Below are 121,896 nucleotides of genomic sequence, written 5' to 3' on the forward strand. Positions count from 1 at the left end.
ACACACACACACACACACACACACACACACACACACACACACACACACACACACACACACACACACACACACACACACACACACACACACACACACACACACACACATAATATCTCTTGACTGCAGTGAACGCAGAGGAACCTACATCGGAAAACTTCAGAAATCCAGAGGGGGCGCTATTGGACTGTTTTTTGGGTGGTCTTAAACAAACTTCTATGAGGAGGCCCATTTGGTTGGGATTAGGTCAAGGGGCATGCAATATATAACAGACTATATACATGTGATCAATTTTTAACATTGTGTACTAGTACTATTGGCAACAATTACATAAACCAGAACCAAACATAAGTGGAAAACAAACAACAACTGTACTTTAATGGTCTGCTAGAAGCATCGATACCCGAGTAACATCATACTGGGCACAGACGTTATTTCAACGCCTAGTTTTCATTTACATTTGGTTGAGTTGTCAACTAACATGAATCTGACATGAAACAAAAAACTAAAATGTCATATTGTCATTGGATTTAGGTTAAAAGTTGGGTGTGGAAAAAAAATACAATTCCCTTACCTTGATGACTTTTTGCAAAGTCAATCAGTTTCCCCACGTTGATTCAACGTCATCACGTTGACTTGTTTTGTTGAAATGACGTGGAAACAACGTTAATTCATCCAGTTTTTGCCCAGTGGGATAGAGTAACATTTGAAACGTGATCTTGTAATGTAATGACTCTTGCAGTTCTAATCAAAACAATTTGGGAGCATATGACAGATGCTATCAGTCTGGTTTTGATAACCAAAGTCTAACACGGGGAATTGTGGTTGAGTTTTCCCACGCATTGTCCCATCTAACAGCTCTTCTGGTTTCCAGGCAGCAAATAACGTCTGTCTGAAACTATGCACTTGTTTTACAATCACATCAATCTTTATTGTTATGGAGAAATGTCTTATCACTGAACTATGAACATGGGAGGCAAGCTAACAGATGATGTTACCATGCAAGCTTACTTTTTGTCTGTTTCGCATATTTGAGAAGCAGTAGTACTAGTGACTATTCATTCAAAAATAACATATATTTTTGCGTCACCACTTTTTGCATCATCAAGCAGCTTGGAACATTATCGCACTCGTGTCGTACTCTCAGAACACTCTGGTGCTGTGCCCATGCAATGCTCTTTTTTATTAGGCTACCCCTCATGTGACTGTGGAGAGGATGTGCTTGCCAGATGTGTGTGTGTGTGTGTGTGTGTGTGTGTGTGTGTGTGTGTGTGTGTGTGTGTGTGTGTGTGTGTGTGTGTGTGTGTGTGTGTGTGTGTGTGTGTGTGTGTGTGTGTGTGTGTGTGTGTGTGTGTGTGTGTGTGTGTGTGTGTTGCACTGGCCTGCTTTTTAAAAATTCTGTCATGTTTCAACAAAGACATGTCTCTCAACTCATTCACTCATTGACCTCTTCACACCATACATACTGTCTTACCCTCTTGGGCTTTGTCACAGGGAGAGACACCACAACGCAAAATACGAAGAGTGTTTGTCTTGCTGTAACATTTAGGAATATGTCATTCAACCCCAAAACATGACAATGCTCATATAATTCCATTACAGCCATGTGTGTAGACTTGCCTCCAGGGTAATACTAACCATTAAAGTCCTCAACTCCAATCTGTGTTTATGGTGTTGAATTGGGACCGGGCTGTAGTGGAACACGTTGCTTCCCCTTGTAGTAGTGGACGATATCCAGGCAGTTAGTCCGTCGTTTAGACTACCCCTGTTAGGTGGAGGCTGGAGCAGTAGAGGATTGGAGATCGATGGAGTCCCGGGGAGTTTTAATAGGCTTGTTGCTGCTCCACGGCTGAACCATACACACGCACACACGGAGAGAGGGAGGCTCAGCAGACAGGGGGTATGGATGTCACACACACACACTTGGTTATTTATTTACACTTTTCTACAAAATACACTGCAACAGTCTATACCACTATGGTTCGCATGAAGACATGACTTCCTAAGGATACGGTATTGAAAGAAAACTGTTTTGAATAGATTGTCACAAGGCAGTGTGGCAATTGACGTCTGCCTCCAGAGGTAACATCATTTTTGCGGTTTTCTCTTTGGACACCTATACTTTGAGTGTCTGTGGTTCCTTACTCTGGATCTCTAAAAAATAAGACTATGATATTCTCAGATCAGACATACCGTGGAAGGAAAAATCTATGGGTCTTTTTTATAAACAAAGGGGCCTATGTGTGACATCGGGGTCAACGTTTAAAAATGATTCACATTTAAATATTATTTTCTTGCAGCTGTGTAGTTGCAGGGAAAATCGTCTAGATAGGCACAATCAGACCATAACTCCACCTAGCAACAACAAAACATCTACATGTCATTCAAAATGTGTTTTCCATGCCGAGTAAACATCAAATTATTGCTTTGTCCTTTTTTCCTCCACTCCTTGCCTCTCCTTGAAAGTGCATTGGAGCCCGAGGGGAGAAACCTTCCCTCCTCTCCCCAATGTGCTTTGACAGGGATTTGAGGAAACAAGGAGAGAATCTCAATTGCATTTCTTTCATTCCTCACATCCTCTCTCCTCTCAAACCCATTGGATAAGAAAATAAGAGGGGAGGGACCTCTGACCTTCTCATCCAATGGGTTTTAAGGGGACGAGGAGAGAGGATGTGAAGAATCAAAGAAATGCAATAGAGATTCTCCCAAGGACAGAGGAAGCATTAACATTTTTAGACAGTGATAGACTGACAGACTGAGCTACCATAATACCCATGGCCTGTCCAGAAACAACCCCTAGCCCCTACTGCCCAGAGTCTAGACACTTGTGGAGATCAGAGAGGGATTGATGGCTTTTGAGATGATGAGAGTGCCACCTTACCTTCCAGTATGTTTGGTGGAATTCTTGCAGTACTACATCTCCACAAGTGTCTAGGGGTTGGGGCTAGGGGTTGCTTCTGGACACTGCCCCACAACCCTTTGGGTGTGTGGTGAACCTACAGCATGACACTTGAGGCATTGGTTGGATGTTTCATTTCACTGCTATACACACACAGATTTGCTCAGATGTAAGTGGCCCAGATTGTAAAATATATATATAACATTTTTTTTATGAAATATTACATTTGCATAAGGATTCAGACCCTATTACCTTGTACTTTGCTGAAGCACCTTAGGCAGCGATTACAGCCGTAGGGTCATTGTCCTGTTGAAGGTGAACCTTCACCCCCGTCTGAGGTCCTCAGTGCTCTGGAGTAGGTTTTCATCTAGGATCTCTCTGTACTTGCTCCGTTCATCTTCCCTCGACTCTGACTAGTCTACCAGTCCCTGCCGCTGAAAAACATCCCCACAGCATGATGCTGCCACCACCATGCTTCACCGTAGGGATGGTGCCAGGTTTCCTCCAGACGTGAAGTTTGGCATTCAGGCAAAATAGTTCAATCTTGGTTTCATCAGACCAGAGAATCTTGTTTCTCATGGTCTGAGAGTCTTTAGGTGCCTTTTGGCAAACTCCAAGTGGGCTGTCATGTGCCTTTTACTGAGGAGTGGCTTCTCTCTGGTCACTTTACCATTAAGGCCTGATTGGTGGAGTGCTGCAGAGATGGTTGTCTTTCTGGAAGATTCTCCCATCTCCACAGAGGGGAGCTCTGTCAGAGTGAACATCGGGTTCTTGGTCACCTCCCTGACCATGGCCTTTCTTCCTCAATTGTTCAGTTTGGCTGGGCGGCCAGCTCTGGGAAGAGTCTTGGTGGTTCCAAACTTCTTCCATTTAAGAATGATGGAGGCTACTGTGTTCTTGAGGACCTTCAATGCTGCAGAACAGGCCCCCATTAACATCGCCGGGGCTGAAGTGGAGCGGGTTGAGAGTTTCAAGTTCCTTGTTGTCCACATCACCAATTAACTATCATGGTCCAGACACCCCAAGACAGTTGCAAAAAGGGCATGACAACACCTTTTCCCCCTCAGATCCTCAATAAGTTCTACAATTGCACCATCGAGAGCATCCTGACCGGTTGCATCACCGCCTGGTATGGAAACTGTCGGAATCTGACCGTAAGGCGCTACAGAGGGTACTACGTACAGCCCAGTACATCACTGGGGCCAAGCTTCCTGCCATCCAAGACCTATATACTAGGCGGTGTCAGAGGAAGGCCCCAAAAATTGTCAAAGACTCCAGTCACCCAAGTCATATACTGCTGTGCGGTAGCAGAGAGAACAATCGGTACTGGAGTGCCAAGTCGAGGACCAAAAGGCTCCTGAACAGCTTCAACCCCCCAAGCCATAAGACTGCTGAACAATTAATCAAATGGCCACCCAGACTATTTACATTGCTGCTACTCGCTGTTTATTATCTATGCATAGTGACTTTTCAAATTACCTCGACTAACCTGTACCCCCGCACATTGACCCTGTACCGGTACTCCCTGTATATAGCCTCATTATTGTTATGTTATTTTCTTGTGTTACTTTTCTATTTTATTACTTTAGTTCATTTAGTAAATATTTTCTTAACTCTATTTCTTGAACTGCATTGTTGGTTAAGAGCTTTTAAGTAAGCATTTCTCGGCGCATGTGACAACATTTTTTACATTTTAAATGTTTTGGTACCCTTCCTCAGATCTGTGCCTTGACACAATCCTGTCTCGGAGCTCTACAGACAATTCCTTCGAACTCATGGCTTGGTTTTTGCTCTGACATGCACTGTCAATTGACTGAATTGCTCAATTTTGAGTCTCATAGAAAAGGGTCTGAATACTTATGTAAATAAGGGAGAAGATGGGGCCGGAGGGGAGGGCTGCTGTTTTATAGTCTCTGAACCAACTGTGCTACTTGTGTACCCCAACCGGAAGCCATGGATTACAGGCAACATCCGCACTGAGCTAAAGGCTAGAGCTGACACTTTCAAGAAGCGGGACTCTAACCTGGAAGCTTATAAGAAATCCCGCTATGCCCTCTGATACACCATCAAACCGGCAAAGGTTCAATACAGGACTAAGATCAAATTGTACTACACAGGCTCCAACGCTCGTCGTATGTGGCAGGGCTTGCAAACTATTACAGACTACAAAGGGAAGCACAGCAGAGAGCTGCCCACTGACACAAGCCTACCAGATGCGCTAAATTCATTTTATGCTCGCTACGAGGCAAGTATCCCTGAAACATGCATGAGAGCACCAGCTGTTCCGGATAGCAGTGTGATCATGCTCTCCGCAGCCGATATCAGTAAGACCTTTAAACAGGTAAACATTCACAAGGCCGCTGACCAACTGGTAAGTGTCTTCACTGAAATTTTCAACTTCTCCCTGTCTGAGTCTGTAATGCCAACATGTTTCAAGCATTCCACCATACTCCCTGTGCCCAAGAACACTAAGGTAACCTGCCTAAATTACTAACGACCCATAGCACTCACATCTGTAGCCATGAAGTGCTTTGAAAGACTGGTCATGGCTCACATCAACACCATTATCCCATTATCCCAGAAACCCTAGACCAACTCCAATTTGCATACCACCCCAACAGATCCACAGATGATGCAATCTCTATCACACTCCACACTGCCCTTTCCCACCTGGACAAAAGGAACACCTTTCTTAGAACTGCATTGTTGGTTAAGGGCTTGTAAGTAAGTATTTCACTGTCTACACCTGTTGTATACGGCGCATGGAAAAACCTTGGATCATTGTTACTCTAACTTCCACGACGCATATAAGGCCCTGCCCCCCCCTCCTTTCGGAAAAGCTGACCACGACTCCATTTTGTTGATCCCTGCCTACAGACAGAAACTAAAACAAGAGGCTCCCACGCTGAGGTCTGTCCAACGCTGGTCCGACCAAGCTGACTTCACACTCCAAGACTGCTTCCATCACGTGGACTGGGATATGTTTCGTATTGCATCAGGTAAACAATATTGACGAATACGCTGATTCGGTGTGCGAGTTCATTAGAACGTGCGTTGAAGATGTCGTTCCCATAGCAACGATTAAAACATTCCCTAACCAGAAACCGTGGATTGATGGCAGCATTCGCGTGAAACTGAAAGCGCGAACCACTGCTTTTAATCAGGGCAAGGTGACTGGTAACATGACCGAATACAAACAGTGCAGCTATTCCCTCCGCAAGGCTATCAAACAAGCTAAGCGTCAGTACAGAGACAAAGTAGAATCTCAAATCAACGGCTCAGACACAAGAGGCATGTGGCAGGGTCTACAGTCAATCACGGACTACAAGAAGAAATCCAGCCCAGTCATGGACCAGGATGTCTTGCTCCCAGGCAGACTAAATAACTTTTTTGCCCGCTTTGAGGACAATACAGTGCCACTGACACGGCCTGCAACGAAAACATGCGGACTCTCCTTCACTGCAGCCGAGGTGAGTAAGACATTTAAACGTGTTAACCCTCGCAAGGCTGCAGGCCCAGACGGCATCCCTAGCCGCGCCCTCAGAGCATGCGCAGACCAGCTGGCCGGTGTGTTTACGGACATATTCAATCAATCCCTATACCAGTCTGCTGTTCCCACATGCTTCAAGAGGACCACCATTGTTCCTGTTCCCAAGAAAGCTAAGGTAACTGAGCTAAACGACTACCGCCCCGTAGCACTCACTTCCGTCATCATGAAGTGCTTTGAGAGACTAGTCAAGGACCATATCACCTCCACCCTACCTGACACCCTAGACCCACTCCAATTTGCTTACTGCCCAAATAGGTCCACAGACGATGCAATCTCAACCACACTGCACACTGCCCTAACCCATCTGGACAAGAGGAATACCTATGTGAGAATGCTGTTCATCGACTACAGCTCGGCATTCAACACCATAGTACCCTCCAAGCTCGTCATCAAGCTCGAGACCCTGGGTCTCGACCCCACCCTGTGCAACTGGGTACTGGACTTCCTGAGGGGCCGCCCCCAGGTGGTGAGGGTAGGCAACAACATCTCCACCCCGCTGATCCTCAACACTGGGGCCCCACAAGGGTGCATTCTGAGCCCTCTCCTGTACTCCCTGTTCACCCACGACTGCGTAGCCACGCACGCCTCCAACTCAATCATCAAGTTTGCGGACGACACAACAGTGGTAGGCTTGATTACCAACAACGACGAGACGGCCTACAGGGAGGAGGTGAGGGCCCTCGGAGTGTGGTGTCAGGAAAATAACCTCACACTCAACGTCAACAAAACTAAAGAGATGATTGTGGACTTCAGGAAACAGCAGAGGGAACACCCCCCTATCCACATCGATGGAACAGTAGTGGAGAGGGTAGCAAGTTTTAAGTTCCTCGGCATACACATCACAGACAAACTGAATTGGTCCACTCACACAGACAGCATCGTGAAGAAGGTGCAGCAGCGCCTCTTCAACCTCAGGAGGCTGAAGAAATTCGGCTTGTCACCAAAAGCACTCACAAACTTCTACAGATGCACAATTGAGAGCATCCTGGCGGGCTGTATCACCGCCTGGTACGGCAACTGCTCCGCCCACAACCGTAAGGCTCTCCAGAGGGTAGTGAGGTCTGCACAACGCATCACCGGGGGCAAACTACCTGCCCTCCAGGACACCTACACCACCCGATGTTACAGGAAGGCCATAAAGATCATCAAGGACATCAACCACCCGAGCCACTGCCTGTTCACCCCGCTATCATCCAGAAGGCGAGGTCAGTACAGGTGCATCAAAGCAGGGACCGAGAGACTGAAAAACAGCTTCTATCTCAAGGCCATCAGACTGTTAAACAGCCACCACTAACATTGAGTGGCTGCTGCCAACACACTGACACTGACTCAACTCCAGCCACTTTAATAATGGGAATTGATGGGAAATGATGTAAATATATCACTAGCCACTTTAAACAATGCTACCTTATATAATGTTACTTACCCTACATTATTCATCTCATATGCATACGTATATACTGTACTCTATATCATCGACTGCATCCTTATGTAATACATGTATCACTAGCCACTTTAACTATGCCACTTTGTTTACATACTCATCTCATATGTATATACTGTACTCGATACCATCTACTGTATCTTGCCTATGCTGCTCTGTACCATCACTCATTCATATATCCTTATGTACATATTCTTTATCCCCTTACACTGTGTATAAGACAGTAGTTTTGGAATTGTTAGTTAGATTACTTGTTGGTTATTACTAAACTGTTGGAACTAGAAGCACAAGCATTTCGCTACACTCGCATTAACATCTGCTAACCATGTGTATGTGACAAATAAAATTTGATTTGATTTGATAACATTTTTTATTTTTATTTTTAATTTTTTTAATACATTTGCAAACATTTCTAAAAAAACTGTTTTCACTTGTCATTATGGTGTATTGTGTGTAGATTGATGAGGGAAAACATTTATTTATTCCATTTTAGAATAAGGCTGTAACGAAACGTAAAGTCAAGGAGTCTGAATACTTTCCGAATGCCCTGTATACTGTACTTCCATTCATTTTGTAAACTGGTACCAGGCTACTTTCAGACTTGTCTTGTGAGGCTCGGGAGCGTCCTAGAGCAAAACGGAGAACACCGACATGTACTTGTTCATGAGAGTCTCACCTTTCCATAGAGGGGTCATATTAGTCTGTAGCCCAAACTGTTCAGTCGCTACAGACAGAAGTTTACAGATCGGCAGTACTTCCGTCAGATGAGTCCTATGACGCTTGTGGAGGACATGCAGCAAAACAGAGAACACGATCGTGTCCGTGAGTGTCTCATCATACAATAGAGGGGTCAAAGTTTGTAGGCCAAACCCACTTGGACGCTACAGAGGTTTTCATCTCCTGGTCTGACAAACACGGCGGATTGAGACACAGCCCATGCAACAACAAAAAACATATCTCTAGCTCAAACAGACACATTTGTATGGGAATTGTTGTATTATGCTAAGTAGACTTCTACGGAGGCTTGGACATCGACTGCATTTTTTGTTTTTCATGTGACTCTGTGCAGCCTAGGCCAATACCCACTTTAGGTATAACGTCAGGAGCAGCTTTTGGATTTGACAGCTCTAACGCAGTTCCACCTCCGACACCGCCAAAACAACTGCTATGCGGATGCCGGTTAAAGCGGATCGGATTGAATAGAGCCCTTAGTGTATGATATAACAACAAACAGCATAAATATAATGAAAGAAAGGTGGCGTTTTATGTCACAGGATTTTTGCTAAAACTGTGAAGACTCCCAAGCATGAGAAAAGGTTTAAACATTTGATTCAACTCAACATTTTTGTACACTGTATATGTTACCCCTTTATATCTTAATGTATTTACATGAAGAAAGAAAATGCTAATTATTATTCATGACTTTGTAACGGACCACAAAAAAAAGGGTTCTTCAACTGTCCCCATAGGAGAGACCTTTTTGGTTCCAGGTAAAAACTATTTTGGATTCCATGTGAAAAGGGTTCTACGTGAAACCCAAAACGGTTCTTCAAAGGGTTGTCATATGGGGACAACCGAAGAACCATTTTAGGTTCTAGATAGAAAAAAAGGTGCTAAGCGTGTACCTGGATTGCTTCCCAAATGGCACCATGTTCCCCCTATAGTGCACTACTTTTGACCTGGGCCCATAGATGCAGACCTTGATTCAGAACATGTTGGAGGCAGATGTTGCAGTGTACAGTACAGTACGTAAGGAATGGTATAGAGTTGCAGCATTGCATTCCTCTGGGGCTGAAAGGATGGCTGAGGTTGGGGAAGGTAATAATCACACAGTATAACTCACGTTAATGAACGCAGGACCAGTGGATCAGCCATAAAGAATGATAGGGAGTCACCAGGGGAGCACCTCATGCATTTGGCCTACGCTGGCAGCACTCCATGTAGTATAAATCTATAGTTGCTTGAGTTCAGGCTGCTTAGAGAGAGAGAGAGAGAGAGAGAGAGAGAGAGAGAGAGAGAGAGAGAGAGAGAGAGAGAGAGAGAGAGAGAGAGAGAGAGAGAGAGAGAGAGAGAGAGAGAGAAGGAAAAGAGAGAGGGGGAGAGCAGCAGCAATAGAGATAAACACAGACAGAGAGAGAGAGAGAGAGAGAGAGAGAGAGAGAGAGAGAGAGAGAGAGAGAGACAGAGACAGGTCAAAACTCTCTCTGATCTTCCAGTAAGGGAAATAAATAGCTTCTCTTCGTTAAGCCAGTGGACCAGATATTGCATGCTACGGCACTATGAACTGAGGAGAATAGAGCTGCAAATGTGCATCTTTGCTCATGTGGTGTGTGCATACAGTCATCAAATTAGAGGTAAATCTTAGACCAAGAGTTAGGATTAAATTAAAATATATCCTGCATTTAGTTTGGTATTATCAGTATTTCCAGCAGGGGGAAAAACGGTACACTTTCAACTCCCTAGCCCTCCTGGAATGTATAGTCCTCTACAGGGTAAGACACACACACACACACACACACACACACACACACACACACACACACACACACACACACACACACACACACACACACACACACACACACACACACACACACACACACACACACACACACATTGTAACTTCATGGTTCTCCTCGAGTGACCATTCTCTCTCTCTCTCTTCCCCCCTCTCTCTCTTCCCCCCTCTCTCTCTTTCTTCTCCCCCTCTCTCTCTGTTCATCGGTATGCAGGCAGGGTCTGGCTGTAGCAGGGAGGGAGGTGGGGGCAGGCTGGGCTGCGCTGCTCCCTCTACATGTCTGCTAAATGACAGTAATTATTTTCCTGGGCTGCAGGCGACTCATGCATGTTTTATTTCTACCTCCACCTCCCCCATCTGCCTGGCCACGGCACACTGTGGTGAATTCAAAAACAGAGTTCTCCTCTCCACATCTCTCCCTATTGGGCTTCTCTAACCCTCAGTCCCTCACCGAGTTGGCCCATCCCAGTCTTTTATTTAGTAATACTGGGATGTATGGAGAAATGGACAGACGGTGGTACATTCACACACGATGTGGGGAACACTCTGGCACAAAATGGCTGCCGTGCATCCTCAAGGTGGGTGCTACACATCAGTGGTCCGTGAGGAGAGGTGAGTTACTCCTCTTGCAATGTAAACAGCTATGTGGAACTTCAACAGACCAAGATGCATTCTCTACCACATCAACAGTGGATACCACTGATAAAAAGCTACACTACATGACCAAAAGTATGTGGACACCTGCTCTTCTAACATCTCATTCCAAAATCATGGTCATTAATATGGAGTCGATCCCCCGTTTGCTGCTATAACAGCCTCCACTCTTCTGGGAAGGCTTTCCACTAGATGTTGGAAAATTGTGTGGGGACTTGCCTCCATTCAGCGACAAGAGCATTAGTGAGGTTGGGCACTGATGTTGGGCGATTAGGCCTGGCTCGCATTCAGCGTTCCAATTCATCCCAAAGGTGTTTGATGGGGTTGAGGTCATTGCTCTGTGCAGGCCAGTCACGTTCTTCCACACTGATCTGGACAAACCATTTCTGTATGGACCTCATTTTTGTATGGACCATGTTTTATGCACGGGGGCATTGCCATGCTGAAACAGAAAAGGGCCTTCCCCAAACTGTTGCCACAAAGTTGGAAGCACAGAATTGTCTAGAATGTCATTGAATGCTGTAGTGTTAAGATTTCCCAAACCATGACAAACAGTCCCAGACCATTATTCCTCCTCAACCAGACTTTACAGTGGGCACTATGCATTGGGGCAGGTAGCGTTCTCCTGGCATCCTCCAAATCCAGATTTGTCCGTCGGACTGCCAGATGGTGAAGTGTGATTCATCACTCCAGAGAACGCCTTTCCAATGCTCTAGAGTCCGATGGCAGCGAGCTTTAAACCACTCCAACTGACGCTTGGCAAAGCACATGGTGATCTTAGGCTTGTGTGCGACTGCTCAGCCATGGAAACCTATATCATGAAGCTCCTGAAGAACAGTTATTGTGCTGAAGTTGCTTCTAGAGGCAGTTTGGAACTCGGTAGTGAGTGTTTCAACCAAGGACAGACTATTTTTACGCGCTCTGCGCTTCAGCACTCGGCGGTCCCATTCTGTGAGCTTGTGTGGCCTACCACTTCATGGCTGAGCCGTTGTTGCTCCTAGAAGTTTCCACTTCACAATAACAGCAATTACAGTTAACCAGAGCAGCTCTATCAGGGTAGAAATGTGATTAATTGACTTGTTGGAAAGGTGGCATCCTATGACGGTGCCACATTGAAAGTTACTGAGCTTTTCAGTATAGGCCATTCTACTGCCAATGTTTGTTTATGGAGATTTGCATGGCTGTGTGCTCGATGTTATACACCTGTCAGCAACGGGTGTGGCTGAAATGACCAAATCCACTCATTTGAAGGGGTGTCCACCTACTTATGGCCATGTACTGTATGTCAAAACTAAAAGAAAGGAGCTGGATAAATACCATACATTAAAACCGTATCTTTTTCTTCATTAGCCACATCCTGTTGTGTGTCACGCCGTCGTATGACAAACGGCCTGCTTCGCGGGGATCTGGGGATCCCTAATACCCTAGCAGCCTTCATCAGGAACATGTGGCTGTTCTCTCCTGGGCACAATTTAGTGTCATTCATAACCGGAGGACAGGGCATTAGCCAGATGGTGCGTTGGATGGCATCTCTTTTCCGGCCATCCATTAAGACAGTGTTTGTGACATACTCTAGTCTCGTGCAACCAGCCACCCCACTTTAATCCTGGTCATGGAGACTGGGCTGTGCAGGCTTTTGTTCTAGCCCAGCTATAACAAACCAGATTGAACTAGGCAACGAATGGTCAAGCCCTTGACGAGCTGAATTCCCAAGGACTGGGCATAATTGAAGAACATTCCACTGGACAAAAATGGGTTAATTCAACGTTGTTTCCACATCATTTCAACAATAAAAATTCAATGTGATGACGTTGAATCAAACGTGGAAAACTAGTTGGATTTGAATGTTAGGGAATTGTGTATTTTTTACCCAACATTTAACCTAAAGGTGGATGGTGACATGGGTGATTTTTTATTTTCTTTATTTTATTCACGTTTGTTGACAACTCAACCAAATGTAAATCAAAACGAGACGTTGTACTGATGTCTGTGCCCAGTGGGATTGTTCTGCTGTTAATCGTTTTACTACGTTCCCTTTGGATTTTTCATCTGAAGCGGGCACAATAGAACCCATATACATCAACATGCAGGTAAACCAGATCAAGTTATATAAACATTAGTTGAAATTGGTTAAATCCAAACAAGCTCGAGCTTTATAATGATCTCTGTCATTTGATTCCTGAATAGACCTCCCTGTGTATTTTTTTTGTTTTGCAATTTAATTTTAATAAAAGTTTGCTCAGTCTTTTATTGAAATAAATGTTATTTCCGTATGTGAATTATGCCTGTTAGATGTATTTAAAACATGCAGGACAGCCAGCACTGACATTTCAATCATCAAAGAAATGTTATTGAAGGGAATGAAATCAAAATAATATGAAATGTAATACCATCAATTCAAATGTTTAAAGGGACACCTCAGCATTTTGTCAGTGAGGCCCTTTATCTACTTCCCCAGAGTCAGATGAACTCGTGGATACCATTTTTATGTCTCTGCGTGCGGTTTGAAGGAAGTTGCTAACTAGTGCTAGCACAATGACTGGAAGTCTATGTGTAACTAGACTTCCAGTCATTTGAACTGCACTGTCGGTTAAGGGCTTGTAAGTAAGCATTTCAAGGTAAAGTCTACACTTGTTGTTGTATTTGGCGCATGTGACAAAACGTTTGAGTTGATTTGATTTTGATTTGTGCTAACGCTAATTAGCATTGGCTCTCGAAACTACCTCTAACTTCTTTCAAACTGCACACAGACTTAAAAATGGTATCCACAAGTTCATCTGACTTGGGAGGTTGATAAAGGGCCTCATTGACAAAATCCCAAAGTATCTCTTTAAGTTTGAATAATTGAAATAAATGAACAAACAAACACACACACTCACACCTCTGCATCTCAGTCTGGCTATTGCTCTCAAACTCTCACTTCATCAGCGGAGGTGTCCAGGTCACCATGGCAACAGTATAATGGGCTGCCCTAATCCAATCCCAGTGGCGAGTGGGGGCCTGATGGAGAATGGCTATGGGCCTGAGTCCTATTCAAGTCAAGACTAATGTGTCAGAGAGCAAGTGGATGCACAGACACTGGAGAGAGTGACGCTGTCTCAACTGATATTGAACTCTCAGCAGCCTTGCTCTGTTTACTCTCCCTCTCTCGTCTATTCAGTGTCCCACTTTATTTTCTCTTTCTCCGTAGTTCTCTCTTTCCTTTTCTTTCCCTTTATTCAATCCCCCACTTCATCCACCTCCTTTCTCTCCCTCCACCTCTATCTTCCTTCTCTCGCTGTCCTCTTTTTTTCTTCCTTTCCATCTCTCTCCCCCTAGGATTTCATTAGTACCTATATCCTTTTGTTATTGTTTTCCCTCACTGTAGAAGACATGGATTATCACCCGGTTCAGCGACAACTTAAAGTAAAAATGTGGAACTGGCAGCACACACACACACACACACACACAAAACACATTAACACTGTCACGTCTCTCAGTGAAAATGAAAGGAGTAGAAGAGAGGAAATTGAGGTAGAGAAAAAGGAGGAGTACATACAGTTGAAGTCGGAAGTTTACATACACCTTAGCCAGTTTTTCACAAATCCTGACATTTAATCCAAGTAAAAATTCCCTGTCTTAGGTCAGTTAGGATGACCACTTTATTTTAAGAATGTGAAATGTCAGAATAATAGTAGAGAGAGTAATTTATTCAAGCTTTTATTTATTTCATCACATTCCCAGTGGGTCAGAAGTTTACATACACTCAATTAGCATTTGGTATCATTGCCTTTAAATTGTTTAACTTGGGTCAAACGTTCCGGGGTAGCCTTCCACAAGCTTCCCACAATAAGTTGGGTGAATTTTGGCCCATTGCTCCTGACAGAGCTGGTGTAACTGAGTCAGGTTTCTAGGCCTCCTTGTTCACACACGCTTTTTCAGTTCTGGCCACACATTTTCTATAGCATTGAGGTCAGGGCTTTGTGATGGCCACTCCAATACCTTGACTTTGTTGTCCTTCAGCCATTTTGCCACAACTTTGGAAGTATACTTGGGTTCGTTGTCCATTTGGAACACCCATTTGCGACCAAGCTTTAACTGATGTCTTGAGATGTTGCTTCAATATATCCACATAATTTTCCCCCCTCATGATGCCATCTATTTTGTGAAGAGCACCAGTCCCTCCTGCAGAAAAGCACCCCCACAACATGATGCTGCCACCCCCATGCTTCAAGGTTGGGATGGTGTTCTTGGGCCTGCAAGCCACCCACTTTTTCCTCCAAACATAACAATGGTCATTATGGCCAAACAGTTCTATTTTTGTTTCATCAGACCAGAGGAAATTTGTCCAAAAAGTACAATCTGTCTCCCCATGTGCAGTTGCAAACCATAGACTGTCTTTTTTATGGCGGTTTTGGAGCAGTGGCTTCTTCCTTGCTGAGTGACCTTTCAGGTTATGTCGATATAGGACTCGTTTTACTGTGGATATAGATACCTTTGTACCTGTTTCCACCAACATCTTCACAAAGGTCCTTTGCTGTTGTTCTGGGATTGATTTACACTTTTCGCACCAAAGTACGTTCATCTCTAGGAAACAGAATGCGTCTCCTTCCTGAGCGGTATGACGGCTGCGTGGTCTCATGGTGTTTATACGTACCATTGTACCATTGTACCATTGTTTGTACAGATGAACATGGTACCTTCAGGCTTTTGGAAATTGCTCTCAAGGATGAACCAGACTTGTGGAGGTCTACAATTGTTTTTCTGGGGTCTTGGCTGATTTCTTTAGATTTTCCTATGATGTCAAGCAAAGAGGCACACAGGTACACCTCCAATTGACTCAAATAATGTCAATTAGCCGATCAGAAGCTTCTAAAGCCATGAAACCATTTTCTGGAATTTTCCAAGCTGTTTAAAAGGCACAGTCAACTTAGTTTCTGTAAACTTCTGACCCACTGTAATTGTGATACAGTGAATTTTATGAATGACAGTGAATGACAAATTATACTATTGTTATCTCGCAGTCCAATAAATGTCTGTTAATTGAATGACAGAGATATTCAGCCACCATTACAAAACAACATGTTTCATCATTAAAGCCTTCATCGGAGTGCCTGGTCCAATCACAGCCATCCATACTGAGTGACGAACTTCCAGAGAGGGACACAGTGGCAGGTTGTAACAGTCAGGAGGATGGTGTGTAACGCCTGTCACTGGTTCTGCATATAGAGAAGCATGGGACTAGCCTGGAGCCATCTGCATTTGCATGCGGGGGAGGGGAATGGGGTAGTGATGAAATGTGCATCCCTTTGACTCCCTATCTCTTCACAGCAGAGCAAAAGGAGACTGGTGACTGCAGAGGTCGAGAACACAGGATAGGATAATCAAACTTGGCTGGTACGATAGTAACGAATGTAGAAACTTTTCACACTATGTGTCATGTCTATAGAACAGCAACCGACTCGTGCATTTCATACAACAACCAGTATTCAATCAACAAATCCTATTTTATTTACATAGCTAATACTTTTCACAACTTCATTTTTTACTTAGCAGCCTAGGCCAGCACCCTCAAAAGAGCCAGCTACCGGCAACAGTTATGTTGTACTGGTGGTAGTGTCCCTACCACCTCACACAGGTAGTGTGGGCTTCACCCAGAAATTGAAAAATGTTCTGTCCCCAGGTGATATAGCACTGGGAGATAATGTAAATGATCATGGTTAGATGTTCGGTAGCCTTCAGGTCTGCTCTCCATGCGTTGTTGGTGAGTCTCACTGACTGAACATGAATGCCCTTGTTTATTTCTCACCCTATCCCTCTCTTTCCTTCCTTTGTCTCTGCTCATTGGGCACAGGATGCCAGCTGCAGAGGAGAGAAGTAGTAGTATTTGCTATAGACTACCACAGTACTTACTGGAATTATATAGTAAACTGTAGTATACTGTTGAATACGACACTACACACAATCATGTGTAGTACTTACTATAGAATGTTGTAGTACTGTAGAATACTATAGTATTATCCACACAAAAAACTGTAGTAAATACCACAGTAAAGTCAGCAAAACCTCTAGTCTGCAAAAAGACGACACTTTTCACGAGTAAATACTAAAGTATTATCCGCAAAAACACTACACTTTAACTACAGTAAAAAAAACTACAGTATTTAATTTGCATATACCCTGTCCATTCCCCTCCCCCATATTTCGCAATTTGTGCCACCTGTAAGTGAGAAAACTACAGTACATGCCATGTATATACCATATATTGTTTTCCCTACAGGTTATAGAAAAGAGCAGAAGCTCTGAACTCTCCATTCAGACCCCTGTCCTACAAGTTGTGAAACATTTCTATTTGACTATTTCTCTGGTAGGTTTCCTGAAGGAGAAAGCCTCCACTTCTATGTCAAAGATAAAATGAAAACATCTATAGTAAATACTACAGTAATGTCCACAAAAACACTACAGTAAATAATACAGTATATTACAGTCCACAAAAACACTACAGGAAATAGTACATCATAGTACTATTACATCATCTGACAAAAACACTACATTATACTACAATCCCCAAAAACAATACATTCATTGCTATAGTATACAGTATAGTACAGTTTTATTTAACTACAGTATTTATACTATGGTTAACTGTAAATACTACAGTATACACTAAATTGAATACTACAGCAAAGTATTATACCATAGTATACTATCGTATTTTTTCATGTGGGGTATATCTCCATCTCAGTACATTAACCATTGTCATGCTATTGATCATGCCTTTGACCGACTCCCATACCGTAGCTTCTATTGAATAATCGGAAATATTCTTTATTGGGGTCCTTTACTGTGAGACAATAAAATGTAGAAAGCATTACAGTGAACAATAGGAGAGTTATATTAAGGCATTAAGAGGATGACTGGGCAGCGCAGTGGGTTTTTCCTTCATTTCTCCCTGTTCATATAACAGGATTTTAAACACCGGGAGAGAGATTTAGGAGGCTTGGACGCAGATCCGGCAATGTCCTGGCACTGACAGTGTGAGATGAAGTGAGAAAGTGTTTTTGCCAACTGGTCACTGCCACATAAAATGTCCTTATATTTGTTAATTGTCCTTGGAAACCATTTCATAGCAACACTCTCGGGCCCAGCTCATTTCTGAGCCAGAAGGGTAGGCCATTTGTGGAGCAGAGAGATGGGAGTGTCTTACTGCCACAGTTGACTCCTGGTGTGCACTATGGCATAGGATTTTTTAAAGCTGTACTATACTGGAGCACGGATATGAAGAGCAAGTAGAAAGAATGGCTACTTGCATTGGAACTGATGACCTTCACGGCACTTATCCTGATTATACATATTATATTAGCAGTTGATTGTTCTGTTCATGAACTCTGAGCTTATTTTAAAATTTTATTTTTTAATAGTTTTATTTTTATTTGTATTTATTTCACCTTTATTTAACCAGGTAGGCTAGTTGAGAACAAGTTCTCATTTGCAACTGCGACCTGGCCAAGATAAAGCATAGCAGTGTGAACAGACAACAGAGTTACACATGGAGTAAACAATTAACAAGTCAATAACACAGTAGAAAAAAAAGAGAGTCTATATACATTGTGTGCAAAAGGCATGAGGAGGTAGGCGAATAATTACAATTTTGCAGAGTAACACTGGAGTGATAAATGATCAGATGGTCGTGTACAGGTAGGAGATATTGGTGTGCAAAAGAGCAGAAAATAAAACAAATAAAAACAGTATGGGGATGAGGTAGGTAAAAATGGGTGGGCTATTTACCGATAGACTATGTACAGCTGCAGCGATCGGTTAGCTGCTTAGATAGCAGATGTTTGAAGTTGGTGAGGGAGATAAAAGTCTCCAACTTCAGCGATTTTTGCAATTCGTTCCAGTCACAGGCAGCAGAGAACTGGAACGAAAGGCGGCCAAATGAGGTGTTGGCTTTAGGGATGATCAGTGAGATACACCTGCTGGAGCGCGTGCTACGGGTGGGTGTTGCCATCGTGACCAGTGAACTGAGATAAGGCGGAGCTTTACCTAGCATGGACTTGTAGATGACCTGGAGCCAGTGGGTCTGGCGACGAATATGTAGCGAGGGCCAGCCGACTGGAGCATACAGGTCGCAAGTGGTGGGTGGTATAAGGTGCTTTAGTGACAAAACGGATGGCACTGTGATAAACTGCATCCAGTTTGCTGAGTAGAGTGTTGGAAGCTATTTTGTAGATGACATCGCCGCAGTCGAGGATCGGTAGGATAGTCAATTTTACAAGGGTAAGTTTGGCGGCGTGAGTGATGGAGGCTTTGTTGCGGAATAGAAAGCCGACTCTTGATTTGATTTTCGATTGGAGATGTTTGATATGAGTCTGGAAGGAGAGTTTACAGTCTAGCCAGACACCTAGGTACTTATAGATGTCCACATATTCAAGTTCGGAACCATCCAGGGTGGTGATGCTAGTCAGACGTGCGGGTGCAGGCAGCGAACGGTTGAAAAGCATGCATTTGGTTTTACTAGCGTTTAAGAGCAGTTGGAGGCCACGGAAGGAGTGTTGTATGGCATTGAAGCTCATTTGGAGGTTAGATAGCACAGTGTCTAAGGATGGGCTGGAAGTATATAGAATGGTGTCGTCTGCGCAGAGGTGGATCAGGGAATCGCCCGCAGCAAGAGCAACATCATTGATATATACAGAGAAAAGAGTCGGCCCGAGAATTGAACCCTGTGGCACCCCCATAGAGACTGCCAGAGGACCGGACAGCATGCCCTCCGATTTGACACACTGAACTCTGTCTGCAAGTTGGTGAACCAGGCAAGGCAGTCATCAGAAAAACCGAGGCTACTGCGTCTGCCGATAAGAATATGGTGATTGACAGAGTCGAAAGCCTTGGCAAGGTCGATGAAGACGGCTGCACAGTACTGTCTTTCATCGATGGCGGTTATGATATCGTTTAGTACCTTGAGAGTGGCCGAGGTGCACCCGTGACCGGCTCGGAAACCAGATTGCACAGCGGAGAAGGTACGGTGGGATTCGAGATGGTCAGTGACCTGTTTGTTGACTTGACTTTCGAAGACCTTAGATAGGCAGGGCAGGATGGAGAGATTGAAAAGGCGAATGATTGTAGATCACAGCTTTCAGCGCAGGGTCGTTGGAGCAAGCACGGCTCCAGCCAATCACCGCATAGTATTCGGTTCAAAGTCTCGTCCCCTCTGCCATTTCAGAACGAACATGAGAAACACAAAATGGAGATTCACCAGGACTCTGAAGGACAAGGTTCTCGTGTTTAATGAAACGATCACCCTGGGACTGCCCTGTTACCATGCATAACATCTACCCATTCTGATGAGTTCTATTGGAACATATTCTACCTTTGTGAGCCAATGATTGTGAAAGTATAAAAGTCAATGTACCGTCTAACACGGTTCTATCAAGTTTATATGCCTCTAAAAGTTATCCTGGTTTTTATGCTTGAAAAGGTCTACTTGTCAAAAGGAATAAAAAGACAAGTATTCAGTGTTTCCACAGGGTATAAGTTATGGCCCCTAACTTTCTCACTGTGTCAGGCGCTTTAACTCTCTGTCCTGGAGGACATATTAACTTGGTACCCTTAAATAAAGTCCTTTAAATAAAACTGGAGTTAAATAATGAGAGCTGCTCCCGCACTGAAGTCCCCTCGGCTTGAAATGAACTTCTCTCTTTTTATTAATGTCCCCGTATCGCTCATCGCGCTCACTGACCCGCTTCGCCATCCCCTTCCCACTCAACCAGAGAGAGCGCTCCAGCAAGTGGTCGCTCACTGTCCATGTAATTGAGGGCAATTTTCAAATTAAAATGTTAAAAACCTCCTCGATCTCCATGAGGCAGGTAGCGGGAGGGGAGTGGGGAACGGATGTCTTGATCAGGTTCTGTGGGCAGGTATCCCGGGCCGGTGAGGTGGAATGATAAACGAGGGGCATTAATCTCGGTGACAGAGAGAGGAGTTAGCGCCAGCGATAGCATGGCTAACGGCTTTAATTAGCATTTAATCAGACGCCCCGGGGCTGGTGGAGGGGAGAGAAGAAGATCAAACTGTAACAGCTCTCTCAGAAGAGAAAGAAGTACAGTCCCACGGGTGACCAAACCGCTGGGAGCACTGCTCGCTAGCGTATCACGAGTAGGCCTATGATCTCTCCTCTTGTACGGTGGTTTATGGCACAAAGGCTAGAAAAACTCTCTCTTGTGCCATAAAAGGCCTGGAACTTTTTTCAGGGGGAATCAAATTAAAACAGCCAGAAAACAGGAGGAGGTCCCACTGATGACCAAAACACTATCCAAAACCTTTTTCGATTGTGGTTTAGTGAGCATGCACACTATCTTTTCAGAGGGTGTTGTATGGTATCCTTCGGTAGGTTGTTGGTTCAAATCTGGTCTCGAAGGACCATGTAAAAAAAAAGGGTCACCTTGCAAATGCTGGCACTTCTTTCGGAGTCCATTGATTGCAAGGTGCCACTCGCTTCCAGGGAGGATACACTGACAAAAGACATGCATCAAGACTCTCCATACTACATATACAACCTCTTTCCGTAGTATCACTGATTTTCCACCGACACTTGTGATAAGATGCAATTAAACATGCATTTAGGTACTGTATGTATCCGCAAAATGTTTACAGTATAGTACTAATGGTTCTCTCAACTACACAGCAAATTCTCCAGTATTAATTCAACACTGACTGTGTTAAATTTAACACTGGTCCAGTGGCTATACATTTTGTGTTAAATCAACACACCGTTTAGTGTAAAGCCTTATTTGCATATTTCCCAGAGTGCCTTGCCCGTCGAGTGAATTGTAGTTACCACCCATGACTGTATTTGTTAGTGACGGAGACATGTTTGTTGCATTCATTACTTTTCAGCCCCGAACTGACAGGATTTTTTTGTGAATTTCTTTGATGGAAATTACAGATCTGTGGGACATGGACATTGACTCCAGGGGGTTTAAATTAGAGCTTATTTTGAGGGCCTAGTTTTACCATAATACAGTGGCCTGAAACTCGTGGTTTTCAGGCCTGCAAGTCACATTATGATGGCTTGCAAAGTGATGTGTAATTCCTATTGTAATCTAGCCAGAGTGGAGAAATCCAAAATTTGCATTCATAATGAATGTCAAATTGAGAAGACTAAGATATGAAACTGCCTAAACCATCTAAACTGGAACAACCATTTCAGTAATGGGTGCAATAAATCCAAGTAACAGATTGGATTCGTTTAGAAAAATGTATCCTATTTATTTCTGAGTAGCATAACGTTAATGAATCAATGTACATGCAAAAACATAGATATTGAAAACAAACAATTCTAAAAAGCTACCTGCAATAGAGCATGCTGGGAAATATGATCTGCATGGTTTTGGTTTAACTGGTTATTAACACCAACACTGGGGTTCTTTTGCGCCAATGAGTTTTAATTTAACACTTGAATCAACACTAGAAATGCTACACTCAAAAATCAACACTAGGTAACACTGGCCAATTTGCTGTATAGACATCAAGTATTAGGGTGATATCTGAAAGTGATTTGACAGATGTTTTCGAGAGTTTGTGTGTATGTGTGTTAGAGACATATAGGAAGATGCGCGCGCGCGCGTGTGTGTGTGTGTGTGTGTGTGTGTGTGTGTGTGTGTGTGTGTGTGTGTGTGTGTGTGTGTGTGTGTGTGAGAGATTGATGTTGATGGGGAAGAAAAGGGCTTTTGGCACAAGGGGGACCATGTGTGATCATGATTTCATTAGAGGTATACAGTGAGACAGGTCTGTACAAGCTGCTGTACAGTAGGGACCCAAGGGACGTCATTAACACCAGCACTGCACCGGTTTTCTATGCTATGGCCATTCCCTACCACACACACACACACACACACACCTTGTTCTCTCAACACTTTGGGGAATTGAGATGGTGTGGCAACATTGTCAACAGGATTACAGACTCACAAGCACCAACTGTTTGTCACAAGAAGGTATCCATCACATCACAACAAATGGACAGCTCTAACTTTCCTCTGACTGTTGTAATTGTGATTAATTGTGAAGTATCTGTGTGTATATCTCTGTGGACAAACGTACCTTATTACTGTACCAACACGTACACACAGCTTGTGCTGCTGCATTGCTGTGCCCACCTCTGTGTGTCTGTGCTTCATTACTGTTCACACACAGACAGTTCCAGTGTTTCTGTGTCAATATTTAATGAGGGATGGGAGTCTAGGGACCCTACGGCTGTCAGGACTGCCTGTAGTCTTGAAGTACCACCTGTTCCCACTCCCTCCCCTAACGTCTCACACACACACACACACACACACACACACACACACACACACACACACACACACACACACACACACACACACACACACACACACACACACACACACACACACACACACACACACACACACACACACACGATAACTGATAAACCATGTTCTCTCAACACTGTGGGGAATGTAACATACATGTTAGTTACATACAGTGGATTCAGAAACTATTCACACCCTTGGACTTTTTCCACATTTTGTTGTGTTACAGCCTGAATTTAAAAAAGGTATCAATTTGGATAATGTGTCACCAGTCTACACACAATACCACATAATGTCAACGGTTTTTTTTTATACAAATGAATAAAAAATGAAAAGCTGAACATGTCTTGAGTCAGTAAGTATTTAACCCCTTTGTTATGGCGACCTTAAATAAGTTTGGGATAAAAGAAATTTGCTTAACAAGTCACAATAAATTGCATGGACTCAATAATAGTGGTTAACATGATTTTTGAATGGCTACCTCATCTCTGTAAGGTCCCCCAGTCGAGCAGATTCAATCACAAAGACGAGGGAGGTTTTCCAATGCCTCGCAAAGAAGAGCACCTATTGGTAAGATGGGTACCAATAAAAAAAGCAGACATTGCATATCCCTTCGAGCATGGTGAAGTTATTAATTATACTTTGGATGGTATATCAATACATACAGTCACTACAAAGATACAGGCGTCCTTCCTAACTCAGTTGCCAGAGAGGAAGGAAACCGCTAACCATGAGGCCAATGATGACTTTGAAACAGTCACAGAGTTTAATTGCCGTGATAGGAGAAAACTAAGGATGGATCGACAACATTGTAGTTACTCCACAATACTAACCTAAATGACACAGTGAAAAGAAGGAAGCCTGTACAAAATACAAATATTCCAAAACATGCATCCTGTTTGCAATAAGGCAAACAGGTCCTGAACACAAAGCGTTATGTTTGGGGCAAATCCAACAACAGTACCACTCTTCATATTTTCAAGCATGGTGGTGGCTGCATCATGTTATGGGTATGCTTGTCATCAGCAAGGACTAGGGAGTTAAGGATAAAAAGAAACAGAATAGAGTAAAGCACAGGCAAAATCTTAGAGGTGGTTCAGTCAGTTTTCCAACAGAAACTGGATGAAAAAAATTCACCATTCAGCCAGACACCATAAAACACAAGGCGAATTATACACTGGAGTTGCTTACCAAGATGACATTGAATGTTCTTGAATGGCCTTAGTTACAGTTTTGACTTAAATCAGCTTGAAAAACTGTGGGAAGACTTGAAAATGGCTGTCTAGCAATGACATTGTTGACAGAGGTTGAAAAAAAAACATAAAAAGTAAAATGGGCAAATGTTGTGGAAAGATCTTAGAAACTTACCCAGAATGACTCACAGCTGTAATCGCTGCCAAAAGGTGATTCTAATATGTATTGATTCAGTTTGTTATTATGGGGTATTGTGTGTAGATGGGTGAGAAAAATAATATATTTAATCAATTTTGAATTCAGGCTGTAACACAACAAAATGTCAAAGGGTATGAATACTTTCTGAACACACTGTAAAGGTTTGTGGGATTGGCCTAGGCTCCCCTAAATCCTGATTCACAAACTATGGATGTGAATTAATACTGCTGTATTAATTCACCCAGAGGTGATAGTTTAACTCTGCATATTTGTTCTTCTTCTTCTGGTGTGATTGATGTTGCTGCTGATCCAAACTCTCCTGATTGAGCTCAACTCGCTGGTCTGTTTCTATGTCGACCAACACATCTTGTCGAACAGTCTTGTGTCTCAGAAAGAGATGTACTGTAACCATTCACAAAACCAAGAAGGCCAAAATGTACCTTAAAAAAAAAAAAACTTTAATTAAAACAAAACACAAATCAATTGACTCATTAATTAACAAGATTATAAAACAGTGATTTTAGTTACATAAATAAATTGATATTGGTGTATCAAATCTTAATTTCATAAGCATGTATACATGGATCATTGTAATAAATAAAATGGAAAAACAGAAGACTATTTCCTACACGAACAGAACAAAAAGAATAAAACAGCTAGAAAGAAAGAGAAAATCCTTTCATTAGAGGATGAGACACAGGACAACGTTTTTCCACCAAACACACGAGGAAATGCTTTGTTAAAAGCACAGAGTTTACAGAGCCCGTTCAGTTACTAATTAAGGACACTAAAGCTGGGACCAAGGCGGCTTGGCTTTCACTTCTTGGAACGCATTTGTTTGGTTGTTAGAACTCCTGTTTGGTTACTTTAAAAAGTGTTAAGACAAGGCAAGAGAAAAGTCTGTTTCTTCTTTCAAAAGAACAAGAGAAAGCGCTTAAAAAAAATAAAAATAAAATATAAAAAAAATAAAGAAACAAGGCAAGTTATGAGTACAATTGCAGACCTTATACAGAGAGAGAGAGAGACGCCGTGTTCAGATGCAAGCAGACAGGAGGAGAACTGTAGTACATTGCAGTGGAGCACAATCCCTGTCCTCGAGGGTCACAGTCCTTCTGGTTTTAATGGATCAATCAGTGTCATTGATTGACCAGAGATTTCACACTACTGGTTAGCCAAAGTTAGAACTCTAAAGTCATTTCTCAACAGCTGATCAATGTTATGAAAAATCTATGCTCGGGTTGCCATATGCCATGTACAGTGTCATTGGAATATTGCACATCTGTCAAATTCATACATTTGTTAATTGTGAAACAATAACATAGTTTCACGGTACTCTAATAAATGGAATAGATGCCAATCGAACCGGCACAATAATCTCAACCAATGTTTTAGTACTGACACTACTCTTGTGAGCCTACAGCAACCCTCCATTAGCCAATTCAGTCTTTCTGACATGTTCTGTGGTAAACAAAAGTACAGAAAGACTAACAGAAAGAGATCGAGCTACAGCGGCTTCAAGTATTTCACATTACATAGAATACTCTGTATAATTTAGTTAACATATACTTTTGAATCCTCCATATTCAGACTTATACTATTGTACATATACACACACACAGTACAATAAATGCTCGCTCGTGTCGTGTCGCGTCACGGTTTTGTTTTCCTGTACTCGTTCGCTCTTCCTGTTTCCTTTTTCGTTTTAGAGAAATCCCTGAGAACGGCTGTTGACAGTTGCTGAAGGTTCTACACATAGAAGAGGCCTATTAGAACCCGAATTCTAAATGGTATTCTAATTATTCTATGGTTCCACACGCACAGAAAGCATTGACCCTGGCCCGTTTTGAAGCTACACACCAACTATAACCATGATCTGTAGTTAGTTACCCAGTCCGGCACATCTTCCAGTAGCCTGGGTCACTAGTCGGAGCCGGTCTTTCTTTTTTTAGCTAACCTGTGTCTGGTTGTCTTGCCACGGCAGCGATGTACTGTAGCATTGAATACAGAAAAATCCAGGTAACCAGGCTAGTCTTCCGAGTACAGAAACAGTCAGGTAACCAGGCTAGTATTCTGATCCACCTGATCTCTAATGGATTTCTTCACTTTCTGAAACACCAATACAGTACATTGAGCAAAGACTGGGTTAAAAGGAAGAAGGCGTGAGACAATGTCTCCAGCAACAGTTTCTCTTAAGACTTCAAACGAAAAAAAAACGAAGCCACAATTAAAAGTACATTTTGAGATATATCTGCCATAATACAGCAAAATGCTAGTAAATCACTTTGTTAATACTATATATCCTCATCTCACGGTGCATGTGGCATTACCGTAGTCCTGTACTGCCATCCTCAACCAAACAGATATTCATTATTACCACATCTGAAACAACGAGTCTGTTAAGAGCATTATTCTACAACCTCTCGCATGCCAAATGACCGAGAGAAAACGCAAGTGCCGAGTCAACAGAAATGCTAATGGTGGTTTTCTCAAGGAGCCAAGCTGTGCAGTGCATCCTACGTTCGGTAGCCAATAGCCAAGAGGTGCTGTGTGGTTTTAAAGCCATAGTGTCTCTTTGAGGCTGCCAATGCGTTTTTACACAAGGGCCTTTAGCCACTTGACCACATATACTCAGTATAAAACCAAAATGAAAAACACAATAAAAAAAATGCTAATAATAAAATAAAAAAACGAACAGAAAAAGCCATTTTCGTTATCCTGTTTTTCCTCTCGCACACAGAGAAACACTCACAACATTCACAACCTGACACATTTCTTCTTCTGAAAATAGAACACGTCTGTACACATAGCAATGACAGTAACAACGTTCATAACAATAACAGCAAATCACGATAATACCGTGTGGCTCTGTTGAGTATTTTTTCTCTCCTTCTTTCGCTTCGTCTCCCGCTTTACTTGTCCATGTTCAAGCCCAAAAGAAGTTCAAAAAGGCAGACTCGAGTTAATAGAAAAGTACTAGGGACCGACCCTGGTCAGCCAAACCGCTCCCTCACCAGCATCATGAGTTTCTTCTTGCCCTTATAGATCTGTTTGAGGTTGTCTATGAACTGGGTGAACTGGATGTGTCCGTCGTGGGCCATGAGGAACGTCTCCCGGGACTTCCCCAGGAACTCGATGAACTCGCTGTAGTGCCGCGGGCTGATGTGCGTGAGGCGAGAGTGCGTGGTGTTGATATAGGCCCCGATTGTGGCGTCCAGCAGCTGCCTGAGCGGAGCCTTGTCCAGCGACATCAGCTTCCCAGAGTTCCTGCGGCTGTGCAGCGCCGACACCATCCCCGGCGTGGTCAGGGTGCACCGCCGCAAAATGTCGGAAAGCACCGTGGCGCACTTCACGCTCTTCACCACCAGGGGGATGACGGCAGCTAGCTCGTTCTTGCCCAGAGAGTGACTCAGAGCGCAGGCCCACAGCACGTCGTTGATAGCCGGGTGGGTATCCTGGTTGTAGCTGAGGTTAAGATGAGCCATGGCTAACGTGGCTAGCTTGTACGCCCTCATAGGGTACCCTCTGTGCTCCATGTACCTAGCTATCGTAAACAGCTGCGTGTAGCTCATCCCCGCGACAGCCGCGTCCAGGACGATCTGGTAGGCCGTCTCGAAGGCGATGTGGTCCTTCTCGCAGAGGGTGAGAGCGGAGAGGGCACAGTTCTGGGGATCCTTCATGGCACACTGCAGGGCCAGGGTCCGGGCGGAGGAGGCCAGGTTCTCCTGCTGGTGACAGTCCAGGCGCAGGCGGACAATGGTGGTGTTGGACATGACGGTGGTGGCCACGATGCTGGTGGCCTCAGTCGGGGTGAAGAGGGTGAACCAACTCTGCATGATGCTGTCCAACGCATACACACCTGGGACACACACACACACACACACACACACACACACACACACACACACACACACACACACAGAGGGAGAAGTCAGGGGATGAGCAGAGTAATTTGAATAAAAAGACTATCCATTTTCAAGCCTCATCCTGTCCACTAACTAAATATGTACTATATTATAGAAAGTCAAAAGGGAAAACGTTGTACACGTACCTACTTCGGTTGCACAGGTAACTAACCACCGTACCATTTCCCTCCTCCTCCAGTTCAGGGTAGACAGGGTTATCCTCATCACCTGATGAACGAGAGACGGTTAGGGATGGCAAAGAGGTGTGTGTGTGTGTGTGTGTGTGTGTGTGTGTGTGTAACTGTATGCCTGTGTTTGTGTACCTGTAGCCCAAGCTCCAGTGAAACTTTGAGCAGTGTAATGTCTGGCAGGCTGTCCATCAATGTTGCGATCTTGAAGGCATCCTGGGCCAGTTTAAAGATGTGAGACGAGGAGTGGATGTTCTTCTGGATGGACTCTAGCACCGTCTCCAGCTTACAACTATCACCTGGGACAACAGGGACAACACACATACAGTACAATGACAAAGGAACCCAAATGTGTGTGTGTGTTTACGCACGTGTGTGTGGTTACGTAAGTGTGTTTACATACGTGTGTGTGTGTTTACCTTTGGCTGCGGTCAGCATGGTGGAAGCCAGTTCACACTGCTGGGACTCTATGTGGGAGAGTGTGAACCAGCGAGGGTAGCGGTTGGGGACCACAGACACCATGTGATGGGGTCGCGACAGGTCACCTGACGAGGCTGTGGACTCCAACACAGGCAACCTGAGGAGCACAGAAAAACCATAGGATCACACACAGATTAGGATCACACGCAGACGCACACGAACACACACAGGCGCGTGCGCAAAGTGCAATCAGCGACGCACCTCCAGCAAGGTTTTGACAGTGTTCTGGAGTGCATTATGGTTGTTGGCTTATTACTGAAATGTACTTCCAACCTAGTCCTTAATTACAGAACTGAATCAACTGCAGCAGAATGACTATTTTCTTGCTGTTAATGAAAACATGGGCTTGGAACACCTGCTAATGTATAAACAGGCCCTATAGGACAGAATGACAGCACACAGAAACACACGGTAGTCTTCATGTTTGCTACTGTGGGCAGCTCATCTCTAATTCAACCCTATTCTTCCAGCCCAGTTTCAAAGGTCTCGCTGCCTTTGAAAGAGAAGAGAACCTGGGCAGATCAACCAATCACAAAGCTAATTGAGTCCGTGGGGAAATTAGGGGATTCACCTTCCAGGCCTCTACGGCTGGACACACATCAAACACATCCTTACACACATCAGCGCATGTACACACGCACGCGGGTGCACGGCCACTCACACACGCACGCACTTCAGAGAAAAGGGCCAGAGATACCATTGCCACGTGAGTACCAACAAAATCTGTATTTAAACATCTTGATCTGAAGCCTGTCGGGCCTAGACAAGGTAATAGGGGCCGGTCTGGCCAACAGTCTTGCTAGATAAAAGGTGGGAAAAAAGCAAGGTGAGAGCTGTGTGAGTGTGAACACGGACTCTGTGTGAAACGGAAGACGTGCTGATGCCATAGCAACAAGGGGCTCATTCCAAACACATCTAAAGAGCTGCTAAAAGCTCCACCACACCGGGGGGGGGGGGCTTCTGGACCATTCATGGGGTGGAACGAAAGCAACAACAACAAAAACGTATTCCCTAAATATGGGGCCTTCGTCAAAATTCCTGTCTTTGTGTGACTTACCCGAAAACCACTGGTCGGGGTTGGTTGCGGAGCTTCGATAAGCCAAAGCTTGGAAAATACTCCATGTTTTAGTGAAAATCGTACATTTTATTCTAACGCTGCATCTTCTATTCCACCTCAAAAACAAAACCATTGCTAGGGCTTGTATTCTCCTGCTCGTTCTCTTTCTCTCCTACTCAAACAGCCTACTACAGGTATATACAGTGTCTTGCGAAAGTATTCGGCCCCCTTGAACTTTGCGACCTTTTGCCACATTTCAGGCTTCAAACATAAAGATATAAAACTATTTTTTTGTGAAGAATCAACAACAAGTGGGATACAATCATGAAGTGGAACGACATTTATTGGATATTTCAAACTTTTTTAACAAATCAAAAACTGAAAAATTGGGCGTGCAAAATTATTCAGCCCCCTTAAGTTAATACTTTGTAGCGCCACCTTTTGCTGCGATTACAGCTGTAAGTCGCTTGGGGTATGTCTCTATCAGTTTTGCACATCGAGAGACTGAGAGACTTTTTTTCACATTCCTCCTTGCAAAACAGCTCGAGCTCAGTGAGGTTGGATGGAGAGCATTTGTGAACAGCAGTTTTCAGTTCTTTCCACAGATTCTCGATTGGATTCAGGTCTGGACTTTGACTTGGCCATTCTAACACCTGGATATGTTTATTTTTGAACCATTCCATTGTAGATTTTGCTTTATGTTTTGGATCATTGTCTTGTTGGAAGACAAATCTCCGTCCCAGTCTCAGGTCTTTTGCAGACTCCATCAGGTTTTCTTCCAGAATGGTCCTGTATTTGGCTCCATCCATCTTCCCATCAATTTTAACCATCTTCCCTGTCCCTGCTGAAGAAAAGCAGGCCCAAACCATGATTCTGCCACCACCATGTTTGACAGTGGGGATGGTGTGTTCAGGGTGTTGCTTTTACACCAAACATAAAGTTTTGCATTGTTGCCAAAAAGTTCAATTTTGGTTTCATCTGACCAGAGCACCTTCTTCCACATGTGTGGTGTGTCTCCTAGGTGGCTTGTGGCAAACTTTAAACAACACTTTTTATGGATATCTTTAAGAAATGGCTTTCTTCTTGCCACTCTTTCATAAAGGCCAGATTTGTGCAATATACAACTGATTGTTGTCCTATGGACAGAGTCTCCCCCCTCAGCTATAGATCTCTGCAGTTCATCCAGAGTGATCATGGGCCTCTTGGCTGCATCTCTGATCAGTCTTCTCCTTGTATGAGCTGAAAGTTTAGAGGGATGGCCAGGTCTTGGTAGATTTGCAGTGGTCTGATAATCCTTCCATTTCAATATTATCGCTTGCACAGTGCTCCTTGGGATGTTTAAAGCTTGGGAAATCTTTTTGTATCCAAATCCGGCTTTAAACTTCTTCACAACAGTATCTCGGACCTGCCTGGTGTGTTCCTTGTTCTTCATGATGCTCTCTGCGCTTTTAACGGACCTCTGAGACTATCACAGTGCAGGTGCATTTATACGGAGACTTGATTACACACAGGTGGATTGTATTTATCATCATTAGTCATTTAGGTCAAAATTGGATAATTCAGAGATCCTCACTGAACTTCTGGAGAGAGTTTGCTGCACTGAAAGTAAAGGGGCTGAATAATTTTGCACGCCCAATTTTTCAGTTTTTGATTTGTTAAAAAAGTTTGAAATATCCAATAAATGTCGTTCCACTTCATGATTGTGTCCCACTTGTTGTTGATTCTTCACAAAAAAATCCAGTTTTATATCTTTATGTTTGAAGCCTGAAATGTGGCAAAAGGTCGCAAAGTTCAAGGGGGCCGAATACTTTCGCAAGGCACTGTATATATACAGTGGGGCAAAAAAGTATTTAGTCAGCCACCAATTGTGCAAGATCTCCCACTTAAAAAGATGAGAGGCCTGTAATTTTCATCATAGGTACACTTCAACTATGACAGACAAAATGAGAAAAAAAATCCATAAAATCACATTGTAGGATTTTTTAATGAATTTATTTGCAAATTATGGTGGAAAATAAGTATTTGGTCACCTACAAACAAGCAAGATTTCTGGCTCTCACAGACCTGTAACTTCTTCTTTAAGAGGTTACTCTGTCCTCCACTCGTTACCTGTATTAATGGCACCTGTTTGAACTTGTTATCAGTATAAAAGACACCTGTCCACAACCTCAAACAGTCACACTCCAAACTCTACTATGGCCAAGACCAAAGAGCTGTCAAAGGACACCAGAAACAAAATTGTAGACCTGTACCAGGCTGGAAAGACTGAATCTGCAATAGGTAAGCAGCTTGGTTTGAAGAAATCAACTGTGGGAGCAATTATTAGGAAATGGAAGACATACAAGACCACTGATAATCTCCCTCGATCTGGGGCTCCACGCAAGATCTCACCCCGTGGGGTAAAAACGATCACAAGAACGATGAGCAAAAATCCCAGAACCACACGGGGGGACCTAGTGAATGACCTGCAGAGAGCTGGGACCAAAGTAACAAAGCCTACCATCAGCAAGGGCATTTTTTAAAATTTGTATTTTATTTTTTTACCTTTATTTAACTAGGCAAGATCAGTTAAGAACAAATTCTTATTTTCAATGAACTGCCTGTTCAGGGGCAGAACGACAGATTTGTACCTTGTCAGCTCAGGGGTTTGAACTTGCAACCTTCCGGTTACTAGTCCAACATTCTAAACACTAGGCTACCCTGCCGCCCCATTGAAGATGAAACGTGGCTGGGTCTTTCAGCATGACAATGATCCCAAACACACTGCCCGGGCAACGAAGGAGTGGCTTCGTAAGAAGCATTTCAAGGTCCTGGAGTGGCCTCGCCAGTCTCCAGATCTCAACCCCATAGAAAATCTTTAGAGGGAGTTGAAAGTCCGTGTTGCCCAGCAACAGCCCCAAAACATCACTGCTCTAGAGGAGATTTGCATGGAGGAATGGGCCAAAATGCCAGCAACAGTGTGTGAAAACCTTGTGAAGACTTACAGAAAACGTTTGACCTTTGTCATTGACAACAGTACTGAGATAAACTTTTGTTATTGACCAAATACTTATTTTCCACCATAATTTGCAAATAAATTCATTTAAAAAATCCTACAATGTGATTTTCTGGATTTTTTTTCTCATTTTGTCTGTCATAGTTGAAGTGTACCTATGATGACAATTACAGACCTCTCTCATCTTTGTAAGTGGGAGAACTGTCAATACTGTTGTCAATGACAGAGGTCAAACGTTTTCTGTAAGTCTTCACAAGGTTTGTGGTCATCCTGTCTGGGTTGGCGCCCCCCTGGGTTGTGCCGTGGCGGAGATCTTTGTGGGCTATACTCAGCCTTGTCTCAGGATGGTAGGTTGGTGGTTGAAGATATCCCTCTAGTGGTGTGGGGGCTGTGCTTTGGCAAAGTGGGTGGGGTTATACCCTTCCTGTTTGGCCCTGTCCGGGGGTGTCCTCGGATGGGGCCACAGTGTCTCCTGACCCCTCCTGTCTCAGCCTCCAGTATTTATGCTGCAGTAGTTTATGTGTCGGGGGGCTGGGGTCAGTTTGTTATATCTGGAGTACTTCTCCTGTCCTATTCGGTGTCCAGTGTGAATCTAAGTGCGCGTTCTCTAATTCTCTCCTTCTCTCTTTCTTTCTCTCTCTCTCTCGGAGGACCTGAGCCCTAGGACCATGCCTCAGTACTACCTGACATGATGACTCCTTGCTGTCCCCAGTCCACCTGGCCGTGCTGCTGCTCCAGTTTCAACTGTTCTGCCTTATTATTATTCGACCATGCTGGTCATTTATGAACATTTGAACATCTTGGCCATGTTCTGTTATAATCTCCACCCGGCACAGCCAGAAGAGGACTGGCCACCCCACATAGCCTGGTTCCTATCTAGGTTTCCTCCTAGGTTTTGGCCTTTCTAGGGAGTTTTTCCTAGCCACCGTGCTTCTACACCTGCATTGCTTGCTGTTTGTGGTTTTAGGCTGGGTTTCTGTACAGCACGTTGAGATATCAGCTGATGTACGAAGGGCTATATAAATAAATTTGATTTAAAAAAGGCAGAACGGGATGCTTTTAATACTTTTCACACCAGGGGTGTTCAAGAGCGAGGGAGCCAGGGGCCTCAGGGCAAGGGGCTCTGAAATTGTGCACGAATGTTGCATTTTAAACGCCTGTTATATTAAATGAAGTGTCCTTTAATATGGACCAAATGAAAAATGTCAAATCTTTATTTTTAATTTTTTCATGAATAAAGACTTGCTAAACTGTCAAAACTGCATTTTGACATGTCCCTCTGTGCGTCCTCTGACCTCTAGGAAGTTTAACCCACTTTACTCCAACATTGATCCAAGTTTTCACCATCATTGTAAAGTCCTAGTTACTTTTGTTGCTTTGACAATGTCATTTCTGAAGATGATTATTTATTTAATGTGATTCCATGGACCCCAGGAAGAGTAGCTGCAGCTTTTAAAAGGACCCTGTTACGTGAACTGAATTCTCATTTTAATTATGGTGAAACCATAACTTTTGAAATACATATAAAAAAAAAGAAATATTGAGTATCTAAATAGTCAAATAATAGTTTAAAAAGTAAGTGAGCTGGTTTTACTATTTATGACACTTTTCCAGTGTTTTGTGGTGGTGGGGTCAAGTGCAAGTATTGGTCAAGAGAAATGACAGAACTCGGGAAGGTTGAAAACCGGGCGGGCTGCTACGTTCCGGATAAGTTGCAGGCACTTCCTATAGTCATTTGTTTTTATTTAACCTCTTGAAATGGGAAAACGTGTTTTTTTTATTAAGTTGAATGGGTGCTCTTTATGACAGAATGTTAACATTTGCTAAAAAAGTTACCCTACTTACTCACACTACTCAAAGGCACCTATAAATTGGTGGAACGACCCATAGATGGATGTGAAAGAGAGCAACTATCCAGTTCCTTCACAGTCTGGTCCTGGTTTCGGGTGAACATCAGTGAGACTACTGAACTCTCTACCTCCTGGTCTTCACCCTCAGACAAAGTAAACACTTCACAAACGTCTATTCACTTCCCCAACCGATCACATCCCGGCTTCCACTGGAAGACTTCAACTCAAGATCTCTTCTTCATACAAAGAAGACGAGTCGGGGCTCCACGGTAGAGACATTGGAAGATTTTGATGGACATGCGTCTTCATCAATCTTAAACTCCGGAAGCGTTAAAAATACGAGGGTATTATCATGTCTTTCTAGATAATTTTCCATCTGCCCTGCACTAGTGAAATCAGCTGGGTGTGCCTTTCGTACAATCCTTGAGCTGAAGATCAATTCCTCCTTAGTGTTAAGCAGAGGTGTGAATAAGGAGAGGCTGTCTGAGTCTATGATAGTGTTGTAATGGGCCATTAAAAGCCAGTCCTTTTACCTAGCACTATATTTAACCAGCAGCACCTTTCCCATGAGTGTGGGAAAGCATACACTGCTATCATATTACGCCGGCACCACGCTACATTGCACACATTCATTACGTGCTGAGCAGACAGACAACCAGGACCCGGAGCAGCTAGAAGTAGTGGCCACATTATTCTACCTCACCCCCTTCCACAGGGCTGGGTGGGGAGAGAAGTGGACTGGGGAGGCCTGGAGCCCTGTGGAAATGCTGTGGTGGGTTAGGGTTACCCTAACCCATTTTCATTACACTCCGGCTTGCATCTTTCCGCACGCGGCGTAGCTCCTACTCGTTCAGTCATTTAGCATCACCACATTGTTAGCATTGTGAAATGGTAGAGAGATGTTAGCGTTAGCCACGCAGTTGTCCTGTCCCTGTAGGCCAGGCGTGTGCGAGCCTGCTCATTACACACACTAATTAAACTCTCATTAACATCATTACTATTCACTGATCCAGGTCCCCCTGCGAACATCAAAACAGAGCCGCCCCATCTGCATAACATACGCGCACGCAAAACACAAACGCAACACAAATAATGATAAGGTGAGAGACTCACCGCATGGCTCTCAGTGCAATCTTGTACGCCAGTTCAGCGTCATGAGGTAGGAGAGAGGTGAAGAGATAGCGGGTGAAGGTATGCATGGGAACACTCTCTCTGTGGACAATCTCTCCCAGGCCACTGTACGGCCCACCTGGAGACACACGGAGGGAGGAAGAACATGTTAACCCACAGACCAGTGCGAAGAGAGGGGGTGAAACAGTTTGGAACAAATTAAAAGAACATTGACATATCAGATGCAAAAATAGAAAATACATTTCATTATATTTTGGTCTGTGGTGCCGTATAAAAGGAGAATGTGTGAGTACAGCATACTTATAAGTGTGTGTGTGTGTGTGTGTGTGTACTATTGCGTGGCTAGACAGTGGCTATGATAGTTTCCTCCTCCCAGTCTCAGTCCAGAGAAAAGGCCACGCAGCACAAAGCGGTCACCATGACGTGGTGAATGCCATATGGCCAGATGTGCAGACTATGCTTCCCTCCCCTCATCTCCACTGGGTTATTCTAGACTGAACAGCCCCTCCCCACCCCCCGACCACAAGCCCCATTACACCCCCCCAACCACAGACCACGAGCCCCATTACAGTCTCCAGCAGTCTTAGGCCTTAGAGCCTGGGACTCAATTACCAACCAGCCCAGAGGTGGGTGGTCATCCTGGGCAGAGGCAGGGGTTAGGGTGGGACTGGAAGTTTGAGGGCTGGGTCTACCACCTCTCCCACTCCCATAACCAAACCACAGCAGTAACATTCTGTCCCAGTACAAGATGTCAGTACAGTGTGTGTGTGTGTGTGTGTGTGTGTGTGTGTGTGTGTGTGTGTGTGTGTGTGTGTGTGTGTGTGGCTGCCGACACATCGCTAGTTTTACTGTGAGGCTTATTTTAGTCTGGCTTAAGGCGGTTCTAGTTATATTTACCCCACTGAATGAAAGATAATAAGATAATAAATATTGAGATGGAGGAGTGAAATGTGCTTCAGCATAGAGCCTCAATGCTTGGAGAGAGAGAAGGAGAGCGGGAAGGAGAGACCAAAAGCTCGCTCTCGTTTTACCTCACACAGCTACAGCTCAGCCATGGAAACACACACTCCACACATTCATAACAACCGTATGGAAGATTATTTGACACATTTTATCCGATAACCAAAATAAAGGACATTGTGTGTGTGTGTCCTCACTCTCTAACAGGAAGACGGCTTGTTTGCGGAAGATCTTGACCAGCGTGTCATCCAGCTCCACTTCCTGCAGCTTGGCCAATAGCTGCTCTTCGTTGCGACACACCTTCTCCTGGGCATACAGCCCATCAGGCATGACCCTCTGCTGGCCTAAGCCAATCAGAGCAGTCTCTACAGCCAGCGCCCCATATGATTCGCCCTCGCCTAGCAACCTCTGCACTGGCAACCGCTGCAGCTCCGCACGACTCACCACACTGGAACAATCTAAGCGAGAGAGAGAGAGAGAGAGAGAGACACAAAGGGTCAGTACCTAGTAGTCAGTTTTTCAGTGTTCTGAGGTTTGGAGCCTCCCTCCTAGTCCACAACACCGGAGGGTCAGTCTGTCCCAAACAGCACCCTACAGACTGCACATTTGACCACGTCCCAGGTCAAAGTATTTGGGACGGGCCCAAGACCTCCAGCTAGTACTTTTCCATATCACCGGGCCAGCGTAGCGTGTGCCGTGACAATTTTTTTACTAGGAGAGGAAAGACAGAGGGATAAGAAAAGGGGAATGTGAGGGAAGGGTTGAGAAAGGGACCATCTGAGTGAGGAAAAAAAAGAAGAGTAGAATCAAAGATGGAGACAAAGAAGACTAGATTGATTATTATTTTTAGTACCTGAGAGGTCAAGGCAGGTGTTGGCCCCCTCCTCTGCCCCCCGTCCCGTCTCAGTGAGGGTGCTGAACAGGGTTCCGATGGGATCCAGGGGGTGACCCACCCAGCCTTCCATGTTGGTTATGGAGGTGATGGCTTTATGGAGCAGCTCTGTCACAGACAGGATGCAACACATGTCAACTACAGGGCACATACAGTGAGGGGAAAAAAGTATTTGATCCCCTGCTGATTTTGTACGTTTGCCCACTGACAAAGAAATGATCAGTCTATAATTTTAATGGTAGGTTTATTTGAACAGTGAGAGACAGAATAACAACAACAAAATCCAGAAAAACGCATGTCAAAAATGTTATAAATTGATTAGCATTTTAATGAGGGAAATAAGTATTTGACCCCCTCTCAATCAGAAAGATTTCTGGCTCCCAGGTGTCTTTTATGCAGGTAACGAGCTGAGATTAGGAGAACACTCTTAAAGGGAGTGCTCCTAATCTCAGTTTGTTACCTGTATAAAAGACACCTGTCCATAGAAGCAATCAATCAATCTGATTCCAAACTCTCCACTATGGCCAAGACCAAAGAGCTCTCCAAGGATGTCAGGGACAAGATTGTAGACCTACACAAGGCTGGAATGGGCTACAAGACCATCGCCAAGCAGCTTGGTGAGAAGGTGACAACAGTTGGTGCGATTATTTGCAAATGGAAGAAACAAAAGAACTGTCAATCTCCCTCGGCCTGGGGCTCCATGCAAGATCTCACCTCGTGGAGTTGCAATGATCATGAGAACGGTGAGGAATCTAGGGGGGTCTTGTCAATGATCTCAAGGCAGCTGGGAGCATAGTCACCAAGAAAACAATTGGTAACACATTACGCCGTGAAGGACTGAAATCCTGCAGCGCCCGCAAGGCAAGGCTCAAGAAAGCACATATACATGCCCGTCTGAAGTTTGCCAATTAACATCTGAATGATTCAGAGGACAACTGGGTGAAAGTGTTGTGGTCAGCTGAGACCAAAATGGAGCTCTTTTGGCATCAACTCAACTCGCCATGTTTGGAGGAGGAGGAATGCTGCCTATGACCCCAAGAACACCATCCCCACCGTCAAACATGGAGGTGTAAACATTATGCTTTGGGGGTGTTTTTCTGCTAAAGGGACAGGACAACTTCACCGCATCAAAGGGACGATGGACGGGGCCATGTACCGTCAAATCCTGGGTGAGAACCTGCTTCTCTCAGCCAGGGTATTGAAAATGGGTCGTGGATGGGTATTCCAGCAAGACAATGACCCAAAACATACAGCCAAGGCAACAAAGGAGTGGCTCAAGAAGAAGCATATTAAGGTCCTGGAGTGGCCTAGCCAGTCTCCAGACCTTAACCCCATAGACAATCTGTGGAGGGAGCTGAAGGTTTGAGTTGCCAAACGTCAGCCTCGAAACCTTAATGACTTGGAGAAGTTCTGCAAAGAGGAGTGGGACAAAATCCCTCCTGAGATGCGTGCAAACCTGGTGGCCAACTACATGAAACGTCTGACCTCTGATTGCCACCAAGTACTAAGTCATGTTTTGAAGAGGGGGTCAAATACTTATTTCCCTCATTAAAATGCAAATCAATTTATAACATTTTTGACATGCGTTTTTCTGGATTTTTTTGTTGTTATTCTGTCTCTCACTGTTCAAATAAACCTACCATTAAAATTATAGACTGAACATTTCTTTGTCAGTGGGCAAACGTACAAAATCAGCAGGGCAAATACTTTTTTCCCTCAATGTAGTAACATAGTGTCAACCCTATTGACACTACTATTTTAGTATGTAACAGAGCTCTATATCTGCACTATGAGGCTTTATAAGAGTCCATTGAGGCTTTACAGCAGTCCTATGTCATCTAGTAAGTGCAGTCTGACCTTTCTTATGTCGGCGGAAGTGCTCCAGTTGTCTCTGCTGCTGCCGTCGTAGTGTGTTTACCACGGCAATGGCCAATCGAAGTGCTTCGCGGGGGTAACCATGGGAACGCAGGGCGTCCACCCGAGCACAAGCCGTCGGGACGTGTTCTGAGAGACAGAGAGATGAACTAATGTTGTCTTTATCCCTTTCTGTAAGGCTTTTGGCAAAATGTGACCACTTGACATAAGACGACACACAGTCCTCCGTTTCGCCTTTACATACACAAAGCATCACGATACACGCAAAAAATAAACACTCACAGTTCTCTGTTTCCCCTTTACACACACACACACACACCAATCATCACGATACACACTAAAGATAAACACACTCTCAAACACACACACACACTCACCGTGCCACATGGGCCATCCACGTGTGTCGAAGAGCGAGCCGTCCTGGTTGTCGTGGTAACAGTAGTTGGCATAGAGGTCGCTGGCAATGATGTGCTGCAGGTGACGATCCTGCCAGTGGAGGTCACACGCCTCGATTGCCCGTGTGAACACCGTCCTGTGGGGACGTGACTCTGACAGGATGGAGGGGGAGAGAGACTCGCATTAGACAGAGAAGAGAGAAGGGAGGAGGGATAGAGGGATGAAGTGGGAGAGGGTACTGGAGGGAGGGAGGGAGAGTTCAAACGTTAGCTGCAGGCTAACAAAAGTGAGAGATGGAGCGTGGGAGAACGAGAAGACAAGAAAGACAGATATACACAGAGAGAAAGAAAGATGGAGGGTTGATGTGGAGAAAGAAAGAGTCCCGTCTCTCACCTTGGTTGCCATGGGCACCCTGAGGCAGGGAGTGGGTGAGGTTGGGCAGATCGTTGCCATGGTTACCATCCTCCCAGGGGCACACGTCCACGCTGTTCCACCTCCTCAGCTCTCTGAGCCACGAGCACTTCTGCTCCGTCTTACAGTGGGGGTTCAACACGATACACATCCACAGGGCACCTGCACACACAAACCACACGTGCACACGCGAACGCGCACGCACACACACACACACAGGTTAGGTCTTATCCTACCCAAGGTCATGTTTGACTTCAGGCTAAAATCAGGAGAGTAGTCTGAAGGTGGTAAACCCACAGAACCAAACTGAACTGCAGGTAAAACAGATCTCGTCAATCTTTTATTTTGGACCCACATTCTTTGGTCTATTGTCGTGTTGTTATTTAGACATGGGATTAGTTTATCCAACTTTTCAAAGAAATCTAAAGTTTAGATATTCCATTAACCCCCCCCCGCAAAAACGTAAGGGAGTTGCATACTTTGTAGTTGTAGATATAGTCTTGCGCTGACGCACAAACTTTCCTTGTCGACAAACTCTTTGAAAAGCGGGAACTGTATTTGTCCTTCACGCACTGTCACAGACGCACACTGCATACATCAATACCAGGTAAACAGAAACAAACTAAAAGACTAAAAGTGAAGAAGTCTCCATGGATATCATAACACATTCAGGAAGATGTAGGACAGTAGTGTCACAAAGACAATCCAAAAACACATCAGACGCACGCACGCACGCACGCACGCACGCACACACGCACACACGCACGCACACACGCACACACACACACACACAGCTATTTCAACTATGATGTGGCCATAAAGGGGGGTGAAAATGTTCAGAAAGGCAGAGAGAGAGAGAGAGAGAGCAACAAGGACAGACGGTCAGAAAAAAGAAAAAGGGGTGGTTCGCCAACAGAGATGAAGTCGAGGAGAAATGAAGGAAGGGTGGCTGTGTCTGGATGAGAGGAGAGAAGTAGCGGCCCTGAGGAGGACTAAAAGACAAAAGTGGAAAGCAACCGAGGCGAGAAGCAGCATTTGCCACATGTCAAGCAGTCAGAAAAGGACTCCAAGAGCCCGGACGTCAACGCATTGTTACACTTCTAAAAATACAAATAAAAGCAGAAAACTGTCTGTCTGGGAAATAATACATGTGAGAATACAGAAATTAAAAAAGGAGGTTGACATCCAGAGACGTTTTTGTCCCAATTTGCACATTAGCAGGAGAGAACAACTAACATAAAGGCTGCATAACCCAAAAACCTCAATCAGTGTGTGTGTGTGTGTGTGTGTGTGTGTGTGTGTGTGTGTGTGTGTGTGTGTGTGTGTGTGTGTGTGTGTGTGTGTGTGTGTACAAGTAATCTGTACTGAAGGCCACAGTGGACATGTGAGTGCTTCCTATCTTAAAGTCGATATATAAATAATTAAGCAGAGATAAAGGGAGTATGGTATGGTGATCGCATGTGTAGAAGATGGCAGCAGAGTTGAATGATAAATACAACAGTATGTAAGGTTGCCATTTGTGTTGTCTGTATCAGTAAATATGTACAGTACATAAAGAAGCCTACTGCATGTGTGAGCATGCATTTTTGTTTGCAAATGTTAATCTATCCTGCAGTTCATTAGTGTGTGTGTGTTTGTATATATATATATATATATATATATATATATATATGCTCACCTAGTTCGTCCCAGAGCTGTCTGTACTTGTCGTTCATGGTGGTGCCCTGCTGTCTCCACAGTGCCAGGCGAGGGTCGGCCATAAACTGTTCTGTGATCAGTGTTAACATCCGTGCTCCGTTGGAGTCACGCATACGCAGCATCTCCCTCACCTATGGGACAGGGAGGAAAGCATCAGTGTGTGTGTGTGTGTGTGTGTGTGTGTGTGTGTGTGTGTGTGTGTGTGTGTGTGTGTGTGTGTGTGTGTGTGTGTGTGTGTGTGTGTGTGTGTAGAGCTTAATGCAGGCAGATGTTAAAACTAGGGGCGGAGGTTCTAGGCTAAATACTTCACATTAGCGCTAGGCTACATATTTCACTTTAGTGCTAGGCTACACATTTCACTTTAGCGCTAGGCTACATATTTCACTTTAGCGCTAGGCTACATATTCCACATTAGCGCTAGGCTACATATTTCACATTAGCGCTAGGCTACATATTTCACTTTAGCGCTAGGCTACATATGCCACTTTAGCGCTAGGCTACATATGCCACTTTAGCGCTAGGCTACATATGTCACTTTAGCGCTAGGCTACATATGTCACATTAGCGCTAGGCTACATATTTCACATTAGCGCTAGGCTACATATTTCACATTAGCGCTAGGCTACATATTTCACATTAGCGCTAGGCTACATATTTCACATTAGCGCTAGGCTACATACGTCACTTTAGCGCTAGGCTACATATTTCACATTACCCTAGGCTACATATTTCACATTTGCGCTAGGCTACATATTTCACATTAGCGCTAGGCTACATATTTCACTTTAGTGCTAGGCTAAATATTTCACATTAGCGTTAGGCTAAATATTTCACATTAGCGCTAGGCTTTAGGTTGTGTCCCTAACGGCACACTTTTCCCTATGTAGTGCACTACTTCTGCCGAAAGTCCATACCCTATTCTATAAGAACTACTTTTGACCAGTCTCCAGGTGGGCCATTATCAAATAGTGCACAACATAGGTGACAGGGTGTCATTTGGGACACAAAGTATATATTTTAAATTAGGCTAAATCTACACTAGAAGAGCATATGACATTGCTGAGGTTGGCACACCAGCCAGACTAACACTCATCTGGTGTAGAGACAGGTATACATCAAGGGCTAAAAGCAACATCAAACCTCAACAATTGTACTGTTTAATGTATGTGCCAACTGCCATGCTAATGGCTCTTTAGACTAACAGAGCCACTAACAGTGGCTTTGAACTGAACAGAAACAACTTGGCTGTGGAAATACACTGGGAGAAATGCAATGTTGATGTTAATGCGTTTATTATATGAAAGGAGATATAAATGCAACGTTTCAGCCTCTTCCACTGGTAATAATAGTCATTGCAAAGTTTTACACAGAGACGCTGTGAGTGTCCAGAGGAGGGGAGTGTGTGTGTGTCTGATGCTCAGGTGTGTGTCTGATGGGCATGTGTGTGTGGTGTGTTACCTTGCTAAACAGGAGGTTTAGTTGTTTCCCAGAGCCATGGTATCCTCCCTGTGACAGGAAGAGTTTCACCTGCTCCTGGACCTGCTCCTCATCCAAGTGCCAACAGTTCTCATCATCCACACTGGCCCCTGCAGTGGGGTCCGGGGCCCCTACACACACAGAGACCGAGAGAGAGGTTTAGCTACCCACACATTTCTCATTATCCACACGGGCCCCTGGGATCCGAGGCCCCTACACATGCAGGCACACAAACACACAAAGAGACATCCTACATTTGATTTGTTTAATAAAGAACTCTAATCTAATTTAAGGTAACCTGTGGAGCTGTAGAAACCTTTCACCCTTTAACCTAACCATATCTCTAAGGTAAGTAAAGGCCAGGTCTTTAGTGTTGTTTAGAGGTGGACAGAGCTTTAGTTTACAGGCAGGATCAGACTAATGAGCAGCATTGATCTGCCCAGCCTTTACCTTTAGCCCAGAGTCAATGTCCTCAGTGGGGCCTACACACTCACCGTGGACCTGGTTGATCTCAGAGTTGGTTGACAGGATCTCATCTGCCAGTTTCTGTGCGGTGGGCAACACCTCTGTATGATGCACTGATATCAGGTACTGGACAAACTTCTGCAGCTGATCTCTGCTCATCTGGAACAGCGTCTCTGAGATGGGCAGGTGCAGTTTGACCTGCTCGGGCTTCCGTACGCGGTACAGGGCCAGCGCTACCACGTGGGCGCAGTAGAATATGTCCTTGTTGCCGCAGCTACAGGTCACCGCGGTGATCTTACAGCGGTCGAAGCTGACGCTCACGCTGCAGACCATCTCAGGCTGAGAGGACGTGGCCGTGTCTGTTACCGTACCACTCAGATGGAACCCTGGGAAGGAGGAAGAGAGAAGAAGAAATAACAATGCGTTTCAACAAGCCTTTATTGTGCATCCAATTTTTAAAAAAGAGGAGAGGTGAAAGAAAGGGGGGTGAGCGATAGGATATAAAAGAGGAGGATATAAAAGAAGAGAGGGGGGAAAAAAAGACAGGGCTATGAACTTCAAGCCCATTATGATTGGGACGTCATGCAGGACTTAGGACACAGAAGCCCAAACCTGTCTAAAACAACACAAAAACATCAGGGAGATGTTAACTAAATCAAGCAATTGACATTTTATTGAATTAAAAATGACAAAGCCATGTCCTCTCAATAAAAGGCATGTCATGGGTAAGGATCACGTAAACCTTCCTAAACCTTATGAAAAGGGGTGCAAAAATATTCCATATTCTCCGAACATAAAAGCATGGCCACATTGAGTACAGATAGACGTCCTGTGGAAGGTTGGGTCAACAACGATAGCAGCACAGATAGAGAGAGTGAGAGATGCAAAGTATGTGTGTGTATCAATAATGGAGCCCTCTCATTTGAATAGTGTTTGATCTCCTCCTGAGCGCTGCGTTTCCAGAGGCGGAGGAGTGGGGGGGTCATTATTCCACTATGAATATGCATGAGGAGGGCAGGGCTGCTAGCGCTGGTACTAAAACACACACTGATGAGCATATGAAAGAGACACGGCCAGCGTGAGATCATGCATTTATTAATATTGGGGAGGGGCCAGGGGGACAAGAGTGGTATGATTTAATTTATGTGTTTCATAGAGAGCGCGAGTGAGATAAAAACATATTGGGGCCAAGTGGAGACATACATGCATAAATACGCTTATCAAAAGGGATGTGGCTTGCTGTGATATCAGCAGTGTAATAACAGGGATATCAAAGCTGCTGCCGCTACTCGACATGGGGCTGTGCATTACCAGAGGGAGGCTTGAATACGGCATCCCATACAAGATGAGACCGCAATGAAAGTGGTCGCAACCCGAAGCCTACCCCCATGCTAAAATAAACCCTTTATGAAGAATGAACGGCAAAAATGGGGGAGCAGGTAGAGATCTAACAACCCTGCTGATCCTCAACAGTGGGGCCCCACAAGGGTGTGTTCTGAGCACTCTCCTGTACTCTCTGTTCACCCATGACTGCATGGCCATGCACGCCTCCAACTCAATCATCAAGTTTGCAGACGCCACTACAGTGGTAGGCTTGATTACCAACAACGACGAGACGGCCTACAGGGAGGAGGTGAGGGCCCTCGGAGTGTGGTGTCAGGAAAATAACCTCACACTCAATGTCAACAAAACAAAGGAGATGATCGTGGACTTCAGGAAACAGCAGAGGGAGCACCCCCCTATCCACATCGATGGGACAGTAGTGGAGAGGGTAGTAAGTTTTATGTTCCTCGGCGTACACATCACAGACAAACGGAATTGGTCCACCCACACAGACAGCGTAGTGAAGAAGGTACAGCAGCGCCTCTTCAACCTCAGGAGGCTGAAGAAATGTGGCTTGTCACCAAAAACAAACTTTTACAGTCGAGAGCATCCTGTCGGGCTGTATCACCGCCTGGTACGGCAACTGCTCCGCCCACAACCGTAAGGCTCTCCAGAGGGTAGTGAGGTCTGCACAACGCATCACCGGGGGGCAAACTACCTGCCCCCAGGACACCTACACCACCCGATGTCACAGGAAGGCCATAAAGATAGTCATGGACAACAACCACCCGAGCCACTGCCCGTTCACCCCACTATCATCCAGAAGACGAGGTCAGTACAGGTGTATCAAAGCAGGGACCGAGACTGAAAAACAGCTTCTATCTCAAGGCCATCAGACTGTTAAACAGCCACCACTAACATTGAGTGGCTGTTGCTAACATACTGACTCAACTCCAGCCACTTTAATAATGTAAAAATTTATGAAAAATGTATCATTAGCCACTTTAAAAAATGACACTTCATATAATGTTTACATACCCTACATTACACATTTCATATGTATATACTGTACTCTATACCATCTACTGCATCTTGCCATCTTGATGTAATACATGCATCACTAGCCACTTTAAACAATGGCACTTCATATAATGTTTACATACCCTACATTACTCATCTCATATGTATATACTGTACTCGATACCATCTACTGCATCTTGCCTATGCCGTTCTGTACCATCATTCATTCATATATATTTATGTACATATTCTTCATTCCTTTACACTTGTGTGTATAAGGTAGTGTTGTGAAATTGTTAGGTTAGATTACTCGTTGGTTATTACTGCATTGTCGGAACTAGAAGCACAAGCATTTCGCTACACTCACATTAACATCTGCTAACCATGTGTATGTGACAAATAAAATTGGATTTGATTTGAACCGGTGAGACTCCATGCTGTTTGTTTGATCCCCACGGCCTTCGGATAGAAGGATTTGGGCCTAAGCTGCGTCTCAGAGCAATAATGCTACTCTTAAAAACAGTGTGTGTGTGCGTGCGCGCGTCTCAGAAACCGGTTCAGCGTGTGCTCTCCAACCTTTCACAAGCAAGTCCCAGTCCAAAGAGCGGAATAACAAGGACATCAGAAACATGTGCGGTTCATAAAGAGAACTCGGCCAGCTCTGATACACGCCTGTAGAAAACCTAACACCTACCTATCACTTATTGTTTTAGCAGAACAGAAACATACACCATACAATGACGAATAGTGATAAAAGGAATAAAATGGAAACGTCAAACAAAAGTTTGATAAAACCTGTGGCAAACTCTTAAAAGCAGAGTCCAGATAGATTCCATAACACAATAAACACCAAAGCCGATCACATTTTAAGACTGCTGCCATGGCTCTTTATTGGGTGCTCACTCCCTCTCTTACACACACACAAAACCTGAAAACGCACAAAAAACACACACACACCTTTCTCTCCCTCTTCTTCCCCCGACTGCTGGTTGGTATGAGGCCTTCAGTATCTCATGTGCTAGCTATTAGACTGTGTGTTCCCATCACCTGCAGCTGCAGAGTGCAGCTTAGGGTTGTTGCTGTGTGTTGGAAAGGCCAGGGCGGACTTTCAAAGGAACCGTGGCGGACATTTTTAGAACAAGGCCTCTGTGAGGTTGCCCTAGAAACCCCTCATGACCGGTCTGGTGAAATCACACTTGGCTTCAAGCACACCCTGAGTGTGTGTGTGTGTGTGTGTGTGTGTGTGTGTGTGTGTGTGTGTGTGTGTGTGTGTGTGTGTGTGTGTGTGTGTGTGTGTGTGTGTGTGTGTGTGTGTGTGTGTGTGTGTGAAAGCGGGAGGAGTGTATGCAAGCAGTAGAGAGTGAGTTTATGTGTAAACCCACAGGGCCTCCGGACCACCCATACACTTGGGGCCCCACATCAAAGCACTAGCCTAGATACTCTCTCTCTCTCTCCAGATTTTGAAACCGTATGAGTGGTGATAAGCCAGCAAGCTCTCTCGACCAGCTACAAGTCCTCCCTCCTCTCATTCAACGACATGGGGCCCCCAAAATACCAAAACCCTGATCTTATTTCAGGGAGAAGGAGAGGCCAAAGCCCCTCCAGAATTAACCCACTCCGACCCACAGGAGGAAGAATGTAGGCTTTATATAGGATTTGAGCATTCCCACATTAAAAGACCTAGTTGAGGCTGAGAGGCTGCTTGCCTAAGCACAAAAGCTCTCAGTTTGCAACCACTGGGGTAAATTAGACTGAGCATCATACATATATTTCCAAGTCAATGCAGACAATTCAGCCACAGCGGTGGGTGGTTCATGAAATGTATTTGCTGAATTGGTTTATGAGTAACTGTCACTTAGATATAATATGACACAGTCCTGTGTGTGTGTGTGTGTGGGGGGGGGGTTATAGAGAAGAGGATAGAGAGAAGAGAAGTAAGGCTCATTCGCCACTTTAGCTTTGAGATCTAATCAAATTACCCCAATTTGAGCTTAACAGAAGAACACAACAGGAGGGGATCCTATGGTAGCCAGAGGGATCCTATGGTACCTAAAGAGCATGGTGCTAGTCTGGAATTTCATCGGCCTGAAAGAAGATTTACAGTAGAACCAGAGTTGGGATGCATATCCGTATGGGTCCTGGTCAAAGGTAGTGCACTTATATAGGGAACAGGGTGCCATTTGGGATGGACACTTGGAGTTCTGGGTGGCACCAGGAACCCTTCGAAAGGTGAGTGATGTCATCCATCTGAAATGACCTCAAATGGCTTAGTTTATACGTTCATATAAGAAGAAAATAAAGAATCAGAGGTTTCAGGGTGTACACCTCACATGTGTGTGGGGGGGGCATAAGAGGTGCTTATGTGTATTCCCGTGTGTGTTAGAGAAGAGTGTGGTCCTATAAGGAAGACCCCGTACAGAGATCATAAACACAGATCAATGCATTAAGCAAGGGACGCTGCTTTAGGGGTGTTAAACTGTGTGCGCTCTAGGTTAGGGATAGGCTGGAATAACACAGCTGAGCACCAAGGGCGGCCCTGTTTGTGCCATGACCCCTCTAACAGAGCAAAGGACTTGTACTCCACAGGTGCTGAAAAACACACAAAACACACAGACACACACAGCTAAGTGTATATATATATATATACATTCAAACATTCTGTCAATTTCAATTCCATTACTTGGACATGCAAATGTTACTGCAAATCTGCATATTAATCATCGGGATGGAGTGTGTGTGTGTGTTCACGTCTGTGTATGATTGAAGGTGTCATCCTACGGCTGCTGAAATGACAGTCTACTCTGGTCTCGTCGGGTGAAGCCGCCACTTAGTTGTCACACGATCCGTCAGGAATCATTTCCAAACTATCCCTTACAAAATGGAGTCTAATTTGATTGAATTGGACTTTCAGGCCCAGACAGTTTACTGGTCTGTTGAGTGATTCTGTAGCTTGGCAAGAGGATGGCTGTCTTGACTATCCGTGGGACATTCAACTGAACTATCTGGACAGCAGGGCTTTGGCTAGCCTATGTATGAAACCACATGCCTCAAACTAGGCTTTGGTCTATACATCCCCCAACCATGTGTGGAGTTCATTAAATGGGAGAGAATTTATATATGCATGGAATGAGCATGCGTAATTACCAAGAGAAGTCCCTCAACGGTCTCTTGGCTGAAGATTAATGTTGGTTGGTGTGAGTGTGTGTGAAGATTAATGTACTAGGGATCCATTGAAAAGCCAATGTCAGCTCTTTAAAGCAGTGTGTTTGTAAGGACAACTCTACATTAGGAAGGGGATTACAGACAGTGGCAGAGGGCAAATAAGGCTAGACCTACATTAAAAAAGCCACGATGGCCATAAAGTCATGAGAATGGTACAAATGCACGCTGGAAAAAAAAGCACACTTTAAAAACATTCGACTTGGAAAGTCACCCAAGACACTCCTGACTCCTAAAGTATATCTCCTACTCCCACAAACACGCCCGTCCTCTTTCCTTCTTCCTCTCTCGAATATGTGACTCCTCCCTCCCTCAGTGATGCCTAGCCCTAAAGCGTACTATAAGCTCTACACAGACGCAAGATTTGTTGTAATACAAGTATTTTTTTTTATTATAAAACGGAATATTTCACATAGGAAGCTGGAAAGGCTAGCTAGCTTAATATATTTTTTAGCCAGGCTAAAGCCAGCTAGCTACTACTAGCAAGGGAAGGCAACTCTTTGCTTTCACAAAATTAAAATTAAATGTAAACGTTGCTATGGGAGTGGGACTGGCGAGGATATCGTGTTACCGAATGGTGTTCAGGACACACACTAAAAATCCCACAACCCACGGATGTAGATCAACGGAGTGACGATTGTAAGTGACCTTAAACTGACCTACTGTGTGTGTGCTGACGTCACACACCAGACACACACACACCCAGAGGGGAAGCTGCATTCCAGCACTGCGCACGCACACACACAAACGCAGAACAAAAACACACACATGGGTGGGAAGCATTGGGAGCGCTCAGCTGTAGCGAGGGAGAGAAAGGTTTCGCCGTCTGGGTTCCTCTGAGCGCAGCACTTCGCCTTTCTGCTTCAGCCAGCTGCCGTTAGCGTAACGCAGCCCTACCGGCTCGGACTTAACCCCTTCCTTCCTGGAGTCACTTGGGTCGTTTACCATCAACTATTGACATCCAGATTTACAAACACCTCAGCCCCCACCCTAACCACACACATACACAGCCCAAATGAACACACACACGCTGCCCACAGTACAAGATAACGATGACTAAAAGCCTACACACCCATACATGCCAATGTAACAACTAGCAATCCTGAATGTATGGGTGAGAGAAGTAGTGGGGGTGCTGTGGAACAAACACACACCTCCCTGGTCCCATCACACAGAGAGAAAAATTAAACACCTAGGAAAACGACAGCTTGGAAGCCCATACACCAATATTTCATTGTTTGGAATTTTGCATTCACAGTGTGTACTGCCTACTATCCTGAGAGCCCAGATCAATAAGCATAGCTCTCACACTTCTACACTACTCAAATCTTTTTTTGCAACAGTGTCATTTAGGATATTGTCCACATTTACTATCCATTCGTGAATGGCCTGGTTTCAAGTAGTAGCCCATAGACAGGTAGCGCATAGGCAGGTAGCCGTTGAGGGGCATGTAGCTCATAGGCAGGTAGCCTAGCGGTTAGAGCGTTGGGCCAGTAACTGAAAGGTCGCTAGCTCGAATCCCTGAGCCGACAAGGTGAAAAATCTGTTGATGTGCCTTTAAGCAAGGCACTTAAAGGGATAGTTCACTCAAATTACAAAATGACATTGTTTCGTTACCCTAGAAGCAGTCTATGGCCAAAGTATGACAGCAATCCATGCCTTGGTGTAGTTTCCCTGGCACGGTTTCCACATGATAACATTTTAGCATTCATGATACAAATCCCATCAAGTCATATATACTAGATTTGTTCAAAACATCTAAGTGACTTTTATTCAGCTTTTACAATCCATTTTTAGATACTTTTATATGATTTGGATATGAAATGCTAATAAATCAGTCCAATGACTTGAATGAGATTTGTGCCACAAATGCTAAAACATTACCATGTGGAAACAGTGCCAGGGAAACTAAACCAAAGCATGGATTGCGGTCATAGCTTGTCCATAAACTGATTACAGGGTAAGGAAACCAATGTGTCATTTTGTAATTTGGGTGAACTATCCCTTTAACCCTAATTGATAATGGCTGTTTCACACATGTGTATAATACACAATTGTACATGTGTGAATCAGGACACATATTTACACCCACCAAACTATTATATTATTATTATTATTAAATTCTTCATTGAAAGGACAAAGGCTGCAGAGAGTGAACGGAACCACAACAGCTTACAGACTAATTCATTAGCAATTAGATTAGCTAACGTGTCCTAATAGTTCCTCACTGCCGCAGGCCCTGATCAGCTCCCATATGAAATCGCAAAAGCATGTTACTGCACATATGGTACAAGACACATATGGTACAAGACACATATCACTACGCCGTCTTACCTTTGCACTTAGGCTACTTCACATAGACATACACTGGGCCTTGTCTATCAATTGGCACCAAATTCCATATAAAAGTGCACTACTTTCGACCAACACCACTATATAGGGAATATGTTGGGGATAGGGTGTTATTTGAGCTTGACTTTGTCCTTCCTGAAGCTGCCTTTGTCTATGTAGGACAGAGTGAGCCCGGGTCATGCTGCTCAGCACGATTGGAGGGGTAATACATTAGACATGCCATTTTTTTTTTTACCCCCAAACAGAGACGAGACGTGTCATTCTTCACACTAACCACAGTGGACAAAGCCAGGAACGAGAGGGGAGGAATGGAGGGCTCTCACGTTTAATATCACTTGACACACGTCATCTAGCATCTCTCAGCCCTCCGCTGAGTCTGTGTCAAAGCCTCAGCCGTCACACACAAATATCAAAACAAAGAAAAGGGAAAAAGTCAAACATCTCACCAGCCCAGTGCTGCTATCGACAGATACTGAGGAGGAGAGAGGGAATAGAGAGATGAAGAGGATGAGAGAGCGAGAGAGGAGATAATACTGTTCTTAAGAGGTGGTCGATTCTCCTGCCTGTAGGCAATTCCTGTAAATATTGACGTTGAGGTTAAGGATATTCCCTAAATGGATAGGCTATAAAATGCATAGCTAACATCGTCTCTTAACGCTGTAAGCATCCGACATTATATGCAGGGGCACTTTTCTTTCCTCAAACAAACACACACACACATGGAGAAGGCAAAGAGTGGGCCTACTGAACACGTCAACAACTTGCCTAAGAGCGGTTACTAGAATAGGGAACCGAGCACTCTGAATGGGTCTGCAGCCACTTTTGGTTTCGGTCTCTCCAGCTAAAAACGCAGACAGCTGATATTATCAAAACCCTTTCAGAATCCTATTTCCCTGAAATGGCTCTCATTACTTGTAAACAGCTACCCTTTTACTGACGGATGATTGAGAAGAATTGCCCGCTACTAAGACAGAAAGGAATATCCCCCCACAGCTCTTTGTTGACATGCGAGGTGCCATGACAACGCTGTCTGTTGTGTGTGTGTTCAGCATGGCTAGCAGACCTATGTAACTGTGTGTAAGTGACCCCCACACACAGTGAGTGGTATCTGACATCACCAGGTAGGCAGACACAACACATGCTTCACGGTATGGATGGTGTTAGACGGGTGATGAGCTGTGCCTGGTTTTCTCCAAACATAGCGCTTTGTATTCCGTCCAAAAGAGTTCCATTTGTGTCTCATCAGACCACATAATCTTTTGCCTTATGCTCTCAAGAGTCTTTCACATGCCTTTTGGAAACTCCAGGCGTGCTGTCATGTGCCTTTTTCTCAGGAGTTGCTTCCGTCTGGCATTCTACCATAAAGCTCAGATTGGTGAAGCGCTGTCGAGACTGTTGTCCTCCTGGACGGTTCTTCCATCTCAGCCATGGAACTCTTGTTGTTTTGTCAAATTGGTCATTGAGTTCATGGTCACCTCCCTGACCAAAGTCCTTCTTACCCAGTTGCTCAGTTTGATCTGACGGCCAGCTCTATGCAAAGTCTGGGTAGTTCCATATTTTATTTATAGAGACCACTGTTTTACCCTTCCCCAGATATATGACTCATCACAGTTATATCTCAGAGATCTACAGACAGTTCCTTGGACTTCATGGTATAGCTTCTGCTCTGACATGCACCGTCAACACAGAGTTGGAATAGCCTTCATTTCTCAGAACAAGAATAGACTGACGAGTTTCAGAAGAAAGTTGCGTGTTTCCAGCTACAATAGTCATTTACAACATTAATGTCTACACTTTATTTCTGATCAATCTGATGTTATTTTAAAAATGGACACAAAATGTGCCTTTCTTTCAAAAACAAGGACATTTCTAAGTGACTCAAAACTTTTGAATGGTAGTGTGTGTGTACCCCAAAGGTCGACCGATTAATCGGAATGGCCGATTCATTGGGGCCGATTTCAAGTTTCCATAACAACCGGTAATCGGCATTTTTGGACATCGATTATGGCCGATTACATTGCACTCCACGAGGAGACTGTGTGCCAGGCTGACTACCTGTTACACAAGTGCAGCAAGGAGCCAAGATAAGTTGCTAGCTAGCATTAAACTTAGAAAAAAAACAATCAATCTTAACATAATCACTAGTTAACTACACATGGTTGATGATATTACTACTTTATCTAGCTTGTCCTGTGTTGCATATAATCGATGCAGTGCCTGTTAATTTATCATCAAATCACAGCCTATTTCACCAAACGGGTGATGATTTAACAAGCGCATTCGAGAAAAAAAGCACTGTCGTTGCACCAATGTGTACCTAACCATAAGTATCAATGCCTTTCTTTAAAATCAATACACAAGTATATATTTTTAAACCTGCATATTTAGTTATATTGCCTGCTATGAATTTCTTTTAACTATGGAAATTGTGTCACTTCTCTTGTGCTCTGTGCAAGCAGAGCAGGGTATGTGCAGCAGTTTGGGCCGCCTGGCTCGTTGCGAACTGTGTGAAGACCATTTCTTCCTAACAAATACCACAATTAATTTGCCAGAATTGTACACACTTATGACATAACATTGAAGGTTGTGCAATGTAACAGGAATATTTAGACGTAGGGACGCCACCCGTTAGATAAAATACGGAACGGTTCCGTATTTCACTGAAAGAATAAACGTTTTGTTTTCGAAATGATAGTTTCCGGATTTGACCATATTAATGACATAAGGCTCATATTTCTGTGTGTTATTATATTATAATTAAGTCTATGATTGGATATTTTATAGAGCAGTCTGACTGAGCGTAGTAGGCAGCAGCAGGCTCGTAAGCATTCATTCGAACAGCACTTTTCTGCATTTGCCAGCAGCTCTTCGCTGTGCTTCAAGTATTGCACTGTTTGTTTATGACTTCAAGCCTATCAACTCCCAAGATTAGGCTGGCAATACTATAGTGGTTATAAGAACTTCCAATAGTCAAAGGTATATGAAATACAAATGATGTAGAGAGAAATAGACCTATAATAACTACAAATCTAAAACTTCTTACCTGGGAATATTGAAGACTCACGTTAAAAGGAACCAGCTTTCATATGTTCTCATGTTCTGAGCAAGGAACTTAAACGTTAGCTTTTTTACATGGCAGATATTACACTTGTACTTTCTCCAACACTAAATTGATTTTATTAATGTATTATACAGTGGGGCAAAAAAATATTTAGTCAGCCACCAATTGTGCAAGTTCTCCCACTTAATTTTCATCATAGGTACACTTCAACTATGACAGACAAAATTAGAAAAATAATCCAGAAAATCACATTGTAGGACTTTAAATGAATTTATTTGAAAATTATGGTGTCAGCTCGGGGGATTCAATCTTGCAACCTTACAGTTAACTAGTCCAACGCAATAACGACCTGCCTCTCTCTCATTGCACTCCACAAGGAGACTGCCTGTTACGCAAATTGCAGTAAGCCAAGGTAAGTTGCTAGCTAGCATTAAACTTATCTTATAAAAAACAATCAATCATAATCACTAGTTAACTACACATGGTTGATGATATTACTAGATTTTATCTAGCGTGTCCTGCGTTGCATATCATCTGACTGAGCATACAAGCATACAAGTATCTAAGTATCTGATTAATTCAAACAGCACTTTCGTGCGTTTTGCAAGCAGCTCTTTGTTGTGCGTCAAGCATTGGGCTATTTATGACTTCAAGCCTATCAACTCCCGAGATGAGGCTGGTGTAACCGAAGTGAAATTGCTAGCTAGTTAGTGCGCTAATAGCGTTTCAAATGTCACTCCTTCTGAGCATTCTAGTAGTTGTTCCCCTTGCTCTGCATGGGTAACGCTGCTTCGATGGTGGCTGTTGTCATTGTGTTGCTGGTTCGAGCCCAGGGAGGAGCGAGGAGAGTGACGGAAGCTATACTGTTACACTGGCAATACTAAAGTGACTATAAGAACATCCAATAGTCAAAGGTTTATGAAATACAAATGGTATAGAGGGAAATAGTCCTATAATAACTACAACCTAAAACTTCTTACCTGGGAATATTGAAGACTCATGTTAAAAGGAACCACCAGCTTTCATATGTTCTCATGTTCTGAGCAAGGAACTTAAACATTAGCTTTTTAACATGGCACATATTGCACTTTTACCTTCTCCAACACATTGTTTTTGCATTATTTAAACCAAATTGAACATGTTTCATTATTTACTTGAGGCTAAATTGATTTTATTGATGTATTATATTAAGTTAAAATAAGTGTTCATTCAGTATTGTTGTAATTGTCATTATTACAAATAAATAAATAAAAATTGTCAGATTAATCGGTATCGGCTTTTTTGGTCCTCCAATAAATCGGTATTGGTGTTGAAAAATCATAGTCGGTCGACCTCTAACTTGAACCCTATTGAACATCTCTGGAGAGACCTGAAAATAGCTGAGCAGCGACGCTCCCCATCCAACCTGAGAGGATCTGCAGAGAGGAATGGGAAAAATTCCCCAAATACAGGTGTACCAAGCTTGTATCATCATACCCAATAAGAAGTAAATGAGTAAAGGGTCTGAATACTTACGTAAATGTGATATTTCCGTTTTTCTTATTTGTATAAATTTGCAAAAATTCTAAAAACCTGTTTTTGCTTTTTCATTATGGGGTATTGTGCGTCGATTGATGAGGGGGAAAAAAACTATTTCATCAATTTTAGAATAGGGCTATAACGTAACAAAAATGTGGGAAAAGTCAAGGGATCTGAATACTTCCCGAATGCATCACTCACGCACACACAGGTCCCCAATCAATACTTTAAATTGCCCTAACAGCACCAGAACATCAAGATGAAATGTATTTTGAATTTTGTTACAGCAATACGGTGCATTAAAACTAAATGGTAAATTTACCTAGCTCAGTGGAAACCCTAGGAGCCTCAAGAGTTAACCAATCCTGTGAATGGGTTAGGCAACTCAGGTGTCTATACTGTATGAATAGTGTGTAAACAGTATTTTTGTTGTCTCTTGATTTCTTTCCAATATACAGCTCGTATTTTCTACGTAAAGAATTGTACAAAAATGATTTTAAATGTCCTTGTCTATGACTGTATTGTACTTTGTCATGTTTTATGTAGAACCCAGGAAGAGTAGCTGATGCATGTGCAGTAGCTAATAGGGATCCAAAGTAAACTAAATACCAATGATCCACACACCTAAGTGGTATCTATTCTATTCAAATGTGAATTCTATTCCATTAGTAGACAACACTGTATTCAAGGCTGTTATTAACTGCTTGAATCAGGCCTATTACAACATCATCTGTAAAAATGCTAACTCTGACTAATCATGTTAATGCAATGTTTCATATTTTGTTACGTGCCTGTGGTCGGAGATCGTCATTAGCTCAATTTGAGATGGTACACTGGTTAAGCAGGGCGGGGGTTGGGTGGTGAATGGGGGGTACAACCAATGACCGTCGCAATGATAATGGGGGTTCAGAGACCCCTCTGCTGATCAAGACGGCATCCATCATTGAATTAGGTCAACGATATTTTGTCTAAATGCCGTGCTGTTCTGGACAGACAGCCAGAGTGGGAAGAGGGGACAGGTGAGAGGAGTCTCTGGACTAATGTGGTTATGGGAGCAGAACCAAACAGCTGACTTGAGCTGAGTTCATCATATTGGTTAGATAGCTAATTACTGCTACAGGCCAATACAATGCAGAAACACACTAGCGTGCGCGCACACACACACACACACACACACACACACACACACACATACACATACACACACACATACACATACACATACACATACACATACACATACACATACACATACACATACACATACACATACACACACACACACACATACACATACACATACACATACACATACACATACACATACACATACACACATACACACATACACACATACACACATACACACATACACATACACATACACATACACATACACATACACATACACATACACACACACACATACACACATACACACACACATACACATACACATACACATACACATACACACACACACACACACACAAGGCATCTTCTTCACATCAATCTTCAGCCAAAACAATTTCTTCTCCACAAATATATCTGATCAAACACTCTGCATGCATCACAGATTTGTTTTGATTGGAAACGCTCTTGAGAAGCAGTCAGTTTCAGTTACGACGCTTTTAGGTATAAACCCCCCTTGCTGTTTGGCTGTTTTCTTCTTCATCATCCTTCTGTTTCCCCCAGAGGCAGGCATTTTGAAGAATCCATATATGGTATGTGAGGTTGTTCTGTTCTAGTTAATAAATGGCAAAGCAGAGAAGACTTTGAAGTCCCCAACAGGTTTGATTCACTTTCATCAACAGCGCTGTCAGCGCCTGGTTTAAACAGCTCAAAGAAAAGTGGGGCTCCAAAGGAAACTTTGAAAGTTCTCCAAAAACGACCACGACAGTAAAGATTGTATTGAGAACCAAGCTGTGGTTGGCCTAATTATCAATGTTGCCGTACTGGAACCATCCTCTGCCACGTCACTGCTGATTCTCAATGGGTTGTCTCGGCCTATTTTACACAAAGGGTAGTAGTAGTTGTGTGCGAGTGTCACAGTGCATGTGATTGCATGTGTGCGAGTGCCCCACAGCATGCTACAGCTATGTGTCTCTCTCAACTTTCTCGTGTCAGTACTGTCTGATGTGTCCCCCTGCCCTAGACTAGACTTACAGTCGTCTGTCAAACACACAGAGAAACACTGACAGGTGTCTGACGTGGTTCACGTCTCCCACTGTTATGTGACGCACCAGAGGCCTGGCTCGGCCTCATCACAGCATCCTCCAGCTCCTCCAGTCTGACAGACAGGGATGGGGGACAAAAGGCACTCCCCCCTGGGCAACCATCAAACTGGTCTGGCTTGCCTCGGGACGTGAGAAGGCCCACTTCTCCTGCCCATTGTGTTTCCCTACCTCCCCCAACGCCAATCATATGTCACGTTTTATTTTTCAGAGAGCGTGTGTGTGTGTGTCTGATTCTGAACCCCCCCCATCATCAATCATATGTCACATGTTTTATTCTCTCTCTGTGTTAGTGTGTGCCCAGACTGTGTGTAGGGTCGGGCGTGGGTTTGGGGGACTGCTGTCTATATTGGTTATGGTGAAGAGACAGGCAGAGCTGAGCCCATAAAGCATGATTTACCATACAGCTGAGTGACAATTACAGAAAGCAACAAATCTGGTTTCAACCCTGCTTCTCTGGAAACAAGTCTTGTACCAGCCAGAACGGCCCATAAGGCAGGAGCCTATTTCCGGTTTATGTAGGCTAGCGTGATGTACAAGTACACATCCTAAGTGGTATACTACGAAGCAAGCTAGATCTACTCAGGCTTTTATAAAGCTAGCCTGCTTCAGTTAGCTTCACATTCCAGGCCAGGCTTAATCTGTACTATTGACGGTGGATATTGCACGTCGTCCGCCTGTCGCTAACTCTAGCAGGCTTGTAACTGAGCATGCATGTCTCACATGGCTAGTTGAAAGCTGAACTCAGAGACAATTCCCGAAACATCAATCCATGGCGAGTTAGCGCCACATTTTAATTTATGCCGAAATCAAAATGAAAGAAAAGTTCTTGTAAATTCAGCAGGCTATGATGTGAAATAGGCTTTTAAGAATTTCCATCTTTATTTTATTACTCATTATCAATGCCGTCTTTGGTTTGCTTATCAATGCACGACCACCTTTTTCGCATTCTATCGATCCTTCTATATGTGAAACCTCTTGTTGCGTTGTGGTCATAGACAAATAACCCATAGAAGGGTTTTTAAACTTCTAAACCTGGCAATTTGACTGTTAAAATCATGGGTATGCAAGCAATGGCTGCAAGTCTTGACTTGAATGGTAACTGCCATCTATGGATTATATGTCTATGGTTGTTTGCAGCTGTCAGTTTGCCTCTCGTAAATTTCAACATCAGAAAAATGTGTAATGTGATAGGTATTAACATTATTTTTTTCACACACCAAAAAAAACATTTGATTAATAAAATATTTAAAATCATTCCTCTTCCTCAAATGAAGGGGATGACGACAACATTTGCGAGAGGAAGGGTATCTGATTTCATTGGTCCTCAACTCGTGGCTCAGACACTTCATTCTGAATAAATCTAGTTCGCCCCGAGTTGGCCTGCACCGGTGCAGGTTAGTTGTGAAGGACGAAATCAAATCAAATTTTAATTGTCACCTGGAATACAAGGAATAAATACACAATGAGCAATGACAGCTTGGCTATATATATATATATATATATATATATATATATATATATATATATATATATATATATATATATATATATATATATATATACACACACACACACACACACACACACACATGGGGTACCGTATTGAGGTAGGTAATGTACATACAGTATAGTTAGGGGTAAAGTGACTATGCAACAGAATAGATAAGACAATAGCAGCAGCGTATGTGATACAGTGTGTAAGTGTGTGTGTGTGTGTGGCGAATGTGCCCATGTTTACATGTTATGTGGGTGTACGTGTTGTGTGAGTGTGTGCGTTGGAGTGTAAGTATGTGTGAGTAGAGTCCAGTGTGTATGCACAGAGTCAAATAGAGTTAGCGCATAAAGGGCCTTCCTCTGACACCGCCTGGTATAGACATCCTGGATGGCAGAGAGTTCGGCCCCAGTGATGTAGCGTAGAATTGTACCTGGCTAAAAAGGTGAGCCACTTTTGTGGTACTGGTTATCCCGAGTGGAACTCAAGAGTTGACCGAATTTACCTGGCTAATTCCTATAATGAATATGTTGTATTCATGTCTCCATGAATACATTTTTGGGGAGGTGCTAGAGCTAAACGATATGGCCAAAAAGTCATATTGTGATAAATGTAACAATTTTTCTCAATAAAAATAAATATAATGATAGAAAAATGTTTAATGGACAGTTGCACGGAACCCAAACCGGCTGCGCACGTGCGCCATCATGCATAAATGTATTGTGTCCCCCCACACCAAACACGATCACGACACACAGATTCAAACATCAAAACAAACTCTGAAACAATTATATTAATTTGGGGACAGGTTGAAAAGCAATAAACATTTATGGCAATTTAGCTAGCTAGCACTTGCTAGCTAAATTGTCCTGGGATTTTAACATTGAGTTGTTATTTTATCTGAAATGCACAAGTTCCTATACGCCACCAATTAATCCAAACATAAAATGGTCAACAGAATAATTTCTAGTCATCATCTCTCATCCTTCCAGGCCTTTTCTTCTCTTGACTTTATATTGCGATTGGCAACTTCCATAAATTAGGTGCATTACCACCACTGACCTCGTTCGTCGTCAGTTACCCACGTGGGTATAACCAATGAGGAGATGGCACGTGGGTACCAGCTTCTATAAACCAATGAGGAGATGGGAGAGGTAGGACAATCTGCATCAGAAATAGAACTGAATTCTATTTTAGCCCTTGGCAACACAGACAGTCATTGGCGCACGGAAGCAGTGTGGGTGCAATAATTTAATAATATAGATTTCTAAATTTATTTTGCAACGCTCGCGCACGTGACGTGCCATATAAGTGCCAAATTAGACAACTGAGATGGTAGCCTATTTCATCTAACATATCCAGGGAATGCAGAATTTATATTTTGATGTGCAACCTGTCAAAATGGGATCCAGAATGATCAGATTTCTATTTGGTTCTTTAGAGAATTTGCCGACATCTTTGTGCATATTGACCTAAACAGTAAGAGAGATTGCTACCTCTAAATGTGATATTGTTGCTCTATAGCAATGTAGGTTATTTGCCTAATCGAACAGTAAATGTAGGATAATGTCCTACAAAAAGTTTCCAGCACTAGGCCTAGGCTACTTGATGTAGACTTGTTCGCGCTACACTCTGCGGGCGCATCAAAACTATACTATACCCTACTCCGGTTTTAAAGTGGGCCATGAACTCAATATTAAAGAGGTTTGAAATCAAGTATATACTTACAGAAAGCTGTGACTCTTCCTCTGTATCTAGAACAACAGTAGTTGCTTTGAAAACCTTCTTTTTTTTTAACCACAATTACATTTGAGCAACGGTCATGCTTGTGCTTCTCAGAATGCGTCTCTTCCTCCTACGTGTGCACAGTGGGGATAGGGAGTGAGAGTGGTTCACTCAAACAGCAGCCAACAGCGAAACAGACAGGGAGATACTTTTAAAGAAGGAATCCACAATGCATTAGCCATTACTGTTGACCAAATAATTGGTTTTAGAACAAAGTGTAGCAAAATCTGCAAAAATGACCTACATATGCAAAATGCTTTGGTAAGAGGAAGGTAATGTGAGATCAGTAATTTTAGGTTTATTGTCCTAGCTCAACTAAATAGTATCATGAATGATATGACTTAAGCATGGTTACATTTCATTTGCTCGGTTATATCAAAGCTAAGCAGGGCTGGGCTTGGCTTGGTTAAAACCCTGGATGGGAGACCAAATGGGTAGCTGTAGATCAAACTCTCCAGTAGGAGGTGCTGCCCAGCCTATAGTTTTTTTTTCTGATAGTGGAAATAAACATTGAAGATCTGACTTTGTTTCAAATGACAAATTGAACATGTTTTATGTAAAAAGTTGTGTCTGCATTGAACATTGTTTACCATGATGACATAACCCTGCAGATACATGTTCACCTTCAAAACAACAGTTCACATTGATGACTCTTTTCAAATCCAATGTATTTCCCACGTAGATTCCATGTCATAATACGTTGAAACAATGTTGATTCAACGAGTTTGTGCCCAGTGGGGAGTGGGTTTGGATGAAACTAACTATCCATCAGCAACGCCAAATCAAACCATCCCATATGAGCTCAGTCAGAGGTTTAGACTAAACAGCCCAGAGAGGGTTTGTTGTTTCAGAACTATATAGTACACAAATATGGAGCTAGGACCAGAACTAACTGGAGATGAAACCCCCCCCCCCCAAAAAGGCCTCTGTAGGGGCCTCCATAGGGTAGGGCTAGGGCTGGAGCAGGAACATGGGCTGGGAGCCAGACAAAGGGAGGCTGTAGCTGAGGCAGAGCCAGGGATAGAGATAGCAGCCAGCCAGAGAGAAAGAGCCAGGGCTTGGACAGAGCAAAGGCTGTGGTGAGGTGGTGTGTCTGTTCATACGAGTGTGCATGTATATGCGCATGTGTACGTGCAGGGTGCATGTGTCTGTGGAAGCTAGAGTGTGGTTGAAGGCCAGGGCTAAAAGTGGGGGCCAGAGAGAGCCAGCGCTAGATCCAGAGCTCAGCTGGGGCAGGACCAGAGCTGGGACTGGAGCCAGGGCTAGGGGCCAGGGCTAAGGGCCAGGGGAGGAGGCTGAGTCTGAACCAGGGCCACAAGCTCCAGATATAGTCAGCTGTTCTCCTGGTCGCTGCTGGAGGGAGAGGCAGGATAGAGAGAGAAAGGAGAGGGAACAGAGAAGATGGAGAGAAGGGATAGGGTAGAGAGAAGTAATGGAGGTTTGGAAGCAGGACAGTGGAAAACCCATTAGAAGCCTATGAGAGAGAGAGAAAAAAGACACAGCACTCAGCACAGACAGACAGAGGGTGGGAACCTCTTAAGGCTCGGGGGGAGTGTTTGGAAGGGTGTGCACATAATTGGTGGCATTGGATAGAAAACACTCTGAAGTTTCTAAAACTGTTAACATAATGTATGTGAGTAAAACAGAATGGATATGGTAGGCAAAGAACCAAGGAAATGCCATCCGGAATTGTTTTTTTATTATTATTTTTTTTTACCCCTTTTTCTCCCCAATTTCGTGGTATCCAATTGTTTTAGTAGCTACTATCTTATCTCATCACTACAACTCCAGTACGGGCCGAAGGTTGAAAGTCATGCGTCCTCCGATACACAACCCAACCAGGCCACACTGCTACTTAACGAAGCGCGCATCCAACCCGGAAGCCAGCCGCACCAACGTGTCAGAGGAAACACCATGCACCTGGCAACCTTGGTTAGCGTGCACTGCGCCCGGCCCGCGCTGGTGCGCGATGAGACAAGGATATCCCTACCAGCCAACCCCTCCCTAACCTGGACAACGCTAGGCCAATTGTGCATCTCCCCAGGGACCTCCCGGTCGCGGCCGGTTACGACAGAGCCTGGTTGCGAACCCAAAGTCTCTGGTGGCACAGCTGGCGCTGCAGTACAGCGCCCTTAACCACTGCGCCACCCGGGAGGCCCAAAATGTCTTATTTTGAGGTCACAGGCCATTTCAATGATAGCCTATGGGGAAAAACAAATAGATAGTACCCAGATTGCAGTTCCTATGGATTCCACTAGATGTGAACAGTCTTTAGAAAGGGTTTCAGGCTTGTTTTTTGAAAAATGAACAAGTAGTTGTAGTTTTTCCAAGGTGTCCCACATTAGAAAGGTAGTCTTGTTGCGCGCTGAATGAGGTACGCGGTCTTCGTTATTCATCTTCCCTATTGAACATACTATTCTCAGTCTTACATTTTATAGTTTATTTAGATATTAGAGTACCTGAGGATTAATGAGAAACATCGTTTGACTTGTTTGGACAAACTTTACCGATAACTTTTTGGATTTGTTTGTACGCATGGTTGAACGGGTGGATTAATGAAATCAATGGCGCCAACTCAAACAGACTTTTTTGGATATAACGAGGGACTTTATCGAACAAAACAACCATTCATTGTGTAGCTGGGACTCTTGGGATTGCAAACAGGAGGAAGATCTTCAAAGGTAAGTCATTTATTTTATTGCTGGTTTGACACGGTCTTTTGATATGGGGCGCTGTCCTCAGATAATCGCATGGTATGCTTTCGCCGTAAAGCCTTTTAGAAATCTGACAACACAGATTAACAAGAAGTTAAGCTTTTAAACGATGTAAGACACTTGCATTTTCATGAATGTTTAATATTACAATATTGCAATTTCACCGGATGTTGTCGTAGTGGAACGCTAGCGGGACACCGATGCCAAAGAGGTTTAATGACTCACTGGGTTTGCAACAGCCCTTCCCTTCCTCTTTCACCACTCCTACATCTCTCCATCCATCCAACCTCCATCCCTTCTGTATTCACTCCCTCCCTACCAGTTGTGGCTCTGCAACAGTCAAGCTATTCATCACCCATGGCCTGTAGTCATGACCCCAATCACACACCCTAATACTCACACAGAGCTGAAAACCCATCCCTGCTGAAGACCCATGTGACGGAACGGAATTAGTGTTTTGAGGGGAACAGAGAGGGGGACTTTGGTCTGTAATGTATTTTTCGTGATGTGACAGACACCAGTAAGACTAGTTGTCGCCTCTCTGCGGGTTAACGGCAGAGGGATACAATGTGGAATATAGATCAGTGGAAGATGGATGGAGGACCAGGAGCTCCGGTCGGTCCCGCAGGTCCCAGACCAGAGATTAACTAAATATTAGCTGACACAAACACAGGGGAGAGACACAGCTGCTGCTGCTGCCTGCCTCCAGGACAATGGAGACTGCTTTTATCCTCTATAGTCACTGAAAAGTCTCTCTCTCTATCCATCGAACCCTCCCCTCTCTATCCATCGAACCCTCCCCTCTCTTCTCCATCCATGCTGTATTCTCTCACTCCCTCCCTTCCAGTTGTGGCTCTGCAACAGTCAAGCTATTCATCACCCATGGCCTGTAGTCATGACCCAAAACACACGCCCCAATACTCACAGCGCTGAAAACCCATCCCTGCTGAAGACCCATGTCACGGGACGGAATGAGAGTTTGAGAGGAACAGTGAGAGAGGGAGAGCGAGAGAGAGAAAGCGAGAGAGCGAGAGAGAATCCCCATACTTTAACGATGACAGCTTCCCTATCATAGACAGGGAGATCAACCACTTGTAGGCTCAGGGACATGCACTAGTCTGTGTCAACCTGAACGTCAGAACTTGACACTCTCCGTACAAAGGGGGAAAAACACCTACCTAGAAGTGACAGCATTCCCTCCCCAATATGCCCCCTACAACGAAACAATATAAAAAAAAAATGTACAGCTCATCTCTTGGCAGTAGCGCTGCAGATTACTTTATCACTGACCTCAACCCAGAGGTACTCAGAGCGTTCACAGTCAGCCCACTGACACCCCTATCAGATAACAGCAAAATTACAGTCTACTTGTCAACTTGGATGGAAAATGACTGAGGATGATCGTTGACGATATCTCCATCTCTTCAATCTAAGCCTACATGAGTGTGTGCCCTCAGACCCGGAAGGTAGCAAACATCATTCCGCTACCCAAGAATAGCAAAGCACCCTTTACTGGCTCAAATAGCCCAGGATGTTACCAACCCTCGGTAAATGTTTGGAGAGAAAAAATTGTTTGACTTGATACAATACTATTTCACAGTAAACAAATTAAAACAGATTTTCAGAATGCTTATAGGAAAGGGCATTCGACATGTACGGCACAAATGACTGATGAATAGCTGAGAGAAACAGATTTTTTTTTAAGAATGTGGGAGTTGCTTTGTTAGACTTCAGTGCAGCTTTTGACATTATCGATCATAATCTGCTGCTGGACAAACTTGTGTAATGGCTTTACATCCCCTGCTACATTGTGGATCGAGAGTTACCTGTAACAGAACAGGGTGTTCTTTAATTGAAGCCTCTACAACATAATCCTGGTAGAGTCAGGCATTCCCCAGGGCAACTATCCAGGCCCATTACTTAAAAAAAATATTTACGAATGACCTGGCTCTGAGTAAAGCCTGTGTATGTATGCTAATAGATCAACACGCCTGGTAAGTAGTCCAGGTGCTTCCACAGCAAGTGAAATCACTGCAACACTTTAACGAGCTGATGTCAGCTTTAGAATGGGTGGGAAGAGATAAGTTAGAAATATTTAGGACTAAAACCAAAAGCATTGTATTTGGGCCAAATCATTCACTCAACCTCTAAATCTTGTAATGAAACATTTGGAAATTGAGAGAGTTGAGGAGACTAAAATGCTTGGGATAACTCTGGATTTCAAACTCTAATGGTCAAAATATATTGATGCAACAGTAGCTAAGATGGGGAGAGGTCTGTCGATAACAAAGAGCACCTCTGCCTTCTTAAAAACGCTATCAACAAGGCACTTCCTACATGCCCTAGTTGACGCACCTGGACTACTTTCCAGTCGTGTGGTCACTGGTGCCACAAAGACGGACTTACGTAAATTACAATTGACCCAGAAAAAGGCAGCAAAAAGAGAGCTAACATTAATAATATGCATGTCAATCTCTCCTGGCTCAAAGTAGAGGAGAGATCGACTTCATCACTACTTGTATTTGTGCGAAGTATTGACATTTTCAATGCACAGAGCTGTCTGGTGGGAACTGGAACAAGCTGTCGTACACATAGATCCAAAGCATCCCAAACATGCTCAATGGGTGACATCTGGTGAGTACGCAGGCCATGGAAGAACTGGGAGATTGTCAGCTTCCAGGAATAGGGCACATATCTTTGAAAAATGGGGCTGTGTAATATCATGCTGAAAATTAATGGCACGACAAATGGGCCTCAGGATCTCGTCAAGGTATCTCTGTGCATTCAAATTGCCGTCAATAAAATGCAATTGTGTTCAGTTGTCTGTAGCTTATGCCTGCCCATACCATAACCCCGCTGTCGCCATGGGGCACTCTGTTCACAACGTTGACATCAGTAAACCTCCCGCTCACAGAACGCCATACGCGCTGTCTGCCATCTGCCCAGTACAGTTGAAACCAGGATTCATCTGTGAAAAGCACACTTCTCCAGCATGCCAGCTTACATCAAAGGCGAGCACTTGACCACTGAAGACGGTTACGAAGCTGAACTGCGGTCAGGTCAAGACCCTGGTGGACACACAGATAGATGAGCTGCCCGGAGACGGTTTCTGACAGTTAGTGCAGAAATTCTTCAGTTGTGCGAACCCACAGTCATGGACTGGCGTGGTTACACATGGTCTGCAGTTGTGAGGCTGGTTGGACGTACTGCCAAATTCTCTAAAACAACATTGGAGGCAGCTTATGGCAGAGAAATTAACATTCAATTCTCTGGTAACAGCTCTGGTGGACATTCCTGCAATCAGCATGCCAATTGCACGCTCCCTTAAAACTTGAGACATCTGTGGCATTGTGTTGAGTCACCAAACTGCTCATTTTAGAGTGGCCTTTTATTGTCCCCTGCACACTACCTGTGTAATGATCATGCTGTTTAATCAGCTTCTTGATATGCCACATCTGTAAGGGGGATGGATTACCTTGGCAAAGGAGAAATGCTAACTAACAGGGATGTAAAGAAATGTGGGAACAACATTTTAGAGAAATAAGCTTTGTGCATATGGAACATTTCAGGGATCTTTTATTTCAGTTCATGAAACATGTTGAGTTTATATTTGCACATTGCTACATTACTGAACATAGCCATGATATAACATTTGAAATGTCTCTATTCTATTGAAACTTTGAGTATGTTTACTGTTCATTTCTGATTGCCCCAGGAAAAGTGTTTATTTCAATGTAAACATGTTTCCCATGCCAATAAAGCCCTGTGAATTGAGAGAGAAAGAAAGAGATGTGCGCGCGCGCACACACACACACACACACACACAAACACACGTCCACATAATACACAGAGACATGTGAACTGCATAGTACACACACACACACCCTGGGAAAACCAGGCTGCTAATCACATTCTCTCCTTCCCTTCCCGGCGGATGGAAGGAGGGAAAAAAGGAATACATCTTTATTAGGAGACGTGTCCCTGCTCTATCGATCCGACTGCCCCCCTCTCTCTCCCCCACTCTCTCTTTGCTTTATTTAGTTTTTATAGGTGTGTCTGCCGTCCAGTCCAATAGACTGACTATGTCAGAGAGTGGGCCATTATCCATCTCTCCCTGGAATACCCATGTCTCCAAGGGCCCTGCTGAGACTGCAAGGAGGGCCTGAGCATAGAAATGTAATGACTTTCTGACCATTCTATTTCTATGAGCCTCAGTGGGTTGGGCTGGGAGGGCCTGAGTGGGTTGGGCTGCCCGGGGAAACAGGCAGGACAGAATGGGCCACGTCAGACAGACACAGGCACAAATCTAGAACACTGCATCAATTCTGCTACGCCAGCATTCCAAATGGTAGCGTACACCAAATATGGCCACTGGTGTTCGCACTCCCCACCGTTGAATGCTGCTTCGGATAGCAGTGGTGTGGTTCAGAGAGCATAGAGCCTCAGGTCATGTCTGGCTCATGGTACTAGAGCAGGGAGTAGAGTTTCCTGTGGGAGCCTTGCGGACACAGGAAGTAGTATAGAAACACTGTGGGCCTATCTAGATGGTTGAGTGTAAATAAGATATGAGCTTCTATTACCATGCTTAAAAAGGATGTCCTCCAGTGTTTTTTCTACTTCTCCTATTGAGTATAAATACAGTAAAGCACACACACTAAAGGGTAAAAAAAAAAATGTTTTGAGCAAAATAGTTGTTTTTTTGACAACTGCAAACTTCAAGGAGTAGGGAGGGCACTCGGGGAGTTGGTCTGAAGGCCACTTTATGTCATTGGTCTCCTACTTGACTGAGAAACAATAGAGGCGCACTAGAGAACAAAAGAGGAAAGGCCACCACCTCACTTGTGTCATGTCATGAGGATACCTGGACCACCTATTGCGAGTTACCTTTTGTTAAGTAAATCAGTTGTTCAATTAGTTGAAAATGGGACGAATTTAAAGGCCCAGTGCAGTAAAAAAAAAGATCCTGTGTTTTATGTGTATTTCCACATTTGAATAATACTGTGAAATTATGATAAAACTAAAATTTGTTCTTTGCTAAGAAGCTATTTCAGTTTATTTTTCACACATTTAATTGAAAACAATCACAGTAAGGCAGGGTAGCCTAGTGGTTAGAGCGTTGGACTAGTAACCGAAAGGTTGCAAGTTCAAATCCCCGAGCTGACATGGTACAAATCTGTTGTTCTGCCCCTGAACAGGCAGTTAACCCACTGTTCCTAGGCCGTCATTGAAAATAAGAATTTGTTCTTAACGGACTTGCCTAGTTAAATAAAGGTAAAATAAAAAAAATAATGGTTACCCAGAAATGATTTGATATTGAGATTTAAAAAAATGTAGAAGGATATGATAGTAGGGAAGAGCTTGAGAACAGACAAAGAGAGAGATAAATGGTGAGAGTGAAAGAGAATCTAAGATGGAAAGAAACTTGAGGGCCAAACTAAATTCCATTGGTCCTTTAAAAACAGCTCTCATCCCCCTCATGCCTGAAGAGCCATTCACTTCCACTTCCACATAGCAGTGCATGCATACCTGACATACCAACCAACTCAACTACAGCAGAAGCCTCTGAATAGCCACAGGCTCCTCACACAGACACAAAGACTGTCTCAAATGGCACTCTATTCCCATATAGTACACCACTTTTGACCAGAGTCCTAGTGGAATAGGGTGGCATTTGGGGACATACACGAAGGTTCCAGATACAAGTTGAGCTTAACCTCTAAAAGCAGTCGTTACTAAGATAACATATGGAATTGTTTTAAGGATGATCATTCAACCATTGGATTTGAAATTTTAGGACCTCATTAGGTATGAAAATAAATTGATAAAATATTGAATTTGGCCTTTACTTCTTTAGCTCATAGAAAACACATTGAATAACATTCATAAATTGGTAAAAAAAATATTTTAAAAATCACAAGAAATAATGTTTTAAAGTGTCTTTTTCCCCCCTTTTTGGAAACACATTTAACCCCTTATTTTTTGTTAGCATAAAACTACCTCCATACTTCCATTTGTTTGTATTGTTGACCTTCATATGAGTCCCGTGACACTTGTGAGGGTCGTAAGAGCAAAACAAAGTGGTCATAATTAGTTTTGTAGACCAAACTGTTTGGACAAAAAATACATTTTTGTGAGAAGACCGTTTTTTTTCGGGACGATCTAACAAACACCGCTGTAGCCCGGGCCACCTTCCACCGCAGATGCGGAAGGCAGAAATGGGCAGGTGCGGTGGATTGAAGCTCAGCCCATACAACAACAAAAAATATCTAGCATAAACTGGTGGATTTTGATGCAGATTTTTTAAATTATGTTACTTAGACTTGAAACACGGGCCCGTCAATAGACTTAATTAACCACACATACGGGATCAAATTCAGATATTCATCATCGTAATACCAAGTTTAAGCATACAGCAGTTATATCATATATGCTACTGCGATATACAGTAGACCTGCCTACATACTCAGTGGTGTCATATAAACTTGTGCTTTTTTACTCAGTGTCATATTGTGCTTTGTGTTACTCTGGGGGCGTTTGTGTCCTCAGCCAGATACCTGTAGAGGGTTTTGCTACACTATTTAAAAACACGTCTTCTGATGCGTGTAATGTGTATCTGGAAAATTACGATCACGCACCTTCTCTCTCCAATCAGCGTGAGTAACAGACAGCGTTGACATCTCTCCAACGCAAACAGTTAGAAACAGCTTCCTCGATATCCACATACAAGCTCTTTCTGCTAGTGAAGTTGTGTTTATTGGAAAACTATCATGCGACTCTGACTATTCTGCACCTCGTTGTCACTGAGGAGGGCGGAGCCATTGAGTGAACACCTTCACCCGAAGTGAGAGAGCGTGCGTTGCCTCATAGCCAGGTAAAACCCTCATCCTCGTCTGGTATTGCTTATTGTGTGGGCACCAGAGAGAAAGAAAAAAAAATATATATATAACTTGCCTGGCGCCCCAAGGCTATGAGACAAGTGTGTGTATGAGAGAATGGAAACAAGATAGGGTGAGAATGCTGATTGACGGGAATGCCATCCACCCTCTTATCATTACAGTGCCTGAACTATATCCAAGTTGACACACACACAAATGACTAGAGTAGGCTATACTGTATCTACAATTTATCTTTAGAAACTTAGTTCAGATTAGAATTTCCCTATCCAAACACAACAGTAACCGTTGAGCCGTAAACAACACAAACCAGTCTTGGTTCAGTTAGGGACAGGAAGCAACAGTCAAACCGCCCATTCCTCCCAGTGGTGACTGGTCGATCACCATGTTTGTTTTGGGCAGATAGAGATGTTTGTTCTCAATCAGTAACGACAGCAGGTAGGCTAACCATCCACCTCTCTGCTCCAGGCTTAAATGACTGAGGACCTGGACAGGGGAGGACATGTACACACAAACCGGGATCCAGGTGCTATGGGGGCGGGGAGCCTGTTTATCAGGTGCTGTGGTGGAGCTGAAAATACAGAGAACTCTTTCAGACACACATACACACACGCACCTTTCAGTTTTTGCCTCTGGGCTGATTCAAAGCTCTTTAGCGACTGAAGGTGTGAAGGAACAAACAGCTGTTGACCACACACACCACAGAGAAGCACTGTTCCATGGTCATAATGATAACGTGTATAACATGGTTAGTACACACACACACGGTATAGAGGCGCACACACAGGATCACTTTCCTCCCACAGTCAGCAGTGGCTTGGAGAGATTAATGCTTATTTCTGCAGCAGCCCATTGCTGCAAAGAGGAATTAATTATGAAGAAAGAGAGAATAGAGGAGAGGGAACACTGTTTTCCCACCAAACACTCCTTACCCTTGGATGGTGCTACTGTTCCCTTTGGAAAGTCTGCTGTTTACACTACCCCAGGCCCAGCCATGTTTCCATGACGATAGGATCCCAGGGTCAGTCACATGGCAAGGGGGAGAAGGGAGTCTCAGGGCCCAATTCAATAACAACAAGCTAACCTGGTTACTGGGTTAAGGTAAAAATAACACCAGAGTAGGCCTTAAGTCTGAAAGATTACGTGCTTGAGTTTCTTTTCTATTTCACACAGTAAAATAAATTAGAGAAACAATGTCTAAAAGCCTTCTGAGTGTGCTTTAAGAGTTGGAAAAGGAGATAAATGTAAACTACCCCTTGGCCATGTCGCTATTGTTTTAAAATAAAATATGTGTGCTCAGATAACTAACATGGTAATAATAAAGGAGCAAACTATAAATAAATAATGGCTCCTCTAACCCCCCCAATTTAAAAAAATATTATTATTATTATTTTAATAATAAAAAAATAAAAAAACGACATAAATACAAATATACATTTTTAAAAAAGCTTCTCTATAACTGGCAAGTAGAGGCCTAGAGCTTTCTGGTGGCTTAATGTGCAAATGGAGCCACAGCGAGACTCAAAGACAACATGCTCATGCAAGATTTAAGTTCCCGATATTAAATTCTGCACTTCTGTGAACAAAATGCTTAAAATGTCAAAGCAGGCCCCTGAAAAGGCCCCGGATAGCCCTGGTAAATTCTTTAAGTGGCTTTTGCTGAAGCACTGAAGCAGAGAAAATCTAATAAAATGTTATGTCACATGCTTTGTAAACAACAGGTGTGTGTGTATGTGTGTGTGTGGGTGTTGTGCATTTGTTCAATACACACATGCTCAATGACACCGTCTCTAAGTCATAGACATTTAAAATATCTTACAAACACATACACCAACCTGTCCTCTCAAGTGCAAGCGAGTATGCACACACACGTTGTTTTATCCCCTGCTAAGGAGACTAGTCCTCTCCCTCATTTACCCCAAGGTGATTCAAAAGAGTGCAAAGGGGGTGGATGGGGGTCCAGACTTGCCACGCGGTAGCTGGAGTGGCTGGAGTCTTTGACAATCTTTAGGGGCTTCCTCTGACACCGCCTGGTATAGAGATCCTGGATGGCAGGGAGCTCGGCCCCAGTGATGTACCGGGCCGTACTAAGCCCCTTTGCGGTCGGATGCCAAGCAGTTGCCATACCAAGCGGTGATGCAGCCAGTCAAGATTCTCTCAATGGTACAGCTGTAGAGCTTTTTGAGGGCCCAAGCTAAATCTTTTCAGCCTTTAGGGGGGGAGGATTCTTCAAAACTGTGTTTGAACTATGATAGGTCCTTAGCGATGTGGACACCAAGGAACTTGAAACTCTTGATCCGCTTCACTACAGCCCTGTCGATATGGATGGGGGCATGCTCGGCCCCCGTTTCCTCTACGCCACGATCAGCTCCTTTGTCTTTCTGATGTTGAGGAAAAGGTTGTCGTCTTGGCGTCACACTGGCCTCTTCCCTATAGGCGGTCTCATCGTTGTCGGTGAACAGGCCTACCACCGTCATGTTATCAGCAAACTTAATGGTGTTGGAGTCGTGCGCGGCCACAGTCGTGGGTGAACAGGGAGTAGAGGAGGGGACTAAGCACACACCCCTGTGGGGCCCCTGTTTTGAGGATGCGTTGTTGGCTTGGGCCCTTACCACCTGGGGACGATATGAGCGATATGAAGGCCTAAAAGATAGGAGGAAATATGTAATGATGACAGTACTGCTTGCACACTCATCATTGGCATACAAGTGCTTAAGACATGGTTTATTAGGACACATACACACACACAGAGAGAAAGCATGGAGTAAACAGCTTGATGCCAAGATAATTGCAACTTGATGACAATCATCTCCATAGCTCAGAATGTGTACCCAGTTATAAAGCAGTACAAAACCCCTTTTTCTGGCTAACATGCCAGCAGGTAATGGAAGAGGGGCCAGTGCATAGCCCTAATCAAGACTCACCAGGATGTAAAGAGGTTTTAACCCTTTTCTCTCTCTCACACACACAAAATCATAAGCGGACCAAGAAAGGATGACATTGACACTCATGCAGGCGTGATATTTCCCTCAGTGATATTTCAGGCAGAGCAAAATATGACCTGGATGAGAGTAATGGAAAAGCAGCGTCCCGACATGCTTTTGTCATGCTATGTTGGCCATCCCTAAACTGCATTCTCAGCTCAAATCAGACACAGAACAATAGCTAGCCATAGTCCACACAAGGTGCCATGTGTTGTTCCCTGTGGCACTGATCAGAATGAGCACATTGTGTGGAATTCAGTTCAATAGTTCAGGTGAATTCAGCGTGCTCGTTTGGCATTGTCAAGCCTGTAGGTATTGACCAAGCAGACCACACAGTGACTGGTAATAAGTCCACAGGTACACATCACAATGACAGAATACATCACTAGTATCCTTACCAATTATGTTAGTGCTCACTTGTTCGTATTTTCTTGGGAAACAGTATTAACAAAGAGCAATAGCCCTAACTAGGCGATGTTCTAGCCTGTACATTGTTATTAATCAAATCAAATTTTATTTGTCACATACACATGGTTAGCAGATGTTAATGCGAGTGTAGCGAAATGCTTGTGCTTCTAGTTCCGACAATGCAGTGATAACCAACAAGTAATCTAACTAACAATTCCAAAACTACTGTCTGATACACAGTGTAAGGGGATAAAGAATATGTACATAAGGATATATGAATGAGTGATGGTACAGGGCAGCATACAGTAGATGGTATCGAGTACAGTATATACATATGAGATGAGTATGTAGACAAAGTAAACAAAGTGGCATAGTTATAGTGGCTAGTGATACATGTATTGCATGAGGATGCAGTCGATGATATAGAGTACAGTATATACGTATGCATATGAGATGAATAATGTAGGGTAAGTAACATTATATAAAGGTAGCATTGTTTAAAGTGGCTAGTGATATATTTACATCATTTCCCATCAATTCCCATTATTAAAGTGACTGGAGTTGGGTCAGTGTCAATGTCAGTGTGTTGGCAGCAGCCACTCAATGTTAGTGGTGGCTGTTTAACAGTCTGATGGCCTTGAGATAGAAGCTGTTTGTCAGTCTCTCGGTCCCAGCTTTGATGCACCTGTACTGACCTATTACCCTAATTACATACGTAATTACATACGTTATTGATGTAGAAATTACCTCGGTATAATGCCCATGTATGTAATGTTGCAGAATATTCCTCTGGAACATCAGTGTTCCCAGAGTGGGGAATGTCAGGGAGAGGGGGAGCGTTTCATTATGCTACATACTGGATCTACTGTTTATCCTTCCCCGCCTCTCTCTCTCCCCATCTTTGCATCTTTTCATCTTTTCCACAATCTCCCCTAACCCTCCTCCTTCTACAGCACCCCCTCTGTTCAATTCCTCAAACCCAGCATCGATGTAGGGGGGTATAAAATAATGTGTGATTAATGTCTTTGAGAAACAGATAAATAATCACAGGAGACCAGGGGCTGCTAGTTGGCCTTAGGGTAGTAAATATGGAGAGTTTTATGGCTGTTCACCAGGGAGAGACGGAGAGGGGGAGGAGAGGGGGGGAGAAGTACAGACGCAGATTCATTCAAGTATATTAGCTTTTCCCTATACACACAATAACCTCTGCCTTCTCTATCTCTCTCTCTGTTCCTGTACTGTCTTTCATCCTCATCACCCAACAGTACACACACACACACACACACTTAAGGACAAATTCCCCTGTGTTTGATGTGTCCCTACATGCTGTGGTTTGTGATGCGGTTGACAGCCCGCTCCACCCCACGTCACCCTGCTTTTAAGCCGTTCCTCCAGTGACAGCCTGTCCCCTGGAGAAGATGGCATCATTTATTTATCATATTCTTGCCGTGGCTTTATTTTCACAGCAAAAAAAAAATCTGGGGTGAAAATGTCAATCAGCACAACAGGCACTCCTGCTGTGGGCTCACCGGTCATCCTCACTCTTCCTGTTAGCATGCAGAATGAGACCGACAACACACACTCCCCCTCTTTCTATTCCTCTCACACACACACACTCTCCCTTTTTTCATCCTATTCTTTTCTCTCACACACACACACACACACACACACACACACACACACACACACACACACACACACCTCACCAAATCCGAGCTAACACTCATTTGCAAGAACTGACAATCTATATGTCTCCCAGAGAAGCCAAACAGCAGAACACAAACAAGCCCTAATGCTGAGGAATCTGGTAAACAGATAAGGAGCTGGTGGAGTGATGCTCTTTGGGGCTGCTCACAATAGTAACACAGATCCTTCCGAAGGGAAAGAACAAGGGGAGGAGGCTGAGGAAAGATCATGCATAAAATCATGTTTGCAGATTGCATTATAAATTCAGATGAACTGGGGAGGGTAATGGGATTAAAATGCTGAAGTGTTTCCAAGGGTGGGGAGGCAAAGAGTGACAGCTGAGTTTATTGCACTGACGAATGCAGGGAAATCTTATGGCTCTGGCAAAGGGAAGCAGTTGAGCCAATAGCAGTCTCAATGTCTGTATTTATTTATACTTGGATATCCCACAAATAATAATGCATTATTGAACAGGGCGCATGATTGTGCGTTGTTGGCATACATTAGCGCGTACCATATCGTAGCCTTTCTCGTGTTTGAGAAAAAAAAAAAAAAAAATCTCTCACGAATGCTGAAAACGTAGCTGAGCAAAAGCTTACATGGTGTTTTAACAAACAAAATAGAAGCGCTGTGGCTTTAAATCCCCGTCCCTCCCAACCTTTCTAAATATCTTCTATTTAGCCAGTGGTGAAAAGGGGGGCTTTTGTCTAGTTACCCATTGGAGGGGGACAGCAAGCTGAAAAGACACAAACGATCACGAAAATAGGAACAAAGTACTAAGCTTTCAATTGGGAATGGCTCAGAGCAATTCTATATGCGCACTGGGCAGAAACAAGGGGGTATGGTAGCTGGGTTGTTTTCTGTAGGTTACCCTACCCCCTTACTGGAAAATATAGAATCGCATGGGATGAGTGTGGGTAGAAAATTGCAAATTACTTAGTCTGTGAGAATTTAAATAACACTAGCCTTTTGACTCAACATGGTTCCCTTGAAATTCCAAGCAATGTGGGTTAGCTTGGAACTGTGTTAGCTACTCCCCGGCCAGCATCATATTTCCCAGTAGCCTAGCGAAAGCTACTCACCGACTTGCAGTACGTTGTCCACCCAACCGCCCTCCAGCAGAGTGACACCCCGTAGGAAAGGCAGCTGGGTCTCGTCATTGTTTTCCCCGCTAGTTCCACTCTCATCTCCCCCTGCGTTGAACGAAGAATACATGCAGATCTCCTTTTCACTCCTCGGAAACGACCAGTACACGATCCTTCTCTGGACGGGTTCTGGAATCCGTTCGAACCGTTCTTCCACCCTTTGGAATGGCCACTTCTCTGCGACTCTCCGAGCCGCGATGTCGAGCAGCGATTCGGGGTTGTGTGTTTTTCCCAATCCCCCTGGAGCGGACCCCGGACCGCCACAAAGTACTCCTCCAGCCCGCTGCCCCTGCCTGCATGCCGGGTTGTAGCCGGGCCGGCAGCAGAGCCGCTTGGCCGGGGGCTGCTGGACTCGCTCCGCCATGATCGCACCGCTGTAACTTGTAGCGCAGTTCCTCTCGGATCATATAAACGGGATAAGGAAGAGAAAAAGACGCTCTCCAGCCGATTGTTTTCCGTACATGGAGAGACGACCCTTATTTGGAATAGTAGGCGGTGTCTTCGGGTTCAGTGAAGTCCTTTGTGTTGTCAAATTAACAGAGATGGGTGTGATCCTGGATAGATTCCAGCGCACGAGTGGCGCTAAAAAAGGAACTGAAGGCGGAATTCCCGAACGTCGGCAAATCCTTTGTGAAGCCATTCCGGAGCGAGAGGGCGGGGCCTTTGCAGCCGAAGAGACTTTGAAGTTTGTTTGCGTTTGAGTTTAAAGGCGGAGTCTAATCCATGTGTGGTCTTATAGGGTAAAAGAAGCAAGAGTTGAAATAAAACCGAATTTTAAACTGGGTCCGAATTGAAGACTTTCAACCAACCGCAGGCTCTCTCGTCTCAATAACATCACGAGTGACTGGGTTGTTTTCTAAATTCAGAGGGCTCTCAACCGTAGGCGAGGGGAGAGGGCTTGAAAGGAACCTGAGGATATGGATGAGTGAATTCTCTAGTAATTGTATAAATACAGGTCTTATTCTATTATCAATAGCCTCTCTCTTGACCTCATCAAGCTTAGACACACACACACTTGCATGCTCGAAAAAGTGCCTTAAATTCAACACTTTTTATGAATGCCCATGTTTATTAAAGGGTTTGAATACGATCCTCGCTATATGAGCCAAGTTACAGTTCCCACCAAGTGGGTTAACCCTATTGGCGTGATGTGAACAGGGTTCGCTTCTCTGCTCCACCGTTCACTACGTTGGTGTCAGAAGTGGGATGTGGCCACCGGACATGTAAAGGGGCTGAGTAGTCAAAGCACGGGGATGTGCTTTCCCGTTTGGAGTGGGCAATGTAGCGATCCTCACTATATTTATATTCAGTTAAGAACAAATTCTTATTTACAATGACGGCCTACACCAGCCAAACCCTAACACGGGCCAATTGTGCGCAGTCCTATGGGACTCCCAATCACGGCCGGTTGAAATATCAATCAATCAAATGGATTCATAAAGCCCTTTTTACATCACCCGATGTCACAAAGTCATATCCAGAAACCCAGTCTAAAACCCAAAAGAGCACCAGGGTCTGTAGTGACGCCTCTAGCACTGAGATGCAGTGCCTTAGACTGTTGCGCCACTCTGGAGCTCCTATATGGGCCATATTACAATTCCTACTAATTGAGTTAACGCTATTGGCACGATGTGTAAGGTATTTTTCCTTTCACACCTGAGACCCAAGTTCACTTCCCTGTCCTGCTGTTCCCTACATTACTTTATAACTAGCCTATATGCCTAGACTATGTAGAAATGGAATGATAAATATTTATATATAGCTATAAAAATATTACCTAGACAGACCATTAATCTGTTCCAGCTGGCTGACAGGTGTTGTTAGGCACTGTTTGGCGTAGCACAGCACATTTTTGACCAACTTTAACTTGTCAATACCTTCTCAATATCCGACTTGGAAGGCAACCAATGTGTTCTAAATGTCTATGTCAAGTTGCAGGGGGTTCATTTTATTTAGAAAAATGCTCCATTATTAAACAAATGTAAAAATCTCCATTAAGTAATCCAACAATGTGTTTGCCACCATCTTGTCTATTTCAAATCTTCTCTCATTGATGGAGAGTCCACCCCAAAGTGCAGCATGTCATGATGACACTCACCTGTCTCGATCAATGAGAGTAGATTTGAAAGACAAGATGGCAGCGTACACATTGTTAGATTAATTCATGGAGCAAAAAAAACACTTAACCGCAGAGCACTTTCTAGATTCAAACAAACCCCCGTGCAACTTGACATTGATTGTCTTCCACGTTGGGAATTGAGGATGTATCGCCAAGTTGAAGTTGGTTGAAAATTCTCTGTGCTACGCCAAACAATAACTAACTTGTAACGGTTAATGGAGCATCACATTAGCCTGTTACAATCTGCTAGCTTTTTGTATCCAGTATATTCAGTTCATAGCAACCATTTCAGCAAAGCTCTATTACAAGCACCAAAATTATGGAATAAACAAAACTGTTTAAATTAGGGCATATTCTGTAAACCTATTACAAGCCCATTACATCATTTGTAATGGAAATTAAGTTTAGGTCCAGAAAGGTGCACCTACCAAGTAGGCAAATAATAATTTGATATACTGTAGTATATTGTAAGCCTATATGGTCTGTTGAATGCTGTGATTTTAAAAAACAACATTTGCCTTAACAAGAACAGATGGAAAGTCATGGACTCATTCACTGAACAGGAAAGAAAAACCTTGCCCAGTTTAAATGAGCATACAAAATCCCAACTGCAAGCCCTCTGCTTGGTATGTGCATTTGCCTGTCTGGATGTCCTGCATGTGTTTCAGTCTGACCCCTCTCCTTCCCCTGTGTGCAGGGGCCTTTGAACTGCTCTGAAAGTGATCTGTGCCATATGAATGGAGCAGATGTGACCAAACCCGATTTGGTTTCAATACTTCCTCACAGGAAGTTCAAACAGCCTGCAGCTCCTTTGTCAAATTATTCTTGTTTTTCTTGTCACTCAGGGTCAGAAAACTGGTTGCTTATTTTGACCATCAAAGGACATTTAACACTGCCTTCTTCAGTTTTAACTCAAATAAACAAACATTGATGCAGATGAAGTAACATAGGCCTACCCTTTGAGCACTTTGAACATAACAATTGTCAAAACAGCATGGTCCCAAAATGGTTTCCTCCGAAGAAACACACTTGTGACACAGCACAAGACATTTAGAATGAAGCCACACAGCGCTCACCTGAAAAGGTCTAGGGGTGATTTTATACATGTCTACCTGTTCACAATTGATTAGGGTCCTTTGTTAAACATGGTCCAAAATGGGTAGATCATATCCCGTCACACTGGCAAAGAATGTTCTTGAATTTACAGTTTTTTTTAAATGGATGGCTCTCGACTCACTACATGCACACAATAATGCGATTATTGTTGATATTCAGATTAATATAAGAGTTCGAGAGCGTCTGCTAAATGACTTAAATGTAATGTAATGTACATGCTTGGCAGGAAGAACGATTTCCCTGATAATGCTGTTTACATGAACACATCTGAAAACAGGCTACCTGATAAATGCAGAAAATCGCCAGTCAAAATAAATGTTCTACCACAGCGAACATGTTATTTTTGGGAAGCATATTTGATTCTGATTTAGGACATAAATATTGTACATGAAAACTACTTATAAAAGACGCATAACGTTCCAATCAATTTTCCCGAACTCACTTCACTCATACTAAAAAGAGAATCTCGCTCGGCTGGTCCTAACACATGCGCAGTTCAAACACACCGCTAGAATGCAGAGAACGCCCATTACGGTGTTTACGGGTGCGTTCGTAAATTCACTTTGGCTATCTACTCCGATTTCAGAGCTCTCGTTTGAGTGTACGGTAAAGCAGAATAACTGTGTAATTTACAAATGGGCGACATCCGTTGAATATGACTGGTGCCAGTAAACGTCGGCAAAAAAGCGTAATTAAATTGTTGCCATCAGAACAGTTACAGTCACCAACGCTCTGGATAACATTAAACCAGCCTAGGGCGAGGAACATGGTGAGGTGTTTTCTCGTGTGAGTCTGGAATTAGCTAGCAAGCTAGCCAACGTTAGCTGGGTGTTTAACTGCTGGTGAAGCTCGAAGGCTCAGCTCAACCCTACTCCTCGGCGAGAGCGCTCTGAACGTCCCAACAGCGAAACACTCTGATTTTACGAACGCCCAAAGTACACTCTGGCACTTCAACTTGAATTTACAAACGCACCCCTAGTGTGCCTGAAAACGTACATGTTATATCATGATAAAACTACAGTTCCCTATATGCTAGTGTGTCACGTCATAACCAATTGTGAGAACCCACTTCCTGGTGCCAGATCAGCGTGGGATAAAAATAAAAACTTCTCTTAGTTGAGTATGTTTAATTTAATTATACGATGTGAACTGTTATCTCTGTGCTTACTGCTAAACTAGATCAACGTTGATGGGGCAATGAAGTGGTTTTACAATATAAATAAAGGAGCTATCTTAATTGTTTACAGAAGCTAACGTAATGAAGCTAACAGTTTTATTTAGCTTGCTAAATTAGCTCATGTTGGTTGTAAAAAGAGGCAATCTGTCTTTTGTTGCTCGAGCACTAAAACCTCCCTTTAAACATCATTGTCATGGTAAAGAATACTAGCTAGCGTTAGCTAACTACACGTCACCAACTTTTAGAGTATCTAGTTGACTGTTTGATATGCTAAATAGGCGCATTTAATCCATTATTGGGCTACCTATTGCCTAACGTTAGGACCTTATTTTATGTTAAGAGACGAATTGGCTCTGGCAGTCAAATACACCATCTTAACGGAAATGGATTCTCAGTTGCGGTACGGTTCTAGAATCATAAAGCTATCTATTTTCATATCACATCAAAATAAGTTCACAAATGCAAGATATACACGTATTGTTTAACACAGTTGCAGACGGTATTTTTCAGTGACAACACGTCTGTGCCTTCCGTTTACACACAGATGTACGGAGACGCAGATAGCTAATCAGCACAGGTAACGTTAGTCAATGCTGTCATCCATCTGTGTTCCATAAACATGCGCAGTAACATGGAAATATGGCCGTGTGGGAACCCTAACCCTATTTAGCGTCTGAATTGGCTACTAGCTAGTTGGGCTGTGACATAAGTTAGCTAGTGGAGTAACACAATATATATACAAAAGTATATGTGGACACCCCTTCAAATCAGTGGATTCGTCAATTTCAGCCACACGTTGCTGACAGGTGTATAAAATCGAGCACACAGCCATGCAATCTCCATATAGACAAACATTGACAGTAGAATGGCCTTACAGAAGAGCTCAGTGACTTTCAATGTGGCACCGTCATAGCATGCCACCTTTCCAACAAGTCAGTTTGTCAAATGTCTACCCTGTTAGAGTTACCCCGGTCAACTGTAAGTGTTATTATTATTAAGTGGAAATATCTAGGAGCAATAACGACTCAACCGCGAAGTGGTAGGCCACACAAGCTCACAGAATGGGACTGCCGAGTGCTGAAGTGCGTAAAAATCGCAACACTCATTACCGAGTTCCAAACTGCTTCTGGAAGCAACGTCATCACAAGAATTGTTAGTTGGGAGCTTCATGAAATGGGTTTCCATGGCCGAGCAGCCGCACACAAGCCTAAGATCACCACGCGCGATACCAAGCTTCGGCTGGAGTTGTGTAAAGCTTGCCGCCATTGGACTCTGGTGCAGTGGAAATGCGTTCTCTGGAGTGATGAATTGTGCTTCAGTCTGGCAGTCTGACCGACAAATATGGGTTTGGCGAATGCCAGGAGAACACTACCTGCCCGACTGCATCGTGGAACTGTAAAGTTTGGTGGATGAGGAATAATGGGCTGGGGCTGTTTTTCACGGTTCGGGCTAATTCCAATGAAGGGAAATCTTAAAGCTACAATGACATTATAGACAATTCTGTGCTTCCAACTTAGTGGCAACAGTTTGGGGAAGGCTCTTTCCTGTTTCAGTATGAGAATTTCCGTACACAAAGCGAGGTCCATGCAGAAATGGTTTGTCTAGATCGGTGTAGAAGATCTTGACTTGCCTGCACAGAGCCCTGACCTCAACCCTACCGAACACCTTTGGGATTAATTGGATCACCGACTGCAAACTAAGCCTAATCCCCCAACATCAGTGCCCATCCTCACTAATTCTCCTGCGGTTGAATGGAAGCATCTTGTGGAAAGCCTTCCCAGAAGAGTGGAGGCCGTTATAGCAGCAAAGGGGGGTCCAACTCCATATTAATGCCCATGATTTTGGAATGAGGTGTTTGATGAGCAGATGTCCACATACTTCTGGTCATGTAGTGTCTGTGGTTGAGACTGTAAAATTACGGGGACAGCTTTACTGTAGTGCACATTTGATTTTCCTCTTGTATACCGGTAGGTATAAAGTCCAGCATACAATATATCCAATGTGAATTGGTTAGATTTGAAATCTGAAGCTGTGTGTGGCTGTATCGATGGAGACTGGGCTACTTCTATGTTAGAGCAGCAGCACCTGTTGGTGAGTAGAAATGTTAGAGTTAGCTGTTAAATGTTCAGCAGGACAACAGTGTGTGGGACAGTGGTACCTTTTGGCATAGTGCCTTTGGAAAATATACTCCGTCCTAATATTGAGTTGCAGCCCCCTTTTGCCAAACAGTTTAGCCTCAATTTGTCAGGTCATGGACTCTACAAGGTTGAAAGCGTTCCACAGGGAGGCTGGCCCATGTTTACTCTAATGCGTCCCACAGTTGTGTTGCAGTTCTTGACACAACCGGTGCGCCTGTCACCTACAACTATATCCCATTCAAAGGCACTTCAATCTTTTGTCTTGCCAATTCACCCTCTGAATGGCACACATACACAATCCAGCCTTTTGCACACAATGTATATAGACTCTTTTTTTTCTACTGTGTTATTGACTTGTTAATCGTTTACTCCATGTGTAACTCTGTGTTGTCTGTTCACACTGCTTTGCTTTATCTTGGTCAGGTCGCAGTTGTAAATGAGAACTTGTTCTCAACTAGCCTACCTGGTTAAATAAAGGTAAAATAAAAAGCTTAAAAATCTTAATTTAACCTGTCTCCTCCCCATCTACACTGAATTGAAGTGGATTTACCAAGTGCCATCAATAAGCAATCAGAGCTTTCACCTGGTCAGTCTGTCATGGAAAGAGCAGGTGTTCTTAATGTTTTGTCCACTCAGTGTATATGTTACAAGATATAGGCCTAAACATACATTTGTCTGACATTATTTCTTCCCATAATTGTTTAGTTTTGGATTGGATAATCTGAATGTAGATCCGTGGTTAAGTTTTTCCCCAAGCTTCTAATTTGTTAATAATTAAATTTTTCGTTATTCCCATATTTCAGATTGGAGTTGCTTTTGGCGATCAGGATGATTGACGTGCGGGCGTGGGCGGAGTACGTGGTGGAGTGGGCGGCTAAGGACCCGTATGGCTTTCTGACGACGGTTATCCTTGCGCTCACACCCCTCTTCATCGCAAGCGCCCTGTTGTCGTGGAAACTGGCCAAAATGATTGAGGTGCGCGACCGCGAGCAGAAGAAAAAGCAGAAACGCCAGGAGAACATCGCTAAAGCCAAGAGGACCAAGAAAGACTGAGCCGGAGAGCGGGATCAGGAGAGAAGAGTAGCTACAGTACACAGCTATGCTCAACACTCTCTTTACTTGCCACACCCCCACCCTCGTCTCTTCAACCCAGCCCAGCACTCTTGTCCAGTGTAGGAGGGATGTAGGCCCTACATGGAGGCCTTATAGCGCTGAGGGAACGGTATAGACCAGGGAGGCTCATTCGATGGGACTATCATCACAATGTGGAGATCCACCATCTGAGCTTGGTGGTGTTGCAGTACCTTGCATTCCATTTGTAACAACTTAGCTCCAACGATTTCATTAACTTGTAAAAAAACAAAAAAGTTATCCATTTGAAGTTACTGATTAAATATCTGAATTATTTTCTTGTTGTTAATGAAGTTCTGAATAAAAAAATATGTCTGTTTTCTCCTTGCAAATCATAACCCTCCCTGAATGATGCTTAACCGAAAAGTTTGAGTTCCTGCCCAACTAGATGCAGTGCAACACCTGTGCATCAACAAATGGTTGCATGCCATGTCAACTGTTCAGTCGGCATAGATGGATAGCTATATCATGCGTTTTGCTTATAGTTAAACACCAATCCAAGTGTTTTGACATTTGGCAGGAGTGTACTGTAGTCTGGCAGGAACTCGACCAAGAAGTGAGCCAGGCAATTTTCATACATGGGTTTTATTCAGTGTTTTTAACATCTAGACAATATAACACACACTTCTTGTAAAGCGACATCTACTCCTGAGACCTGCAACCATCTTGTGAGCTGTGCGATATCCTTTCCGTCATTTAATAAAAATAAAGAATTGTTTAAAAGGTTTGTAGTGTCATGTGTTGGGGGTGTATATATAAAATACAAAGCCATTAAATAAATTACACCTTGTCATGCAGAAAAATATTTAATATGTATGCCATTTAGCAGACAATTGATCAAAATCAACTTACACCAGTGCATACATACATACCTTGCTACCTTAAGATGAGTGCACGAACTGTGGATCATCAAACCCTACATCATGATCTACCAATTGAGAAACACAGGACCACCTACTTTCCAGTCCTTACATCACATCCCAGTTCTCTCAAGCCTTGCAGTTTCATTTATAATCCACAACAAATCAAACAAGATATATTGACTACCGACAACTGAACTTTATATACAAAGAGTTTACAGTAGGGTCAGGGAGATCAGATAAAATTGTCTTCCACACCCCATGAATGCCATTCACTGTCAAGTACTCCCTGATTCAATGCATATGAAGAGCAGAACTTCCATTATTAGTTTACATCATAACCAGGGTCATATTCATTAAACTGCTTACGTCACATTTAAGAGCATAGTGACCGGTTTCCGTTTCCAAACGTTTTATGGTGTGCACTAATGCACTAAAAGTGATAAAAACACGAGTTAGTTGTGCAAGACATTTTATAGATAAAACAATAAGTAGCATATTGTTTTTAATGTGTGCATGCTTTTCTCCTCCGACAAACAAAAGCTGATTCAAAAGGTGTTTAAGATTTCTAAACTCTTCCGCAAAGATCTCCGGTAGGATAGACATGACTTTCCCTGATGAAAGGTGGCTATCGAGGATGGGAAGACACTTTTGTTCACCTGCTAACGAATTGCCATCTCCTCAACCACTTATCGGTTTCTGGGTCACAGAGGAGAGGACAGAAGAGAAAGTGGAGGACGAATGTATGCGCAAATGAGAAAAGGTCATTGAAGCTGGCCAGATCATGCTTCCTTCCCAGCATCCTCTCTCGATCTTGCCGATTTCAATTGTTCAGTCTTTTCAGGTCGCCGATCCATGGTGGTAATGATGGAAGGAAGCCTGTGAATACTCACATAGGGAGGGCCTATACTTGTTTACAGATTTCTAGTTTTTTGGATGTAGGTATGAAGAGAGTGCATATGCACAGTATGCATGTGTGTGTGTGTCTATTTCTTTGTTGTGTGTGTGTGTGGGCAAACTATGAATTGCACTGCATATAGCCTGTGTGTATTTCTTGGGTGTAGCATCGTGTCATTGTGTGTTAGGTACCAGTATCGCAATACTCAGAAGAACCATGGCAAGGGAACAAAACATGAAGCAGAAAAACAGTTCTAATCTTGTAAACACACAGCCTTCTGTTGTTACCCAGAGTAATTGTTTATTTTCCAAGCTATATCACACAACTGCAGGAGTTCAGTTTGCTTCATGTTTTTATTTTTTTACCATGGAAAATCCAGTATCGCAGTACTGGTATCATGACCCAGTGAGCATGTGTGTGTGGCTATTTCTTGGCTGCGGGTATCCAGGAACCAGGCTGGAATGTGTTGGCTGTACTGACAGGCTCCTCACTGGTCTCTGGCTGGCCGAAGCTAGTGGCGGCGGCGTGGCCCTTGGCTATGGTCTGTGCAGGCCGAGCCACCAGGCCCTCCTCGTACTCCTTAGCCTGCAGAGCCAGCTCCCTCTCATCCACCTCCCTCGCCTTTCCTTTGATGTGCTCCCTGTAGTGCTGGTTTTTCACCAGCTCCTGTGGGGAGTAGGGAACATACACAATATTAACCGAGGCTTTTCAACAGAGACTCAGTCCTTTGAAAGGATAGCTACTGGTGACAGTGAAGTCCTCTCAAGTCATCCATAAACTAGTGTCCAGTCTGAGGTGTTAGTCTTGCCTTGGCAGAGAGTCAGAGAGCGAGGGAAGCCTGGATGTGTTGATGTTGTGTGTTGGCAGCAGAACTAGTGGGCTGGGAACGGTGAAGGGAGAACAGGGCAATACAGCCCTGCATTGGGGAGCAGGGGGAGCATATTGAGCTGCTTCTCCAGCTTGTTAATGACAGGATTTAATCCAATCAATTTATGTTGACTTGGACAGGGACGAGAGGAAGTGTTAAGAAGGGGACAAAGTGCCGGGGGAGTGGTTTTGGCTACACCACTGTCCAGCTGTGGACGACTGCGAATGGGCTGACAGTAAGCAGAAAATTGGAATAGAATGTTCTGGCAACACTGAGGTGGGATGACATTGACCATTGGCATGGAATATACAGAAGAGGGTGCCTGGGTATTTGCTTTCTAAAGGCTTTCCCATAACCTCCATTTCAAATGGACAAATAATAATAATTATAGTCGATTAGATGAACCTTGTATACCAACAAAGCGAAAACTGAATATGACTTATTGAGACTACAAAAGGCAGTTATACACCGAGTGTACAAAACATTATGAACCCTCCAGTGGAGGCTGCGGAGGGGAGAACGGCTCATAATAATGGCCAGAAGGGAGCAAATTAAATGGCCTGGAAACTACGTGTTTGCTGTAATTGATATCATTCCACTCCAACCATTCCCACAAGCCCGTCCTCCCTAATTAAGGTGCCACCAACCTCCTGTGGAACTTTCCTAATATTGAGTTGCACCCCCTTTTGCCCTCAGAACAGCCTCAATTCGTCAGGGCAAGGACTCTACAAGGTGTCGAAAGAGTTCCACAGAGATGCTGGCCCTTGTTGACTCTAACGCTTCCCATAGTTGTGTCTAGTTGGCCAGATACACACAGGAAACAGTTGAGCATGGAAAAACCTAGCAGCGTTGCAGTTCTTGACAAAAACCGGTGCGTTTGGCACCTACTACCATACCCCGTTCAAAGACACTTAAGTCTTTTGTGTTGGCCATTCACCCGTTGAATGGCATACACACAATCCATTTCTCAATTGTCTCGAGGCTTAAAAAAAAAAACGTTCGTCAATGAAAGATCATAGCTTCACCCTGGTCAGACCATGTCACGGAAAGCGCATGTTCGTACACTCAGTGTATAATTTCAAGTCAATCGTCCTCTATGAACAAGGAAGCATTAAGATGTCCGAGTTCAGGTGGGCCTTCGCGCTTCAGCAAACAAAAGGAAAGAGGTGCTCAACAATGATAAAAATCACGAGAATGGCTTACCAAGAAAAACATCCAAAAGGGCTAATTAGAGGTAAAAAGGAGTTGGAGCCCCCGAAGAAAAAAAAAAGGAAGAGGAAGGGATTGATTTTTTATTCTCACTTTAATCCTTTGTACAGGATGCGAAAATGTGACTGACGTTTCCTCGGAGGAAGACGTCAGCTTGACGTCGAAATGTCAGGCATATTGCTGTGACTGTCTACACTCACTAGCACCTTCACACGCCAGCTCCAGTTTATTTTTAACACCTGTCCCCCAAAGTTCCTTGGCTCTGTTGGAAACTGAGAGAAAGCAAATCAAAGTGTTTCTCTTGAGCGTCTTCCCCCCCCCCAGTTACCCCGCCCCACAGCGCTCCCCAAAAACACAGCAGGGATACGCACCTCAATGGAGGGGGGCTGCTTCCGTCTGCCTCGGATCCAAGCTGGATGAGGGAACAGACAGAGTTAGAGCACCCACACTGCACATATACTACGCCAGCAAAATGAACAGTGACACCAGACATCCAATGTAATGCCAGTTGCATGGCATCACACTTGTGTAATTACTCGATAGGTACATTAAAACAGTATCTAACTGGTAAGTGATCTCAAACAGATTTTGTTTTTCATGCATTACAATTCCAGCTTGACAACAGCCAGAATATGGCATCACTCTGATTTGCCAGTCTAAGCAGAAAGGGGACTGTAGTAGTGCTACTGCATTTCAACTACTGTACAGCATAAGAGTAGAGACTGCAGATTTCTCCTCCTCTGATCCTTAGAGCAACCTCTCTACATCTATCTAGCTCTCCCGCCTCTGTTCTTTTTTAGGTGTATTTTGGAAGGGCAGGCTCTGGAGAAAGAGAGATTTCCCAGCTTTTCCTTCAGCATGCCGGGACTCAGGGCTTCTTATCCCCCTCTTATTTGCATCCTGATGAAAATGCATGAGAGCGGGACGATGAGGGCTTAATGTGGATAAAGCAAGTCAGAGACAGAACATTTTGTATCTAGTTGTATGGGAAATGGGAAACAGTTTTTGACATTGGCAGATAGGGTGACTGATACATTCATGAATACATTTCTGAATAAATAGCCTTGGCGATTAATGTTAGTTCTAGTACAGTTGTTGTTGTTGCCTAGCACTATTCTGTACTACAGTGTATTCCCGAGCTCCAGATTCACATATCCATGACACCATATCATGGAGGCTAGCAGACAAACAGCTAAAGTGTCAGTGTTTCAGCATTACCATCCCACTCTGATGGTATGTTGCCTTCCAGGTACTCAAACTCTGTAGGGTTAACAGCCACCACCATCCGCTTGGCCCGAACAATCCTCCCTAAGTAAACAATGAGAGAGAGATTTTTTGAAAAACATTAATGCATGAAAATGCACATGATCAAGCGCATTAAAAAAATCTAACAAAATAAAAACAGACAAACACTTTAGATATCGCACGCACACGACAGGACATGGATGATTAGCTCGTGGCCCTCAGGCCTGCTTCTCAGATCTCTCCAAGTGTGTCGAAATCTGGGCTAAGTCTTATGTAAATCAACCTCTCCACCCCCCCCCCTCCCTCCAACAATGCCCTCCAAATCAACATCAAGCCGTATAGGAGACAAAAGAGGTCAGATATCACAGGCAACACGAGATGAGCTGAGAGGAATACTAAAAACACTCTCACATTCTGTATCCTACAGCGCTAGTAGAAACACCACTAATTAATTGGGGGGGGGCAGTCGAACAGTCCCAGTCACATTCAGGTGGAGGGAGGGTTGAAGGGATGAAAGGATGGAGAGAGGGTAAGAGAGAGGAAAATGATTTTAGGCCATGATCCTTAGGACGCAGCTGTAGAGGTTCTCACAACTTTCACTAATGAATGATGTCTGCCCTCCTGCCACACTGACATATCACATCACATTCCCAGAAGTGGGAGTGTGTGAGGGAGAGAGGGAGTGAGAGAGAGATAGGGGGTGGGGGCTCTCTAGAGAGAGAGAGATGATGCGTGGTGCATGCATTGCACATCAGCTGTTGTGAAGGATGAATGGACGGACAACATTCCACACACAGATCAATCTGTCAACGTGCCATCAACTTCCACACACAGATCAATCTGTCAACGTGCCATCAACTTCCAAACACAGACCAATATGTCAACATTCCATCACCATTCCACTCAACTCCATTAATCTTCACAGAGCTAAAGACCAGCGGACAAATGGCACCACCATCTCCAAACACACACCAGATTGATGAGCCTGATTGTTGTTCCAATGATAACAGATAGATATGACATGTAGATGGATGGATAAGGCTGGAGTAGTAGGAAAGCTAGTCCACGGACCATATCCAACATGTTACCTCCTCTCCTTTATTAAGACAGAGGACAGGTGAAAGCAATAAGATGTATGCCAGGTAGGCCTATCTGCTTCACCAGTTTAATTTTCCCATCACATCACACTCTGCCTCTAACCCTATTACAGGGGCTGAGTCACAGGCTTACTAGGGCTCTTTCATACCGTCCCTAGGAGGGGTGCGTCACTTGGGTGGGTTGAGTCACTGATGTGATCTTCCTGTCTGGGTTGGCGCCCCCCCTTGGGTTGTGCCGTGGCGGAGATCTTTGTGGGCTATACTCGGCCTTGTCTCAGGATGGTAAGTTGGTGGTTGAAGATATCCCTCTAGTGGTGTGGGGGCTGTGCTTTGGCAAAGTGGGTGGGGTTATATCCTTCCTGTTTGGCCCTGTCCGGGGGTGTCATCGGATGGGGCCACAGTGTCTCCTGACCCCTCCTGTCTCAGCCTCCAGTATTTATGCTGCAGTAGTTTGTGTCGGGGGGCTAGGGTCAGTTTGTTATATCTGGAGTACTTCTCCTGTCCTATCCATTTAACATTTACATTTAAGTCATTTAGCAGACGCTCTTATCCAGAGCGACTTACAAATTGGTGCATTCACCTTATAACATCCAGTGGAACAGCCACTTTACAATAGTGCATCTAAATCTTTTAAGGGGGGTGAGAAGGATTACTTTATCCTATCCTAGGTATTCCTTAAAGAGGTGGGGTTTCAGGTGTCTCCGGAAGGTGGTGATTGACTCCGCTGTCCTGGCGTCGTGAGGGAGTTTGTTCCACCATTGGGGGGCCAGAGCAGCGAACAGTTTTGACTGGGCTGAGCGGGAACTGTACTTCCTCAGTGGTAGGGAGGCGAGCAGGCCAGAGGTGGATGAACGCAGTGCCCTTGTTTGGGTGTAGGGCCTGATCAGAGCCTGGAGGTACTGAGGTGCCGTTCCCCTCACAGCTCCGTAGGCAAGCACCATCCGGTGTCCTGTATGAATTTAAGTATGCGCTCTCTAATTCTCTCTCTCTCTCTCTGAGGACCTGAGCCCTAGGACCATGCCTCAGGACTACCTGACATGATGACTCCTTGCTGTCCCCAGTCCACCTGGCCGTGCTGCTGCTCCAGTTTCAACTGTTCTGCCTGTGATTATTATTATTTGACCATGCTGGTCATTTATGAACATTTGAACATCTTGACCATGTTCTGTTATAATCTCCACCCGGCACAGCCAGAAGAGGACTGGCCACCCCACATAGCCTGGTTCCTCTAGGTTTCTTCCTCGGTTTTGGCCTTTCTAGGGAGTTTTTCCTAGCCACCGTGCTTCTACACCTGCATTGCTTGCTGTTTGTGGTTTTAGGCTGGGTTTCTGTACAGCACTTTGAGATATCAGCTGATGTACGAAGGGCTATATAAATACATTTGATTTGATCAATGCAGGTGAAGGAAAGGAGACAAGGAAAGGAAGGCCCTTTAGGCTGTTGAGATACACCAATAGTAAATCAGGCCTACTGCGCTTTAGTTCTTAGCTATGCTCTAGACTAATGACTAGTGTACAGGCAGCTATGCTACAGTAGTTACTAAGTTACATAAGCCCACTGCACAGTAGCTAGGCCTATCAGTTGGTTCAGACTATGAGGAAAGAGATCATATATATCGTTCTATTTGTTTACATACAGGCCTTTATCATTCAGCTGAGAGCAGCTTCGTAGGAAAACCCAGAGGACATCAAGTCCAAGCAAAAAGACTGGCATCTACAACAAATACATTTAAAACAGGTAATAAGCTAATTATAAACAGGTGTTATCCACATTTGCATTGGGTGTGGGTGGTGGAGGATAAATATAAATGGTTAAAATTATACAGATTATACAAGCGTTCTGCTTAACTATAGCCTAGCTAGCGCTTAAGCATAGAGAGAAGCAATCACCCCCCCACTTCTCTCACACACATTTACCTCCCCCTCTTGCTTTCTCCAACGCCCTCTCTCTCCGCTTCCCTCGTCTTGCCACTTTTGAATTGCTGGCATGACTAAATCCTTCTACCATGGCTTTTATCCTTGGATTTGAATAAAAAATATGTACATATATTTATGAAACAAGCCCATTCCTCCCACCACACCCACACCCGTGCAAGCTTTCGCGCACACTGGCAATTCTCATGAAACCAAGTCTGAAGAATTCAGCTATATATCGTCCAAATTTTTTAATAATTTACTATCATACTAAGTCTCACTTTGCTTGGTTTCTGGCTCATTAAGTTGTTTTGAGCTTAAACTGCAGAGCCAGCTTAATTTTTTTTTAAAGAAAATGTTTACTCAATGTCATTACCGTAATGCATCCGGGTCAATTTTGTAGGACTTTAAATACATTACATTTGTAAAACAAATTTTAAAAAACAACATTTAATTAAAACCAATTAAATACTGTTTAAAGCGGTACATATTCAAAGAGAGTTATCAGGTCTGGGTATTCACATTACAAACTAGTCATAAAAATAAAATAAAAAGGTGTCTGAGCACGTTTCTCATTACCGTAGCATTTCTGCACAAAGTAGAGTGTTTTTTTGTATTACGTTTTTTTCGACCCATAATTCATTACTACGAAGAGAAGCTCAAAGATGTCTACAAGATAAGCTGGTCCTTTCTCATGATTAAATATGATAATTCACTCCCTTTATCCAGTTTAGATTATCATTACCATAAATGTGTAATGTTTGGGCAAAATTGATTTCATAACTTACAGTATAACAGATTAGAAAGAGCATGAATGTGTGTCAATAATGGCTTCTGCCATTGTTAACTAAATCTCCTAGGAGCTTCTCATTACTGTAATGCCAATTTCTCATTACCATATGGTTGGTTGTCTGTTATGGTAATTAGACGTTCAGTTAAGGTAATGGTAAAAACTGTTTATGATTCATGTACAGTGTATCTCCCATCACACTGTGTGTGCAACAGATACACTGCTAACCAAACGGTGCTATGTGCATGCACACTTGAATTAAAGGTTAACTACACTCAAAAACAATTTTTTCTTAGATTTTTCCCAGACCCCCAAAAAATGGTATCCTGGGAAATCATTCTAAACAGCGCACCTGATAACGCTTCCATACTTAGAAAGAGGTGGAATCTAAAGCTGGAACAACTGGGATGGGTTGCTAATATGACTAGGATTATGCCCTTGGCTTCTGGACAACGAAACAAAGTTGACAGCCAATGGAACAGGGGAGAAATGGTATAGCGGTGAGGCCAATAGGGAAGTAAATGGAAACAAATTTGCTCAAATTATATAATTACTCCTGTCTATACATTAAAAAATAATAATAATTGAAAATAGTTCACCAGAAAGCATGATTTAGCCACAGAGGAATCGATGATCATTAGCTTCTTTAAAAAAATAGCTGTTGAATTGTTTCAAATCACACGCTTGTAGGCCTATGCCTATTTGGAAAGCCCACAATTTGGGCAGTGCGTGGCAACAGGCCTGGCTGATTGTCGAGTTGCGGCTGTCATTGAAAAGCATCTAAAATATATGTTTGAAGATAATGTGTCTCGAGTAGAATTTAAAATGTTGAGACAAGAAGGGAGGGGTGTGTTAGCGAAGATATAGGTGAGTCTCTCTGCAGAATGGCTCCTGACACTTCTTGCACATTCATTGTGTCAATTGTTTGCACATTGTCTTTCGTTTGGAGTGCTCCATGTTAGCAATGAGCATGGTTTCCCTGTCTTGATCATGTTGAGGGAGCGCACGCACCTAAGCACGCATAGAAGTACCTGGCCTGCTGCGTAGAAATGTAGGAAACATTTTTTTTTACATCGATTGCGAATGATAATATACCACAGTGAGCTATTTGAAAAAAAAATCCAACAGTCTCCCCCTTCGATATGAAAAAGCAATGGCTCCCGAGTGGCGCAGCGGTCTAAGGCACTGCATCTCAGTGCTAGAGGCGTCACTACAGACACCCACATCCGGCTGTGATTGGGAGTCCCATAGGGCGCCAACAATTGGTCCAGCGTCGTCCGGGTTTGGCCGGTGTAGGCAGTCATTGCAAAAAAAGATCGTTCTTAACCGACTTGCCTAGTTAAATAAAAAGTTATTGGCCTACAGACAGAGTTCCATGCACGGATTTTCTTTTAACCACCAATGGATCACGGTGTATCAATGTGTCCATTCGGCAGAGGCTGGTGATCTCACATTAGTTGACGTTTAATTTTTAGATTTGAAACATTTTAATTCAGATTTTTATGATTAACCACAGGATAATGATTGAAAAATTAAAACATGATTGAAATTAAAAAAATAACTGCCACGCAGAATGATAGAAATGGTAGGATAAATTGTAAGCTTTCCCAAACTTGAAACTCACCGCCTATGAAGTCTTTATAAAATAATGACCTCCATGTTTCCATGGTCGAATTTTGCCTATAAGCTACTTTGAAGCAAGGTAAGACATGCCTAATAATATTAAATAAAACAGTCAGATTTCAACAAGTATGTTTTCAAAATGCATACTGCTTCTTGCTCACATTGTAAAGCGTTGGGTGACACGTTGACAGCCTGTTGTCTGCACTTGAAAGGTGAATGGGAGGTGAGCTACAATTACCAGTTGAGAAATAAAAGTAGTAGCGATTTTTAATAGTGCACCAAAACTGTTTTTAACACGCGATTGTATTTAGAATTGTTGCGCAACGAAAGGGCTTATAAAAACATGTTTTACTCCAGTAGCAACCAGCTGAGGACCTGCAGGAGAAATTCACCTCAAAATGTCCCCGTGTGATCTGTGTGTTGGATAAATAAGATGCATGACGGCTAACAAAAATACACACAGGCCAATGTACTTCCACTAAATGATGCAAATGAACCCATAGACCGTTAAACAAGATGTCAAATGTTGTCAGAAGGTGGGTGTAGCTGGTGCATGAACTCAGGCGCAGGAGAGCAGAATGAGTGAGCAACGTACTTTACACAAAATAAAGGCACACGGTAACAATACACTTGACCAACAATAAACGCTAATCAATTAGGCACGGGTGAAAACAGCACCCGTCGAAAACCAGCCATAACGTACCGAATGAACATAGAAACAACCGAATGAACATAGAAACAATCACGCACAAAAACATGGGGGAAACAGAGGGTTAAATACATGAACATGTAATTGGGGAATGAAACCAGGTGTGTAGAAAACAAAGACAAAACAAATGGAAAATGACAGGTGGATCAGCGATGGCTAGAAGATCGGTGACATCGACCGCCGAACGCCGCCCGAACAAGGGGAGGGGCCGACTTCGGCGGAAGTCGTGACAAATGTATTTATATCAATGAATAAAAATCATTACTTTGCAATGGGATTTTTTTTCTCCCTGTCATTTTGGCTGGCAGCAGTTTAAAAAAAAAATTGATCGTCTTTTCATTTTTTGGGGGAGCCATAAGCCGGCTTATGGCCACAAGACACACAATCAAGCGTCTCTTCACAGTCCCCTTGTCCAGCACAGAGGCTGGGAGACGCACAGTACTGTATAGAGCAATGACTACATGGAATTCTCTTCCGCCTCAGGTAACTCAGGCAAGCAATAAAATCTGTTTTAAAAAAACGAACAAGGCAAGCTCAAAGAACATTGCGGGCTGTGAAGAGACGCAAACATTCTTAGTATTACATTTGTTTTCTTTTTCTCTTTCTCACTAATACTTTTTAAATAGTCCTACTGTTCTCTTTAGTCGTAGTGTTCCTAGTCTCCATTTGTGTTGCTGTTCCTGTCCATTAGAGTCTGTATTTTGTCATGTTCTGTGTGGACCCCAGGAATAATAGCTTCTGCTTCTTCAACAGGACACTGGGATCCGAATATTATTTAATTGTTTCAAATTCAAAGATGAATACAAGATGATGCCGAAACATTGGTGGTTTATACCCAATACATTACTGGGAGCATACAGTGCCTTCAGAAAGTATTCACACTCCTTGACCTTTTCCACATTCTGTACAGCCTGAATTTAAGATGGGATTTTGTGCCACTGGCCTACACCCAATACCCCATAATGTCAAAGTCAAATTATGATTTTAGACATTTTTACAAATCAGTTAAAAATAAAAATCTTTAATGTATTGGGTCAGTAAGTATTACTCTTTATGTCAAGCCTAAATACACTCAGGAGTAAAAATGTGCTTAAAAAGTCAGAATAAATATATATGCCATTTAGCAGACGCTTTTATCCAAAGCGACTTACAGTCAGTCATGTGTGCATACATTCTACGTATGGGTGGTCCCGGGAATCGAACCCACTACCCTGGCGTTACAAGCGCCATGCTCTACCAACTGAGCTACAGAAGGACCACATTGCATGGACTCACTATATGTCCAATAATAACGTTGAACATGATTTTTGAATGACTACCTCATATCTGTACCCCAAACATACATGTAATTGTAAGGTCCCTCAGTCGAGCAGTGAATTTCAAACACCGATTCAACCAAAGACCAGGGAGGTTTTCCAATGCTTCGCAAAGGGCACCTATTGGTAAGATGGGTAAAAAAAGAAAATAAAGAAGCAGATATTACATTTAAGCATGGTGAAGTTATTAACTACACTTTGGATGGTTTATCAATACACCAAGTCACTACAAAGAAACAGTTAGCGCAGTTGCCGGACAAGAAGGAAACCGCTTTCACCATGGGGCCAATGACGACTTTAAAACAGCTACAGAGTTTAATGGCTGCGATAGGAGAAAACAGGATGGATCAACAACATTGTAGTTACACTGCAATACTAACCTAAATGACAGAGTGAAAAGAAGGAAGCCCATAATTAAAAAATAAACAAATCTAAAACATGCATCTTGTTTGCAATAAGGCACTAAAGTAAAACTGCATAAAATGTGGCAATTAAGTTAACTTCATGTCCTGAATATAAAGTGTTCTTTTTGGGGTATATCCAACAACACATCACAGAGTACCATTCTTCATATTTTCAAGCATGGTGGTGGCTGCATCATGTTATGGGTATGCTTGTCATCGGCAAGGACTAGGGAGTTAAAAATATAAATAAAAAATAAACAGAGCTAAGCACAGGCAAAATCCTGGAGGAAACCCTGGTTCAGTATGCTTTCCAACAGACACTGGGAGACAAATGTACCTTTCAGCAGGACAATAATCTAAAACACACCTCCAAATATACACTTGAGTTGCTAACCAAAACAGCATTGAATGTTCCTGAGTGGCCTAGATACAGTTTTGACTCAAATTGTCTTGAAAATCTGTGGTAAGACTTGGAAATGTATGTCTAGCAATGAACAACAACCAACTTTGAAATATTGCAAATATTGAACAATTCAGGTGTGAAAAGCTCTTGGAGAGTTACCCATAAAGACTCAAACTGTAAATCAAAGCCAACGGTGATTCTAACAGAGGTGTGAATACTTCTGTATTTCATTTTCAATACATTTGCAAAAATTCTAAAAACATGTTTTCACTTTGTCATTAATGGATATTGTGTGTAGATGGGTGAAATAAAAACATTGAATCAATTTTGAATTCAGGCTGTAACAAAATGTGTAATAAGTCAGAGGGTATGAATACTTTCGGAAGGCACTGTACATATAGAGTGTGCGATTCTCTTTATTTTTTATAGCCTACAGCTGACTCACATATTGGTTTCCTTACCCGTAAGCAGCCTATGAACGAGACAAGACAGCAATCCATGCTTGGGTTGTGTTTACTTCGTCACCGTCTCAAACTTTTAGCATTAATAGCACAAAACCAATGTAAGTGAATATCCCTGATATTAGCATTTTTCACATTTAATTTCCAAATCATCTTAAAGTAACTTTGAGCTATACAACCGTCACACTTTGGGATGATTTGGACATGGTTTTGTGTTATAAATGCTAAACAAAAACAAAGCATGGATTTCTGCCTCACAGCAATTCATTGTTCATCGACTGCTTATTCGTTAAGGAAAACAATGTACTAATGTCATTTGGGTGAACTATCCCCATAAGACTACTTTTGAGGTAGGAAAACAACTTAACATTTGCTTGTGTGATGCCCCTTTAGGGGTTGTGTACTGTAATAATGTAGTAGTCTAATAAAACAGAACAATTAATCAAACATCTTGTTACTAAAGAAAGAAAGAGGGCTGCATCAAAAGCTAGGGTGGAGAAGCATAAAGAGCAACTGGAATAGAAATCCAGATCTGCTTGATGAGAACATAAGGAAAGAGGTATAGTGCATTCGGAAAGTATTCAGACCTCTTGACTTTTTCCACATTTTGTAACATTACAGCCTTATTCTAAAATTGATTTAATTGTTTTTTTTTTCATCATCAATCTACACACAATAGTCTACAATGACAAAGGAAAACGTTTTTTTTTGTGTGTAAATGTAAAAAATAATAAATAAATATCACATTTACATAAGTATTCAGACCATTTATTCTGTACTTTGTGGCAGCGATTACAGCCTAGACTCTTCTTGGGTATGACGCTACAAGCTTGGCACACCTGTATTTGGGGAGTTTCTCCCATTCTTCTCTGCAAGCTCTGTCAAGGTTGGATGGGGAGAATTGCTGCACAGCTATTTTCAGGTCTCAGAGATGCTCAATCGGGTTCAAGTCTGGGCTCTGGCTGGGCCACTCATGGACATTCAGAGACTTCTCCCGAAGCCACTCCTCCGTTGTCTTGGCTGTGGGCTTAGGGTCATTGTCCTGATGGAAGGTGAAACTTCGTCCCAATCGGAGGTCCTGAGCACTCTAGAGCAGGTTTTCATCAAGGATCTCTGCACTGTGCTGTTCATCTTTCCCTTGGTCGTGACTAGTCTCCCAGTCCCCGCTGCAGAAAAACATCCCCACAGCATGATGCTGTTACCACCATGCTTAACCGTAGGGATGGTGCCAGGTTTCCTCCAGATGTGACGCTTGGCATTCAGGCAAAAGAGTTCCATCTTCATCAGAACAGAGAATCTTGTTTCTCATGGTCAGAGTCCTTTAGGTGCCTTTTGGCAAACTCCAAGAGGGCTGTTATGTGCCTTTTACTGAGGAGTGGCTTCCATCTGGCCACTCTACCATAAAGGGCTGATTGGTAGAGTGCTGCAGAGATGGTTGTCCTTCTGGAAGGTTTGCCCATCTCCACAGAGGAACTCTAGAGCTCTGTCAGAGTTACCATCGGGATCTTGGTTACCTCCCTGACCAAGGCTCTTCTCCCCCGATTGCTCAGTTTGGCCAAGCGGCCAGCTTTAGGAAGAGTCTTGGTGGTTCTTCCATTTAAGAATGATGGAGGCCACTGTGTTCTTGGGGATCTTCAATGCTGCAGAATTCTTTTGCCACCCTTCTCCAGATCTGTGCCATGACACAATTCTGTCTCCAAGCTCTACAGACAATTCCTTCAACCTCAAGGGTTGGTTTTTGCTATGACATGCACTGTCAACTGTGGGACCTTATATAGACAGGTGTGTGCCTTTCCAAATCATGTCCAATCATTTAAATTTATCATCGGTGGACTCCAATCAATTTGTAGAAATAATGAAATGATGAATGGAAACAGGATGCACCTGAGCTCAATTTCAAGTCTCAAAGCAGAGGCACTGAATACTTATGTAAATAAGGTCTGTTTATATTTTATTTTAATACATTTGCACACATTTCTAAAAACCTGTTTTCGCTTTGTCATTATGCGGTATTGTGTGTAGATTGAGGAAAACAAATGATTTAATCCATTTTAGAATAAGGCTGTAACGTTACAAAATGAGGAAAAAGACAAGGGGTCTGAATACTTTCCCTTATGCACTGTATATAGAGAGTAAAGTTGTAGACAAGAGTGTTATTGATGACATACTTGACCTTACAAAAAGGTTTGGTAACAATGCACATGACATTCATTGCTTTTATACCGGTGTTGTAGCCAGAGCTCTAAATCAACTTTTTTCAGAGGTAGAAAAGTTGTTTGTTTGTTATTGATTAAGATTTAGTCTACATTGCATCTCCCTGAAGAACACATCAATTTTTCATTTCTTTCTGTGCCACCAAATGTTTGCATAGGTAAAGTTACCAGGTTGTTAGTAGGGCTGCACGATATGGGCAAAAAAAAAAAATGGAATTATGATTTTTCAACCAAAGATTGCGATTTGACTTGCGATATAGATCAAAACACTTGGGTGAACTGTCGGAATCAGAAATTGAATAATTTTATAATCTAATTGTTGTTTGGCATGACAACAAATGAAAAAGCCAGGACGGAGTGATGACAGGGTAGGACCCAAAGTGTTTCCCAGGGGATCCTAATCACATTTGATTCAGAACATGCTGTTGCACAAACATGCTGATCTACACCGCCGCTGGGAGCAACCTGTATTGGAGGTAATGTTTGCTTTGCCCTAGCTAGTGCATTTAGCTAAATGGCATTTAGCAAGCCAGCTAGTTAGTTAGCGATTAGCATTATTTTAGGCACTTGTTGCAACACTGTAGTCAACCTTCACTAGTAACCATGTTATTGCCTTATAATTGCATACTAATGGAATTTTAACTGTTGGGATTGGGAGGGACTGTTGATAATGAAATGTAATTGGATTATTTTCACAGGTACTAAATACAAAAGAGAAATGGACTCAGTGACAGACTTGACTTCTAAAGAACACAAAAACATGGTACTGGGAGGGGATGTGGTAGAGCTGGGTATTGGTGGAGAGTTAATGATCAATGTTGTTCTTAATGCTTCACATATAGTTCCAAATTATATTTTTTGCTCTTGATGAAGTACCATTTGCTCATTTACTAATATTATTATTGTAATTACTCTCCTGAATCTTAGGCAAAAAAAATAATAATTAAAGTGCAAAATGTTCACCGTGCCATGTTTTTTCTAACTTTACAAGTGTTACGGTATTGAGATTTTTTTGTTTTGTGCATGGTCTTGGAAAACGTGTACATAAACAAAATGATAATTCAGTCTGAACAGTTAAGATTATTAATTTAACAGACAATTTGAGATGGTATTTTATCCATTACAAAATAGATGTTATTTTTTTATTTACCAAGAGTAATACCACGTTTGTGAGAATGACTCACAACCACACATACGAGGGAGGCCGGTCTGTCTGTCCATCTGTCAGAGGTAAACCTCTCTCTGCTCTACTGTCTTTTTCAGGGCAATATCAATATTTCATTATACACGTCGTCCAATTACAGCTGCAACAGAACCCACAATCAAAACAGGTCATCCTAAATACTACAACCAAATCTACAACAACAACTAAGGTTTCTTCTAGGTTGGAAGTAAATGAGACAGTGGTTTGGTTAGATTGACTTTGTCGTCAGGCAAATATTATACCAATACAGGTTATAATATGATGTACACAGAGTGTACAAAACATTAGGAACACCTGCTCTTCTTATGACAGACTGACCAGGTGAAAACTATGATCCCTTACTGATGTCACCTGTTAAATCCACTTCAAATCAGTGTAAATGAAGGGGAGGAGACCAGTTAAAGAAGACTATAAGCCCTGAGACAGGGATTGTGTGCCATTCAGAGCGTGGATGGGCAAGACAAAACATTTAAGTGTCTTTGACTGGGATATTGTAGCAGGTGCAGGCGCACCGGTTTGAGTGTGTCAAGAACGGCAACGCTGCTGGGTCTTTCACGCACAACAGTTTCCCCATGTATATAAAGAATGGTCCATCACCCAAAGCACATCTAGCCAACTTGATACAACTGTGGGATGCATTGGAGTCAACATGGGCCAGCATCCCTGTGGAATGCTTTTGACACCTTGTAGAGTCCATGCCCCAAAGAATTCAGGCTGTTCTGAGGGCAAAAGGGGGGTGCAACTCAATATTAGAAAAATGGGCCCACAGAGGAGGTCACACATTGTTAAATTTGTCTGTGCTTCACCAGATTTAGAGGGAAACCATCATCACATGACAAATGGACCTAGGCCAGTCTTAATGGACCATTTGGATCATTCTCAGACAGGACAATAGGTGGAAATCCCGCACAGTATTTCTGTCAGTGGGTTTCATCACAACCATCTCAGAGCAGAGCTCTCAGTATATACAGGCTACACAGAGTATGCCTACCTTGAATAGCCTACATAACCCTAGTCTAACAGGGATTATTAGGAGTTGAGCCAGTCAGTGTGGGGGTGTTTTCTGCTTCCCAGTTTAGAGCTGAACCCTCCCACCCTGTCTTACCCCACACTCCCTCACCTTCGGTCTCCTCTCCCAGACCTGGGGGAAGGGTGAGGAAAGTGTGTGTGTGAGGAGAGAGTGTGTGAGGGGCTCCTTCTCTCAGTCTGACCCTATGACAGGCTTGCGTCCTCAGAGGAAGGCTTAGGCCGAAACGTTTATCCAGGGGTGCCATATATGTGTGTGTGTGTGTGGGGGGGGGGGACATTTTCCTCAATATGAAATTATTAACCTTTCATTATTAATATAATATTTTATTTACAATGTGCTAATAAAACTAACGGTTTCTTTGTCCTGTTCTTGTTTTTGGCAAAAAGTTAACATCCGTAAACTGAGAAGAACAAGACTGAGAACAAGATACATCTCAAAGTAATGGCTGGATTGCCATAAAATTTGTTGTGCACAATCAAGACCCCAAGTGGAAGAAACCTATTGACCTGTCCTCTCGCGCCACCATCAGGCATTTTCATTTCCATTTTGTTTTCCATTTCCACTTTCACAGCTGCTGATTTTCTAGCTGGTATGTATATTTAGTTCAAAAATATGCTGCAGATTTTATTATTCTGTTTGTTATATTCTATAGATGATCATTTATTTTAATTGAAGAGTTTAATGTATATTTAAGTTGTATTTATTTTAAGTTACTCATTCATGTTAAGAGAATTTTCGATTCAAGAATTTTACCATTAAAATTACATTTAGACTGTAAAAGATGGCCTTTAGCACATTTCTTATAGAGGGAATCAGTCTTGCATCAAATAGTGAATTCCACTGGATGCAGAATGTTGCATGCATGTCTGCAAAGTGTTATATTTTCACAGCTCACTGTCAGTAAATATTGGACTACAAGAGAGTGCAAGCCTGCAAAGGTAAGAGTTATTTAAAGTTTTGAATGGGTCGATTGGGTTCTGGAGGTGTGTGGTTACAGCAATTGCACAGGGTTGGTGTGGCCTGTGGTGTTGGGGCCCAATGCAATATATTTTCATGGGGCCCAAAATCCCTAGCGGCGCCCCTGCGTTTATCTACTTACCCCTGAATGAAATAAATACTAAAAAGAAACCTTGAATCTCCTTTTTGAGAATGTTCCAGTTACATCATTTAGGCTTGCCTCCCCCTCACTCACCAGGGGGGCAACATAGTCCCCAGTCACGTGCGTGCGCACACACAAACAAACAGGCCCAGATTAACCTGCAGGATGGGAGGGAGGACAGTGTTGCTCACCATGAAGGACGAATGCAGTGCATCAAAGGAGAGGCCACGCACAATCAGATTAAATCCCTCCTCATGAATATTAATGAGCCATCTCACCGGTCTGAGCGCGATTCATCTGTGAGGCTGCGATGAGACCAGGTTGAGGGAGGAGCGGAGGGAAACGGACGGATGAGGGGTTGCCGTGGCAGCGAGAGCGGCAGCCAATCAGTGTGTCTCTCCTCTGTTTCTGAGGGATGATGTGCTGTGAGTGGGCTCTTTGAAACCTGAACAGACCCTGTTAAACTCCCATCATCTGCTTCAACACCCAACACACCTCTATGCCTCCGCACACACAGACCTACACAGTCCAAAGAAGTTCTACTGAAGAGGACCTGACATGTTTTTTTACCCTCTGCAATGTCATCCATGACACAGAACTAGGACAGTACCTTACATCTATCCATCCCTCCAGCCAGCACTCCGAATCTTGAATTAGTTTAATTTTTGATTGATTATTTAGTCCAGAAGCTTTGACCAGAGCCCTTATCCTGCCTTTGCGGTGAGCTGGCTGTAGAGTAGTCCAGTCCTAAAGCTCTGCATGGCAATGGACAGTTTTATGAAGAGAGTGATCAGGTGCAGCCACCTCACCCACCCAGCTAGTATAGTCCACCCTACCCCACTCACATCTTCCCCTCAATATCCTTTCCCTCATCCTTTACAACAGCTAATGTGTACTTAATTTGCCACACATCAGCTCTCTCTAGCGGCTACATTCATAATGTAGAGAGCACCCACCCCGCACACACACTCTTCAGTCAGATAAGTAGACTAGACTATTATGCAACCTTCACATGCAATCTGTAGTGGTGGGCTCCACTCAGAAGCAGCCTGTAGTGATGTCATTGTTCTAGACGTTCATTTCAAGCTTGGCCACCACCTATTAACACTCTCTAAAGGGCTGTCGGAATCATTCACCTCACAAACCACTGCATCTTACCGTTACGTTGTGGAACATGGGCTATAAAAAAAACAGGTAGTGAAGCTAGTCTTTGTATTGATGCTGACCTGTTTCTCGCTCTGAGCTGTATGTTACTTCGCCCGCCCAGCACATGACGTCCATGAAGAGAGCTGTCCACCCCTTTCTATTCTCCTCCATCCATCACGCCATTCAACAAACCCCTCTCTTTGTCTTCCTGCCACCTCCACCTTCTCTCGCTCTGTACTCATCTGTTCCCTCCACCTTCTCATGTCTCCTTCTTTCTGTCAGTATCCTTCCCTCTCTCTCTCTCCCTCCCTCCCTCTCTTCCCCAAAATCATCATTTCTGTAAGTAATCCCCCACCTCTCTCACCCTACGGTCTTATTTCCCCCTTGGTCAGAATACTATCTCTCCGCCTGTTAGTTTTATGAGAATAATGTGAATTCAATAAGCAGAGGAGCAGATTTGAGGAGCGGAGGAGGCCGTCTGTCTTTTCCATCTGACCTGTTGGCTTTCTGACAGACAGAAGTGTCAAGCCCTCTCAGTCCAAAACGAACCCAACTGACTCAGATTGATGCCAGCCAGTTCCCTGCAGCAAGTAGCTCAACTGGAAAACGGACTCAAAATAGCCTTATTTGTTTTCTTCTCTCTTCACACAGGCCCAACGTCTCTCCATCTTCGATCTCCTGTTGAAAGAGGGGGGAAAAAAACAAGCCTCGGCAGAAAATGGACTCCTGAGGTAGCCTAGGAGGTTATGCCTTGTGGTGTAGAAATAACCATTAGGCCTACATCGTATACTGTAGCCTATGGACATTTCCGTGGATAAACCCCCGATGATCACTAACACAGAAGTTCATAGGAGTACATCAAATTTGGTGTCAAATGAAAGCAAAGGGTCTACATTTTCCCACCCAACATATTTGGGAACAGGCCTAAGCAAAGGCTTTGTTTCCTGGAAAAGTAGTCTTAGAAAACATCTAGAAGAAAAAAAGTATTTAAAAAAAGAAGGTCCAACGCAGGCATTTTTATCTCAATATCAAATCATTTCCCGGTAACAATTAAGTACCTTACTGTGATTGCTAAGAAACCATTTTAATTTAAAGAAAAAAGCAATTTCTCAAGTAATAACTTTGCTAGGACTGTCTGGGAATGGTTCGAGTGGGGAGGGAAAAACTGAAAATGTGCTGTTATTGGCAGAGGGGTTTGGAACTCTTTCGTATGGGTCCATTTAAGTAAATTTACCGCATGATGATGTCACCATGGAAGGCCAAAACTCCCTTCCACCAAAGCAGGAAGAAATTTCAGGCGGTCTTTTCAAACAGCTCTTAAAAGGGCATTATAATAAATGTACACAATATTATTCCAACCTCATTGTGGAAATAGTACACAAAACATTAAGAACACCTGCTCGTTCCATGACAGACTGAGCAGGTGAAAGCTATGGGCCTGTCATGCCAAAAAGTGTCTCCCCCTGCATCACAATGGGATTCGATGAGTTCTAGCTTCTGTTGCTAGGGTTGTTGTTAGAACTTTTAGAAAATTTTGACCGGCCTAAGTAATTAACCAAAACGTCCGTTGCCATGCTGGTTTATTGGCTCCATTTTACTTCATAGCGGTCGCAAAGGACGGAGGCCTCGGGCAGAACTGGTTCTATTTCACCTCATAAGTACTCGCTCAGTCCGCGCAACATTATTACCTCAGAATTCCTCACCAAGGACGGTGTTTTTGACGGCGACTACCTGCTGACTACCTACTGCTTCAGAGGACCGAAAAGAGAACACTTTGTTTACCATATATTTGTCTTTATTCAGTTCATTCAGAAAATATTCAGACCCCTTGACTTTCCACTTTGTTACATTACAGGGATGGCTGGGCAGTGATTCTGGTTCCTCTCCATCGCTCATTGGTGTTGATTTCAGAATGTCATTTTGGTGATGGTACCGCATTGTTTAAAAATATTGCAAATGGACAAAAGTCAGCCAGCAAGTCACTGTCCATCAGTCAATTAGATATCATTCTGACACCAAACTGATACAAACTGACCCCACACCCACTTTTTCCAACTCGTTTAGAAGCCAACCATCACATATTCAGAGCTGGCCCAAAATTCATAGCTCCTTCTGTTCAAACCATAATAAAAACATAAAACACGTAGTTACATTCTAGAAACGTTAGGGTCCGTCTCTATGGGCCGAGGCGGTTGCAATGCACCTAGTCTTGCGACTCTGGGACATTTCTAAATGTTGTCATTTTCGTGATGTCAAAATGAATTGAAGTTATTGCAAATGTACGAGGTTGTTTCTCGGTCCGAGAACCTTCTAGAGCCACAACTCACCACGCACTATCGATCTGAGCTCTATAACAGGTTTCAAAAGTTTCAGAACTCTCGGTCTAACGGTTCTTTAATAGTTCGAACAAAAGTAACTATTGCAGGCTCTGTCTGTCTCTACGCACCACACTGTGTCCCTCCGTCCAAGCTGTGTGTGTGCGCGTTGTTCTGGGAAATTTTATGGGAGACAAGACTGATTTACAGTTCATGAGCGTTGCCTGATCACACATATTACGTTTTGGAAAGATCTGACTTTTTTTAACCCTTCGAAACAGCCCCTATGACACCAATTATGGCACTAAAAGTGAACACATATCCCCATTGGGGTATGCTTTTACAGAATCCTGAGTTTTAAGTGTTTATGTTAAGAATTGACCGATCTACACAGGGTTGAATGCAGTCATTTTCACATTTGCAGGTTATGTACATCAAAACACCTTTTGGGTGAATTGAACCACTTCCGGTTGCTCCAGGAAGCTTAGAATCGACACAGGTCACCTCGTTAGTGGCCTGATGGATTGTCATCGAAGACAGGTTCATAAGTCATTCATAACACACATAGGCTTCCGGTTGAATTTAGGGGTGCAGGCAATGTATTCCTATGGGGAGAGAAGTCAGTGAAAACTGTTTGATGTAAACACCTTTTAACTGTTAAGAGTTAATGCACGGTCAAGGTTAGGCTTGCACAGATCGGGAGGACCTCAGGAATGTTCCTGAGGTCGAATTGTGCTTCGAACCCTAACTGTTCTCCTGCTGTCACCCAAAAGCTTCATTATGAGCTCAGACCAAGCAAGCTACGGTCTAGCGGGGCATCTCTTTGAACTCGGCACAGCCTAGAGATTATGGTAATGCCATTGCAGGCTCTGAGTGTCTTTAAGCACCGCACTTTGTCACTCCATCCTTGCTGTGTGTGTGTGTGTGTGTGTGTGTGTGTGTGTGTGTGTGTGTGTGTGTGTGAGAGAGAGAGTTGGGAGAAATGACTGATTTACAGTTCATGAGGGTTGCCTCATTTATTTATTTTTTATTGGACCTTTAGGCAAGTCAGTTAAGAACACATTTTTATTTTCAATGACTGCCTAGGAACAGTGGGTTAACTGCCTGTTCAGGGGCAGAACGACAGGGTTTGAACTTGCAACCTTCCGGTTACTAGTCGAATGCTCTAACCACTAGGCTACCCTGCCGCCCCTAATAACACATGAAGTTTTGAAAAAATTTGGCCTTTTAAACCCTTCGAAACAGCACCTATGACACTATTTAAGGCACTTCCGGTTTACACAGGAAGCTGAAAGTGAACACATATCCTCCTTTTGGTAGGCACTTATAGAATATTGAGTTAAGTCTATGTTAAGAACTGACTTATTTACAGAGGGTTGAATGAGTGTGTGTTATTTCAGAAAATCACGGGAAAAAAAAAAAAAAAAAAATCACAGAAATCTCGCAGAGCTCTGAACATGCTTCAACTGGATCTGTAACTTTAAAAAAACATCACCAATTGTACATTGTACGATTTCTCTTAAATTACAATAGATAAATGGCTGGTTCTATTTTTATTGACACCGTAGGTTTATTTACTTTGACGTGAAGTGGAAAAATTTGCGCTCTATTTTCATTTTTGACCTTTAATCCCATAAAAATGGCCATAACTCAAAAACTGTTGAGGCCTCGACGCCATCTTGTTCTGCCCATTATGCCAAACCGATGCGCACCAAGTAATCTTCAAAGTCTTTTCCGTTTAGGAGAAAAGTCCACGTCGTGATTGGTGATGTTTTGTACATTTGCAATATGATTCCATTCGCCCTCTTGTGGGATTTACCAGGACAGCGGAAAAATGACAAAAATTTGACAATTTTATAAAACGGAAATCGAATGTCCGAGAGACTTCGTTTGATGACTTCCTGGAAGATCATGCCTCACTGTAGGGATGGTGCCAGGTTTCCTCCAAAACGCGATGCTTGGAATTCAGGTCAAAGAGTTCAATCTTAGTGTCATCAGACCAGAGCATCTTGTTTCTCATGGTCTGACAGTCCTTTAGGTATCTTTTGGCAAACTCCAAGCGGGCTGTCATGTGCCTTTTACTAAGGAGTGGCTTCCGTCTGGCCACTCTACCATAAAAGCCTGATAGATGGAGTTCTGCAGAGATGGTTGTCCTTCTGGAAGATTCTCCCATTCCCATCTCCACAGAGGAACATTGGAGCTCTGTCAGAGTGACCATCGGGTTCTTGTACACCTCCCTGACCAAGGCCTTCTCCCCCGATAGCTCAGTTTTCCTAGAGCTGGCCGTCTGGCCAGAGTAATTTAAGAATGATGGAAGCCACTGTTTTCTTGTCAGCTGTGGAAACTTATATAGACAGGTGTGTGTCTTTCCAAATCATGTCCAATCAAATTAATTTACCACAGGTGGACACCAATCAAATTGTAATCAAGGATTATCAATGGAAACAGGATGCACCTGAGCTCAATTTCGAGTCTCACAGCAAAGGGTCTGAATCCCTATGTAAATAAGCAGTTTATTTTTTAATACATTTGCAAACATTTCAAAAAACCTGTTTTCGCTTTATCATTATGAGATTTTGTGTGTAGATTCTAATAGATAACTGGAAGGATATAGCTATGTACAACCATTTTCCATCTAGCTAGTTGGTCATCTACATGTTGCCATCGATACATATGTCTATCATGTTGAGGTATCGAGGTATCTAGCCATAAATTAAACCTGACCAATCAAATGGATAGGTGTAAGCAACTATGGTAATTCCAACTGCCCTTATATAGACACAGATAGGGGGAGGGGGGGGATGGAGGATTAAAGAGAGCGGAAGACAGCAGTGCAAATTTACTTAAGACTTGAGTATTTCAACAACTCTTCTCTTCCAACTTGTTAGGCAATCACATGTACCTACAGGGGAAGGATGGCGAGCCACACAGGAGGGTGATTTTCACTAAGGAAGAGAAAGAGGCTATGCTGACCGAGATGCATGCTAGACATTTCAGAGTGAAGTGCATGGTTGCTAAAAATCAACCTACATTTCTTTTGGCGTGAGATTGTAAAGGGTGTGGTTAGCTGGGCCATGTGAAATAATATATAATAATAATATATGCCATTTAGCAGACGCTTTTATCCAAAGCGACTTACAGTCATGTGTGCATACATTCTACGTATGGGTGGTCCCGGGAATCGAACCCACTACCCTGGCGTTACAAGCACCATGCTCTACCAACTGAGCTACAGAAGGACCTTTAGTTTATCAATCACATTCTATTATACATTAAATTATTATGTTTTCAATGAATGTCATATCAGAGAGCACACAATGTTACAAATTGTCACGTTGTGTTTGAAGGTAAGTACCGGTCTAGCCTGCCAGAAGTTTGAGAGGGTGAAGACTGTGGCGCCGGAGTTGAAGCCCATTAGTTGTTTCACCATGGCACATGGACGGTAAATGTCACAATTCACATTTTGTAATGGTTGCTTTATTTGTTCACAGCAGAGTTCAATATTATAGAATGTGTATGTGTCAGTATCCTTACAAACATCTGCATATTGTACGACACAAATACGGGTAGGAATAAAATCATCTTCTCTCTAACACTTTAAAATGTTACGGGTTAACCTCATCGGACCCTTCACGAAATCCAGGAATGGCAACAGCTGGTGTCTGACGGCAACCGAACAGTTTACCAAGTGGATGGATGCAATACCCATTAAGGCCAGTAAAAGGGAGAGAACGTGCTTAGCTCTAAAATGTCCTTCTGTAACCCATTAAAAAGGGTGCTTGAAACCAAAATGTGATTTTCATTTAGTATGATACCCATCAAGGACTAGACTGGCGAGGCCACCACGGCGATGATGGACATCTTTAACATCCACGGTTCTCCTGAGGTTATCTTGACTGATCAAGGTCGTGAACTCTGAAACAAGGTATGGATGTTGTAGGTTATATTCTGTCCCCAATGGATTGTTTTGCTTATGTTTTACAATTTAGTTTTTGATTTTCCGTCGTACATGACCAGACATACACTACATGACCAAAAGTATGTGGACAACTGCTCATCAAATATCTCATTCCAAAAATCATTTACATTAATATGTAGTTGGTCCCCCCTTTGCTGCTTTAACAACCTCCACTCTTCAGGGAAGGCTTTCCACCAGCGGGGACTTCCATTCAGCCACAAGAGGTCGGCACTGATATTGGATGATTAGGCCTGGCTCGCAGTCTGCATTCCAATTAATCCCAAAGGAGTTCAGGGCTCTGTGCGGGCCAGTCAAGTTCTTCCACATCGATCAACAAACCATTTCTGTATGGATCTCACTTTGTGCACAGGGGCATTGTCATGCTGAAAGAAGAAAAGGGCCTTCCCCAAACTGTTGCCACAAAGTTGGAAGCACAGAATCGTCTAGAATGTCATTGTATGCTGTAGCGTTAAAATGTCCCTTTACTGGATCTAAGGGGCCTAGCCCAAACCATGAAAAACAGCCCCAAACCATTAATCCTCCTCCACCAAACTTTACAGCTAGCACTATAAATTGTGTCAGGTAGCGTTTTCCTGGCATCTGCCAAACCCAAATTCTTCCGTCGGCCTGCCAGATGGTGAAGCCTGATTCATCACGCCAGACAACACTTGCGTTTCCACTGCTCCAGAGTCCACTTGTTGAGAGCTTTACACCACTCCAGCCGATGCTTGGCATTGCACATGGTGATCTAAGGCTTGTGTGCGTCTGCTCGGCCATGGAAACCCATTTATGAAGCTCAAATGAACAGTTATTGTCCTGACATTGCTTCCAGAGGCAGTTTGGAACTTGGTAGTGAGTGTTGCAACTGAAGACAGACAAATTTACGCGCTTCAGCACTTGACGTTCCCGTTCTGTGAGCTAGTATGGCCAACCACTTTGCGGCTGAGCTGTTGTTGCTCCTAGACGTTGCCACTTCACAATAACACTTAACGTTGACCAGGGTAGCTCGAGCAGGGCAGAAATCTGACACACTGACTTGTTGGAAAGGAGGCATCATATGACAGTGCCACGTTGAATGTCACTGAGCCCTTCAGTTAGGCTATTCTACTGCCAATGTTTGTCTATGGAGATTGCATGGATGTGTGCTCGATTTTTTAAAAATATTTTTTACACCTGTCAGCAACGGGTACCTACCTTCAAACTCAGTGCCTCTTTGCTTGACATCATGGGAAACTTTAAAGAAATCAGCCAAGACCCCAGAAAGAAAATTGTGGACCTCCACAAGTCTGGTTCATCCTTGGGAGCAATTTCCAAATGCCTGAAGGCACCACGTGCATCTGTACAAACAACACAATGTAAGTCGCTCTGGATAAGAGCGTCTGCTAAATGACTTAAATGTAAATGTAAATAGTATGCAAGTATAAACACCATGGGACCACGTAGCCGTCATACTGCTCAGGAAGGAGACACATTGTCTCCTAGAGATGAACGTACTTTGGTGCGAAAAGTGCAAATCAATCCCAGAACAACAGCAAAGGACCTTGTGAGGATACTTTTGGACCGGTTTCCTCCAGTATCTATATCCACAGTAAAACAAGTCCTATATCAACATAACCTGAAAGGCCGCTCAACAAGGAAGAAACCACTGCTCCAAAACCGCCATAAAAAAAGCCAGACTACGGTTTGCAAATGCACATGGGGAAAAATATCGTACTGGAGAAATGCCCTCTGGTCTGATGAAACAAAAATAGAACAGTTTGGCCACAATGACCATTATTATGGCGGTGGCCCGTTCCTGTAGGTTCATGCTCTACAACATCCGCAGAGTACGACCCTGCCTCACACAGGAAGCGGCGCAGGTCCTAATCCAGGCACTTGTCATCTCCCGTCTGGATTACTGCAACTCGCTGTTGGCTGGGCTCCCTGCCTGTGCCATTAAACCCCTACAACTCATCCAGAACGCCGCAGCCCGTCTGGTGTTCAACCTTCCCAAGTTCTCTCACGTCACCCCGCTCCTCCGCTCTCTCCACTGGCTTCCAGTTGAAGCTCGCATCCGCTACAAGACCATGGTGCTTGCCTACGGAGCTGTGAGGGAACGGCACCTCAGTACCTCCAGGCTCTGATCGGGCCCTACACCCAAACAAGGGCACTGCGTTCATCCACCTCTGGCCTGCTCGCCTCCCTACCACTGAGGAAGTACAGTTCCCGCTCAGCCCAGTCAAAACTGTTCGCTGCTCTGGCCCCCCAATGGTGGAACAAACTCCCTCACGACGCCAGGACAGCGGAGTCAATCACCACCTTCCGGAGACACCTGAAACCCCACCTCTTTAAGGAATACCTAGGATAGGATAAAGTAAACCTTAAAAGATTTAGATGCACTATTGTAAAGTGGCTGTTCCACTGGATGTCATAAGGTGAATGCACCAATTTGTAAGTCGCTCTGGATAAGAGCGTTTGCTAAATGACTTAAATGTATATATATATATATATATATATATTCAACCACAAAGGTGTACTGATGAGCTATGCGAGAGAGAAAACAATTAAATCAGAAGAGGACAAATGAAATAATATTATTTCAGTGTAGATAAAGGAAGGTCAGCTTAAAATAAAAACATGGCAGCCAGACAAGCCAGTGTATGACTCAAATGGATGTGCATATGGAGTGGAAATTAACCGACTTTGATCTGTAAGGTAAGTAACTTTGTGTCAAGCAGATTACACATGTTCTTTGCTATTTCCGAAATGTAGCAATGTTTAAGACATGGATTTCATGTTGGAATGTTAACATGGTACCCAAAAGTAGTTTGAAGTAATGTTGTCATCTTATTAGCTAAACAAAGGTTGTTTGAACAGCAAAATTGTCATGGAAATCAGCCTTGTTTGCATAGAAGGGATGGATATAATGTAATTTAGGGGGTCATGTTTTGGGCTGGGGGCCATTATTTGGCATGAAAGGCCCCCCGGTTGCAAAAAACATCTTAGGTTCTTACCTTAAGGAATAATTTCCCCTTGCCTAAGAATTGTTTAAGAACATTGCATAGAGCCCTAAAATATTTCCTTCGGTAAGGGCACACTTAACCCTGAAGGAGTTTTACGGTAGTTTGAAGGCATGTATGGCAGAAAGAGTATCTGGTTACCATGGAGACGTCCTGATTCATTAACTAAACCTCCTTAAAAAGAGAGCATTTCTCTCTCACAAAATGAAAGCTATTTTGCTACAATCAAGACTGGCTAACCAAATTGCTTCAGAAGATAAATCACATTTATTGCGGTTAATTTTTTCCCAACTTGTTTATATTTCTTTCTAGTACGTCAAGCTATCTTACAGAGTATATATAGCCAACTAGTTTTGTAGCCATAGATTGTGCACCTTCCATTGTTTAGCTAAGTAGCTGGCTGGTTGATGTTGTCCTTTTGTAACCAGTGCAGATTAAAAGGAACAGTCACCTCCACAAATGCTGTTGACATTGATATCCATGCTGAATGAAGCACTTAAAGGTGCCCATGAGGTCCTTTAATTTAAGGGGGAAATTGACCTTAAAATGAAGGAAAAGGACATTAAGGAAAAATAATTTATGCAACCGGGTCATGATCCTTTATTGATGTTACTTTTTAAACCCACTTCAAAAAAAAAATCAGTGTAGATGAAGGTGAGGAGACAGGTTAAAGAAGGATTTATAAACCTTGAGACATTTATTATGTATGGGTGCCATTCAGATGGTGACTGGGCAAGACAAAAGATTTAAGTGCCTTTGAACAGGGTATGGTAGTAGTTGCTAGGTGCACCAAAGCTGCTGGGTTCTTCACGCTCAACATTTTCCCGTACAGTGGAGAACAAACTAGAGATGGTGGGTGTGGAAAACTTCTTTCTTGTGCTTTTTGAGGTGGAATGACACGTTATTAAATCTAAACCTGTTCCAATAAAATAACACTTAAGGCCTGGCTAATGTGTGTCCATAAGAGGACAACATTGTTAGCTGCTAGATGAACTTGGCATGATGATGGGTAAACAACCTTCATTGAAAGCCCAAGCATGGCAACGCTGCCATTCAATGAAGATGATTGAATACCCCAGGCAGCTTTGGTCATAGGCCTCCATGACAAACCCAGTGCTGGCGTTGAAGAGAGGCCTACAGCTTCCTTCATCTCCCCCTGGGGACAGCTTGTCGCTGAGTAAACAGCCATTTGGACCCCAGTCGCTCTCGGCTGTGACTTCTTCCATGGAATATATGCAGCCCGGAATTAACGCTCTGATGACACACAGCCATCTGTTGTTGTGTTAAGTGTGCTAAGGCATGAAAGTGTTGAGAATTCACTAGCTCGTTCTCTTTAAGGTCCGCAAACGTGCACGCGCACACAATCTCCCCTCCCACACTAGACAACCTGAAAAGGCAGAACCAACCAAAAGCCTTTCAGTTTTCACTTCATGGAACAGAGCCTCAGAATGAATTAAATAATAGCCAAAGGGACAGGATAGTAACAGGAGGACAAGTCATTGCCTCTTTTCTCTCACAGTGTGGTGCACCTCTGAAGCCCTCAGATTCCTCATCGCACAGCGCACGGACCAATAGATTAAAACTGCATAGCATACAGCGCTCAGTGAATAGCACTAAAAATACATCCTTTTCACTGCCACATGAAAGGGGCTGCCTTTCCCCTGTCCACTATTGAGCAGCCACTGATTCCAAGACAAAGGCTACACCTCCTCAAAGAGGCAAGGGGAAAAAAAATAGCAATCATACAGGCAATTATTTTCCAATCCGCCTGCAGCGGGCGATAATGTCAGCTCTCCTCTCCGCTCTCCCTAAATAAGAGGGGATGGGCATCAGTGCTGCAGCCCGGCTGCCATTAAGACAAATGGGCCAATCTCCAGAATGCCTTGCTTTCTTCCAGTCAGTGTGATAGGGCGTCCCTGCAGTGAGGTTGAGCCAGTCTGGGTACATACAGTATAGCGACACAGAAAGACAGAGGAACACAGAAAGGGATAGGCTTATGCTCTGTGTTCATACGGACATAGGCATCGTAGCCTGGTAGCCAGATCTAGGCCGAGTTTGCCTTCAGCCAACTCCTTTGTTGTCGTCATGTTTGGAAACAGATCTGGCTAACCAATAACCACCAGGTGGCCCAGGCTAGGGACATGGAGTTAGGCCTACTTTTCATTACTATGGCAGAGGCATAGATAGTCTGTTCTGTGTACACATTCCATTTCACCGATAGCCAGTCTGTTTCTCCTTTAGCGTTGCTAAGCCAAAAGGAGTTAGCTAAAGCTAGAATGGACTGGCAACCAGGCTAAAAGAGGCTCGGTGTACATTTACAAGGGTACTGTAGTATGTTGCTGGGCCCAGCCTTTCACATAACACAACCACTCTGATATTCTACACAGCTCTGGACAGGCATCAAAAAGAGCTGGAGTACAGAGAGAGAGGGGGAGGGAGTGAGAGAGAGAAAAAAATAAAGTGATAAGAGGGGAAAGATGGAAGGGAGAGGATAGAGATAGCTTGAACAAAATAACACTGGAATATTTTTTCCAATTCTGTCCTGGGCAACCGAACCGAACACAGCATTATATTACTTACGCCCCAGTTTCATACAGCCCAACAGATTGAGAGGGATAGACAATAGGAGCACTAAAGTACAAATAAATAAATAAATGAAAGGAAGACAGACGAATAGGGACAGGTGAATAGATTGAGCATATAGTTGAAAGAAAGAGAGTTACCTATGAATTTACTAAAGAGAGGGGGAGGGAGAGAGATAAATAGTTTCCTCCTCCACCTGCGTTGCTGTTGTATAGAGCCTGCAGTCTGTCTGTGCAGTTTAAGATTATTTTTTTTAAAGAGCAAGAAGTATGAACTTAATAATACATCCCCCTTTATTTCTACAAGGTTGGAGTGAGCAAAAGAAAGAGGAGAGATCGCGTGCGTCAGTGGCGTAGCGCAGTTTCACAGGTGCCCCGCCCCGCGCAAGGCAATATATAATACAAATCTCCAAACCTTTTTGTTTAGTTTTATAGCACTACTAAATGCTCTAATTTTGTTAGCATTATGGCATGTTTTCCTAGATTTAGAACATAAAACAACACTTCTAAAGCAAACATTATCTCTTAGGTCTTGCACGGCAAATACTTCCATTGCTTAAGCGTGTGTTGCGGAACAGTGCTGAAAATATTTTTGCAGAATATTGAGAGAAAAAAAAAAAGTTTAAGGGCGTTAGCCATAAGTGACAAAGTTGACAAGCCACTGACTGAGTTGACAACAGATACTCAAAACAGACATTTGTGTCTTTAAAAATAAAAAGTTCAATACACACATTCGCAAAATATGGAAAATGATTCATTTGAATATCCCCAATAAAACAACCATTCTGTCAGATTTGTCCCACTCTTACGGAGTGGACATTAGACAAAAATTTGATAGATCTTTTCTTTTTCTTCTTGTTCATTCACACAGTTGCAATTTAGTTTTCCTCAGTTGCTTTATGACTTTAAAACCTAGTTAAATGTCACATATTTGAACCAAAAAGAATATTCTATTTTAATCTATCAGAGTTGACAGTTTATAGTTGAGACTATGGTGATTCCAATATTGTTAGTTTAAATCGATCAGAAGTAGAGAACTGTACAGACCATGAGTGTTCTTGTGGCACTACATGCAATGAGGACATGGGTGGGAGGGTGTAAAGCTTGTCGGGGCTACGGGTTGGGTGCTACGCCAATGGTGTGTGTGTGGTAGTAGCTGAAGACAGTGCAAAGCTCTGGCCTCCCTGTGGTGAGGAAGAGTGAGTAGAGAATCAACCATTATGACCCGTGTCATTACACAGCCAATACGTGATGACATAAGTGTGCATGTACTTGAAGCCTAGGCTATTCATGCACAAGGGGTCCCATTGAGAAATCACCGTAGGCCTAATGACTGAATAACAAAAGGAGGTGTTCCCTGTGCAGTAGCCTAGACCTAGACTGTGCTGAACACAGGCCTCTACGATGTTTGAATACCCAGCCCACCTACATGCTTTGAAATAACTTACGGATTACTTCACATTAATAAATAAGACGAGGTGGGCAGAGGTCTAGCAAACAAACACGACGACAACAACAAGGCAACAGTAAACACGTCGTCCCCCACAAATGACGCAGTGAGTGAGTGAATGGGTACAAGGCCAATATCTCCTCGCTAAATCCTACACCACGAGAGGGAGATCATCTTGGTAAATTAATTAAGATAACATGGGTTTACGGATTGAAAATGCAGACTTAGTCAAACCATTTCAATAGGACGAGTGTGGGCGGACTGGAGCTCTCACTACATCAAGTCGCTGTCAATCGATACTGTAAAATGTTAAACCTTTACCATGTACCTATGTTTGTCCGGTGTAAAATCGGGCCTGTTTTTGTTTGCTGAAATCCACACCAACAGTTTCCTAGTTTCTATTGCTCTAAAATGGCAACTCAGCGCGAATGCACCAATTTAATCTCAGATTATGTAGGGTAATCTACATTTTAGAGCAATTGAAACTAAGAGCAAATGACAGGCCCGACTTTACTTAAGACAAACATACGTACACTGTAAGCTTTTAAGATTTTACAGGTATCAACTGACAGCGTCTCAATGTAGTCGGAGCTCCAATCCACCCACACTAGTCAACGCTCAACTCCCTTGTACATTGAGATTTCAGTCTACAGAATAGCCTGAATGTCCTCGACCTTGCCTACTAAGAACCTTGCTACCTGAGGGACAACAGTGCCTAGTCACCACGGCTTTGTCTGCTGAATCACATCTGAGGCTCGGCTTATATATTAAGCTACATACACACTATCTTTCTCAGCTGAGAAATCTGACCTCGTTCTAAATCCTCAAACAAACAATGGTTGAATGGAAAGTGTCTGAAGAGTAGAGGCAGATTAATTTATTGTAATTATGTGACAGGGTTGCAGTGCCATATTTTGAGGGCATTGATGATGGGATGTTTTAACAAAGATGGGCTTCACTGAGCTGACGTGTCAAATGTGTTTCAATTAACATACAATGAAGAAGAGTGTATGGAATTTATTGAAGAAACTGACGTGATTTGTTTGGGATATATCAAAAACAGGTACACGTACTCCATCTAGTGGTCATATCTTACATGAAACAAAAAGAGAGCCAAGATCTCAATAACATGTAGCAAAGAGATAAGAATTCAATACCACTAATGTAATAATCTCGATTAAAATTAAAATGTGTAGGAAAATTGTCACGGTTTGAACTAGCTATCATTTTACATATTGAAACGAATATTTGCTAGCTAGCATAGCTACTGTTACATTTGCTTACTTTGTAGCTTGTACCATTTACTGTAACGTTAGCTAACCATCTAAAACGTGTAGCTTCTAGTTAAAGTAGAAAGCTAATAAAACTGGAGAGTTTCAGAAGATAGCTGACGTTACTTGTACCTGGGACAACAATAACGTTACAGAGGTGGCTTTCTAGGTCAAAGTTTCTAGGGATGAGGTAGCTAAAGCGTTAGCAACTTACCCGTCCAAGTTTTTTGCTCGGGCTGCAAGTAGTATTTATTTCCGAAATGGTCGGTGCCCACATGTTCTTTTATCAACCCAAAGCTCCGGCGTAATAGACCCCCGATCCTGCTCATATTGAGCAAATATGATATAGCTATCGGGCTCGTATTTTTCACCACACAACCTCCCCTATCAACGCATGTTCAATTGGATTTGTTGTTTATGCAATCTCCCGTATCTAAAAACAGACAACAGTAAGATATGTTTTAATTGGATGGCAGAATCAGAGGAACCAATCAATGCACTTGTTATGCCAGCGAGGTCTCAAAAAATCCTGACGTAACAACATGGCCGCGCACACCCCTTGTTGTCTGGAGCTATACCAGCTTGCTAAATGAGTTTAAATAAAAAAGTTCGGCTGATTCAAATGATTTTATTGACGTTTATAAAATTCAGATCACAGAGATTTATTGTACACAAAAAAGTTTGCAAAACTGGTTTAGTAGCTAACGATATTGAATTTGTACATGGTTAGCCAAGATAGTTATGCTATGCTAGCTTTAGAACAACCATAACAAA

At 43.3% G+C, this 121,896-nt stretch overlaps 3 protein-coding genes across 4 annotated transcripts; 1 reads left to right on the top strand and 2 right to left on the bottom strand.

Moving 5' to 3' along the window:
• Positions 1-25,202: 25,202 nt before the first annotated feature.
• Positions 25,203-78,808, bottom strand: LOC118393445 (zinc finger SWIM domain-containing protein 6-like). The gene is made up of 14 exons (XM_052461797.1): positions 78,316-78,808; positions 44,571-44,927; positions 44,059-44,207; positions 42,581-42,731; positions 40,885-41,064; positions 40,473-40,643; positions 40,078-40,224; positions 38,182-38,328; positions 37,526-37,786; positions 36,351-36,486; positions 29,275-29,432; positions 28,991-29,154; positions 28,814-28,895; positions 25,203-28,621 (listed from the first exon to the last, which is right to left on the bottom strand). Exons 1-14 carry the CDS (start codon positions 78,740-78,742, stop codon positions 27,756-27,758), a joined length of 3,396 nt encoding a protein of 1,131 aa, XP_052317757.1. The 5' UTR covers positions 78,743-78,808; the 3' UTR covers positions 25,203-27,755.
• A 3,770-nt stretch (positions 78,809-82,578) lies between these two features.
• On the top strand, positions 82,579-86,782 carry LOC118393448 (small integral membrane protein 15). Of its 2 annotated transcripts, none has more exons than XM_035786128.2 (2): positions 82,579-82,728; positions 85,732-86,782. In XM_035786128.2, the coding sequence occupies exon 2, from the start codon at positions 85,757-85,759 to the stop codon at positions 85,979-85,981; it is 225 nt and encodes a 74-aa protein (XP_035642021.1). In that variant the 5' UTR covers positions 82,579-82,728; positions 85,732-85,756; the 3' UTR covers positions 85,982-86,782. The 2 variants fall into 2 exon arrangements, with proteins under 2 accessions (XP_035642021.1, XP_035642022.1); XM_035786129.2 differs by having other exon boundaries at positions 82,636-82,733.
• Positions 86,783-86,846: 64 nt separating this feature from the next.
• ndufaf2 (NADH:ubiquinone oxidoreductase complex assembly factor 2) lies at positions 86,847-121,549 on the bottom strand. The gene is made up of 4 exons (XM_035786127.2): positions 121,337-121,549; positions 91,113-91,202; positions 90,266-90,306; positions 86,847-88,483 (listed from the first exon to the last, which is right to left on the bottom strand). Exons 1-4 carry the CDS (start codon positions 121,449-121,451, stop codon positions 88,241-88,243), a joined length of 489 nt encoding a protein of 162 aa, XP_035642020.1. The 5' UTR covers positions 121,452-121,549; the 3' UTR covers positions 86,847-88,240.
• Positions 121,550-121,896: the final 347 nt, after the last annotated feature.

This window comes from Oncorhynchus keta, chromosome 14, assembly GCF_023373465.1.
Source record: "Oncorhynchus keta strain PuntledgeMale-10-30-2019 chromosome 14, Oket_V2, whole genome shotgun sequence".
Lineage (NCBI taxonomy): Eukaryota > Metazoa > Chordata > Actinopteri > Salmoniformes > Salmonidae > Oncorhynchus > Oncorhynchus keta.

Excerpts from the sequence above, each read along its gene's own strand:
- LOC118393448 (XM_035786128.2), top strand. The coding sequence starts at position 85,757 with ATGATTGACGTGCGGGCGTGGGCGGAGTACGTGGTGGAGTGGGCGGCT.
- LOC118393445 (XM_052461797.1), bottom strand. The coding sequence starts at position 78,742 with ATGGCGGAGCGAGTCCAGCAGCCCCCGGCCAAGCGGCTCTGCTGCCGG. Across the intron at positions 29,155-29,274 it reads CATGCTGACCGCAGCCAAAG|GTGATAGTTGTAAGCTGGAG; the intron begins GTAAACACACAC and ends CTGTTGTCCCAG. Across the intron at positions 28,896-28,990 it reads CACTGGAGCTTGGGCTACAG|GTGATGAGGATAACCCTGTC; the intron begins GTACACAAACAC and ends CTCGTTCATCAG.
- ndufaf2 (XM_035786127.2), bottom strand. The coding sequence starts at position 121,451 with ATGAGCAGGATCGGGGGTCTATTACGCCGGAGCTTTGGGTTGATAAAA. Across the intron at positions 91,203-121,336 it reads CGAGCAAAAAACTTGGACGG|GGAGGATTGTTCGGGCCAAG; the intron begins GTAAGTTGCTAA and ends TTGTTTACTTAG. Across the intron at positions 90,307-91,112 it reads CATACCATCAGAGTGGGATG|CTTGGATCCGAGGCAGACGG; the intron begins GTAATGCTGAAA and ends TCCCTCATCCAG.